At 45.5% G+C, this 129,721-nt stretch overlaps 1 protein-coding gene across 4 annotated transcripts; it reads right to left on the bottom strand.

The window, feature by feature from the left end:
- Positions 1-61,060: 61,060 nt before the first annotated feature.
- Positions 61,061-128,071, bottom strand: ACBD3 (acyl-CoA binding domain containing 3). 4 transcript variants are annotated; one of them, XM_089311452.1, is made up of 9 exons: positions 127,847-127,985; positions 109,635-109,827; positions 81,534-81,675; positions 80,782-80,922; positions 75,227-75,385; positions 73,549-73,723; positions 68,107-68,293; positions 66,448-66,732; positions 61,061-63,170 (listed from the first exon to the last, which is right to left on the bottom strand). In XM_089311452.1, exons 2-9 carry the CDS (start codon positions 109,810-109,812, stop codon positions 62,959-62,961), a joined length of 1,479 nt encoding a protein of 492 aa, XP_089167578.1. In that variant the 5' UTR covers positions 109,813-109,827; positions 127,847-127,985; the 3' UTR covers positions 61,061-62,958. The 4 variants fall into 4 exon arrangements, with proteins under 4 accessions (XP_089167578.1, XP_089167579.1, XP_089167580.1 ...); XM_089311453.1 differs by lacking the exon at positions 109,635-109,827 and having other exon boundaries at positions 127,847-128,071; XM_089311454.1 differs by lacking the exons at positions 109,635-109,827; positions 127,847-127,985 and adding an exon at positions 109,293-109,415.
- Positions 128,072-129,721: the final 1,650 nt, after the last annotated feature.

The raw sequence follows: 129,721 nt of genomic DNA, 5'->3' as shown, positions 1-129,721 counted from the left end.
TTGGGGAGTCCTGTTTGGCTTAGACTCAGGGAGACAGGCTAAATAGCTTGGTCAGCAGGAGTGCACGGTGCCACAAGGGCCAAGGTCAGCCAGGACACCTTCTTGCAGAGTGTCTGTGTGGGAAGACCACTCCAAGGTCTCTTCCTCAAGCCAGGGCCTTCCTGGCCTGTGCACCGAGGAGTGACTTGCGGTAGTGATCCCACTGGTACGCCGGCCCTTGGACTTTTGAGTAACTTGTCAGGCTTGTTTCTCCACAGTTCCATGAAGAATTCACTGTACTCCGGCCTCAGAATCAACCCTTGGGGCATTCGGATCTGGCTAAAGGGCACATGAGAGTCTCACAGGCATGGAAAGCCATGACACGGTGGCAAAAACAACCTAAATGAAAGATCCTGGTGAACAAGACCCCAGCAGAAGGAACAGGCCATCAAGGTGGGAGGCTCCTTTCTCTGAAGGGAGGAAGGAACCTCCACTGTGATACGGCCTTGACTAAACAAGTTCAGAGTTGGTGAACTCAAGGGGCTTCCATAGCCTAGACAGCTCATGGCAAGAGCCTCGGGGGATTGCTGACGTCATAAATAAGAGTGCCAATTGTTAAATCAACAACGGGAGTCACTGGGTACATGCTCCCCACGTAGGATCTCTGTCCTTAATGTGTTTTACTATGAAACTTAAAGACAACACTGCTAGTCGAACAATACCCTATACCTTGTGTGGTTGTGTGAGTGCAGCCTGTTGAAATCCTTGCTTAGTATATACTAAGTTGATCTTCTGTATATGAAGGTAATTGAAAATGAAACTCGATAAAGGGCGGGATGGGAGAGGGAATGGGGGAGGGGAGGGCTGCAGGAGGGAGGGAGGTTGAGGGGGGAAGCCACAACAATACAAAAGTTGCACTTTGTAAATTCACATTTATTAAATAAAAAAATAAAAATAAAGAAAAAGAATTCACTGTGAGAAATCTGATCTTTTCCCCTTGTTGGCTTTCCTTGGGCATTTTATTGACTTGATGTTATGTAATGGAAACCCATTCAACAACAGGTGTCTCTTCAGGCCACTATTCAGCACTGCATTTTGTATTTCCTGAAATGTTGACTTCCGTTTTGCTCCAGACCAGCTGCTAAGTGTGATACGTAACCGAGAAGTAGGAGCCATGGATGAGGAGGAAGCAGAATGTACCTCCGTGTACATATTTGTGTTTGATTGATCTGGGGCAAGGGGAAGATGGGATTTTATTTTTCCATCTCTGAATATATAGAATGTGTCTCCACCTGGGCTGATGGCGGTGGATTTTCCCTTAGTAGACTCTCCGTTGTAAGCTCACTGTTGCCCTATTAATCTAGCATTTTTACTGTTGTGGTAAGATTCTGGGTGGAAAGGGAAAATGAAATGATACAGCATCTCAAGCAAAGGAACTCAGATGATTTCGAATGACCTGGTAACCAAGATTAGGTAGGGTCTGATAAAAATATATGTTAACGACGCAGGGTCAGGGCCCGTCCTTGGCCAAGAAGCAACACAGGGCGCGAAGCTGGTCTCAGTGCATTGAGGGAGGCCACAAATGAGGTGCAGTTGCCTGTGGCTTGTTGGGCCCTGGGGTGATTTTCTTTCTTTACCCTTATTTTTTTAAGGATTTATTTTTATTATTTATTTGAAGGGCATAGTGACACAGTGGGAGGGACACGGGGGGGGGGGAGATCTTCCATCTGTTGGCTTACTCCCCAGATGCCTGTAACAGCCAGGGCTGGGCCCATCTACTGCCTCCCTGGCACATTAGCAGGAAGCTGGACTGGAAGTGGAGCAGCTGAGACTTGAACCAGGCACTCCAATGTAGACTGCAGGCATCCACAGCAGCCCCTTAAACCCACTACCCACAACACCCACCTCTCTTTGCCCCTCTTAAAGGGTTCTCTGCATCCTGCCTCCTCCCATTTAGTTAGGATAAATAAACCATAAGAAGCTGTAATACATTTTATATTAGGAGTGCTTAATTGTTTTTGCACACTGTGGGGTGTGGGGGAGTTTAGCCCGCCCCCAGCCGGGGATTTGTGCCCTGCTGACTGGCCACAGGCCAGAGAAGGGGGCCCACCCCTGGCTCACCGCCCACCCCCAGCTCAGTCTGGGATCCTTCTTGGTATGCTGCAAGTTGGTGGGACCTGGGCAGTGACCCGGGAGGTCACCTCACCCCCAGGCATTGTTTGAAATTCAGACCTAACTGGCAGCCCTACTCCAGAAGGCAGTTTTGTCCCAGCCTTTGGGAAATGAGTGGGTCCATCAGCAAGATGGCTGTGGGGCAGGCGGCCTCTGCGCGCTTCTGTGAAGGGGCTGGAGCCTGGGCTGCTGCCGCCCAGTGCCTGCCACCTTCTTGCGGTAGCATCTGGAGCTGTCCTTAGGCCTGATGCAGCTCTTCGGTATGCAAAGGATGGAAATACCAGCACCATAAAGGCAGCGGTTTGAGTCCCAGCTGCTCCACTTCTGATCAGCTCCCTGCTAATGGGAAGACAGTGGGGGATGGCTGAAGTCCCTGGGCGGAGATCTGAAAGAAGCTTTTGGCTTCAGGTCAGCCCAGCTCCAGCCATTGTTGCCATTTGGGGAGTGGGCCAGCAGATGAAAGACCTCTCTCTCTCTGTCTGCCTCTGCCTCTCTGAAACTCTTTCAAATAAATACATCTTTAAAATATATATATAAATAAATTTAATACAAAAAAAAAACCCTGCTGAATATAAGGGCCATACTTTCTCCTCCTCCACCTCTTTCTCCTCTTCTTTGATTTCTTTGAGAGGTAGAGTAACAGAGAGAGAGAGAGAGAGAGAGAGCGCACGTGCAAGCGAGGGAGGGAGGAAGGAAAGGCCTTCTATCCGCTGGTTCACTTCCCAAATGGCCACAACAGCCAGGACAAAGCCAAGAGCCAGGAGCATGATCCGGGTCTCCTACATGGGTGCAGGGGCCCAAGGACTTGGGCCATCTTCCACTGCTTTCCCAGGCCATGGCAGAGAGCTGGATCAGAGGTGGCGCAGCTGGGACTCACATGGGATGCTAGCACCACAAGCAGAGGCTTAGCCTGCTAAGCACAGCGCCGGTGTCATCTCTTCTTATAGGCTACTCTTTCTTTAGTGGTAATGAGAGCTTGTAAGTACTGTACTTTTTCCAGAAGAAAAGTATTTCTTTGGAGGGCACGTAATATTATGCTATTTGATGCTTACAGTAACATGGATCATTGTTTGGAGACTGTGCACTGTAATTTCCTAAAAGCTTGTTCACTTCCACAGGACTCCTCTGCACTTGGCATGTGCGAGTGGTCATCCAGGAGTGGTAAATATGCTTCTTGAAAGAAACTGCGCAATTGACCCCACTGACAAAAGAGACGAAATGCCGTTAATTAAGGTACGCCGTAGTCACTCATTTCCAGCACAGGAAGGATGTGGTTTAAATGATGAGAATACAAATGAATTTATCTCACTTAAATGTAACTAGTGGGTGAAACCAGGAGAATGTTTCTTTTGAATGATGGGAACTTACACTCTATTTATTGGTATCATACTGACAGGCTACACAATGTCATGAAGAGGAATGCAGTACCATCCTGCTGACTCGAGGAGCCAACCCAAACTATACAGACAGTGTGGGGAACACGGCCCTGCATTACGCTGCGCTTAGTAACAACCTGGCAATGATAAAAAAAACTGCTTGCCTATGATGCAGATATTGATGCAAAAATAAGGTATGATCAACTTTTTTCCAAACTGTTTGAAATGCATTTGTTTGAATATTATAATATTTGGAATCAGTTTTCCATATTTTTAAGTTCAAGTATTCCTTGTGTGAACATATTTTAAAATATTGTCTAAGATTTCATTTTAAATATTGATCTTTTTACAGAAGCATTAGAGAGTACAGATTTCCATGTATTTGTGGTCAGTATCTGGGAAAACACTGTTAAAGATGAAACTGTTTTCAAATATAGCATCCCACTCACATTTTTTTCTAGTTAGTGTAAAATAACACAGGAAAGTAGATTTTGTCTTGCAAACAGGCTTTAGTTTAAGACACAAGGCAAAAGCATAATACAGTAAATAGAAACCTTGCTGTTGACTTCCTACGTAAATCTCCGTGGCAAGGCTTAAGAGGGAAACTTGGACAGGAAAAAAGAGAAAACAGTCAGCTACTTGGAAATTATGTAACTGGGGAAAAATACCAAGATGGTATGTTTACTTTTGTTTTATTTTTTCTGGCTTATGTGTGTAGACAAAGTGCTCTTCAGTTTTGGGTGTAAGAATTCATAGTTTTTGGTAACCAGGAGTGAGTTGTAAGCTTGCCTTAAGTTCCCTTTTTAAGAGGACCCTGGGAAAACCAGATTGGGAGTGATTGGTGGTAATCAAGAGGCAAACAAGAGGGAAGAGCAGATGATTCGCCGGCTTAGTATTCTATGCTAATTGCTAAGAGAGGAGTCTAAACTCATCCTCCAAACCTAGAATGCCTTGATGGGAAGTTGGCAGAAAAAGATCTTATAAATAAAGTGAGGCTACTCCTCCCGGGGAACACGAAACAGAGTTCTCAGCAAGTGGGTCTGTCTCTTTTCATTCCTGTTTTCGGCCAGGTTCCCAAATGATGAATGAAAGTGGCGTGTGGGTGATAGAAGAGCCAGTCCACTGCACTAGCTCTAGGTTGAAGTTGTTCATCACAACGACTTAGAAAAATTTAACCGAAAATTTACACATCTAGGATCCCCCCCCCCAGTAACATTTTAAAAAAACTTTATATACTTGACAGAGTGACAGAGAGGCAGGAAAGAAGGTGGGGGCTTGTTCACTCCTCAAATGGCCCAGAACTCCACTGAGTTTTCCCATGCAGGTGGTAGGAGCCCAGATACTTGGGGCGTGTTCCACTGTTTTCTCAAATGTGTTAACAGGCAGCAGGATTGGCACTGGGCAGCCAGGGCTTGAACAAGTGCTCCAGTATGGGATGCTGGTATTGCAAGTGGCATAACCCACTATGCCACAAGGCTGCCCACCCTGCCATGAACCTTTTGATTCAATAAATCTTTTATGGCCTGGACATGTATATTTAAAATATTTCTTTGCAATTCTGATAAACTCCTGGTTAAGAACCACCAAACAGCTAAAGTGTAATACATACATTGTCATATCTCAAAACTTCATAGGTCTTTAGAAGAGTTGGAGTTTGATAGATGCTACTTCCCTCAACACTTTGCAACAATGTTAAACTTTCTTTCACTTACTGTGTAGTTGGGAAGTTATGGGGACAGTGTTGATGATAATTCTCAGCTTTTAGAAAACTACCCCTGGGGCTGGCACTGTGGCTTAGTGGGTAAAGCCACTGCCTACAATGCCAGTCTCCCATATGGGTGCGGATTCGTGTCCTGGCTGCTCCACTTTCAATCCAGTTCCAAGCTAATGGCCTGAGAAAAGAGAAGAAAGATAGCCCAAGTGTTGGGGCCCTGCTACCCACGTGGGCGACCTGGAAGAAGCTTGTGACTCCTGGCTTTGCCCAGGTCATTTGGGAAGTGAACCAGCAGATGGAAGCTCTCTCTCTGCTTCTGTGTGTGTGTGTGTGTGTGTGTGTGTGTGTGTTATTTCAAATAAAGGAATCTAAAAAAAAAAAAAAAAAAAAAAAGAAGAAGAAGAAAAAGAAAAAGAAGTATCAGCACTGTAGCATAAAGGTAATAAACTTCAACCTGCAGTGTCGGCTGCCCATGTGGGTGCTGGGTCGTCCCGGCTGCTCTGCTTCCAGTCTAGCTCCCCACGAATGTGCATGGGAAAGCAGCAGCAGATGGCCCAAGTACTTGAGCCTCTGAACCCACATGGGAGATGGGGAAGAAGCTCTGGCTCCTGGCTCCTGGCTCCTGGCTTTGGCCTGGCCCAGCCCTGACCATTGAGACCATTTGGGGAGTGAACCAGCAAAAATTTAGGAAGCTATCTCTGTCTCTCTCCTCCCCTTCTCCTCTCTCTGTATCTCTGCCTTTCAAGTAAATACATACATCTTTTTTAAAAAAGAAAAGAAAAAGGAAACTATCCTTTATCTGCCAAACATCAGTAATTCCCTGCTCTCACAAGGGTCTTTAGAAACTTGCTTATGGAAAGTCTTAGAAGAGGCCGACACTTCACAGACGTCCTGTTTCTGCTATGACTCAGATCATAGGTCAACACATGCTTATTACAAGCAGGATTTCCATGATTAGAAAATAGCACAATGTGAGCCTTTTTTCTGTTTGGAAGCTGTCTGACAGATCATCGCAGTGTTGTCTGTTCTGTTCATGCAGCCCTGACAAGTAATCAGTATGGCAGATTTAAAATTGAAAGCCGGCCAGTGCTGCGGCTCACTAGGCTAATCCTCCACCTGCAGTGCCGGCACCCCGGGGTTCTAGTCCCAGTTGGGGTGCCTGATTCTGTCCTGGTTGTTCCTCTTCCAGTCCAGCTCTCTGCTGTGGCCCGGGAGGGCAGTGGAGGATGGCCCAAGTGCTTGGGCCCTGCACCCGCATGGGAGACCGGGAGGAAGCACCTGGCTCCTGGTTTCGGATCGGCACAGAGCGCCGGCTGTAGCAGCCATTTGGGGGCTGAACCAACGGAAGGAAGACCTTTCTCTCTGTCTCTCTCTCTCTCTCACTGTCCACTCTGCCTGTCAAAAAACAAACAAAAAACCTGAAAGCCGTGATGTTGGTAAGAATAGAGATGGGAACTCATTTAACAGTTTAGTTTAGCTGTTTAAATCACCTTACTAGTTTTTAATAGTAAAGTTATCTCTTATTTTAGGATGACGCTCATGTTCATGGCACAATATAGATCGCCTAACATACTTAACATGCTTCTTGAAAAAGGAGTTGATGTATTTCACAAAGATAACTCTGGACTTACAGCAGAAAAGTAGACTCAAATTAAAGCCAAGACACTCTGTCAAAAAAAAAAAAAAAAGACCTAAATGAAAGATCTCCACGAGTGAGATCCCAGTGGAAAGAACAGGTCATCAAAGAAGGAGATATCTTTCTCTGAAGGGAGAACTTCCACTTTGACTATGACCTTGTCTAAATAAGATAAGAGTCGGAGACCTCAAAAGGCTTCCATAGCCTTGTCAACTCATGACAAGAGCCTAGGGTGATTACTGATGCCATAAACAAGAGTGTCGATTGTTAAATCAACAACAGGAGTCACTGTGCACTTACTCCTCATGTAGGATCTCTGTCCTTAATGTGCTGTACATTGTGATTTAATGCTATAACTAGTACTCAAACTGTATTTTTCTCTTTGTGTTTCTATGTGGGTGCAAACTGTTGAAATCTTTACTTAATATATACTAAACTGATCTTCTGTATATAAAGAGAATTGAAAGTGAATCTTGATGGCCGGCGCCATGGCTCAATAAGCTAATCCTCCGCCTGCGGCGCCAACACCCCGGGTTCTAGCCCCGGTTGGGGCGCCAGATTCTGTCCCGGTTGCCCCTCTTCCAGGCCAGCTCTCTGCTGTGGCCCTGGAAGGCAGTGGAGGATGGCCCAAGTGCTTGGGCCCTGCACCCGCATGGGAGACCAGGAGAAACACCTGGCTCCTGGCTTCGGATCAGTGCGATGCGCCGGCCGCAGCGCACCAGCCACAGCAGCCATTGTGGGGGTGAACCAATGGAAAAAGGAAGACCTTTCTCTCTGTCTCTCTCCCTCTCTCTCTCACTGTCCACTCTGCCTGTCAAAAAATAAAAAAGAAAATGAATCTTGATGTGAATGGAAGGGGAGAGGGAGCGAGAATGGGGAGGGTTGAGGGTGGGAGGGAAGTTATGGGGGGGGGGGAGCCATTGTAGTCCATAAGCTGTACTTTGGAAATTTATATTCATTAAATAAAAGTTAAAAAAAAAGATAACTCTGGACTGTATGCTCAACTTAAATTTATTATGTGTTTACACTAAAAAGCTAGTCAACATTAAATTGAGGCTTAAACTAATCATGTAGTTGCTTGTTTTAGATGAGGTAAAGTTCTGTAGTTTTTGGAATGATGGTGAGTCAGTATGCTTCAGTCAGAAACCAAGCAAAACCTTTGAGTAGTTAGAAGCAGCAGTGGACACCAGATTGTTTGTTTTGGAATTTGAAAACTCTATTGTTAGGGATTCCAACACTGTCCATACCATTCCAAGAGTAACCCTTGTGCTTGGTGTCCAAATGGGGTCACCTTTTTTTTCCAATTAGTTAGAATTTAACATGTCCTGTTTAGCAGAAAGTTGTATACTTTCCCCTGGGAGTATCTCCAAAATCCTCCTTGAATTTTCAGAGAACCTAGGGTGTCCCTAAGATGACAAAGGGAATCAGGGTTCACTGGTCAGAGGGGATGGCTATTCTAATAATTCTGTGGGTTTTTTTCCCTGTTGCTTCATTGTTGCTATTGAAACTGCCTCTGTATCTAGCGATGATTGATCTTTGCTACCAGAATTCTCTTACTGATCCAAATTCCAAAGTCTTCATGGTGATCCAAACCTATACACCAAAGTTAAAACATTTCATTTGTTGACTTACAAGTGCATGTATTTCCAGCCATTGTACACAAAGCAACAGCTCCCCACTAACACCTAGACCTCCTAGATTTAGACATGCACATACTTAAAAAAATGGACTCACCCCTGAAAACCTTATGTGGACTCCACATCTTAGCCTAAACCTTTGGGCTGAGTGATTTTGAAGGCTCTTTGTCTTCTCTGCTAGCAAAAAACTAATTGGGAACATTCTGTTCTGTTAGAGAGGTTCAAATAATGTTATAGGAAAAGACTGGGTTTTCTTCACTGCTTTGCTACCAAATATGTAACCTAAAGCCCCTTTAAATCCTATGGCATCTTTTATTGGGTTGTGCAATGTCCTATGTCAGTAGTCCCCAGAGTTGACACCAACTTGTGTTGGCCCTTCAAGTTAGTGGTTTTATGTAATAATGAAAATCTTCCAAATTATCAGTGCTTCATGTTTACCTCAAATTTTCACCGTAGTTTCAAATTCCGGCTCATAAAAATGAAGCCCTTCTTCAGAATTCTCTGAATCTAAAGTAGGTTATTTGGGGGGCTGGCATAGTGGTGCAGTGGGTGTAGCCACTGTTTGTGATGCCCACATCCCATATGAGCACTGGCTTTTGTGTCCTGGATGCTCTACTTCTGATCTAGCTCCCTGCTAATGTCCTGGGAAATCAGTAAAAGATGTCTCAAATGTTTGGGCCTCTGCCACCCACGTGGGAGTCCTGGATGAAATTCCTGATTCTTGTCTTCAGCCTGGTCTAGTGCCTACTGTTGTGGCCATCGGGTGAATGAACCAATGAATGGAAGATCTTTCTCTCTTTCTGTAACTCTGCCTTTAAAATAGACAAGATATTTAAAAAAAAATAGCACTAATCCCCGTTCATAACTCATAAGTATCCATGTATTATAATTGGATTTGGTCTTCCAAGTCAGTTGGAGTTTGAGTATGCAAATTAAGTATAATTCTTACATGGAGAGAATGGTTCAGTGTTTGGATAGTTAGAATAGTAATCTATGTCAGTTTCTCAGCACTCTGGCCTCAGAATCAGTCCTTAAGGCATTCAGATCTGGCTAAAAAGCTCACGAAAGTATCTCAGGCATGGAAAGCCAAGATGCTGTGGCAAAAAACGACCTACATGAAAGATCTCTGTGAGATCCCAGTGAAAAGAAGGAGCCATCAAAGAAGGAACTTCCTCTTTGATTATGGCCTTGTCTAAGTAATGTCAGAGTTTGTGGACTCAAGAGGCTTCTATAGCCTTGGCAGCTCATGATGAGCCTCTGGTGATCACTGACATCATAAATAAGAGTGTCAATTGTTAAATCAACAATGGGAGTCACTGTGTACTTGCTCCCCATGTAGGACCTCTGTCCTTAATGTGTTTTACTATGAGAATTAATGGTAAAACTTGTCTTCAAACAGTACTTTATACTTTGTGTGTCTGTTTGGTTGCAAACTATTGAAATATTTACTTAGTATAGAGTTGATCTTCTGTATATAAAGATAATTTAAAATGAATCTTAGTGAAGAATGGGATGAGAGAGGGAGTAGAAGGTAGGATGGTTTGGGGTGGGAGGTCAGGTATGGGGGGAAGAACTGCTATAATCCAAAAGTTGTACTTATGAAATTTATGTTTATCAAATAAAAACTTTCTATAAAATTTTTTTTAAAAAAACCACCAGTTTCTGACATCTCTTAGTTTTCTGTCCTGAATGTGAATGATTGGGTTATTGTAGGGGTCAATTATGTTATAAAAGGAGATGACATATTTATGAATACATGTAGTTACAAATTATTAAGTATCTATGGCTCCCAGAATTGCAAACCATGTGAAAAATTAATCATCAGAATTATAAATTAAGAATATTTTCTGAAAATTGCAAAATTTGTCTCTCAGAAACAAAGGAAAAACAGATTTTATTTGGAATTCCAAAAGTTTCAGTCATAAAGTTGAAGTAATTCATTGCTTCAGTATTTCTTTAATATTATCTCATTAAATCTTCAAAACATCTTCAGTAGGTAAAATTTAAGAAAGTCCTTATTTTTTAAAAGATTTAAGTCTAAATAACTTGTCCAGGAAAAAATGACTATTGGTTGCATAGCTGGGACTTCTGAGTTCAGGACAGTTTTCATTATGTCATATTAACTCTGGGTAATTTGTTAGGGTGTACTATGTTTAATTCTTGAATACTTTTTTTCTTTTTTTAATCACAAGCTTGAGAAAAAGTTTGTAGAGATTTTAATCTTGCAACATATTGGGATAACTAAAGTTCTAATACTAGTTCTGATATTATTTGAAATACTATAAGAATGTAATACATTTGGTTATTTTTCATATCAGTATTCAAATAATTTATCTTTTTATACATAGGAGAACTCGTCGGATAATTTTGGATCATATAGCAAACATAAAACAAAATGCTTGAAAAGAAAAAACTAGGTAAGGCTTCTGATGATAAATTACTCCTGATGGTTCCATTATAGACTAAAAAAAAGTTAGGAAATGAGAAAAATTTGACCACAAAGTAGCAGCCAAAAATAAATCAGTCATTATATTTTCATGTAAATTTTTATTAATCTGTCAATATTAATAGAATTCAGAATTATTTAAGAAGTGTATTATAGTAAATTGATCATCTGAAACACTTGTTCAAAGAAAAAACTCACTTATTTAATTATGCTCCATTATGTCTTTTAAAATATTTGCTTAAATTAGGAAAAGCACTTAAATATATATAGGTATATTTTACTTGAGAGACCTAGAGACACAGAGATAGAGAGAGCTCCCTGCTACCAGTTGAGCCTCCAAATGCCTGCCTTCACCAGGGCTGGATGGAAACCATAGTCAGGAGTCAGGAACTCATTCTAGGTCTTCCACATACTCAGGATCAACTCAGTTTCTTGAGTTCTCACTGCTGCCTCCCAGAACCTGCGTGAGTAGGAATCTTCTACTGCTTTCCCAGGCCGTAGCAGAGAGCTAGATTGGAAGTGGAGCAGCCAGAACTCCAACCAGCACCCATATGAGCTGCCAGCACTGCAGGCAGTGGCTTTACCCACTACACCGCGCGGCAGCCCCAAGCATTGTATTCTTTAAAGTAATTTGGCAGAATATTTACCTAAACTTCAGTACTGCTTTTAGTAATAAAGAAAGTCACCTTTTAAATTCATAGTAAGGAAAAAGGCAAGTGATGGTGATAAGTTGTATACCCTACCAATTGTCAGCAGTAAGTTGTGTGTTCCCCTAAGGGAGCTGAATTACTAATTCCATTGCAAGATAATCTAGGATCTGAAAGGAGGAAATTAGGAAGGAGAAAGGTAGCGAGTACAGGCAGTAGATAAAAGCAGCAGTTGTATATAATGAGAGGAAAATCTGTACTTGGTCAGCAACTCATGTATATAACTTGGTTTCATATAAAATATGAAGAAATTAAGAAAGTCGATAGTCTGAGGAAAAGTCCCTGACAACATCTTAGTGACTTCTTACGCCGTTTCCCCTTGGGGTTTTTTACAGCGATGAAGTTGAGGCTAGCTTCCCCACGGGCAAGTTAAGGAAAAGGAATATGGAAGCAGACTCAGGAAAGACTGGAACTTTTCAAACTTTAAGAATCACCAGGGAACCTTGTTAAAATGCACATTTTATCTCATTGAATGTAGGATTCTGCATTTCTGTCAAGTTCTCAGGTGATGACCACGCTGACCATGGCAAGGGGGTAGGATTCCCTTTAGGGAATTTTAGAAGGAGAGCTGCTGGTTAAGAGTTCAGGCTCTAACAGGAAAGAGGGAAAGCATTATAAAGGCTTCAATATCCAAATTAATGTCAATTAATACCCATTAATATATTGAGAGTTGTAGAAAGGAGAAACGAATGGCTATCCTTTATCCCAATTCCAGCACACCATCGTGCTTCCAGTAATCTCTGGAGCAGCAATAACCTAATCTTCTATTTGAGAGAGAATACGGTGAGGGCACTTGAAGTGAATTCTGTCCAGTTCCCTCATTGGTAACTCTCCCCCTCTCTCTGTCACTTTGCCTTTAAAAATACCTAAGTATTTTTAAAAGATAAATAAATGAGGGGATATAAGAAGTGTAGGCATGCTAGTAGCTCACGCGGATATGGAAAAATAATGACTACTGTTATTAATTAGTCTTCTACAATTGTTTATCCAAACTGATCAGTTCAGGAATCTTTCTCTGCTGAGAAAAGGATTCGACCTTCAACTTAAGTGCTGTCATGATTGTATACTCCCGAAAGTGCAGGAAACACCGAAGAGCATGGTAGTTGTAGCACGGTAGGTAGTATAGCAGATTCTGCTGTGCTGCAGGAACCATCAGCTTTTTTCTTTATCCTTTCAGGGTCATGATTTGTTCTTCTGATTAAAGATTACATTGGTATATGTGCACTTCTTTGTTTTAGTTACAGACATTTGAAACATAATCAGACTTAAGAAATCTTAACTACATATTTTACTGATAGGCTGTTTTGAATTATTGATTTTTAAGTTTTATTAACAGCGATTGTATATATTTAATGGCATGTAGTATGAAATTTCAGTATATGTATATGGTGTGTACTCATCAAATCAGGGTATCAACATTTCCCCTTCTTTGACATTATACAGATAACCATTTTTATATCCATATTAGAAAAAAAAATTTTACCAGCTTAAGAATGAGAAATTTTTAAAATAGCAGGCTTAAATCTGATGTTTTAAAGTACTTCCATGTTTTGATAGCCTAAAGCCCCAAGCTTGAAATTTTTTTTTATATGCTCCACATGTTGGACCTCTATCCTTAATGAGTTGTACTATGAGAATTAATGCTAAAACTTGTACTTTATACTTTGTACTTAATACTTTGTGTGTCTGTGTGGCTGCAAACTGTTAAAATCTTACTTAGTATAGAGTTGATCTTCTGTATATAAAGATAATTAAAAATGAATCTTAAAGAAGAATGGGATGGGAGAGGGAGTGGGAGGTGGGATGGGAGGGCAGGTATGGGAGGAAGAATCGCTATATTCCAAAGGCTATACTTATGAAATTTATATTTATTAAATAAAGGCTTTCTAAAAAATAAAGATTCATTTATTTATTTTTTTGAAAGTCAGAGTTACAGAGAGAGAGAGGGAGAGACACAGAAAGAGAGATCTTCCATCCACTTTTTTGTTCCCGAAACGCCTACAATGGTGGAGCTGGGCTGGTCTAAAGCCAGGAGCCACGAGCTTCATCCAGGTCTTCTGTGGGAAGCAGGGGCCCAAGTACTTGGGCCATCTTCCGCTGCTTTTCCTGGCCATTAGCAGGGAGCTAGTTTGGAAGTAGAGCAGCCAGGACAGAAACTGACGCCCATATGGGATGCCAGCATTGCAGGCAGCAGCTTAACCTGCTCTGCCACAGTATCGGCCCCCTGGAATCGCTGTTTTTGATAAGGATTCACAGACTGATGAAGATACTAAGAATTTCTAGTGTTTTAAAACACAGTGGAATTCTGGTCTTTACCTAGAATAAAGCATTATTGACTAGCATGTCAGTTTTGTCTTAACTTCAGTTACTTCATCTCAGTGTTGTTAAACTGATCTTGAGCCAATCTGATGTGGTGATTAACATACTCTGTGTGTGTGTGTGTCTGTGTGTAGGTTTCTGATTTATGAAATAAGGAAAATGCTTTATCATTGCTTAGTGATAACTGGTAGACTTAGCCTTTTAAAACTGTGATTCTAAAACATTTGGCCTTTGAGTCCTTTCAACCCAATAAAAATTACTGAAGATTGCTAGTATCTTTTACTTAAGTGAGATCTTGTGTTCATATTTACTGTATTAGAAGTGAAAATGAAAACTTTGAAGTACAAGTATGCACATTCATACATTCCAATAACCATTAGAGCAATGACCCACTGTCCATTCGAACTAATAATGTAATGACACATCATGTCTCTTGAAAACTGAAAACTCTACTGTACACTTCACTTATAGGAGAATGAGAGTGAAAAGTGGCAGATAGTATTTAATAGTATTTGATACTTTGATTCTCTGAACATACAAACAATAGGGATTGTCACATCACACTTTAGAATTACATTTTAAAAAAAGATTTATTCATTCTATTTGAAATGCAGAGTTACAGAGAGGAGGAGAGAGGGAGAGAGAGGAGGAGAGAGAGGGAAAGAGTGGGGGGGGGAGGGATGGAGGGAGGGAAGGAGAGAGAGAGAGAGAGAGAGAGGGTCTTCCATCTGCTGGCTCACTCCCCAAATGGCCCAATGACCTGATCTGAAGCCAGGAGCCAAGAGCTTCCTCCAGACCTCCCACGCAGGTGCAGGGACCCAGAGACTGTGGACCATCCTCCACTGTTTTCCCAGGCCATAGCAGAGAGCTGGATCGGAAGTGGAGCAGCCAGAACTCGAACTGGTGCCCATATGGGATGCCAGCACTGCAGGCAGTGGCCTCACCCACTATGCCACAGTGCCAGTCCCTAGAATTAATTTTAAACCCTTTATAGGGTTTGAGAATGCCAAATGACAAAGGACCCATTGGTGATAAAATAACCTTTAAGCTTCATTTCTATGTGTTTTGCTTTTTTCTTTCACCTGTTCTAAAAAGCTTAATATGACAGTTTTGTTTGTAAAGTAAAAAGAAAAAAATTTTGGTTATATTTATTTCCAGTCTTTTGGCATTCTCTCCTCTCTGTACAAGTGTACATCTAGACTTATTTTTATATGAGAATGCTTGGTCACTTAAGGTTCTCATTCCTCACGTAAATTTATGATGTCTATTCAACACTTAAAAACTGAATATTGAAGATATTTGTGCATTGAAGAAAAACCATCTCTTTGTAGTCACTTTTTTAACATAAGTAGTATCCTCGGTGAAAGTAGTGTAGTGTATTTGTTAAAACTTTTAAAGTCCATGTCTTTAGAATATACATATGATGCACGTTTAAACTTAAAATGTTTTAACATGTATTTTGTTAGTAAGAACTTCATATCCCTATAGAGCTCTAATTATTAATAAACAAAGCTGTCATTGAAAAACAAAGTACATAATGGAGATAGATGCAAGAACCAAAGTGAGTAATTCTAAAAGTTGACATATAGAGAAAGCAAGAGATAAGAGTTAATGAAACACATCTATGTGAATGATGAGTATTGGACATGTAACATACAGACAGCCATAGAGGAAGACACAGGATTGCTTAAGAATTGTATAACTTAGTCATTTTTATTATTTCATTCTAATAATTGAAAACTTCATTTTTAAGTTTTTCAGGTGATAATTCTACCAGTTTGACACTCAGTAATACGTTTGTCAAAGACACCAAAATTTGAAAATTGAGGACTAACATCTATTGTATTAAAATCAAAGACCAAAAATCAATCAGAATGCACAAATTTGGACATATAACCTGAAAAGATGAAGAATAGACTAACATTGGAGCTGTGTATCCATTAAGGATTTTTTTTTAAGATTTATTAATTTACTTGAAAGGCAGAATGACAGAGAGAAAGAGGTCTCCCATCCATTAGTTTATTCCCCAAAATAGTCACAACAGTCACAGCTGGGCCATACCAAAGCAAGGAGCATTAAACTCCAGGGTTTCCTACACAGGTGGCAGGGGCACAAGTATGCGGGTTATCCTCTGCTGCTTTCCCAGGTGAATTAGCAAGGAGCTCCATCAGAAACGGAGCAGTCAAGACTCAACCAGTGTTTCTGATGTTGCAAGCTATAGTGCCTTATGCCATCTGCTATAATAAGGAGTTCCATTCTCTGTGACTTATATGAGTCATAGCTACCAGGAAACAAAATCCAGCTCTCCAAGGACCTCTGCATGGCTTTATAATACTATAATGCTTTCCAAAAATCACTTTATGTCAAGGTTGAGTTTGTGTCTGCTCCCATACTGCAACATACAAGCAACAGAATACCATTTAGGAAGTCATTAATATACTTTTCATCAAAACCACATATAAATAATAGAATTAGGGTAAAGAATAATTTTGTTTAGGCTGATATTTAGCATAAATTTATGACAGGGCTCCAGGATTATATTTTAGAACTTTGACAAAATGGGAGATCTAGGCTGAAATCCGATGATTACCAACAAAAACACAGCAGGGTTTTTGATATTTTTTAAAAAGATTTATGGATGTATTTGAAAGGCAGAGTTCGAGAGAGGAAGAGACAGAGGAAGATCTTCCATCCACTGCTTTTCCCAGGTGCATTCCCAGGGAGATGGACGGGAGTGGAGCAGCGGGACATGAAAGGGCACCCCTGTGGGAGGCTGGCATCCCAGGGAGTGGCTTTCCCTGTTTGGCCACAGTGCTGGCCCCTTTGCTTTGTTTCCTGTATTCTAGTATCAAGCTGGAGTAGACATGGAATGAGATAATTTATAGTGTAGATGGTAAAAATTCCATCTTACGATCAACCCAGTACTAAGGTGGCCCCAAGGAAAGAGACACTATTTCTCTGGGGAAAATGCCCATAATCAAGGAAGATTTCATGTAGCAAGTGAAGTCTTAAAAGGGAAAAGAAAACGTCTTAGAGCTATAGAGGAAAGCATTCAGATAGAAGGAACAACTTATACACTGATAAAGGTGTAGTAATCTAAGAGTGGCTGTGGAAATCATAAACAATGAACAACCCGGTCTTGTGTTATTAAAATGATACTGGTGTGAGGCAGAGAGCGTGTTTCTCCTATATGTTTTCATTTGGTGTCTGACAGGTTTACTCTTGTGTGTGGAGTGGATGAATCTGTGTATGGACATGTGTCATGTTTGTATTCTTTGAGCCTGGTGATATTTACTACTCCCCAAGTAGCTGGTTCCCATTTTGAACAATTAGAAGTGCGTCTTAAAGAAGTAAATATTCAACTAAATATCAAGCTTAAGTTAAACTTTCAACAGATAAAATTAAATTTCATTTCTATTTTTATAACAATTATATCTTTATTTAAATTATACTGCGTAGTGTACTTAACTAAATATATAAATCTATCATGGGGATTCGATTTGCCAATGCAAAGGACAAAAAAAAAAAAAGAGCCAAATTAACACTAAATGGATTAGACACTGGACATATGCCTCCCTTTAGTGGTCCAGAAACCTTTTGAATTTGGGACTTCAAAGAATGTGATTCACATGATGAGATACAGTGTTTCTACTGTTACAAACAGTGGTAAAAAAAACAAAGCCAATACAGGACATGGCCCGGAATCAATTGGATGGTGATAGCTATGAAAGCAAGACACCTGGAATGGAACGCATTTCCTGACCACGGTGTGATGCAGAAACAGCCCTGAGGAAGAACCAGAACGTTTTGATGAAAATGATGAAAAGGAACAGGTATGTCAAAATTTAAAGTTAAATTTAAATTGCTGGTTTAATGTTTCTTTGCTTTAATAACATAGCATGCACCATGTGAAATTACTTTCTGATTAGCTTTTTTTTTTTTTTTTTTTTTGACAGGCAGAGTGGACAGTGAGAGAGACAGAGAGAAAGGTCTTCCTTTGCCGTTGGTTCAGCCTCCAATGGCCGCCACGGCAGGGCCCAAGCACCTGGGCCATCCTCCACTGCACTCCCTGGCCACAGCAGAGAGCTGGCCTGGAAGAGGGGCAACCGGGACAGAATCCGGCGCCCCGACCGGGACTAGAACCCAGTTTGCCAGCGCCACAAGGCAGAGGATTAGCCTAGTGAGCCGTGGCGCTGGCTCAGACATGGTTTTAACACAAGTGAGAGTTCTTACAATGTTAGAGAATTAAAAAGTAAGGAAACACTTAAATGGAAACAAAATCAATACAGCCATTATCAGATCATTGCAGTGCCAATGAGAGAAACCTAGTGGGGAAATGTTGAATTGATGCTCATTGTGATGGTAGGATAAATGAACAGGAGGCTGCTTGTCACTGCAGTCACCTGGATTACAAAATGTAACTTCTTTTCCCCCACATAGCAGCAAAACCTCAAAAATAAATCTAAATGAAGAATTACAGCTAGAAATGGAAAGCTTTAGGAATATTACAGGTTTGGATGGTCACTTGGCACAGCGGTTAAGACGTGTATTTCTTTGGAGAACTCTATTCAGTTCTTTTGCTCATTTCTTAACTGGATTAGCTGTGTTTGCTTTTTGTTTTTTGTTTTTACTGTTGAGTTGTTTTGAGGTTCTGATATATTCTAGATATTAATCCTTTGTGAAATAAGTAGCTTGCAAACATTTCTCAGTTCTATTGGATGTCTTTTCCCTATATTGACAGAGAGAAAGAAAGGTCTTCCTTTGCCGTTGGTTCACCCTCCAATGGCCGCCGCGGCTGGCGCGCTACAGCCGGCGCACCGCGCTGATCCGATGGCAGGAGCCAGGTGCTTTTCCTGGTCTCCCATGGGGTGCAGGGCCCAAGCACTTGGGCCATCTTCCACTGCACTCCCAGGCCACAGCAGAGAGCTGGCCTGGAAGAGGGGCAACCGGGACAGAATCTGGCGCCCCGACTGGAACTAGAACCCGGTGTGCTGGCGCCGCAAGGCGGAGGATTAGCCCAGTGAGCCGCGGCGCCGGCCTAGGAAGTTCTTATTTTGACATAATAACATTTGTATAATTTTCTCTTTGTTGCCTGTGCTTTTGTGGTCTTATGTAAAAACCATGTCCTATGCAAATGAAATATTTGCATACCATGATAAAGTTAAAAATATGCTCATCTCTAAGGGATTATTTTGAAATTAACATTCAATTGAGTGTGCTTCCTTGATGGTTCATTCCATATTTCCCAGATGAATGATAGTATAATGTTGCACCTCTTAATATTTTTATTAATTTTTGGTATATTTTAGCTATTGTATTTTTTAGTTAAACCTGAAAATATATGTCTTAATTTATGTATTTTTAAAAGATTTATTTATTTATTTGAAAGAATTACAGAGCTAGAGAGGGGAAAGACAGATCTTTTATCTTTCATCTGGTCCACTCCCCAAGGCTGGGGCAGGCTGAAGCCAGGAGCCAGGACCTCCTTCCAGGTGTACCATGTGGGTGTCAGGGAGCTGAATCAGAAGTGGAGCAGCCAGGACTCGAACTAGTGATGATATGGGATGCCAGCGCTGCACACACTCCACAGCACTGCACACTACTCCACAGTGCCGACCCCAATTCATGTGTTCTTATGATCTCTCAATTCTTTTAACAGCATTGCCTTTTTAGTGAATCCTTATTTGTGACAAATATGCTAAATTTTTCAAAATTCTATTTGATTTAATTTTATCACTTGTATTTATGATTTGGTTGCGCATTTTTACAAATAATTAGCTTGCTATCTTCATTTCAAGCTTCAAGTAGTATCATTTGAGTATAACTTTGTACAGTACAAAGATAAATGTTGCTGCTGTGACTTGCTGTTTAGGCATTGTACCCCCATGCTCAGACTCATGAGAGCTGGTAAGATTCATAGATAGCCGTAAGGCAGTAAGTGAGTAGAAGACAGGGTTGTAGGAACTGAGGTCAGGAAAGAAGGTGGAGGACGGCCAGCGCCGTGGCTCACTTGGTTAATCCTCCGCCTGTGGTGCCAGCATCCCATATGGGTGCTGGTTCTAGTCCCAGTTGCTCCTCTTCCAGTCTAGCTCTTTGCTGTGGCCCGGGAGGGCAGTGGAGGATGGCCCAAGTGCTTGGGCCCCTATACCCGCAGTGGCCATTTGGGGAGTGAACCAATGAAAGGAAGACCTTTCTGTCTATCTGTCTCACTGTCTATAACTCTGCCTGTCAAAAAAAAAAAAAAAAAAAAAAAAAAAAAAAAAAAAAAAGGTGGAGACAAGTCTGCTAGGGCCTTGATATTCACTGGAAATTTCACTCCTGAGAATTGAATTTATTGGAAGGATTTGAGCAAGGGTTGAAAGTGCCAGGAGTTCTGATGTCCATTTAAGGTTAAATGAAAAACAATTGTTCAACACTGTAGGATTTACTGGCACCAGCTCCAGTCATATTTCATGCTTATTTAAAAAAAAAATTTATTGAGGGGCTGGCTTTGTGGCACAGCAGATAAAGCCGCCACCTGCAATGCTGGCATCCCATATGGGGGCACCAGTTCATGTCCCAGCTGCTCACTAATGGCCTGGGAAAAGCAGTGGAAGCTGGCCCAAGTGCGTGTGCCCCTACCTCCCACCTGGGAGAACTGGAAGATGCTCCTGGCTCCTGGCTTCAGCTTGACTCTGCCCTGACCGTTAAAGCCACTTGGGGAGTGAACAGCAGATGGAAGGTCTCTGTCTATCCCTTTCTCTGTAACTTTCAAATAAATGAATAAAAATCTTTAACAACAAAGCATTTTATTGAAACACAGTATATAAATCAAGAAATGCACATAAGTGTACAGATAAACACGTTTTTGTCCTCAGATCACACTCATAACCAACACTCCAAAAAAGAACAAAACATTGCTAGTACTGCAGGAGTCCTCACTAACCTCTTCCTCCCCCTCTCCATTCTTTTAATGTGAGAAAGAAGAGTATATTGTTTTTTACATAGTATGACTCAGTGAAGCAATATTTATAATTACATACCAGATGATATGATATGCACACAGTTTTTATACTCTCTCTATATTAAATGCCACAAAGAAGAGAAAGCTTGTGATACTTGTCTTTTTGGGTCTCATTTATTTCACATGCATACTGATCTCCAGTTGCATCCTTTTTTTTTTTTTTTTTTTTTTTTTTTGACAGGCAGAGTGGACAGTGAGAGAGAGAGACAGAGAGAAAGGTCTTCCTTTGCTGTTGGTTCACCCTCCAATGGCCGCAACGGCCAGCGCGCTGCGGCCGCCACACTGCACTGATCCGAAGCCAGGAGCCAGGTGCTTCTCCTGGTCTCCCATGCGGGTGCAGGGCCCAAGCACTTGGGCCATCCTCCACTGCACTCCCGGGCCACAGCAGAGAGCTGGCCTGGAAGAGGGGCAACCAAGACAGAATCCGGCGCCCCGACCGGGACTAGAACCTGGTGTGCCGGCGCCACAAGGCGGAGGATTAGCCTAGTGAGCCGCGGCATCCATTTTGTTGCAAGTGTCAATCTCTTTCTTTTTTATAACTAATATTCCATCATGTATGTACATATGTCACATTTTATTTGCCCAACCATCAGTTTATGGACATCTAGATTGATTCCGTGTCTAAGCTGTTGTGAATTGAGCTGCTATAAACATGGGAGTACAGGTCACTCTTTTGTATGCTGATTTCATTTCCTTTGGATATATTCCCAGGAGTGGGGTAATAGCTGGGTCCTGTGGTATAGCTACTTTTAGTCTTCTGAGGAATCTCCACATTTTTTCCAATAACGGTTGTACCAATTTGCATTCCCATCAACAATACAGTAGGGTATAGTGGTTGTACCAATTTACATTCCCATCAACAATACAGTAGGGTACCTTTTTCTCCACATCCTTGCCAGCATGTTACTTTTTGATTTTTCAATAGCAGCCTTTCTAACTGGAGTGAGGTGATACCTCATTGTGGTTTTGATTTGCATTTCCCTGAAGGCTGGTGATCTTGAGAATTTTTTCATGTGTTTGTTGGCCATTTGTATTTCATCTTTTGAGAAATACCTGTTCATATCCTTTGCCCATATCTTAACTGGATTGTTTGTTTTGCTGGTGTTTTTGTTTTGTTGTTGAGTTCCTTGAGCTTACTATATATTATGGATATTAATCCTTTATCAGATGCATAGTTTGAAAATATTTTCTGTAAGTGGCCTCTTCACTTTAATTGTTTTCTTTGTTGTAGAGAAGCTTCTTAGCTTGATGTAATCCCATTTGTCTATTTTTGCTTTTATTGCCTATGTTTCTGGGGTCTTATTCAAGAAGTCTTTCTGATACTTCAGTGAGTTATTAAATGTTGCGAATTCATCAGGGAAGGAATCAATACTGGGCTAAATCTATTATCTAACCACGTAAAATTTATTAAGCAAGAAATTAGTACTCTGCTTAGTTCAGTAAAAAATGGGAATGTGTATACATGAGAAGAAGGTGAATTAATGATGTGCTGGTTTTCAAAGCACATTTGTTCTATGGCATTCGACAGAATTATACCCTGATAGACATTGTTAAATAGAAGATACTGTTAAGTCATTGATAGTCATTGATAAGTCAATGACTTATCTACCCACCGTCCTATCTGAACAACACAGTACACTGTAGAGTGTTTGTTATTTACCTTGCGATTGTGTGGTTGGCTGGCAGTTGTGTTTCACTGCTGCTACCCAGCATCATGAGAGAGTAACGTATGGCATACTAATAGCCCATAAAGTGGGCTAGTAAAAAAATGGATGTATAAGGTTCTATTTATGTAGAACTTCTGTTACTTCCACACCATCATTAGTTTGAAAAATCCATAGGTCAAACTATCACAAATCTAGGACCATTTGTATATACACTAGAATTAAATTTTATTATCACAGTTTCATAAGGTGATATCATAAGAGATACTATCTATTATAATATATAGATATAGTAACAGTTACTATCTGTTATATATAGTATATATATAGTAACAGAAGTGTCTTACCAGGTACTTGGCACTCAATCTTCGAATCAACTGCCTGATGCTGAAGGAAGTCCTTCTGAGACTGACATTGCATTGGCGAAGTTAACAAGTTACTTCCGTACCTTGTTGAGATGCAGAATTTAAATAAGAAATCAAGGGAGGGCCGGCGCCGCGGCTCAATAGGCTAATCCTCCACCTTGCGGCACCGGCACACCGGGTTCTAGTCCCGGTCGGGGCGCCAGATTCTGTCCCGGTTACCCCTCTTCCAGGCCAGCTCTCTGCTATGGCCAGGGAGTGCAGTGGAGGATGGCCCAGGTGCTTGGGCCCTGCACCCCATGGGAGACCAGGAAAAGCACCTGGATCCTGGCTCCTGCCATCGGATCAGCGCGGTGCGCCCGGCTGCAGCGGCGGCCATTGGAGGGTGAACCAACGGCAAAAGGAAGACCTTTCTCTCTCTGTCTCTCTCTCTCACTGTCCACTCTGCCTGTCAAAAAAAAAAAAAAAAAAAAAAAAAGAAATCAAGGGAAACTGAGAGACAAATATGAAACTTTAACGTATTAATAGTAATTCTGTAGACAATTAAATAATATAAGCGTTTTAGGATAGGAATTTTAGTAAACATGAATTTCTTTTGTATTTTTATTATAATTAATTTTAGTACAATTTCATCTTTGTAATGCATTTATTTCTTAAACTTGGTCTTTCATTCTTCCATTTTTTCTTTTTTCTTTTTTTTATTTTACTTATTTATTTTTTATTTTTATTTTTTTGACAGGCAGAGTGGACAGTGAGAGAGAGACAGAGAGAAAGGTCTTCCTTTTGCCGTTGGTTCACCCTCCAATGGCCGCCATGGCCGGCGCACTGCGCTGATCCGAAGGTAGGAGTCAGGTGCTTCTCCTGGTCTCCCGTGGGGTGCAGGGCCCAAGCACCTGGGCCATCCTCCACTGCCTTCCCGGGCCACAGCAGAGAGCTGGACTGGAAGAGAAAGTGCTCTTCATGGGCAGAACTGAGACACCGAAAGGCACAAAAAACTTGGGGGGTAAGAGAAGGCACTGGCAGGAGAGGTGGAGCAGTGGCCAGAGCTGGTGGATTCCTCAGATCTCACAGGGAGTGGCTCTGCTCTCACCGAGAACAGAGGAGCGAGCTCCAATTTCTGCTGGGAGGATGAAAGCCAGCTGCAAGAAAACAAAGGTCCCTGGAAGGGCTTCTGGATGCTGTAACAGACGCACCAGGGAGCAGGATGCGGGCCTCAGTGGGAGGGAGATGGCCCAGCTCCCAGGCAGGTCCCATGCCTGTCCTGGGGGCTGCAGGCCTCAGAGCAGAGTGCAGCCCGCTAGCCCAGCCCAAAGTCAAAGGTGAATCACAGACTCATCACGGAGTCGCCGTGTCTGCAGCTTCCCAGGGGCTGCTGCTCTGGCGTAGTGGGTACAGCCACCACCTGCAGCACCAGTATCCATAATGGGCCCTGGGTCAAGTCCTGGCTGCTCCACTTCCGATCCAGCTCCCTGCTCATGTGCCTGGGAAAGCAGCAGAGAAGGCCCAAGTGCTTGGGGCCCTGCACCCATGTGGGAGACCTGGAAGAAGCTCCTGGCTCCTGGCTTCAGTCTAGTCCAGCGCCGGCTGTGAACCAGCAGATGTAAGATATCTCTCTCTCTCTCTCTCTCTCTCTGTATCTCTCCCTCTAACTCTGCCTTTCAAATAAATTTTTCTTTTCATTTTTTTTTTTTTTGGACAGACAGAGTGGACAGTGAGAGAGAGAGACAGAGAGAAAGGTCTTCCTTTGCCGTTGGTTCACCCTCCAATGGCCGCCGCGGCTGGTGCGCTGCTGCTGGCGCACAGCGCTGATCCGATGGCAGGAGCCAGGTACTTATCCTGGTCTCCCATGGGGTGCAGGGCCCAAGGACTTGGGCCATCCTCCACTGCACTCCCTGGCCACAGCAGAGAGCTGGCCTGGAAGAGGGACAACCGGGACAGAATCCAGCGCCCCGACCGGGACTAGAACCCGGTGTGCCGGCGCTGCAAGGTGGAGGATTAGCCTAGTGAGCCGTGGCGCCGGCTGCCTTTCAAATAAATTTTTTTAACCACTTTTAAAACTTTATTGAGACCCCTCCCATCTGCTGGCCCCACCCCCAAAGGCCCAAATGGGCAGGCTGGGCCGAAGCAAGGGGGTGGGAGGGAAATGTTTGATCCCAGGTGGGTGGCATGGGGAGGGGGAGGGGTGGGTGAGCTGAGTCAGCAGGGGGTGGAAGGGAGAAGTAGCCAGGAACCTATACAAGCCACTCTGCTTCCATCCTCAGCTTGTAGCTCTGTGCATTGAGGAAGCTCCACCCGCATGGAGGTGCTGGGTTCCATTCCCACCGCCAGGCCCAAGCCTTCGGATTCTAAAGCCCTGTGTGGGGCTTAGAGCTGGGAATGCTGATCCACCCACCCCAGGACTCGAGAAAACACCTTCCGGATTGCTGCACCCCCCACAGCACCCCACGGCACGATAGACCCCTGCCCAATCAAATAAATTTTTTAAAACAATGGCTTCCTTCCAGCAGCTTTTCCTCCTGCCACCAGCGCGACCTGCCCTGGCACCCAGGCACCCAGGCACCCAGAGTGGCATTCGTGTCATTGTGGAAACAGGGACCTCCCCGGCAGGTAAACCTAGGGGGCAGAGGTGACGCGCGTTGTCCAGCCCACTGCGAGGTCAATCTCAGAGTGGACGCAGCACCTGCGAGAGAGCCCGGCAGATGCGGATGTAGGATCTGCCCGAGGACGGCCTGCTCTCCTGGCCAGTTCTCACCTGGCTCCCCCCTTCCTCCTGCTCTGGGATGTCTGGTTTTCATCCGTGAGATACAGGACCCCGCAGAGCCCCATCTCAAGCCTGCTGACCGCCGACAGCACCCGCCCACTGGGTTGCACCCTCTCCATCCTCTGGGCCCTACCTGCCCTTCTGGCGAGAGGGCAGTATAGGGCCCTCAGCCGACACCAGAACATCTGCTCGTCACACGCTACTTCCCGCTGTCAGAGGCCATGAACATGAGCATGACCCTCCCTTGAGGAGCAGCTGGCAGCAGGAGCAGAGGGACCTCATTCCACTGTCCCATGGGTGAAGACAGCAGACGGAGGATCCAGGGGTGCCTGCCAGCAGGTTGAAAACCTGACACAGGTCCTGCTGCACAACCATCATCTAAGACAGGCATGTCAACCACTGCCGGGAAGCCGCAGTCCCCAAGGGCTGCTGGCCCCAGGCTGCAGCGGCCTTGCCTGGGCCCAGCCCAGGGAGACTCGTGTCACCAGGAGCAAAGCACCCATCCAGAGAAGTCAGGGCCACTCGGAAGTGTCAGGGTGCTCACTCATTCAATCAGCAAACACCTGCCGAGCACCTGTGTGTGCTGAAGAGCGTGCTGGGCTCGGGCTATAGAGATGAGTGAGAAACACCTTGTCCTAAACACTCAGAACCCATCCAAGCAACAGGTGACATGATCAGTGCACTCAAGAAGGGACTGAGTCTCAGAGCCAGGTCAGTCCCGTGGAGGGGGCAGGGAGGGCAGAAGGATGAGTGGGGCTGTGCCAAGGACGCGTAGGCCCGTCACCCTGGGGACAAGCGTGACCCATCAGATCAGATCTGTGTCTACCAACATCAGTCTGGCCGCTGAGCACAAGGGGAGGGCGACCCCTGCCCCTTAGAGACTGTGGGAGGCACAAAGGGCAGCAGCAGGCAGTGAGGACAGAGGCCAGCGGCGTGGGGTGAAAGAACAGAGGCACAGAGCGCATGCACAGGATGGGAAAGTGTCTCCAAGGGCAGGAGCCGGGAGGACCATCATCAAGGGACGGGCGAGGAGGGGAACCTGCCCCCGAGACGGCTGTGCCACGTGGAGGCCGCCCCACAGCAGCAACGCCGTGTCAGACCCTGCACAGCCGCAACCCCACATCTCCAGACGGTTCCAAGCCGGGAAGAGCTGCAGACAACCGCTGGTGGATCTCACTGTACCCACAGCATCCCGCATGGGCCGGCGGCGGCATCAACCTCCTGGAGACTCACAGCAGAGCTCCAGGGCACCGGGGACAGAGCCAGGCCCACTCTGCTGCCAGTGTCTCCAGAGAAGTCAGCCTGCAATTGCTGCGAGTTCCAGGGGAAGCAGATGGCCCCCTCCTCCAGGAAGCCCGCCTGCAGGGCCTGTGGCCACCTTTTTTTTAAAAAAAATTTATTTATTTATTTATTTATTTGAATGTCAGGGTTACACAGAGAGAGGAGAGACAGAGAGAGAGGTCTTCCATCCGCTGGTTCACTCCTCAATTGGCTGCAACAGCCGGAGCTGTGTCTATCCGAAGCCAGCAACCAGGAGCTTCTTCGGGTCTCCCATGTGGGTGCAGGGGCTCAAGGACTTGGGCCATCTTCTACTGCTTTCCCAGGCCATAGCAGAGAGGTGGATTGGAAGTGCAGCAGCCAGGACTAGAACTGGCGCCCGCATGGGATGCTGGCACTGCAGGCAGTGGCTTCACCCACTACACCACAGTGCTGGCCACCACCTCTCTTTTTCAAGAGTGGGCTCCCCCAGGCAGAGGCAGGGCAGCCTCTGTTCAGCTCCCTGACTCACTGATCTCACAGCAGTTCCCAAATCCGTCAGCTCCCCGCCTCGGACCCCTTCTGTCTGGGATGCACAGAGCAAGAGCAGGGGCAACAAGGGCAGGAGGCGAAGGAGGAGCCAGGCCCAGAGGGAGGCCCAAGCATCACCCTGCACTGGCGCTCAGGCGCTGTCGGCTGAGGGCCTGCTGTGGGCTCTGGTCTCCGGTCTCGGGGAGCAGCTGCGGCATGAAACGGGCCTCGAAGGTTGGGAATTCTGCCAGGCAGAGGTTGAGGCAAATCACTCTGCAGAGCGGTAACCACTGCAATAAATGCACGCGCGGGGACGGAACACGCGTGGGCCCGTCCCGACAATTCCCAGCGCTGCAACGTGGCTGAAGTGGGGGACCCGGCGGGCTGAGCGGGAACCAATGCTGGAGGGTCAGCAGGCAGACAGTCCCTGGAAGGGGTCTGGGTGCCTGGCCATGGTGTAAGAGCTTAACGCGGCACGGGGCAGCCAGCGAGGGTGTCAGAGCAGGAGCAGGATGTGAAGAGAAGTGAGCTTTATGAAGCAATACGCCAGCAGGGGCATCTCCAGCTGGGTGGGGCCTTCCAGCCTCTTTACTCAGAAACTGCCCCAGCCCAGGCCCAGCCCAGGGCCACGGGAGGGTGGCTCTGCCCCCTGGTGGCCATGCCTGAGAACAGAGTCCACCAACAGGGCTCCACAGACCCTTGCTGCAGACCTGGGGGAGTTCTTAGCTGGAGCTCTTTCACCCGCAGAAAGAACAAGCCCTAAAGTTGCCCCTGGAGGCTTGGCCTCACAAGTACACGCTACCTCAACACCTGCTCAGCATTCTACCCCCTCCAGCAATAGCGAATCACTGGCTCCAAGAGACAGGCACCCAGAGCACACAGCCAGCTGGCGACAGAACTATCCTGAGCAGTGTCTCAGCCTCAGTGTGAGACCACAGGTGGCTCTTTGAATACTTTTGTTTTCCATGGTGTCAGCTTGGGCTCATTTTGGGTGTGAATGGTCACACCCTCCTTCCACCCTGCCCTTGCATCTGGGACCACCTAGGATTGGTCTTCCTGGTGACAGTGGCAGAGGCAGATCCGGGAGTCCTTGCACCAAGACTGACTCGGCCGCAGCCCCCAAGGACAAGAGGCAAGTTCACACAGTGTTCAGAGGCTGCCTCTTCTCCTAGACTGCAAAACTGCCGAGAAACGCATGAGCTGGGAGCAAAGGTGCTTCTTTGAAGGGGAACGGGAGAGAGTGAGAAGGTGGAGACAGGAAAGGAGGGGACCCAGGACCAGGCAGGAGCCAAGTCCCTGCCATTCCCATGACTCCGTCTGGCTGCCAACAGCTAACCAGACGCTCCCCGGAAAGGCGTTCCTGCTTGGCACTTCCCCTGGAGGACAGAACCCCTTCCGGGTGACACTGCACCGAGCAGCAGGGAAAGGTACCCGGTGATGTCACCACTCCCACACTTGCCATCCTGCCACCAAGTCTGGCCACACCAGGACCAGGCAGCTCTTCAATGAGACAGAGAACTATAAAAGGCGCTCTCCAAATCCACAAAACGCAATTCAGCCACGTGGTCTGAACGGGCTCCTTCCCTGGGCCCACTTTCACAAATCCCTCCAGAGCCTGCCCTGAAGCTGTGCCCAAGACAAGGCGGGCCTGGACTTAAGAGAGCAGGGGGAGGGGCTGTGGTTAAGGGGCAGCTGCGGGGGGAGTGGCTTCACATCTCCCCGGGCTCCCACCCTGCTGCACCTGGGGAAGACCGGGGCGAGGGGTCTCTCTATGCTCCCAGCACCTGATGGCCCCAAACCAAGGAGCTTGGCCCCTCAGGATCACCACTCCTCCCAGGTGGCCCAGGCCACTGACGGGGTGGAGGCAGAATGGCACCTGCTGAGCCCCTACAAGGCGCTAAGTCCAGGAAGCAAGATGCTACTATTCTTTTTCGTGTTACAGAGGAGGCATCGAGGTTTCAAAGTGGCTAGTCAGGGCTGCCAGAGGTGCGCCAGCAAGTGCAAGGTGGCCCTCTCTGGATGCTGGGATTGAGTGATTTTTACTCTCAGGATGTTTTTCGGCATTCCTCAAAGTTTTTATAATAAAGATGGTCTGCCTGTGTTGTTTTGTAAGCTGTCAGGTTTATAAAGGGGTCTGACCCGCAGCTCCCTCGAGACCTGCGAAGGTTCCCTCCCAGGCCTGGCTGCCAGTGGTAATACAGGCTGTACCCTGGTCAAGGGCTCCGACTGAGGCAGGGGCCCGACATTCAGCCTTTCTTCAGATTGGCACAGATTCAGAAAGTGTTGCCAGTGCAGATGGGAGGAAGATGAGGAGCCCTGTGCTGTGCATTGCCAGTCTCTGCCTGCAGCCTGCTGGTGCAGAAAGCGCAGAACCTGGATGGGAGGCTTGGAAAGGGCGCCCTCTGCTGGGCACCGAGTGCTTAGCCGTGGTAGGAGAGTCCCAGAGCAACTAAGGTCAGGTAGAAGAAAAGATCCCGCCAAGTGCAAAGCAGCCCATGGGGACTGCTGTAGGTAGTGGGCTGTAGTTAGATGGGTGGGAGGGAAGGTGCTCTGAACCCCTAAAGCCCTCACCCAGATATGGGCTATGGCCCTCAAAGCCACTTACCCAGGAAGGCTTTGAAGCAGCAGCAGCAGACTGCTCTGCCCCGCCTGTCACTCTTCCTGGCTGTCCCTGGGTCGGAGCCCTCCCCACTGCTCTGCCACCCAGAGCAATGCCCCAGCCCAACAGGCTGACTCAGGCTCCCAGGACTGGAACTCAGCCCCAGCCGTTTAAAAAAGGATGGATTTGCAGGGCTGCGTTCACTACCCCTCCCTAAGCTCCCGGCACACTGTTGGTGCTCAAATAACTGTGGGACAGGATGAAGGCAGGGAGGAGGGGGAACGGGCTCGGGCTAATGGGCTCTGGACAGGTGTGGCCTAGTGGAGTTCTCAAAGTTGTTGGCCCCAGGACGAGGGTCTTCCACCCTGGGAGCTTCTGACAGTGTGAGGCCCCTCCGTGGACTGTGGCTGTGTTCCTGCTCCGCGCCCTGGACAGTCTGGCTGCAGCCCAAGGATCTTCCACGATGCCAGGGCTTCCGTGTGGACTCGTCCTGCGAGGTCCACACTGCCGGGATGATGGGGCGATGGCGTATTTTGACAAAAACATCAGTGACAAGTTTCGGTGAACATGTCTGTTTTATTAACGATCAAGCACACCCTTTAAAGGGGAGGCAGAGGGGGTGTAGCTAACCCAGGGCAACGCTAACTCTATGGGATAGAGCCGATATTGGCACTGCTGTGCTTCTCCAATCAGCTTGAAGGTCACGTAGGCTATGGTAGCTTTCCAGGTGGTCCTAATGGCCCTGGGCCACACCCAGGAGCTATTTACCTGATTGGTAATTACAAGATCCTTCAACAGAAGGGGGGGTGGGGTGGGGGAAATGTGCCTGGGGCTGACCTCCTGCATGGGCTAGGCAGGCAATCCCCCAGCCAGGCACAGTCACCCACACTTCCGTGTCTCAGGACCCCTGAGCCTGTTTTATTGACGATCAAGCACACCCTCTCTGCCCCAGAAGCCATGGTGCCGGCAGTGCCCGTGGCCCCAGCTGTCCCAGGCTCCAGCTCAGCTTGGGACAGGAGCCGAGTCTGGGTCTGACTGGACCTCCCAGTGACCCCACAGCTCTGGCGAACACGAGTGGAGCATAGTTGCATATTCATGAGCAGTCTGCAGTTACTGCCTGGGTGGTGTCATTTCTCGGCGTCAGATGGTGAAACTGAAGACCGAAGCTAGCAGTGAGAGACATCGGGGCTGGCTTAGACCGAGAGGTTTCTGGAACTCAAGACTTTCAGTGCTGAAACTGAGAGGCAGAGCTGGACAGGTTGTGTTTTTTTTTTTTTTTTTTTTTTTTTTTTTTTAAACATTTATGTGAAAGAGTTACACAGAGGGGAGATAAAGGGAGAGAGAGGCACAGGGAGAAAGACTGTGAAGGAGAGATCTTCCATCTTGTGGTTCACCACCCCCTCACCCAAGATGGCCACAGCCATGGTGCTGGGCCAGGCAGAAGCCGGGAGCCGGGAGCTTCTTCTGTGTCTCCCATGTAGGTGCAGGGGCCCAATCACTTGGGCCATCTCCTGCTGTTTTCCCAGGCACATTAGGAGTGGATCGGCAGTGGAGCAGCGGGGACTTGAACCAGTGCCCATACTGGATGCCAGCGACACAGGCAGTGGCCACAACAGCAGTCCCCGTCAGCAGTGTGCACCAGACACACCCAGAACGTAGTGAACCACAGATGGCAGCCACGCCACACCCCAGTGTGCAAATTAGGAGGGTGAGGGTGGAGTCCGAGAATTTGTACCTCCACCAAGTTGCCAGGTGCCACGGCTGTTGTTGCTGGCAGAGCCCAGACTTCTGGAAGGACAAGTCTGAACGAAGGGGCTGGTGCTGGGGCCTGCACACCAGCGCCCACTCCTGTGTCTGGCCCCACAGTGTGGCAGGAAACGGAGGGGTCAAGGTCCTCCTGCGGTTGGTCGGCAGCCAGGAGAAGACTCCCTGGTGGGGATGCCGGGCTCAGCCTAGAAGTGCCCAGACTGCTTCCCAGAGGGACTGTCACCCCCAGGCTCAGGCCTGGGCAGGCCACCTGCATGGCCCTGCCCCCCAGGGCCCAGCGGGCTAGGAAGGGCATTCAGCCTGAGCTGGAGAGCTGGCAGGCCTGGTGCCATCCTTGGCCAGCGTCTTGCAGCTGTGGGTGCCACAACTTGCCAGGCCTGCCCCCTGGAACGTGGTGCAGCCGGAACAAGGCTGGCCCCTGTGAGCCTTGTTCCCTGCTTTCCTCACGGCTCTTACCTCCACCTCCCTCCCCAGGGCCCTCGGCGTCCTGGGTTGGTGAGTCCATGTCCCAGTGGCCAGCAGGAACCACCGTGACAACAGAGGACAGGCGGGAAGTGGCGTCTGCCCTCATACAGCTGAGCCCAAATTTCTCTGACAACGCTAAAGACCCCCGCCCCCCACAGGGTCACATTCAGTAGGTTTGAGGGGGCCTGGCGTTGACTTTCCTCAGAGCCGGAGGTGGCTTCAGCCACAGGAACTAACATCTCTAGTCTCGTGTTCCACGGGCAAGTCACAGGGACCCAACCCGCATGGCCTTGAGAGCAGCAGGAAGCTGTTGGTTCTGGAGTCCAGACAATGGCGGGAGCCGAGCAGAGCGGTCCCTGGGCTCTGCCCACGATGGCAGGGAGGCCTGAAGTCTCTGCTATGGCTCACGACTCTGCCCCCACCCCCCTCCCAAACGAAGAACTCTTGGGGTTGGGCTGGTTGGGTCAGGCGCCTCCCCCAGGATCAGTGAACCCTGATCCACTAAGTGCAGCCCACGTGGGCCCAGTGCCCCGCCCACTCCGGGCCTGGGGCGGCCTCGCAGCTTCTGCAGGGGCCTGGACAAAGTGTGTATGGTACATGCGGGATCTGGACAAGACTTGGCTCCCACGCTCAGGCAGGCATTTAACCCCCAAAGCTGGAAGTCAATGGCCCTGGAGAGGGTGTTGGCGTGGTTCCCCGCGGTGTTTGGGCCGTGGGCCTGGGGGAGGTCCTTAGGCCACCGGGGCCGTGCCCCTGGGAAGCGGCTCAGGATAGGCTATAAGAGTCCGCGGCCTCTGGCTGCTTCCCTGCTCTCGGTTGGGTCGTTCCTGTGCACGTGCTCTGCGGCCGCCGGCCGCCACTCTCACCCGAGGGGCCGCCTGGATTTGGACGGTGAGCCTCTGAAACGGTGAGCCTACGTAAACTTTCTCTGTCAATCGCTTGTCTAAGACACTCAGCGGTCCTGAACGCTGGTGCCGAGGGGAATTGGAGTCGTTACTGTCGGCTGTGCCTGTGGTGGGGGACCGCTTGGGAGAGCTCGGTCGTCGAGCCGCAGGAAGCCTCGAGGGCTGCTGGCCGAGCGGGCGGGTGGCTCGGGACCGGGCTAGAGGCCCAGGACGTTGGTGAGTGGTCAAGCCGAGCTGGGGAGGGCTCATGGGGTGACTTCTCTCGGCAATCGGGCCAAAAGCAGCCCTTGCTACGAGGCTGAACTCGAGGGTGGAGAGGATTTCAAGCAGGCAGGGTGTTGGGGCTGCAGCGCACCTGTTACCGGCAGCTGGCGATACAGGTTTGCAGTGAGAATCAGGAGCAGAGCCGGAAGGTGGGGAAACCCTGTGGCCTGGCCAGAGAAGCACGCTGGGAACCGCTGCTGTGGAGCGCCGAGTAGGTGCAAGGGAGCCCAGGGCTCGGAGGCCCAGCAGTGGGCTGAGGACCCCAAGGCGATCAGAGATCTTAGAGGCTGTCCCTCCGTCACAGGTGTGTGGGCCCGCGGCAGGCTGGGAGGGCAGAATGGTTTCCTGAAACCCCTGGGTGAGTCCAGGGAGGTGGCCCAGGTGGCCTTTGTGTCTCAGCCTTCAGTGGGGGAAGCACCTGGGGCTGCAGCCGTCCTGCACGTGGGCCCAAGTGTGGCTCCTGCTGGCAGCGGGCCTTGGCGTGGGGTCCGTGGGACGCTGGTTTTGCAGACAAGCCAAATGCAAGGGTCACAGGGTCGCGGCGGCTTCCACCGAGATTCTGAAGTAAAGTGGGGGGCCCAGGAAGTGGGGCCCCTGATGGGGCGGTGCCTAGTGCCACAGTGAGGACCCCAAGGGCGCTGGCAGCATGAGCCACAGACAGCAGCGTGCAGCCCTCGGAGCACGGAGGTCTCCGCCTAAATTTCACAGGCAGGCGACGTCACGGGTGGAGCCGCTGCAGGGAGCTCCCGCCAGGTCAATCCCCCCTGACTCCCACCAGGGACCAAGGTAGCATGGGCTGTGGGGGCGGGGCTGCCCCAGCCCTGTGAGCTCCTCCCCTGCGCAGCCGCTCTGGATCCTGCCACGGAGCTGTAGGACTAGCCACTCGCCCAGCAGGGCTTAAGGCTTCCTCTAGTGCTGCCCCTTTGTGGAATGGAAATGCGTACCCGTGCTCGTCCTCCTGGACCCTGAAGTTTGTGACCTGGTAGTTCCGTTTTTGTTTTGTGTTCGTTTAAACAGGCTCTCAGCTAGAGGAGTTGCCTCGACTCTCATTTGAGATTGTGGACTTTGGGTTTTTGGATTAATGTGGAGTAGGATCTTTAACTATTCGGAAGGGAATGGCTGTGTGTTGTGCGTGAGAGGGACACGTGTTTCCGGGAGCCAGAGCTGCGCAGCTGTGGTTTGAGTAAGATCTGGCTCGCAGTCCTACAAGGCTGGAGACTTGAGCCAGTCCTGGCATCCAGGAGGTGGGGCTGCAGGAGGCCGCTGGGTCGCTGGGGGTCTGCCTATGGAAGGTAGCTGTTGGGAGAGGGCTGCTCACCAGGGCAGGGCTGGACCTGACCATCTGGCTCCTGGGCCTGCCACGTGCCTGCTGCCATTGCCACCTCCAGCCTCATCAGGCGGCCGCCCAGTCTTGGACTGTGACCCTCCAAAGCTGTGAGTAATGGTAAACTCCGTCCTTCCTAAGTGGCTTGTCTTAGGTGCGTGTCATTGTAGCAACAGTAACCTAATTCAGTGTACAGTGGGGTTTGGGTTCGTGCATACGTTGTAGACTAACTAAAGCTGATCCACATGTTCTCCAGTGTATTCTTCCTGAAATTGGGCAGCCTTGGATCAGCATCTTCCCAGTCCCTCCCACCGCACCCCCTTGCCACATCCTTGGTTCTAATCTGCAGGGGCTGCTCCCGGCCATGGAGTCTCTGGCTGGAGACTTGACCAGTGTCCAGCGTAGCCCCGTGAGTCTCGTCGGCTGACAATTACGTCGCTGTGCAGTCCCTTTCACGTTGGAAGAGGACACTGCAGAAGCAACGGAGGGTGTTTTCCGAGGCTGAGCCGTGAGACAGTGCTGCTGCTTTCTTTGCTCGCCCTCAGACTGCCATCTCGGGGAGGGGCAGCCAGCAGCCGGACTGTGAGGACACTGAAGCAGCCATGGACAGGGCTGGGATGAGGGCGAGGTGACTGGGGCACTACCCTTGGCACAAAGTTAGAGCTCCAAGAAAGTCAGTGGTCAAGATAGATACCTGAGTAGAAGATGCATGTTCTTGATAGAGTGACAGAGGAGGAGACACGGGGATCTTTGATTCACTGGTTCATCATCGCAAATGCCCATGAAACCCAGGGCTGGGCAAAGTTGAAGCTAGGAGCCTGAAAGTCAAATTCCGATCTCACATGTGGATGTTAGGGACCCGAGCACTGGGGCCATCATCTGTTGCCTCCCAGGCGTGTTAGCAGGAAGCTAGAACTGGAAGCAGAGGTGGGACTCCATCCTAGGCATTCCGACTTAGGATACAGCTTAACTTGCTGCTCCACAATGCCTGCCCCTGTCTTTAAAATTTAACTTCAGGGCTGAGAGAATGAGGAAGCTGCTATTCACTGAGATTCCGCAGATGCCTGTGAGAGCCAGGGCTGGGCCAGGCCAGAGCTGGGAGCCAGGAACTCCATCCAGGTCTTCGTGTGGATGGCGGAGACCCAAGTACTTGGGCCATCACATGCTGTGTCCCAGGGTGTGCACTAGCAGGAAGCTGGACTTGAACCCAGTTCTCTGATATGGGACACAGGCATCCTAACTGCTAAGCCAAGTGCCTGCTTCTAATGCAGGGTTTTAAAAAAATAAATGCAAAACTCCAATGATGAACAAAATACTGAAATTTTAAAACAGGCTGGATCACAGGACGATGCTGAGGTGAATGGGAAGGTGAAGCTACAGGAACAATCCAGAATGCTAGGCCCGCAGGTGCGGACAGGGCCCGCTGGGGCTGCCAGATGTCACCATCCCAGGGCCGAGCGAGTCTTGCTCATTCCCCAGCAGGCGTGCAGACAGGGAGAAGGACCCTTGCGTTACCTCCTGGTTCTGTTAAGATGGCACAGCCAGCAGTGCCAAAGACCAAGGGGCTTGGCTCTGGGCCTTGTGTGTTAGGACAGGAAGAGCGCTGAGCTGGGACATCCCAGCTGCTGCCAGCAGAGGCGTGGGGGCCAGCACCAGGTCTCCAGTGCGTCTGGAGAGCGCTTCCCACGTGCCCTGCCCTGTACTAGGCGCCTTCTGCCTTCCGCCTTCCGGGGACTACCTCTTGGCTCATTAGAGCAGGCTTTGAGATGGGCTCTGTTCAGAGAGTCTCCTGTCCAGCTCCCTGGGGAGAGAGGTGGAGCCGGAACTTGACCTTGGGCTGGAGCAGCAGCTTCACTATGTTGGGGGGTCTGGAGTCAGGCAGTACAGCTTGAGTCTCTCTGCCGCTTACCTGTTGTCTGTATTGGGCAGCTCGCTTGACCTCTTGGAGGCCCTGTATCCATGTCTGCAAAATGGGGGCTCAGATGAGGCCCCAGGCAAAGCGCGGGCTTGGGTCCTTCCTGTTCAGTCACACTTGACTCCGCGGCTGCGATTGTCACGATTGTCACTTCCGTACAGCCTGCGCCCTCTCGGCCACACCCCTGGCTGGGAAGTTTGACACGGTGTCCCAGCCAGCACTTGTAGGTCATTCCTGAAGGCAGGCTGACAGCCGCTGGAGAGGCCCATGTGGCCTCAGCTTTGCACCAGAGAACTTCAAAAAGTTTGTGGAAAATGTGTTTTATGAAGAAAAAAGAAAACACTGTAGGAATGTCAGCATTTGTATACCAAAATAAACATCTTTTTTAAACCGTTTATTTGAAAGGCAGAGTTAGAGAGGGGGAGAGAGAGGTCTTCCATCTGCTGGCTCACTCCCCAAATGCCTGCAATGACTGGGGCTGGGCCAGGCAGGAGCCCGGAGCTTCATCCAGGTCTCCCACGTGGCTGGCCAGGAACTGGGCCATCTTCCACTGCCTTCCCAGGCCACACCAGCAGGGAGCTGGAGCAGAAGTGGAGCAGCCAGGATTTCAAATGGCGCCCACGTGGGATGCCGGTGCCCCGGGCCGTGGCTTAACCCACTGCTGCACAGCGCAGACCCCCCAAATAAACATTTTCATTGCACTTTCCTATCTACTTTGTGACAATATCCTGAACAGTGCCACAGCCCAGCCAGGGGCTCCAAAGACTATAAACGCTGAGCCCTGCTCTGGAAGCTCCCACTGTTGCAAAGGCTCAGGCACGGGGGACCTCCTCCATCCCACTGAGAAAGCCATGCAGAAGAGCCGCGGGTTCCTGGATTCCAAAGGGAAGCCCATCAGGCAGCAGTGAGCGAGGCGGAAGCACTTCGCTGGGCACAGCAGAGGGAGAGCAGGGCTGGGCCAGATTCCCGGGGACCCTGGCCGTTAAGGAAGCAGATGGAGGATCTGGAGCCAAGGAAAGGGTGGACGGGTGCCCAGAGAGGCAGCAGGAAACCAGGGCGGCACAGACCTTGAAGGAGAAAGCAGAAGTACACGGGGCTGGCTACTGCCGGAAGCCAGGGTACACAGGGGCCAGTGGCTTTAACCAGGGGTTGCTGGTGACCCTGGGTGGGGGCAGAGCCAGCCCAGTGTTGACAGTGCAGACGAGGCCTGTGGGACTTCTCCCAGTGCCTTGCGTGTGCTGAAAAGGAGACCGGGCAGGTGCTGCTGGGGAGCGGGGGCCGAGGGGCTGGCTCTCTTCCTTTGGCATTGCAACTTGGGAGTGCTTGTGTGCTGCCTGGGCCAGACAGTGATGCAGGAACAGGATCTCCATGGATACAGGAGCACCTGAGGGGGCTGGGAAGCCAGGTCAGCCCAGGCAAGGAGGCCGCAGGGCCGGGAGAGGCGCCTGCTCGCCTGCTGGCAGCAAACAGGCCCACTGGTTGGAACCGGTAATGGCACTTGCAGGGAGCAGTGGTCATCCAAGGCTGCCCCCAACCCCTGCCTCCACAGGCCCAGACTGGCCCCCGGGGGAGGGGCGCGTGACTCCAGCCCAGCATGACGGCACCGCGGGGGTCCTGGGGCTTTCTCCTCCCGCAGACTCCCCTTGCGTGGAGAAGGCAGCTGTCCTGACCCCACTTTTGTTCAGCACTGTGGCTGTAAGGCCGCCACAAAACACACCAAACACCAGAGTAAGGGAGAGGGTTTATTGGGGGAAACCTGGCAGACTGGAGGGAAGGGGCGAAGAAGGAAAAAGAGGGAGGAGAGCGTGAGAGAGATCAGGAGATGGAGAGAAAGAGAGCCACGTGTTCAGGAACAGGTCCTCTTAACTTTGCAGGGTGGGGGGGCAGGCAGGGAAGTAGGAGCAGTGAATCCCATTAGGATGGGGGTGGAGCTGACACCTGTGGTTGGGCCATGTGGTCACCTGGCTTCCAGCAGTGGGGGTGGGGCTAGAGCTGAGGATGGTGTGGGGTGTAGATCACACCATAGATAGCCAGTTCACTAACAGTGGCTCCTTGAAGGCTGGTTTCAACAATAAACCGCATGGACCAGAGAAAAGTCTCAAAGAGAAAAAAATTTAAAAAGGGGGGGGGGGTCGTATATCCATAGCTGAATCATATAGTCCCCAGGGCCCAGGGCCAGTGTTATGGCGCCGGCATCCCGTATGAGCACTAGTTCAGGTCTCAGCTTCTCCGCTTTGCATCCAAGACCCCGTAATGGCCTGGGAAAGCTGCAAAAGACGGCCCAAGTGCTTGGGCCCCTGCCACCCACGTGGGAGGCCTGGATGGGGTTCGGGGCTCCTGGCTGTTGTGGGCATCTGGGGAGTAAACCAGCAGATGGAAACGCTCATGCACTCGCCCTATAACTGCCTACCAAAGTGGGGAGAGCTGGGGGGGACCCGAGTTAGTGCCACAGGACTGATTTGCTCCAAGTCCAGTCTGGGTTTGGCTGCAACCGATTTCACTACTTTTAGGTAGGTATGGGGTCTCCATTTCATTTGATGTTGTTAAAGGGGGTGGAACCAGTTGGCTACAGCCTTCCCCGGGCTCTGAGGCACTGAGCCTACATCTGCACCCCTGGGAGTAATCGGGCTCAGCTTGACCACCCCCCCTTTGCCCTGATCGGGATGCCTGGGAGCCTGATCACCCATCCTTAGGGATTTAGTAATACCCCTTCTCAGAGTCTGGGGCTGTGGCCAGGGGAGCCGATCTCTGCCCCAGGGCTCCTGGCCTAACAGGCCAGGAGCCCTGGCCCCACCCTCCCTTCTCACAGCTGAGTAGTTCTAGGCCAGCCCAAAAAGGCTGAGGAGCAGTGTGGGGGTCAGGGCGGGCGGGGCTGTCCCCTGGGCAGGAAGGGAGAGGAGGACACCTGTGCAGATGCAGGTGGCGGAATGGGCAGTGCTAGAGTCTGGTGTACACGCCAGGAAACCATTCCATTTCGCAGGCGCTCCAGGGGTGGCTATTGCCATATGTGCTCGCTGCTCTGGTGTGAGATACAAGGATTCTGCACGCCTGCCCGTGGGCAGCCGCTGTTCACTGGCTACCAGGTTGTGGAATGTGACAGCCCCTGCCCCTGAGCTGTAACCTGTTCAAGGACTGAACGACACTGCAGTGCCCAGCTTCTCCTCCAGGGGGAGTCTGGTAGCACTCGCCCAGGACTGGCTGCTGGAGCCGCGTCAGGCCAGGCTGGACTAAGTCCCTGTGTTCCCAAAGACCCTTCAGTCTCTGTGGGAACAAAACAAAGACAGCCAGACCCCCCAGAGCAGTCATCCAGAAAGGTCTCTAGGCCGACAAGGGAGTCGCTGTGCTGGGCGCGCACTCTGCAGGGGGTGACTGAATGGGCCAGGTCTTCACCCTCGCCCAACCTGCAAGTTCTCAACATGAACAGGGGCCCAGCGAGTGGCGGTGGGGAGCCCCTCTCACTGGTGAAAATGTCCAGCAATCTCGCTCAGCTGGTGGGCAAAAAAGCCGTAGTCTTTGGGGAAAAACAAAACAAAACAAAACAAAAAAAACAACAACTGCTCATTCCGTGGAATGGAGACATCACATACTTGAGGGCACTTCTCAGAGTGTGGAAAACGGAATTGAAAGATGATTTTATTTTGTTGCAAAAATGTTCTTGAAATCCATGCAGTTTTTCCTAGTAGGCCTTTTCCCATGAACTCTCTGAAGCTCCTAATGCAGTGGATTATTTATCAGCTTTAAAGAAGGACAAACTTTGTAAACGTTCGTTTTCATCTACTTCAAAGGCAGAGTCACAGAGGTCTTCCATTTGCTGGTTCACTCCCCAAATGCCTTCAACAGCCAAAGCCAGATGCCTGGAGCTCCTCTGAGCCTCCCACGTGGGTGGCAGGGGCCCAAGGCTTGAGCCGTCTTCTGCCTTCCTAGGCACATAGCAGGGGGCTGCATGGGAAGCAGAGCAGCTGAAACTCGAATCTGTGCTCCAGTGTGGGATGCGGGGATCCCGAGTGGCAGCTTAGACCACTGTGGGCCAATGCCCATCGCAGAATGAAGTTTTGATACATGCTGTGACATGGAGGAACCTGGAAGACCGCATTCTGAGTGAAATAAGCCAGACACAAAAGAAACAGTACTGTATCATTTCCCTTACATGAGGTACCTAGCCGAGTCAAGTTCAAATTCACAGAAAGTAGGCTTGTGTTCAGCCAACAGAGGGGGAGTGGGGAGCTGTTTTTGAATGGGTACGGAGTTCCAGTGCAGGGTTAAGACAACGTTCTGGGGATGGCTGCTGGTGCTGGCTGCACACGCATGTGCTTCATCCCGATAGCTAAAATGTTTTAGGTTATATATATTTTATCACAACAAAAAATGAACCCCATACCAGACTGGTACACCTGCCACGTCTCAGTGCCAGTGGCAACAGGTCTTGGGAGAGAGAAGATGAACTTCCTTCAGGATGGGCAGCTTACTCGAATACTTCCAGATACGAGGTCAGTGTACAATCCTGGTAACAACAAGCTGCAATAGACGGACGTCTGACGGTCGGGTGTGTGGCCTGTCAACACGCAGCTGGCCTGGGTGAGGTTCTGCTTTAGCTACAATTCTGGCTTCCTGCTGCTGAGGCCCTGTGGTGATGGCACAAGTTGCTGGGTCCTGGCACACACATGGGAGAGCTGGACTGAGTCCCTGGCTCCCTCGCAGGAGCAAACCAGTGAATGGGCGCTCTTTCTCCACCTCTCAATTTTTTTTAAGATTTTTTTGTTTTGTTTTATTGAAAGAGTTAGAGAGGGAGATACAAAGAGATCTGTCTGCTGGTTTACTTCTGCAACAGCCAAAGCTGGGCCAGGCCAAAGCCAGGAGCTTCTTCCCGGTCTCCCACGCAGGTGCAGGCACCCAAGCACTTGTGCCATCTTCCATTGATTGCCCAGGCACACTGGCAGAGCGCTTGATCAAAGCAGAGCAGCTGGGACTCAACAGGTGCCCATATGGGATGCCGATGCTGCAGATGGTGGCTTAACCTGCTAAGCAACTATGCTGGCCCCAGGGTTTTTTTGTTTTTTGTTTTTTGTTTTTTTTAAGGAAAAAGTTAAAACACTGTTATTTTAAAAAGAATTTTAAAATATTTCATCCAAGCTCACTCTTCCTTAAGATGTAGATAGGCAAAAGAAAACACAGCTCCTCTTTTAACAGTGGGAGAAATGGATAATGTTCCCAATCATTCCTGGGGCCCAAGTGAGAGCTGTAGCAAATCATCCATGCCAACTGAACCCCAAAAGGGGACAAACCCACCCACATGGAGAAGGGGTGAAAGCAGCAGGCCTTGCTAGGCTGAGCATGGAAGGAAAAGGTGGCCACCGCAGTAGGGGGGAGGGAGACATGAGCTCAGGCAGAGCGTGGGTCAGTGGGAGTGTGCACAAGGGGCCACTCATCCGCACCTGTAGACTCAGTTCTGGGGTGAACCCGTGGGTGCAGGGCAGGAGGCTGGAGTGTGCCCTGAGCAGCACTGGCTTATATGAGGAGCAGCTGCTCCTGAGGACAGCTGTGAAACCCACCTGTTGCCTGGCACCCTTCTCTCCGATAAAGCGAAAGTCTTAAACTGCTGGGGAAGGGAAGCCAAGCCTCAAGTTGAGTCAGGCAAACATCAGCTCTGAAGCCACTCAGGAAATGGAGCTGTACCACAGGGTTCCTGCACTGCATGTGAAGTGGTGTGTGTTTCAAGATAGCCTGTGCCGTTAAAGATGTACGTTGTGGGGGCTGGCGCTGTGGCTCAGCAGGTTAAAGCCACTGCCCGCAGCGCCAGCGTCCCATAGGGGTGCTGGTTTGAGTCCTGGCTGCTCCGCTTCTATCCAGCTTCCTGCTGATGTATCTGGAAAAGTAGTGGAGGATGGCTCAAGTCCTTGGCCTCCTGCACCCACTAAGAAATAAAAATGGAGTCAGAAAAAAATAAAAGGCAGTAAAATAGTGAGAAAGTAATCCAAAGAACAGATGGGGCAAAGAGAAAATAACCAACTGTATCATTAAATCTAACCATACTGCTAATCAATGAAGGCATCTAAACATGCCAATTAAATGATGGTCAGTAGAGTGAAAACTCCAGCTATTCGCCATCAACAAGAAACCTTCTTCAAATATAAAAATGGGGTGTGCACTTGGTGGAGCTGTTAAGATGATGCTTGGGACACATGCATCCCATAATAGAACCTGGATCTAAGTCCCGGCTCCATTTCCAACTCAAACTTCCTGGTAATGCACACCCTGGGAGGCAAGAGGTGATGGCCCAAGTACCCTCACCCCTATTGGAGACCTGGATTGAGTTCCTGGCTTTGGTTATTGTCGATATCTAGGGAGTGAACCAGGAGATGGGAACTCTCTTCTTCTCAATAACTAAAAAAAAAAAAAAAAGTATAAAGGCAGTTTACAAGTAGAAGCATGGACAAAAATATACTCCATAAACTTGAATCAAAAGAAGGCTGGAGTGGCAATGTTAATGCAGATGGAATAGACTTCAGAATGAGGGAAATAACTTCAGGATGAAGAGATACATTATATAATAAAGGGGTAAACTCCTTAAGAAATACAAATCATAAATATATACATATCCACTTTAAAGCTTCAAAACATATGAAGCAAAATTTGACACACCCCCCCCAAAGAAAGTCAACACTTTAGTTGAAAAATTCAACACTTCTCCACTGGTACTGACAAAACAAATAGAAAATCGGTAAGGCTACAGAAGGCCTTAACTCCAGTATCAACCAACATGATCTATTTGACGTTTACAAAACACAGAAGACTCTACATTCAATGAATATGAAACATTTTGGGACATGAAATAAGTCTTAAATTTAAAAGAACTGAAATCATACACTTTTTTTTTTCTGGCTAGAATGCAATTAAATTAGAAATCAACAGAAAAACATTTGGAAAATTAAGTATTCTTTAAACATTTATTTATTTGAAAGGCAGTTTGACAGAAAGAGAGAGAGGTCTTCATCTGCTGGTTCACTCCCCAAATGGCCAAAACAGCCAGAGCTGTTCTGATTAGAAGCCAGAAGCTGGAGCCAAGAGCTTCCTCTGAGTCTCCCATATGGATATAGGGACCCAAGGACTTGGGCATCCTCTACTACTTTTTCAGGCCATAGCAGAGAGCTGGATCAGAAGTAGAGCAGCCAGGACTCAAACTTGCACGTGTATGGGATGCCAGCACTGCAGGTGGTGGCTTTACCTGCTATGCTACAGCACAGGCCCCAAATCTAAATATTTTTAATCTAAATAAGATACTTCTAAGTAATCCATGCACAAAAAAAAAAAAAAAAAAAAAATTAAGGAAATAAGAAAATATTTTAAACACATCAAAAATCTCTAACAAATCAAAATTTATGGTATGTAGATAAAGCATTACCTGGCAGAAAGCAAATTAAACTCAAAAAAGCAAAAGGAAACAAATGAGGTAAAATCAGCTAAATCTACATACAAAAGAGAAAAAAATTAATGGAGGTAACAGCTAATTCTTTGAAAAAAAATCAATAAATTGATGAACTTCTAACCAAATAAATAAAGACAAAACCACAAATTACCAATGGGAATGAACAAGGAGACATCACTACAGATCCTAAGATATTAAGTAGATAATAAATGATAGTTTAGATAAAATGGACAAATTCCTTGAGACACAAACTGCCAAACCTCAATCCAGAAGAAACAGATAACCAGAACAGCCATATGAGTATATATAAAAGAAACTGAGCTTAAAAGAAAGAATATCTTAGGACTATAGAACTTCATGTGAGAATTCTAATACTCAGAGAAATCATCTACACATACTCTTCTAGAAAATGGAAGAGGCTATCGTTCTAACATATCTTTATAAGGCCTTCATTCTGATAACAAAACAAAAAATAATGCAAGAAAATTAATTATCTCTCATGTATACAAGATATACAAAAAGGATCGTTAACAACTTGAATTTGAGTGATGCAAAGTTGGTTCAATGTTTGAAAAGCAACCCCTATGATTTACCATATAAATGATGAAAAACTATATGACCTTATCTCCACTGATGGAAAAAAGCATTTAATAGGCATATTCAGCATAAAAACTCAAATTAAGAAGGGAACTTCAATCTGATAAAGGGCATTCTTGGAAAACCTATCATTCTTAGTGACCCAAGACTGACAGTGTCTTGTCTTTTTCATTTTCCCCCAGAAAAACCTTTTATTTAAGGAATACAAACTTCATCTCATAAATACAGCTTTAGGAACATGGTGTTTCTTCCCACTATATCCACCCTCCCACCCCTCTTCCTCCTCCCTCTCCTATTCCCAGTCTTATTTTTTACTAAGATCTATTTTCAATTAGTTGATTCATTAGTGAAAGGGACCCTTTGGAAAAATGTCTATTTAAATTCTTTGCCCATTTCTTCACTGGGTTATTTTATTGTTGTTGAGTTTCTTTATACATTCTGGTTATTAATCCTTTATCAGTTGCATGGTTTGCAAATAATTTCTCCCATTCTGTTGCTTGCCTCTTCACTTTCTTGAGTGTTTCTTTTGCAGTACAGAAGCTTCTCAATTTGATGTAATCCGTTTGTTAACTTTGGCTTTGATTGCCTGTGCCTCTGGGTTTTTTCCAAGAAGTCTTTGCCTATGCCACTGTCTACCAAGGTTTCCCCAATGTTCTCTAAAAATTTGATGGTGTTGGGTCATAGATTAAGTTCTTTAATCCATGTCGAGTGGGTTTTTGTGTAAGGTATAAGGTAGGGGTCTTGCTTCATACTTCTGCATGTGGAGATCCAGTTTTCCCAGCACCATTGTTGAAGAAACTGTCCTTGCTCCAGGAATTGGTTTTAGTTCCTTTGTTAAATATAAGTTGGTTGTTGATGCATGGATTAATTTCTGGCATTTCTGTTCTATTCCATTGATCTATCCATCTGTTTTTGTACCAGTACCAGGCTATTTTGATTGTAACTGCCCTGTAGTATGTCTTGAAATCTGTTATTGTGATGCTTTCAGACTTGTTTTTGTTTTATAAGATTGCTTTAGCTATTTGGGTTCTCTCGTATTTCCATATGAATTTCAACATCATTTTTTCTATACCTGAGAAGAATATCCTTTGTATTTTGATTGGTATCACATTGAATCTGTAAGTTGATTTTTGAAAGTATGAACATTTCAATGATATTGACTCTTCCAATCCATGAACATGGAGGATCTTTCCATTTCTTTGTATCTTATTTCTTTCGTTAATGTTTTGTAATTCTTATCATACAGATCTTTGACATTCTTCATTAAATTTATTCCAAGGTATTTGACTTTTTTTTTTTTTTTTTTTTTTTTAGCTTTTGTGAATGGGATTGAACTTAGAAGGTCTTTCTCAGCTGTGGCAATGTCTGTGTATACAAAGGCTGTTGACATTTGTGTATTGATTTTATATCCTGCTACTTTAGTAAACTCTTCTATGAATTGCAATAGTCTCTTAGTGGAATCTTTTGGATGCCCTATATGTAGAATCATGTCATCTTCAAATAGGGATAGTTTGACTTCCTCCTTCCCAATTTGTATCCCTTTGATTTCTTTTTCTTTCCTAATGGCTCTAAAACTTCCAGGACTATATTGAATAGCAATAGCGAAAGTGGGCATCCTTGTCTTGTTCTGGACATCAATTGGAATGCTTCCAACTTTTCCCCATTCAATAGGACACTGACCGTGGGTTTGTCATAGATTGCCTTGATTGTGTTGAGGAATGTTGCTTCTATACCCAATTTACTTAGTTTTTATCGTGAAAGGGTATTGTATTTTATGAGATGCTTTCTCTGCATCTATTGAGATAATCATATGGTTTTTGTTCAGCAGTTAATGTGATGCATCATGTTGATTTGCGAATGTTGAACCATCCCTGCATACCAGGGATAAATCCCGCTTAATCTGGGTGGGTGATCTTTCTGACATGTTGGATTCGATTGGCTAGAATTTTGTTGAGGAATTTTGCATCTGTTCATCAGGGAAATTGGTCTATAATTTCCCTTTCTCTGTTGCATCTTTTTCAGGTTTGGGATTAAAGTGATACTGGCTTCACAGAAAGAATTTGGGAGGATTCCCTCCCTTTCAATTATTTTGAATAGCTTGAGAAGAATTGGAATTAATTCTTTAAATAAATGTCTGGTAGAATTCAACAGTGAAGCCATCCAAGTCCTGGACTTTTTTTTTATTGGGAGGGCCTTTATTTCTGATTCAATTTCTGTCTTGGTTATGGGTCTGTTTAGATTTTCTGTGTCTTTGTGGCTCAATTTAGGTAGGTTGTTTGTGTCCAGGAATCTATTTCCTCTAGGTTTCCCAGTTTGGTGGCATACAGCTCTTTGTAGTAATTTCTGGTGATTCTTTTTATTTCTGTGGTGTCTGTAGTTAGATTTCTTCTTTCATCTCTAATTTTAATTAATTTGGGTATTCTCCTTTTTTGGTTAGTAGAGCCAATGGTGTGTCAATTTTTTTTTTGTTTTGTTTTTTGACAAGCAGAGTGGACAGTGAGAGAGAGAGAGACAGAGAGAAAGGTCTTCCTTTTGCCGTTGGTTCACCCTCCAATGGCTGCCACGGCTGGCGCACTGCGGCTGGTGTACCGCGCTGATCCGACGGCAGGAGCCAGGTGCTTCTCCTGGTCTCCCATGGGGTTCAGAGCCCAAGCACATGGGCCATCCTCCACTGCCTTCCCGGGCCACAGCAGAGAGCTGGTCTGGAAGAGGGGCAACCGGGACAGAATCCGGCACCCCAACCAGGACTAGAACCCGGTGTGCCGGCACTGCTAGGTGGAGGATTAGTCTATTGAGCTGCGGCGCCGGCTGGTGTGTCAATTTTATTTAAAAAAAAAAAAAAAGCTCTTAATTTTGCTGGTCTTTTGCTTTTTGTTTGTTTCAATTTTGCATATTTTTTCTCCAATTTTAATTATTTTCTCTTAGTTCTGGGTTTTGCTGTTTTTCTATATCATTGAGATGCATTGATAACTCATTTATTTGATGTCTTCCCAATTCCTTTATGTAGGCACCAATTGCTATAAACTTTCCTCTTACCACTGCTTTTACTGTATCCCGTAAGTTTTGATATGCTGTATTGTTATCTTCATTTTCAGAAATTTTTTGATTTCTCCAATTACCCACTGTTCATTCAGGAGCCTGTTGTTCAGTCTCCATGTGTTTGCATATGTTCTAGAGATTCCCAAGTTGCTGATTTTCAGCTTCATTGCATTGTGGCCCTAGAATAAGCATGGTATGATTTGGTTTTTGAATTTGCTAAGACTTGCTTTATGGCCTAGTATGTGGTCAATCCTAGAAAAAGTTTCATGCACTAGTGAGAAGAATGTGTATTCAGCAATTGTAGGATGAAAAGTTCTGTAGATATCTGTTAGATCCATTTTGTCTATAGTGTCAATTAACTGTTTCTTTGCTGATTTTTCTGTCTGGTTGATCTGTCCATTGCTGAAAGTGGGGTATTGATGTTTCCCATTACTTTTGTATTTGAGTCTATGTCTCCGTTTAGGTCCCTTAACATTTCCTTTAAATAGTTAAATAGCCAGGTGCCTTGTAATTAGGTGCATATACATTTAGAATAGTTACATCTTCCTGTTGAATTGATCCCTTAATCATTTCATAGTACCCTTCTTTGTCTCTTAACAGCTTTTGTTAAAAGCTGTCTATTTTGTTTATTAGGATGACTATACCAGCTCTTTTTCAGTTTCTGTTAAAATGGAATATCTTATTCCATTATTTCACTTTGTCTGCATGCATCTTTGTTGGTGAGGTGTGTTTTTTTTTTAAGCAGCAAATAGATGGGTTTTGTTTTTTAATCCAGTCAGTCAGTGTCTTTTAACTGGAGTGTTGAGGTCATTTACATTCAAGGTGACTACTGATAAGTAATGATTTTGCCCTCCCACTTTTCAATAAATATTCCCGAAAGGCCACCACAAAACATACCAAACTCTGGAGTAAGGGAAAGGGTTTATTGTCAGGTTGGGAGAAACCTGACAGGCTGCCTCCCCATGCATGAGAGAACAGCAGCCTGAACTGGGAGAACAGGTCTCACATAGCTTTGCAGAGGTAGGAAAGTGGGAGCAGCGAATCCCTTTAGCGTGGGAGTGGAGCTGATGCTTGTGGTTGGGCCATTTGGTCACCTGACTTCTAATAAGCCAGGCTGGGTTTAGGATGAATGCTTATTGTACAAAATGGCAATGGGACCAGACCCCAGGATCGTGCTCCAGATAAGACTCTACCATTTTACTAACAATCTCTATTTTTACTTTGGATTTCTTCTGTACTTTTATTGGGATTTTCTGCCTTCACCTTCTTTTGCAGTGATGACCATGTTTCTGTGTTTCTGTGTGTAGTGCATTCCTAAGCATCTTTTGTAAGGCTGGACAGTGGCAACAAATTCTTTGAATTTGTTATGGAAAGTTGTTATTTCACTTTCATTCATAAATGAGAGCTTTGCAGGGTACGGTATTCTAGGTTGACAGTTTTTTTCTCTTAAGACTTGGAATATATCTTGCCATTCTCTCCTAGCCTGTAGGGTTTCTGAAGTCTGCTGGGAGTCTAATTGGAGATTCTCTGAAAGTAATCTGGCATTTCTCTCGTGCACATTTTAAATCTTTTCTTTATGTTTTACTGTGGAGAGTTTGACTGCAATGTGTTTTGGTGAAGATCTTTTCTGGTCATGTCTATTAGGAGTTCTTTGTGCTTCCTGTCCCTTTATTTATCCAAATTAGGTAAGTTTTCTGTTACTATTTCACTAAAAAAGCCTTCTAATCCTTTCTCTTTTCATACCTTTAGGATCTCCTAGAACCCATATGTTGGGTCATTTGGTAGTATCCTGTAGATCTCCAACAGCGTTTTTTAGTTTTCTAATTTCTTCATTTTTTGTCTGACTGTATAATTTCCTGCAATTTGTCTTCTAAGTCAGATACTTTCTTCTGCTTCACCCATTCTGTTATTAAGACTTTCCACTGCATTTTTTATTCTATTGAATTCTTCATTTCCAAGATTTCATTTTGATTTAAGATTTCAATTTCGTGGATGAAACTTTTTCATGTCGTGTATGGATTTCATTTGTTCATTTGCTTCTGAATACTTTAATCCAAGGATCAATTTTTTAAATTCCATTTCTGCCATTTCTTCAATCTCTTCATCTGTATAATCCAGTATTGAAGTGTTGTATTCTTTTTGGAGTGTCATGTTGTCTTCCTTATTCCTGTTGCTTGAATTGCTGCATTATTATTTGGCATTTGTGGAGATACTTGATAATTTTTTTCCCTATGATGGCTTTTATCTTTGGATCATGCCTCTGTGGATGAGTGGAGTGTCTGCTTTTTCAGTGAATATCTAGAGGTGCATGGTGGGTGTGGCCAGGGAGCTCTGATCAGTGCTTCGTTGTGAAGGGAGTGTCCTAGTTGACACCTAGGTTGGCTGAGGTAAATTTTTTTTTTTTTAAATCAGAGTAGAGGTTTGTTCAGCTCTGTTGGTGTAAGCTCACCTCCTCTCCTCAAAGGAGACCAGTGCTTGGGTGCTAGCCCCCGTAGGTATAATATTCATCCACAATGCCACAAGGACCACACAAAGGATCTGTGCAGATTCCACAGCAATGACCTTCACCTGGTTATCTTGGAGCCCTGATCGTGTGGAGCCTCCCACAGTGATGCCCAAAGTCCCAGCCACACCCTGAGCCCTCCCACACAGCCACAGTGATTTCACAGTCCTGGCACACAAGCCTCCCACAGTCATGAGCACCCAGCCCGAGTTCACCCTGCCAGACTCAGGTGTCTCTGCTTGGCTGGTTGCTGGGCACAGATATGAGGTAGCATAGCTGTTACATATGTTCAAAATGGCACATACTCTCTATCAGATGGTTACAAGATGCCGGTTACAGGGTGGTCAGGAAGAGAAAAATGAGCACCCCCCTTTTTTCTCCTGTGGTTTGGCAGGTACACTGTCCCCCACAGGGCTCCAAGCCAGAGTCCCAGCAGGCTCCTCCCACAGCTTTATTGTCAGGGGCTTGGGCTGCTGCAGACTGCTCTCACTTCACCCCAGAGCTGGTGTTGAGGTTCTCGGCTGCTGGGGTCCTGTCCATACCCTCCTCATGGGTCCACGGTGTCCTTCTAATCTGTGTGGAGATTCCTTTGCCATTTTCCCCCTAACTCTGCCCTGAGACTACAATATCTCCACTTTTTAAAACTATTTTCTCAGGGCTGGCGCTGTGGCACAGTGGGTTAAAGCCCTGGCCTGAAGCGCCAGCATCCCATATGGGTGCCAGTTCTAGTCCCAGCTGCTCCTCTTCCGATCCAGCTCTCTGCTATGGCCTGGGAAAGCAGTGGAAGATGGCCCAAGTCCTTGGGCCCCTGCACCCACGTGGGTGACCCGGAAGAAGCTCCTGGCTTTGGATCAGCACAGCTCTGGCCATTGTGGCCATCTGGGGAGTGAACCAGCGGGTGGAAGATCTCTCTGTCTCTACCTCTCTCTGTCTTCAAATAAATAAATCTTTTTTAAAAAACCTATATTCTCCTAGACTAGAGCAGTAAGCTCCCTCCCTATTCTGCCACCTTCCAGTTTCAACACTGTCTTCTCTTTAAGGTGGAATAAAACAAGGTTGCTTGCATTCTTACCACTTCTTAGAAACATTGTGCTGGAGGGCCTACTCAGTGCAATAAGGGAACAAAAGGAAACCAAAGGCATACAGATTGGAAAAACAACAACAAAAAAAACTGTTTGTCATGGCCATGATCATCTATACAGGTATTCAAATACTTGTTCATCAATATTCATAGCAGCACTATTTACAATAGTCAAAACGTGGAAACCATCTAAATGCCCACTGACAAATGGATAACCAGATACTGGAGTATCACTGTTAAGTACTGATAGATGCTACACACACTCTCTCTAACTCTGCCTTTCAAATAAAATAATTTTTTTGGGGAAAAAAAAAAAGACACACAAAGCCACATATGATGATTCTTATACACGAAATATTGAGTGGACATGGGAATAGGGAATGGCTTTTTTTTTTTTTCTTTTAAAGATTTTTCTGAGTTACACAGAAGGAGAGGCAGAGGCAGAGATATATTTCAGCCACTGGTTCACTACTCAAATGGCCGTCAACACCAGGGCTGAGCCATCCACTATTGCTTTTCCAGGTGCACCAGCAGAGAGCTGGATCAGATGCGGAACAGCTGGGACCTGAACCGGCTCCCATGAGAGGGGGTGGCAGCTTCTCCACTATGCCACAGCACCAGTCCCAGGAGTGACGTTTTAACAGATGCAAATGTTCTACATTGATGAAAAAGATTTGAAACAAGCTGGTGACTATACAATACTCTGTACTAAATTGTACAGTTAGATCTCCAACTATTCATCAAAGTGGGTATTATGAAAACTGCAGATTTCAAAAGCTTATTTGATGCAAAAATCTTCGAATTCAAAATTTCCATAAATATTTTGAAGCACCCTTGTATGGTATGTGAATTTCACTAATCAAAAAAAAATTCTAGGTCCATCCAACAAAATGCTAAGCATTCATAAAAATGCAGCTCTTTGTACTGATACAGGAAGATCACCAAGTTGTACAGAAGAAGTTGTACAGAATATGAGGTAGGAAAGAATTTATAGGTATGTATTGATTTCCTTGCGTAGGCCTTACACATACAACTGACAGTGCTTTGGGTAGTGGGGTGGGCGTAGGGAGCTCTTTTATACAAGCCTTTTGTTTTTAAGATTTATTTAGCTGAAAGGGAGAGTTAGAAGATCTTCCATCCACTAGTTTACTTTCCAAAAGGCAACGGCCAGGCCAAAGCTAGGAGCCTTAAGTTCATCTGGGTCTCCCCATTTCAGTGCAGGGGCCTAAAGACTTGGGCAATCAGCTGCTTTCCCAGGCACATCAGACAGGATTTGAACAGGCACCAAACATGATGCCAGCATCCCAGGTGGCTTTTTTTTTTAATATATATGTATATATGTATTTGAAAGGCAATTAGAGGTGAGGGAGAGACGTCTTCCATCTGCTACTTCACTCCCCAAATGACTGCAGTGGCCGGAGTTGGGCCAGGCCTAAGCCAGGAGCCAGGAATTTCTTCTGGGTCTCCTATGTGGGTGTAGGGGCCCAAGGACTTAGGTCGGTCTTCCCTGCTTTCTCGGGTGCATCAGCAGGGAGCTGGATTGGAAGTGAAGCAGCTGGGAACTGAACCAGCGCCCATGTGGGCAGTGCTGCAGGCGGCGGCTTTACCCGCTATGCCACAGTGCCAGCCCCCCAGGTGGCGTCTTACCATGTGCCACAACGCCACCCCTCATATTTTTTTAAAGATTTATTTATTTGAAAGGCAGAGAGACAGAGATGTACCATTTCATTCTGAACCAGAAAAGTGTTACTAAAAAATCAACAGGAAAAATAAATTTATATACAAAAGAATCAAACTAGGAAAACAATTGTGAAAAACAGGAAGAAACAAACCTGGTTCTTCCAGACAGCAAGACATACTTCAATGCTAACATAATTGGAACAGTGTGACAATAGTGCAGGTACAGACAAAAAATGAAGATGAACCAGAAGAGCCCAGAAACAGATGTGCACTTATAAGTTACATTTATAAATGAGTACTTATGTATACAGGAAAGTACTAGTCTAGGAATGGTATTGGAATAATTTTAATTCCTACAGAAAAGTTAAGTAATATCAAACTCTTAACCAAAAATACGTTCATATATTTAAGGTATATTTGAAACCTAAACGCAAAGTCCAGCGCTTTAAAGCCTGACACCAGGCGGTGGTGGCCCCTGCTGATCGCCATGGCCCTGGGAAGCAGGCCTGCCTCGCCACCCTCGCATGCATCCACATCTGTCTCCAAGGGCTGGGAAAAACTTCTTGCAGAAGATGTGGAAAGCACAAACCACAGAAGTTTAATACATTTAAAGCAAAAACTTTTACACAACAAAAGCCACCATAACCAAAGGAAAAGACAGTCCTAGTGAGGCACTAGTTATGTATGAAGTACATGGCCCCCAAAACAGTAGTGGCCAGAATATTTAAAGTCCTTAAAAAAAAAAAAAAAAAAAAAAAAAGATGTATTTATTTGAGGTGTCTGGTGCTGTGGTGCAGTGGGTTAATGCCCTGGCCTACAGTGCCAGCATCCCATATGGGCGCCAGTTTGAGACCCGGATGCTCCACTCCCATCTAGCTCTCTGCTATGGCCTGGGAGAGCAGTAGAAGATGGCCCAAGTCCTTGGGCCCCTGTACCCATGTAGGAAACCCAAAAGAAGCTCCTGGCTCCTGGCTTCAGATCAGTGCAGCTCCGGCTGTTGCGGCCAATTGGGGAGTGAACCAGTGGATGGAAGACTCTCTCTCTCTCCTGTGTAACTCTGACTTTCAAATAAATACATTACAAAAAAAAAAGATGTTATTTATTTGAAAGGTTGAGAGAGGGGGAGAGGGAAAGGGGTCTTCCATGCGCTGGTTCACTCCCTAGGTGACCAAAATGGCCAGAGCTGTGCCAATCTGAAGGCAAGAGCCAGGAGCCTCCTCTGGGCCTCCCATGCAGGTGCAGGGGCCCAAGAACTTGGGTATCTTCTACTGCTCTCCCTGGCCATGGCAGAGAGCTTGATGGGAAGTGGAGCAGCCAGGACTCGAACTGGCACCCATAATGGGATGCCCACACTGCAGGCAGTGGTCTTACAACACAGCGCCAGCCCCTAAAGTCCTCTTATATAAATTAAAAAAAAAAAAAAAAGGACAGAATAATAGACAAAGAATGGAAACACGCAACACTGAGGCATAAAATAAACAATCTGTGAAGAGCCATTCTGCATTATTTAGAATAGCTGAGGATCCCCACAGCTTATGACTTAATAATTCTACTTTGAAATATATAAAGCCTTGCAACATACAAGAATGCTTGTAACAGTAGAAATCCTTGAAAAACGTTCAAGTGTGCAACAATCAAATGACTACACTGAGATACAGAATAACTGTATGACGGAGTACTGCTGTATGGATCTGATCATCAAAAATGCAGACCAGGAAAAACCTGTCATCATTTTATATAAAATTCTGAGGAATTCTGCAGAAAAATACAAACTGCTTTTTCTAGCAACATATATTTGTTCTAAAAATTCAAACAGATCACAAACATCAAAATTGAGAAAATTATCTTTGGGAGGAAGCCAGGGCAACGGTGGTCAGGAAGATACGCAGGGCTCCGAATCTTTCCTTAACACTGCACCAGGACAGGCTCTGAAGCACAAAACCCCACATGGCCAATGTAGTCACACAGGTGGTGGGTGCCAGGCACCCATGCTGCATCCTCTGCTCTTCTGTGTGTTCAAATTACATCAAAATTGACAATTGGAAAAAAGACCAGGAGTATACCCCCAATTGGTAGCTATTATCCCTTAGTGGCAGGATTATTATTTTATTTTCTCTTATGGTCTAAATTTCTACATATGTGTATAGTTTTGTAATGGAGAAAGCTAACTGAAGTTATGTATTGTTTGGAGATTGATTTTATTTATTTGAAAGGTCAAGTTACAGTGAGAGGCAGAGAGGGAGGGGGAGTCTTCCATCTGCTGGTCCACTTCCCAAGTGATGGCAGTGACTAAGCCAGGAGCTTTTTCCAGGTCCCTCACGTGAATGCAGGGGCCTAAGGACTCGGGCCATCCTCTACTGCTTTCCCAGGTGCATTAGCAGGGAACCGAATCCAAAGTGCAGCAACTGGGACTTGAACTGGCACCCGCGTGGGATGCTGGCACTGCAGGCCAGGGCTTTAACCTGCTATGCCACAGCGCCAGCCTCAAAGTTATGTATTTTATAATTCACCTGGTAAAGGCAGCCTGCTAAGTGTCCACTAGAATCCACTTTTTTCCCACAGCAGACTCTGGCCCGAGTCTTTGCTGGACACTTGACTAATTGCCAGCCAGAGATACTGCAGCTGGATGAAGGCAGACAACTCAATACTTGCTGAAGGAATAATCGAATTTCCCCCTTCAAGCTGGGCATGCGTCCCCCACCCCTGCACAAGTAGAAACGGGGACTGATACCAGCAAGGCGCCTTCTAACCACACACACAAACACCCCTCAGAACGGCAGAGCTTCATGAGGTGCTGGAGCCCACCAGACCTGCCTGTAGCTTCCTTTGGCCTGTGCATGAAGCAAACGATCTTATTTCAGTCAATCTGTTTTTATCTCTATTCCCAGATCATCCAGAATACTAACTAATGATGTCAGGAAAGATCTGTTAAGTGCTGTTATTTTCCACCTCTTCTATTGAAGACATCATCTAAGAATGAAGAGCTATCAATTTAAAAAAGTAAAAAATAAAAGGACAGTCGGAGCTCATATTAAAATTCAGTCTGGCATTGTGGTAAAGCCCTCATTTGGGACACAAGAGGGCTAGCTGGAGTCCTGGCTAATCCATTTCCGATCTAGCTTCCTGCTACTGAACCCACAAGGCATCAGATGATGCCAAAGTACTTGAGCTCCTGCCACCCTCAAGGGAGACCCAGATGGAGTTCCTGGCCTCTTGAGTTTGGCCTGGCCCAGTCCTGGCTGTTGCAGGGTTTTGGGGAGTAAGCCAGTAGATGGAAGCTCCCTAACACTTTGCCTTGCAAATAAATAAATGAAGAAAAAAATCAGTCACTAAACCATGAACTGATAAATTAAATGGGATATCCCAATGTAAATCCCAGAACTTTTTATGAAATGTGATAAGCTAATGATTACATTCTTATAGAATGAAGGTATAAAATTAGCAAAAAAAAAAAAAATTAGGATTTACTTTGTATTAAGAAAATATAAAACTATATTAAGTTTTTAAAAGGTCTACTTATTTGAAAGGCAGAATGACAGAGGAAGTGAGAGAAAGATCTTCCATCTGCTGGTTCACTTCCTAAATGGCCATGACAGTTGGAGCTATGCTAGGATGAAGTCAGGAGCCAGGACCTCCAACCAGATGGTCTACCCTGTGGGTATAGAAGCCAAAATACTTGGGTCATCGTCTGTTGCCGTAGCAGCAGGGACTTGAACTGGCACAGATGTGGGATGTGGGATGCCAATGATGCAGGCTGACCAGCTCTGCTGCTGAGCCCCAACTCTGGCCCCAATAGTACAGTAATTCAAAGTGCAACATTAGCATATAAATGGACAGAACCAGACTTGGAAATAAGCAAAATTAAAAAAGAAGATAATAAAACTGATGACTTAAAATGTGTGACCAAATTCACACAAGTCTACACCCACCTCATAAACTAAAGTAATTAATGGAGTAGTAGTATGGTACTCTGGGAGAACATACATACATACATACATACATATGAATATGATGGATGACTAGCATAGAACTGCAGGTTTTCTTCAGATTTATTTATTTGAAAGAGTTCCAGAGAGACAAAGATCTTCCATCCACTGTACTCCCCAAATGGCCTCAAAAGCTGTGGCTGGGCTGGCCAGAGCCAGGAGCTAAGCGCTTCAACCATGTCTGTAACATGGGTGCAGGGACCCAAGTACTTGGGCCATCTGCTGCTGCTTTCCTAGGCGCACCAGCAGGCAGCTGGGTGTGGAGTAGACCAGCAATAACTCGGACCAGTGCCCATATGGGATGCTGGCGTCACAGGTATTGGCTTAACCCTTTGTGCCACAATGCCTGCCCCAAAACTGCATTTTAAAAAAGCTAATCATATAAAAATTACCCAACTGAAAAGCGGGTTAAGGACATCAACAGGCCATTTTTAGGACAATAACAAATGACTAATAAAAATAGATGATCAGGGAAGGGTGTTATAGCATGGTTGGTTAGGCTACCACTCTGACACTTGCATCCCAGAGGAAGTGCTGGTTTGAGTACCAGCCACGCCATGCTAACATGACTATGTGGGTCCTTGCCACCTATATGGGAGACCTTGTCTATCCTGCTCCTGGCCTTTCAAATAATGTTTTGGGCCCAGCCTTGTTTTATAGTATATAACGCTTGCACCTGCAACACTAGCATCCCATACGGATGCTGCTCTGGTTTGTGTGCGGGCTGTTCTACTTCCAGTCCAGCTCCTTGCCTATAGCCTGGGCAGAGCAGCAGAAGACGGCCCGAGTACTTGGGTCCCTGCCACTCACATGGAGAAGTGGATAAAGCTCCAGGCTTCAGTCTGGCCCAACCCTGGTTGGTGTGTATAGGGAGTGAACCTCTCTCTTTCCCTCCCCCTCTCTCTTTCATAAATAAATTTTTGTAAAGAAAAACAATGTAGAAGAATGAAACTGATTATTTACAGCCCTTCTTTATATTCCTGGGAACAGTGGTCTTTCTACTTTTTACTTGAACACTATGGTTACTGGTGCATTAAGCCTGTGGGTATGAAGTAAATGGAAAGTATGTTATTGCAAAAATTAAAAGAGAAAAAAAGGAGGGGCACTCAGGAAGGAAAGTGTGGTTATCTTCTCTATCTATGAAATATGTTAAATCTGCTGTATGAATAAAAATTTTAAAAAGATGCTTAATCTTATTATTAGTAGGGAAACACCTTACAGTGAAATTTTAGTTTTTCATTCATCAGACAGAGCAAAATAGTATCTGCTGGTAGGGGTGGAAATTAGTTCAGGTACCCTTGGGTACAATTTGGCAGTGCCTGTTAAAGAAGAAGAGATGATTCAGTGTCCACCTCTAGTATCCACTCTTGAAAAAATTCATGCAGGTTTGCTGGAAGGTGTGTTAAGAGGAACATTGAATATAATAACCAAAATGTTGGAAGGAACCTAAATGTTCAATAGAAAATTAACCAAAGAGACACTCAATGGAAGAACACATAGCAGATTAAAGGAACACAATAGATCAACACGAAACAGGCAGAGTGGACAGTGAGAGAGAGAGAGAAAGGTCTTCTGTCTTCCTTTGCTGTTGGTTCACCCTCCAATGGCTGCTGTGGCTGGCACGCTGTGGCCGGTGCACCACGCTGATCCAATGGCAGGAGCCAGGTACTTATCCTTGTCTCCCATGGAGTGCAGGGCCCAAGCACTTGGGCCATCCTCCACTGTACTCCTGGGCCACAGCAGAGAGCTGGCCTGGAAGAGGGACAACCGGGACAGAATTCGGCGCCCTGACAGGGACTAGAACTCGGTGTGTCAGTGCTGCAGGGGGAGGATTAGCCTATTGAGCAGCGGCACAACTTTTCCTGCCAACAGGAAAAGTTCTCAAACATAGGCTGGACTTTAGAAAACTGATTAAAATGTTTACCTTCTGAAAAACGTCCTCACATTTTGATATTCTGTCATGCCTCAAAGGAATGTCACCTTCAACTGGACATATTTAAATTAATGACCTTGGAAAAGTATAAAAATTGTTATTTGTATAGGGGCCAGCACTGTGGCGCAGCGGGTTAACGACCTGGCCTAAAGCGCCAGCATCCCATATGGGTGCTGGTTCTAGTCCCGGCTGCTCCTCTTCCAATCCAGCTCTCTGGTATGGCCTGGATAGCAGTGGAAGACGGCCCAAGTCCTTGGGCCCCTGTACCCACGTGGGAGACCCAGAAGAAGCTCCTGGCTTCAGATCAGCGCAGCTCCAGCCGTTGCAGCCATCTGGGGAGCGTACCAGCAGATGGAAGACCCTTCTTCTCTACTTCTCTCTGTAACTCTTTCAAATAAATATTTTTTAAAAAAATTGTTATTGTATAAATATGCCATTAAGGAAAGGTTTAAAAAAAAAGGCATTTATAATCCAATTTGTACTTCACTCTTTCCGGAAATAAACTTGTGAGTATATTCAGTTTATCACAGGACTGAAATGAGCAATCAGACAAGCCTGCAATACAGCTACAAGAAATGAGTTAACTGTTCCTGTCGATACTCCATGTTAGAGTGAGTGCCTGAGTACAAATACCAGTGTCAGTTCTGGTACAGTGACCCCACTTAGTTTCCTGGTCCTGAGTTAAATTACAGTGTGCAAGCAGTACGCTCACTAATAACACCAAAGTACTGCTTCTGCCTTTCATTACAAATCAAGGAACATAATAAGCATTTGAAATATTTCAATAAATTCAAAGTAAGGTACTGAAGGACAACAAACCATTCAGTCTCATAATACTTTTTCAGTAACAAAGTTGAAGAATCACAGGCAAGTACCTGTGACAAACTGAATTCAATAGTGATTCAAATACATTTGGAAGTGTGAATGGAAATGACTTGTTCTATCACAAGTGGATACACAAACCCCCCTTTTATGTTGCTGACTGAAGTGGTGAGCTGAGGAAAAAGCTGAGGCTAGAAGCAAAGACGGTTTTGGCTTTAGACTGTCCCAGTTAAGCCCCAACGAATTATTAACAATCATTTATTACAACTGGTTGCTTCTCTTTGTAAGACACAGGGTCAACACCAAGCAACAAGGTTTCCAACATGTGCTCACATCAACAGCTCTCCCTTTTGTCTTTTTAAAAGATTGGCTTTTTTATTGAAAGGCAGAGTTACAGGGGGTGGGAGATCTTCCATTCACCAGTTCACTCCCCAAATGGCCACAAAGGCTAGGGCTGGGCCAGGCTGAAGCCAGGAACCTAAAACTCGATCCAGGCAGGCTGCATGGTTCCCAGTACTTGGGCCATCTTCCACTGCCTTCCCAGGTGCATTAGCAGGGAGCTGGGACTCAAACTGGCACTCAAACAGGATGCTGGCATCGTGGTAGGAGGCTTAACCTACTGCTCCACAATGCCTACCCCTCCTCAACTGTTCTTGAGTCTGGCTTTATGGCACGCCACCCAGCAGGAATACCAAAATGACCACCTCTCATTTGTCTCTCCAAATTTCAAGGGAAAAAAAAATAAAAACCCTGCAAGCCAACCAGTGGGTCACTTCTTGTGCCTGGCTCCCTGGCCCTCCCTGCCAGCCTGGCTGAGAGGTGGCCATGCCCTGGGAGAGACAGACGGACTGTCTCCGCACTTCAACAGGTGCACTCTGCCCTTGGTGGCGCAGGCCATTTTATGACCCAGTCATCTGCAGTAAACAAAGTCAGTGCTTTCATCTGCATCAAGAATTCTGGAAAATTTTAAATCTATTTTAACTCACAGCAAAAACCAGATAAACAGAGTATCCCCACACTAACTGGTTCCTTTTCAAAACACTACAGATCTGATGTGCTGTATAAAAACCAAACCAGACAAACAAAAAAATCCCACAGCAGATGATTTAAAACGTTTCTTCTTACCCTACCTAAATAATGAAGTACTGTACCAGTGCTTCAGAGAGTAACTATATTAATGAAACATCAACAAGTTACAGATAAACATTTTAATTGATTAAATATATTATTTTCAAGATCTTTTTGAAATCGCACTTGTACTGTACTAATCAACAGCCAAAGGCAATAAAAAAGTTTAAAACCAAAAATGTTCTGACATGAACACGTGACAGGTACTGCTGCTATGTAAAGTAACATATACTGCTCCCAAGAACAATGATATTTTTAGAAGATAATTCATCTTAACATGTGCAAGGACAAATCTGTAATCAAAGGCTGGAAGAAATATATATTATTAGTGCCTGCTTTTTAAAAGTTTATTTTACATTTTAAATACAGTATTTTTCTCATAAAAAAAAAGCCAGGAAATACCTAACTCTGTGGTTCCTATACCATATGTACATGAGAGCTGTCAGACAACCTAACAAATGTTTTGGATGTAACAGTGAGGACCCCTGTGATCTGGGACTACTTTTCAATCAAAATTAAACACAAAGTAAGCACTGCTAAGGAGAAAATAATCCAGTTTCTGGACAACAAAAAGAAAACAGTTAGGTACATACAAAACCAGGTATTAAAAAATAGAAATAAATGCAGCACACAAACCCCAACAGCCCATTTGTAGTGAACTGTGTCTACTGCAGCTAATCAATGGAAACCCTCCTACTACAGGAAGTGACTTACAATTTGAAATTTTAAAAATCTAAGTCTTTCAGTAATAACATAACATTAAGTATATACTGCCATCTTTGTCATTTTTCTATCTATACCACCCACCCTTCTCAATCTCTAGCCAATCATTTATACAAATTTGAGGCAATTAATCCGTATTTGTTTTCAGTAAAGAAAACAAAGATGTACCTCTTTCCATCAGTGAAGACATAATATAGATTAAAGCTATAAAATTTAAACATGGGCATATGTACTTCCAATTCTAATAAGTAATTCCAAGCTGTAAGCATGGAGGGTTAGTGCTTAAGTAGTAGTACAAATGGAGAGAGTGGGCCGGCTCTGGCAGTGATTTCCATTTTAGTGCAATGCTATTCCCCATACAATCAATTATATTTAAATATTTCTAATTCATATTTTATATGAATATATTTAAATATTTTCTAATTCAGTAGGTGCCAATTTGAATTTATAAAGTCCTTAACTGTAAGCTTTGTATAGCAAACAGTTTCAATTTGAGATGCTGTCTAAAGACAAAACAAAAGTGAAGTTTGTTTGCTCCTGGTAGTATGAAAACCAATGAAGAGACAAGGCCTGAGAGTCTGTGCAGGTTCCCCAAGGAGAATATTTGAGGTGTTCCACATATCTTGATATTTCAATTATCTATGGGGTTGAACGTCTGAGTTTAAGATTATCTTAGAAAATAATCCTCTGTAATATAACTCTAAATTAAAGTCACACCAAAGGCTGAAACAATCTGAGTTATTCAGAGCAAGATTAAATTGATGTAATTTTTTTCTCATCTGTGAGGTCTTCAGTATTTAAATTTTAAAAATGGTGACCTTCACTCAAAGCTGCACGTACAATTTCAAAGTCAAGGGTACTGTAACTACGGGCTCTCTTAAAACACATGGAGCAGGCAGCAAGGGACTAACCATCAGCCAGGTGGGGTCAATGTTGGGATGTTTTATTTTGGAGACTTTAAACAGTTAATATGTAGCTCATGTAACTTCAGCATCCACTAGTGACTCTGTTGATCAGCACCTGAGGGCTGGAGGAGTCTGAGGAATCCCTTTGAACCCAAAGAGTTGATGCTAAAGCGCCTTATGGAAATCCTCACTCCCAACAAGAGTTCACAAAGTATCAGACCAAAATCAATAGGATAAACATTGACTCTAATGTTCCATCCACAAAAGTCAAGAAATTTCCAAATCAAATGCCATCTTCTGCCCAACCCTAGCCTCCAGACTCTGAAGTAACACCTTTATCTAGTATAATAGACTCTGTAGTAGACTGCCTTTGACCTCCACAAGGAGTAGGAGTTGTCAAACTTGAGGAGATAGACTCCTCTCCCTGGATACTGGTGGCTGCCGGCATACACTTCCTCATGACAGTCCCGTCGGTACACAGGCACAATCTCATCCAGCAGGGGCTTGGTGGCATTCTTTTTGGCTTTCTCTTCAGAAGTGACATTCTCTGTGAGGGAGAAGAGAGATGAGTCAATGAACAGATCCAGGAAAACCACATTTGCACCAATCAACTTTCTTGTCTTTGAAAAACTGCCTATTAGGAATTCTTTCAAACCGTTCTACAACATATATGTATGTCAGCATGTAATAATTAAGCCAAGTGTTCCCTATCCTGCTCTGTGCTCTCACCACTGCTCGTATTTCTGAACCTCAGTTCCTTCCCTCTTCCGTATGCATTCCATTCCTAATTCTCGCTCCTCTGAGTAAGAACCAGGGAAATGTTGCTCTGATCCTCTCCTTCACAACTATGAGAGTCCCCTTGTCTTAGGAAGTAAAGTAACTTATGATGGCTCTTCCTTTCGGTGCTCTTAGTGTGACCAGAGAAGATCCAATGGCAAAAAATAAGCTCTGATTTTAAATATTCCCAATAATAGTTCTATAAACTGTAATACAGTTAAGGGAAAAAATACCTTTAGAAATCTATAGGAGGGGCGCCGGATTCTGTCCCGGTTGCCCCTCTTCCAGGCCAGCTCTCTGCTGTGGCCCGGGAGTGCAGTGGAGGATGGCCCAAGTGCTTGGGCCCTGCACCCCATGGGAGACCAGGAGAAGCAACTGGTTCCTGCCATTGGGTCAGCGCAGTGCGCCGGCCACGGCGGCCATTGGAGGGTGAACCAACGGCAAAGGAAGACCTTTCTCTGTCTCTCTCACTGTCCACTCTGCCTGTCAAAAAAAAAAAAAAAAAAAAAAAAAGAAAGAAAGAAAGAAAGAAATCTACAGGAAAGAAAAAAAAGTATGAGCCAACTTAAAAGTCTCAGTTTAACATTAAATATAAACACCCTCAAATGGATCAAGGGAATACGAAGTGCAAAACTTTCAGGTTTAAAATATGGCAGGGTGGCATTCTGGTGTTGACACTAGTCAATGACCGCTGTAAGGAATTTAAGATAACCTCAAAGTCTAGAGGAGTTTCAGGAGATAAACCAACTATAATGTGGCATCCTGGAACATTAGATAAAAATTAAGAAAATCTTAGTTGTGGTAGAGCAGATTAAGCCACCACCTGTGATGCTGGCACCATATATTCCAACTAAGCTCCCTGATAATGTGTATGGGAAAGCAGTAGAAAATGCTACAAGTACTTGGGCCCCTGCCACCCACGTGGGAGATCTGGATGGAGTTCCATGCTCCTTGCTTTGGACTGGACCAGCTCCAGCTGTTGGTGGCCATGTGGGGCCTGAACCAGACAATGGAAGACCTCTCTTTCTGTAACTGCATTTCAAATAAAACTTAAGTGTAGATTTTATAAAAGTAGGTCCAAATCAGGTCTGCTTTAAAACTGTAATAATACAGGGGCTGGTGCTGTGGCACAGCGGGTTAACGCCCTGGCCTGAAGTGCCAACATCCCATACGGGCTCCTCTTCTGATCCATCTCTCTGCTATGGCCTGGGGTAGCAGTAGAAGATGGCCCAAGTCCTTGGGCCCCTGCACCCGCGTGGGAGACCCGGGGGAAGCTCCTGGCTCCGGATCAGCGCAGTTCCAGCTGTTGCGGCCAATTGGGGAGTGAACCATTGGATGGAAGACCTCTTTCCCTTCCTCGCCTCTCCTCCCCTCTCCCCTCCTCGTAACTCTGACTCTCAAGTAAAAAATAAATCTTTAAAAAAAACCTGTAATAATACCTATAATTAAACATCTTTCACATGCAAATGAGAAGTAAAGAGCCATTCAAAACGTTCACTATTGCCTACATCCACGGAGGGCAAGATTTGTGGCACAGCAGGTTAAGCTGCCGCTTGGGATACAACATCCCATGTCAAAGTGCCTGGAATCAAGTCCTAGCTCCTCTACTTCCAATCCAGCTTCCTGCTAATGAGCTTGGGAGGCACCAGATGATGACCCAAGTACCTGGGTTTCTGCTATCCACATGGGAGACCCAGATGGAGTTCCTGGCTTCTGGCTCTAGCCTGACCCAAGCCAGGGTATTGTGGTCATTGGGGAGTAAACCAGTGGATGGAAGATTTGTTTCTTCCCTGTACATATGCTTTCTAAGCTTTTTTTAAAAAAATCTATGTGAAATATTCTAATCCATTAGCTCAAGATTCAAATTTTGATGGCTGGCATTGTGGCACAGTGTGTAAAGCCACTGCCTGCATATTAGCACCAGTTCGTGTCCTGGCTACTCTACTTCTGATCCACCTTTCTCCCATGGCCTGGGAAAGCAACAGAAGATGGCCCAAGTGCTTGGGCCCCTGAACATATATGGGAGACCCATAAAAAGCTCCTGGCTTTGGATCAGCTCAGCTCTGGCTGTTGTGGCCATTAGGGAGTGAACCAGCAGATGGAAGACCACTCTTTCTGCAACTCTGCCTTTCAAATAAACCTTTTTAAAAAGCCCCCTAAATTCAAAAAAATTCAAAAATCTGCAAAACTGAGGACTACTGATATAGATGAACAAAAGCACCTTTTATCAATTTAAACAAAGACTTGGAATGTGGAAACAGTAAAAAATAAAAACAGGATGAGGAATGGCCTGGCTTAGTTCCAGCTGTTGCAGGCATTTAGAGAGTGAAGCAGTAAGAAGGAAGATCCTGCCTTTCAAATAAATAGAGGTTCATTTAAAATAAAGTTTTAAAAACCCACAGGAGGAGGGGTTACACCATCCTACATCATCACAGAAAATGATCTCTTCTACCTTTCAAGGAAGGAAAAAAACTAAACCAAATAAGCAACAAAAAATTGTACCCTTCTTTCACTTGAAATCAAATCTAAAGGACTCCCAATAAAATGGTATAATAGCCTCCTAAGGTATATGTATAAATGCAACTTGTGAGCTCAACATTCAAATGGGACAAAGGTATGTTCACTTCTAGAAAGCTCCAAAATAAACTCACACTTCTAATTATATTTTCCACAAACTTTGGAAAGTACACTTGTGTAAAAAATACAAATTCAGATAAATTACAGGATTGACAAATTCTTACTTGTTCCTTTAAAAAGTTTCAAAATGATCTTGTATGTTTGGCTTTTCAATACACAAAGCTGGAAGTGAAATGGCATTCAGAAAGCATAAAATTACAAATTGCCTAACAGACTTTCCTGGAATTAAGAAAAATTCATGTTCAGAGACCAGTCTTTCTATAGGAGGCTGGCCTCTCTCACAACCACTTCAGCCTAGGTCCTACTAATGAAGAGGCTGTTCCCTGTCCATGAAGTGTTAATCAGAAAGCAAAACTTCATTTCTGTCAGCATACAACCCAGCAGCTGCTGAATAGGGACAATGGTTCTACCTTCTTCCTCCTCGTCGTCATCACTGGACTCACTGACATGCACGCTGACAGCAGTGTTAGGAGAGTCTGTCCATTCAAAATACACCCCAAACCCAATGTCATAATTGTCTGTAGCGAATTCCCAAAAGAGATAGGATCCTTCTTCATGGGTAGGAACTCGAACTGTGACCACTTCTCCTCGGCCCACTGTAATCACAGAATCCGCATCTTGCCGAATTTTCTCTTTAAAGTCTTTGATCTGGGGTCGTGTCCACATGGATGGAGCTGCTATCACTGGAAGAGATTCTAAAGGCAACAGGAATTACAAAAGCTAAAGAGAAAGGCAACAACACTGCATAGTACCACTTGCCCAGCTGTACTTAGGTTCCATGTATAACACAGTCTGGTTAGAGAAACAGAAAAGCCCTCCCATTAGTCTCTCTCCCAGATTACTAATTTAACAATGTCACAGGTGCTTGGAGTCATCAAACCAATTCAAGTAAGAAATGTAATCCACAATCTTAAGAGTGACTTTTCTAATATTCTAATGATGTATGAGGATTTAAGAATGACGTTGGAAACTCTCTAACTGGAAGAAAATGAATCTTTGTCTCAAGCTCTGAATATCCCAAAATTCTAGGGACTAAAAAAAAAGGATTTCAAGGTATTTTCTGAAGCTGTTTTATGTTAATAGTATTAAAGACAAAGATTTCTGAAACCAAATTTCTTAATGAACCACACTACCATTCCTGACCAGTCACTGAGATGCTTTTGTCTTCTTCCGTATTTAGTTAATGCCTGCACTCTGGCTTCAAATCTCGCAGTTCAGCTGTCCCTTCCTCAGGGAGGCCTCCTTCATATACTATAATGTACCTCTCCATCTTTGTGCTTAGTAAAATGTTCATGTTATGTGTGTGACTCTATTTCACCACTACACCCCTAGCACTCAGAAAACCTTCAACTAGTTACTGAATGGATGCATGAGCTGCTAAGTTATCTTCTGAGTAACATGGTACCTTAATCTCAAAAAATCAACATAGCCCCCCAGTGGCCCTCACCCTTGGGGTCTTCATGCACCTGTGAGGTAAGTGTGATTGATATAATACAGTGGAAATGCTGATGTTTTACCTCAAAAACCAGGGCATAAAGGACACCACCACTTTTGCCTTATTCTCTTTTGGGTTATATGCCATGCGGGAGCCAGCCACTTTGAGTTAAAGACACATAAGCAGTGCTATGGAAAGACTTCACAGGGCAGGGAACTAATGTCTCCTGCCAGGAGCCAGCACCAACCTGCCAGCCATGTAATGGACCCATTTTGAAAGCAGGTTCTCGAGTTCCAATGAAGCCTTCACACAACCAGCTTCAGCCAAAAACACTGAGCTAAACTACTGGCCCTCAGAAGTGGTGTGAAACAGCAGCGTTCATTATTTAAAGCTACTAATTTGGGTATAATTTTGCTACATGGCAATGGAGAATCAATATATATAAAAGACATCTGACTTATTCTTCTGCACTAAGGGTCACCAGAAGCATCAGATTGACTCAAAAAAATATAAATAAAATAAAAAGTTCTCAGTTCTCAACAGATCTGTAATTGCTCTCAAAAACTAGTTAACCCGACTTCCTGACATTGGTCCTTCAGAGTGTGAATTACAAGAACACATAGCCATGCCATACCTTTTGGTCCATTCTCCAGGGCTTCTTCTGCAGTTTCTGGTTCAAGTTCTTTTTCAGAGTTGTCAGTGTGGGTTTTGGCCTGTCCATTCACTGACATCATATCACTGGATACAGTTGCATTCACTTTTGATGATGTAGGTAAAGAGGCCCCAGCCACTACTACTTCCTGTTGTTTCTGTAATGCTGCCTACAAATCAAGAAATAGTGAAGATATGCTGACCAGGATTGCTGACAAATGGGACACTTGTCTTGGTGTGCACTCTGCCTCCATGCTTGTGCCCAACCCAAGTACTCTCCTCCAAGAAATTAATAAACTTTTGTAAGTTTTTATCCTATCTATGAGTTGTCTAATATCAAACTGATGGCTGAAAATGAATGTGGACAACTACAGGTATTACATTTCTATGATCTGAGAATCACTAGAAAAACTAACCAGGAAAAATTAGAATAATAAACCCTATGTAAAACCATTAAATACAAAAATCTGAACACAGTTACATGTATTAAAATTGAAGGGAGAAAACTACCTTGATAAAATTCAAATACATAAAAATTGAATTAGGAAAATTAAACTTGGTAGAAACAAATGGTCAGAAAAGGCAATTCATAAAGGCAGAAGCTGTAACCAGTAAAATGTGATGATGGGCCTCTAAAGTAACCAACAAATTGAATATGGATAATTATTTTAATATAGACAAAAATAGAGGCCAACTGGGTGTAGGTAAAGCTGCCACCTGCAGTGCTGGCATCCCATATATAGATGCCATTTCTAGTCGCAGCCGCTCCTCTTCTGATCAAGCTCTCTGCTATGGCAAGGAAAGCAGCAGAAGATGGCCCAAGTCCTTGGGGGCCTTGAACCCCCATGGGAGAGCCAGAAGAAGCTCCTGGCTTCAGATGGGCCCAGCTCCGGCCATTGTGGCCATCTGGGGAGTGAACCAGCGGATGGAAGACCTCTTTCTGTAACTCTGCCTTTAAATCAATAAATTTTTTAAAAAAAGTGTGTGTGGTGGGGGGAGAAGTGAGAGCCTGCGCCGTGGTGTAGTAGGTTAAGCCTCCACCTGAGGCACCAGTATCCCATGTGGCAGCTGGTTCAAGTCCTGGCTCCACCACTTTTGATCCAGCTTCCTGCCGATGGCCTGAGAAAGCAGAAGCTGGCCTAAATGCTCAGGTCCCTGCATCCGTGTGTTGGCCCAGCTTCGGCCATTGTGGCCATTTGGGGAGTGAACAAGTGAATGGAAGATCTTTCTGTCTATAACTCTGCCTCTCTAGTAAATAAATAAATTAAAAAAAAATTTTTTTTATAAAGGGCCAGCACTGTGGCATAGCAGGTAAAGCCGCCACCTGCAGTGCCAGCATCCCATTATGGGCGCCAATTCGAGTCTTGGCTGCTCCACTTCCCATCTAGCTCTCCGCTATGGTCGGGGAAAGCAGTGGAAGATGGCCCAAGTCCTTGGGCCTTTGCACCTGCATAGGAGACCTGGAAGACGCTCCTGGATCCTGCTTTTGGACTGGTGCAGCTTTGGCTGATACAGCCATCTGGGGAGTGAACCAGAGGATGGAAGACCTCTCTGTAACTCTGCCTTTTAAATAAGTAAATAAACCTTTATAAAAAAAATTTTAAAGTAAAAATATTTTCAATGAAAACTCATCAGTTTACAGTTATTAAAATGTCTATGTCCACAAATATTAAATCAAAATGTCCCAAGTCAAAATAAGACAACAAAAACATTCCAATTCTTTTTTTTTTCCTTCTTTACATTCTCATTCTAAGTCAAGAATTAATAACTATAGGGACCAGTGCTGTGGTGTAGCAGGTTAAGCCTCCACTTACAGTGCCAGCATCCCATATGGGCCCAGGTTCGAGTCTCAGCTGCTATACTTTCAATCCAGCTCCCTGCTAATGGCCCGGGAAAACAACTGAAGATGGCCCAAGTGCTTGGGCCTCTGTACCCATGTGGGAGACTCAGAAGAAGCTCTTGGCTTTATGGCTTCAGGACAGCACTGCCCTGGCTGTTATGGCCATCTGGAGAATGAACTAGTGGATGGAAGATCTCTAATTCTGCCTTTCAAATAAATCTTTAAAAAAACTGAACTATAACACATGTATAAGAAAAATGCAAATCATAAATTATACCACTTGACCAATTTTCATAAATTAAAAATCTCCATGTACTCAACACCAGATCAAGACATCAGCATCCCTGAATCCTCCATGGGACCCCTTTCCAGACACTTTCCTGCAAGGGTACATTATTCTGACTTGTAACACTATAGATCTCTGCCTGCAAATGGCTGACTGGTGTATATGCTCCTCTATGTCTGGCTTTTTTCATTCAGCACTGTCCACTCTAAAATATTTATTTATTTGAAAGGCAGAGTTAGAAGCAGAGAGAGAGGTGAGAGACAGAGAAAGACCTTTCATTACTGGTTCACTCCCCAAATGGCCACAACAGCCAGAACTGGGCTGATCTGAAGCCAGGAGCTTCTTCTGGGTTTCCCACACAGGTGCAGGGTCCCCAGGACTTGGCTATCTTCTATTGCTTTCCCAGGCCACAGCAGAGCTGGATCGGAAGTGCTGCAGCTGGAACTCAAACTGGCACCCATATGGGATGTAGGCACTACAGGCAGAGACTTTACCCACTATGCCACAGCGCCAGCCCCTCAGCACTATTTTTATAAGGTTTATCCACAGGGTCACATAATTCTAATTTTTTTGTGTGCCACCATAGAATATTCTGCTGTTGAGTATTTGGGTAAATTTCTAAAGTAACACCAAGTTATAATTAAATATATACTCACTCTACTTTAAGAAATATATAAAGCCTTTAGTATATGGCTTAGGGATACTGTCATTTTGGCACATCTGCACACATCCTTTACAAGCCAATTACATATATGAACAGCAACACCTATCTCCTGCTAGCCAAGGCTAGTAATACACATAAGATTTTAAATCACCCTCTCCCATGGCCTACATTTTCAGTAACTTTAATATTAATTTTCCACAAAGAGTGCCAGGTTCCATAAAAAGTGCATACAACCAAAACAAGTCAGCATGTTCAGAACATTTACTGAATAAGACAGGAAATAAAACATGGTCCTTCTCCACTAAGCCTTTCTAGAAGTTCTTTAGCAGAATGAACAAACTTCTGTTTAACTCCACTGCCCAAAATGTGCATCTACATATAACAGACTGATTTATTTACATATTCTCATTTAAAAAAAAAAAGATTATTTACTTGAAAGAGTTACACAGAGAAGGAGAGGCAGAGAGAAAGAGAGAGGTCTTTTATCCAATGGTTCACTCCCCAGTTGGCCGCAATGGCTGGAGCTGTGCCGATCTGAAGCCAAGAGCTTCCTCTCGGTCTCCCACGTGAAGGGCAGGGCCACAAGTACTTGGGCTATCTTACACTGCCTTCCCAGGCCATAGAAGTGGAGCCACCTGGACTCGAACTATGGGATGCCGGCACTGCAGGCGGTGGTTTTACCCACTATGCCACAGCACTGGCCCCTACATATTCTCTTTTCTACATTGAGAAATTTGAGAGCGAGTGAGCTATGAGATAGTGACTGATTTCCCATCTGCTGGTTCACTCCCCAAATGCCCACAATGGCCAGGGCTGGGCCACACTGAAAGTCAGGAGCTAGGAACTTGAGTCGAATCTCCCACATGGGTGGCAAAGACCCAAGTACTTGAATTTTGTTCAATATTTACATTAATACTTTATATTAATATAAGTATAATAATCGCATTAATATATGTAAATATAATATATAAATATAATAATTAATTACATTAATACTTTATAGGACTGAAGTTCCCTTTCTTATTATCTGTCCTCTCTTCCCAGAGGCGACCAATCAATTTGATTAGCTGAGTTTGTACTAGTCTCAATTATGGCTTTCCAAGTATTTCAAGGATTCTTATTTTTGCCCTACTTGACATTCTTCTGATTAAAGTGAGAGCGACTTATGAACAGGACAGTGTATGAACTACCCTATTTAAAATTTATCTCAGAGTGTACCCAAGCAGCAAAGGGAAATGGCATGATGCAGCAGAAACAGGCTGAAGAGGACAGAGGATAAAACCCTCAAAAATACCACTGATCTTGAATGAACTCTCGTTGCGCATCCTTTTCCTCCTCTTGTAGATTACACAAAACCTGCAGTGCTTTTACCTTCACACTGATGCCGAAGATTCAAAGAAAAAGGTATTTTAGGTAAGAATACACATTTTCAAGGGATTTAAAGAATGTGGCAAAAGCAAAAAATATTTCATATAACAAGAAATGCTGAGTAACTATACTGTACCATTGTTTTTCACTCAGATTTTCTGATAGGTGATAACTACCTGTATGTGAAATTTAAATAAACTTAGGTTAAGTTTAAGAGACCATTTATGAGGCAGACAACGTGGACACAGTGGGTTAAGCCTTTGCTTGGGGCGCCTGCATCCCATATGACAGTGCTGGTTCAAGTCTCAGCTCCTCTGTGCTTCCAATCCAGCTTCCTGCTCATGTTCCTGGGAGGCAGCGGATCATGGCTTAAGTACTTGGATCCCTTCCATCCACCAGGGAGACAAGATAGAGTTCTGGCTCCTGGCTTCAGCCTGGCCCAGCCCCCTGCTGTTATAGGCAGTTGGGGAATGAACTAGCAAATGGAAGATCTCTCTCTCTCTCTGCCTTTTCAATAAAGTAAGTACTTTTAAAAGAGGCCATTTACAGAGGCTGTAAAAGATGAATGTAAAATCGGTGTCCTCTATGTATACAGATCATTTTCACAGAATAACTTATTTTATATTCCTCTGATAGTCCTGTGAGGTTAATAGGACAGGTACCTTGATTTATATTCTATTCCTACAAAGTAGAAGAAAAATAAGAGCAACAGTAACTAAACAAGATTAAAGCAAAGCTACAACAGAATCCAAGTGTTTCCAGACCCCTAGTTCCATTGTTCTTTCAGCACAAACCATCCTCTCCTATTTGTGGTGGTAGGGAGCTGGAGGAGGAATACTAAAGTGTTGTGGTGAGCACTGTCCAGCCATGGTGCCTATACAAGTCAAAATGGACCTACCATAGCTCTGCCAAAATGGCCCATGGGCTGTGGGGAGGGGAGTCCTTCCACCAAGCCCAGCCTCCCAGGCCCTCAGGTTCTAGCACCACTATCAGAATCTATGCCAGACTCCCAGTAATGAAACCTGGCCCCTACCACTCCCCCAAACCCTTAAGAGAATGGCTACATCATTTGCTGCTTCAGTAGTGTTTATTTTCTCTTGTAATTGCCAGTGCAATGCGAAAGTCTGCTTAAAAGACCATCTAAAAGTTATTTTATACCTTAGAAGCTAGCTAATGCAAAATTAATTGGCAACTGCTAGAAAGAACTTGAGTTTCAATGAAACTAAAAGCCTTCTCTAAGGCTGAATTCTGGGGGTGTCTACCATACCTGTTGCTGTGCAAGCTGGACTTGATACAACTGCTGCATATACTGCTGATAGTGTTGCTCTTGCAACTGGCGGATGAGAATTTGCTGCTGTTCGTAGTTCCCTGGATACTGTTGGGCTGCGTACTGCTGGAACTGCACGGCAGTCTGGGAGTTTAAAGCTGCCATTATCTGCTGCCTAAAAACATTAAAAAACATATACTAGTCTGACTACAGGAGACTGTTAATGACAAAATAAAATGTCATTATTTATTGCTATGGTTTGTCACTCTTAAAAATATCTAAGCTAGAGATGTATACCAACCAGCATGTGTCCCAAGCCCTGAAGGAAGATTTAAGAAAATAAACTTACTCTAAATTTTTAGTTTTTTTTTTTTTTTTTTTTTTTTAAGGAAAATCTGAGGCGGACAGTACTAAGAACACATCTAACTCTGTGCCCTTACTAAGTGGCATACCACGTTCAAAGCATTTATACATCCTAACCTATTTGCTCCTCACAACAAATCGTTGAGGTTCATTAAGGCTCAATGACTTGGCTAAGGTTATACTACAAGCAGATGCCAGAGCCAGCATTCGAATGCAGGATGTCTGGTCCAGTGTTTGCACTACTGCAAGATAACGGTTGTCACACATGGCAGAAAGGAGGGATATAACTGTTGTTCATGGCTTCTCTACTTAACGCAGAAAGAAAAACTGCTGCAAGTGGGCAGCCCTGGTTAGTATAAAGCCAGTGAAAATTTGAGCATCGGTACTATTTCATTTAAAGTCTGATTTAATTTTGATAAACTAATAAAATTCTTTATTTTCTTTCATAGAAGAACCACATGTGCTTAACCCAGTAATGTGACCACCTTAAGAAAGAGCTCAAAGGTATCCACTGATGGCCAGGTAACAGAGTATCAATCATACCTCCTGAATACAGCATAATTTGTCTACCTAGGGTATCCCAGTCCTGAAAGAGAGCAATCATAGTGTCTATCCTAAGTGCAGGTGGCTCTGGATCAGTCTGAAGCTTCTCCGGAAGAACTATCCAAAAATAATGAAGCAAATCCAATGGACCCTCATGTTCTCTGGTTTACCTTGTATACCAGGCCTTGTTACAGATGCTAATCACTTCCTCCTTGTACTCACAGCTCCCCCTTGAAGACCCAGACTCTCCTGGGACAGCTGCTCTCAGTCATTACTGAATAAATACTTGGCCTTCAAGTACTGTACCATGGACTAGAGATGGATACTTGATACAGATCAGGTCAACAGGATTCTCTGTCCTCAGAATTTAACTGGGTCTCTCAGATTCTAGCCAGTCTCTGTCAAACGTATGGAAACACACCAAATAAATCCAGGCTCAGACAGCCTTGTATATACCTAAACAGAGTGTGACAATTTGTAGAGAACAGGAATAAGGCGGCAAATGGAAGTAAAGATGAGATCACGTGGGTCCAGTGACTCAGAGCACACCCAAGCAATCTCTGGATTCTGAATCTTTCTAGTATGTTCCTCCTTTTGCAACCAAATGATGCTTAAGATAAGGCCCTCTTGGCTAATAAATCAAGCACTAGCCAATATGGACTCTCTAACCTCGCAGTCATACAACTCACACAATTACTCTAAGGCACATAACAGTAAAATCTCAGGGGACAACAGTGTGGTCGTCTAGTTCTCATTTTAAATATAAGCTTACTTTTGCTGCTCCAACCGAAGTCTCTCTTCTTCTACTCGCCTCCTCTCCTCCTCTTCCTGTCGAAGCCGTTCCTCCTCCTCTCGCCTGCGTTTCTCTTCTTCCTTTTGCAGACGTTCTCTCTCTTCCTCTTCACGACGCCTCCGCTCCTCCTCCTCTTTCCTATAGTAAAGTACACACAGAGAATGAGCCCTACACAATGAAACTGTTTAAAACTATTTAAAGGGGTCGGCGCCATGGCTCACTTGGTTAATCCTCCACCTGCGGCACCGGCTTCCCATATGGGCGCCAGGTTCTAGTCTCAGTTGCTCCTCTTCCAGTCCAGCTCTCTGCTGTGGCCCAGGAAGGCAGTGGAGGATGGCCCAAGTGCTTGGGCCCTGCTCTCTGCTGTGGCCCAGGAAGGCAGTGGAGGATGGCCCAAGTGCTTGGGCCCTGCACCGCGTGGGAGACCGGGAGAAGCACCTGGCTCCTGGCTTTGGATCGGCGCGATGCGCCGGCTGTAATGGCCACTTGGGGGGTGAACCAACGGAAAAAGGAAGACCTTTCTCTATGTCTCTCTCTCACTAACTCTGTCAAACAAAAAAATAAGTAAAAAACTAATTAAAGACTTTATTTCCCAATGAAAATTAACAAAACCTTTGAGAATAATGTGGTAACACCCATCAAAGACTGAAACGCATTCACTTCACTAGTACAGGTTTATCATATACAAAATAACATCCATAGATTTATTGCTGCACAACAGAAAAAGGTGTCCACTAGTAAAATACTTAAGTATTTAAGTCATTATGTTATATCTGTATCCTGAAGGATCCCCTATAAAATATGCTCACAGCACTACAAGCTTTTCCTACACACCTCCCGTGGTTGCAATTAAATTTGTGTGATAAATTTAGCAAAAACATCTGCCTTACCCATTCAAGTATATGTGTTCTATGAGGACTAAGACTGCTTATCTCACACCATTACACCCTTAGGGTTTAGCACAGTGTGAAGAACAAGTGCTCAACAAACATGTTCAGAAATGCACAATGCCATGGAATGTCATACAGCCATTAAGAAAAGGAGAGAAGGCCTAATGTATAAAGACAGTTAATGTGTTTAATGAAAAGAAAAAAAAAAAGGGGGGGCCTGGCAGGATATACCCCAAGCTGTCAAAACTTTTTATTTATTTATTTATTTATTTATTTATTTTTGACAGGCAGAGTTAAGACAGTGAGAGAGAGAGACAGAGAGAAAGGTCTTCCTTCTGTTGGTTCACCCCCCAAATGGTTGCTATGGCTGGCGCGCAGCGCCAATCCAAAGCCAGGAGCCAGGTGCTTCCTCCTGGTCTCCCATGCGGGTGCAGGGCCCAAGCACTTGGGCCATCCTCCGCTGCCTTCCGGGGCCACAGCAGAGAGCTGGACTGGAAGAGGAGCAACTGGGACAGAACCAGCGCCCCAACTAGGACTAGACTTTCACCTACTTAAGAGTGGGTCAGGGGGCCAGCGCTGCAGTGTAGTGGGCTAATAAGCCTCTGCCTGTAGCACTGGCAACTCATATGGTAATAATAATAGCTATTATTATGACTGTGTTATTTGAATTTAGAGATACTAGTTTTTTAAAGAGTTGAAATTTTTTGTTGTGGTTTCTTTTCTCATTCCAGAAAAGCATCCATTTGGGTACCTAATTCTCTATTCCTTTTCTTAAGCACCACTCTCTCCCCCACGGTGGTATATAAGTGTCAGACCCCACAAAGTCTAGACGTGCCCTTGCTTGGGCATATTTCAGAGACACCCCGGAAGAGCACAGAACCAAAGCCACAAACCAGACTTCCGGGATGGCTCCGCCTGCCACTCGTCCTGCAACCACCGCAAGCTTTCTTTCCAGCTCCAACCCACGGTCTCCTGCAGCGCAGCCTTCCTATACCTGCACGTGAGCTCCCCAGCGCAAGCTGCGGCTCACCTGTGCCGTCTTCCACTCCTTACATGGTGTCTGGGGTCACCGAGTTGCTCTCTAGAAAAGTGGCAACAATGGGGCCGGCACTGTGGCATAGCAGGTAAAGCTGATGTCTGCAGTGCTGGCATCCCATATGGGTGCCAGTTCAAGTCCTGGCTGCTCCTCTTCCAATCTAGCTTCCTGTAAGGGCTTAGGAAAGCAGCAGAAGATGGCCCAAGTGCTTGGGCCCCTGTACCCACTTGGGAGACCAGGAAGAAGTTCCTGATTGGCTCAGCTCCAGTGGTTGCAGCCATTTTGGGGAGTGAATAGCAGATGGAAGACCTTTCTCTCTCCCTCTGTAACTCTCTCAAAATAAATTAATAAAAATCTTTTTAAGTGTGTGAGTTATTACCTACAGAAAGGAAAGCAGAATTAAAGGTTAGAGTTTGATTGTGTTTCATAGTTATAAGCTTTAAAAATGTAATTTCAGAAATATAAAAATATTCCATATAATGAAAACAGCTGGACTTTTAGTTGTAGCCCTTACCTAGCTTTTGCAAACTCCCACAAATGCCCATTTCCAAAATGAACAGACTGCTGCACTAGGAATGAACATCTTATGGGTCTAAGAGTGGGCTGGATTACAGGGAGGTTGAAGAAAGGATGAATTTCTAAGGATTCTCAGAAGACACTATTTCTTGGTCCTACTATGACGATTATGTGCTGTTATCTCACTCTCCCCTCCCCCCCAAATTCCCATGATTACCAAACCTGAGCCACAACCAAGGCTCCAAATACAGCAATAACAAGATCTACTTTTACTATGTCATACCTCGTCCAGGACATGAAGTTTCATAAGCCAGAGCTTAAGCTTCAGGATGGATGAAACGATTTAAAAGAATTCTATGTGAACTAGTCTCAAATGCTTTTAAAAAATTCTATATGGATTAAATCCCACAACAGAAGTATATTTTAAAGGAAAAATATTTTTATATGCATTTATATTTTCATCTTGAGTAGTTTTTTGATTAAAGGGACATCATTCCATTCTGATAAGTATTAATTTTTTCTTTGAATTAAAAAATAATCAGGGCTGGCTCTGTGGTATAGTGGGTTAAGCATCTGCCTGCAGTGCCGGCAACCCATATTAGTGCCAGTTCAAGTCCCTGATGCTCCACTTTGGATCCAGCTGCCTGCTGATGGCTTAAGTGCTTGGGCCCTGTCCCCACAAGGGGGACTCAGAAGAAGCTCCTGGGTTTGGATCAGCCCAGCTCTGGCCACTGCAGCCATTTGAGGAGTAAAATAGCAGATGGAAGACCTTTCTCTCCATCTCTCCCTCTCTCTATCCGTAACTCTGCCTCTCAAGTAAATAAACAAATCTTCCTTTAGGAGTAGGCAGTTAGCCTACTGGTTAAGATGCTTATGTCCTACATTGGAATGCCTGGGTTTGATTCTGGGCTCTGGCTCCTGACTCCAGCTTCCTGCCAATGTAGATCCTGGCAAGCAGTGATGAGGACTACAGTAACTGAGTTCTCACCACCTACCTAGGAGACCTGGGTTATGTTCTTAACTCCTGGCTCCAGCCTAGACTTGGTCATTGCTGGCCGCTGCGGAATCAATCAGCAGGTGGGAGTTCTGTTTCTTAATTAAAAGGGGGTTGGGGGAGGCACACTGTGGTACAGCAGGAGAAGCTGCTACCTGTGATGCTGGAGTCCCATGAGGGCCAGTTTGAGTCCTAGCTGCTGTACTTCTGATCTGCCTCCCTGCTCATGCACCTGGAAAAGCAGCAGCAGATGACTCAAATACTTGGGCCTCTGCCACCCATGTGGAAGACTGGGTACAGTTCCCTCTCTCCTTTTCTCTCTCCAACTCTACCATTCAAATAAATCAACTAAAATTTTTCAAATTCTTCTTGAAAAGGGCAGGACCTCCAACTACAAACAGTCCATAGTCTGTTTGGTTCAGTGGTTGAAATGCTGCTTGGGACCCCATATTCCATATATTCAGGTGCCCGAGTTCAAGTCCTAGCTCTGCTCCCAATCCCAGCTTCCTATTATTGTACATCCAAGGAGGCAGCAGGTAATGGCTCAAGTACTTGAGTCCCTACCATCCACATAGGAGAGACCTGGAATGAATTCCTGGCTACTGGACATAGGCTCAGCCGTAGCTGCTGCAGGCACATGGAGAGTGAACCAGCAGATAGAAAATCTTTATATGTATCTCAAATAAACTGACAAACATTTTTCCTTTGGATAAACATTTTCTGAGATTATAATTAACCTTTTTCCTATCCTATTAAACAGGAATAAATTATATCTATGATTCTGTCTTTTAAGTCTCAGGGGTTAGAACTACAAGCATAAATACTACATTATGCCATAATGGAGAAGTTTATCTTCATATTAACTGACTTCCAGGCTTTTAATAACTTGAGTTTATTTTTCCTCCCTCATTTATTAGGCTATTAACTCTTTTTTTTTTTTTTGACAGGCAGAGTTAGTGAGAGTGAGAGAGAGAGAGAGAGAGACAGACAGAGAGAAAGGTCTTCCTTCCATTGGTTCACTCCCCAAATGGCTGCTATGGCCAGCGCACTGCGCCGATCTGAAGCCAGGAGCCAGGTGCTTCCTCCTGGTCTCCCATGCGGGTGCAGGGCCCAAGCACCTGGGCCGTCCTCCACTGCCCTCCCGGGCCACAGCAGAGAGCTGGACTGGAAGAGGAGCAACCGGGACAGAACTGGCGCCCCGACTGGGACTAGAACCCAGGATGCCAGCACCACAGGCGGAGGATTAGCCAAGTAAGCCACGGCGCCGGCAGGCTATTTACTCTCTTAATCTGTATTTCTAGTCTAGGGTAAGGTTGGAAACCAGAAGACAAACAGCTGTGAAAGTATAATATGAGGAAGAACTGATTTTATAGCACTGTTACCTAGAAACTTTAGTCAAAGTTGTTGAAAATATAATTTCTACATCAGGGGTGGTAAATCTTTTCTCTGCCCATGACTATTTGGATATTATTAATTTTGGGTCATACAAAATTATCAGCTTAAAAATTAGCCTTCTATAGATTTATTGATTTTGAGTCCCACCTCTGGCTGCTTTAGGCAGGACCAGAGCAAAAGATTTTGACCATCCCTGTTCTAGCAACATACATGTTAACCATAATTCTGATTTACATCACAACAGAAAATCCCATAAACATGAACAGTCCATTTAGCAACTCTTCTTCCAAGCCTAGGAAAAATAAATAAGCCAACTGGAAGCCAAAGTCAATATGAATATTAGGCCTAGCATGTGGCATAACACCATGAAATGGAGCGTGATTACACTAGAAACTCAAGGGAGACTGCAGCAAGGGTGTGGTGAGACCAGGGGATAGGGAGGAAGGAGTGGTTCAGTTGAAAGTGGAGTGTGATCAGTAACCAATAAGATAAAAGGAATGCTGTCATGCTGGATGGGAGGTTCCTTTTAAAGGTACAGCCAGAAGGAAGCACCCTCCCTTCTCCAAACCTCATAATCAGGAAGTTTTAACCACTGTCACAGTGAGACCCAAGGGAAGACACAGGGTCAAGAACACACTATAAACAGTATCATCAGTATAATAGGTTGCACAGGGGAAAAATATTCTGTGCCCTCAAATGTCACCTTTTTTTTTCTTGCTCTTCCTTCTCGATCTTGTGGGATGCAACATATGTTGAAAAGAGATGGCAACACCTATTTAGGAGCTTGACAAACCCTACCATGGCATCCTCTTTAGACATGTTTCCTAGGGCCGCCCACTCTCTCCTGAAAGGAATAAAAGCAAAGTTACCTCCCCTTACAGAGTGAGAACCTAAATGAATTTAAACCTAAATGTGAACAGTTCTCAATTACGATTAAAATGACTACACACTAAGCAAAATGATCCCAACTTCAAGTTTCAAAAAGCATATGCAGATTTACTAAATTAGGCCACATACTGTCCAACTGAATTTAGCTATATTGCTGATAATTCCAATATAGCAAAGATTATCAATGCTTTAATTTTCTTATATTTTAGTCTTAACAAAATACATTCAATGTACCATTTTTGTTACAACTTTATGTCCCAATAAGGTCATCAACTAATATGTATTTTTAAATGGCTGCTGTTTATATTATTTAGGAAGAGTCAAATGAAGCTGTACTTGTCTTCTGTGCATAATCAGATGAGTAAACTTCTTCCACAATATTTAGCCATAAACATCTCCAAGTCAAAAACAGATAAACATGTGAGGTCTCCAAAAGCTGCAAACAAAAATGTTTGTTTTAGTTCTTATTCTAGGCTAATGAACCAGCTATTTATATGTTACCAATTGACACTGTACCCCTATCTAATACTATTCTCATTAAATTCAATATACAAAAAACATTGTTACCTCCTGTCATTCCCCAACACATCAAAGAATCCAACCTCAGGACAAGTGTCTGGATTATATGGACCCATAAGAACCTGCTTATGCAGTGCTACAAGCTTCAGTTTCTCTTCATAAGTTGGATGAAATGCTTTGCCATCTTTTTCTGTAAAAGAAATACAAAGAAAAAATTCGGCACTGGCAAAATAACAATTTTCAGCATAATATATTAATGGTTTGCGATAAGGTGTGTCACAACTGCCTGTAGTAAATAGTATTATAGAGAAATTTATTTCAAGTACTAAATTTTAGTACAGCCCAAGATAGAAACCCTTTATGCTATATTACTTATTTGGAAGACTGAGATCTCCAATCTTTTGGTTTATTCTCCAAATGTTGGCAATAGCCAGCCAGCCAAGTGCCAGGAACTCAATCTCAGTCTCCCACATGGGTGGCAGGAACTCAACTACTTGGACCGTCTCCTGGGGCCTCCGAGAATGCACATTAGTGGGAACCTGGAAGCCGGAGTTGAGCTGGGACTTGAATCCAGACCCTCTGACAGAAGATACAGGTGTCCCAAGTGGCATCTAAACCACCACACCAAATGCCAGCCCCTGAATTATTCTTTATTTTAATGAAGCTAACTACCAACACGTATATTAAAGCTACTATAGAAAAACCCATCTGTCAGGCTATAGTCAGGCACATGTATACAAGTCTACACTTGACATCTTTTATTAAAAATGATGTGCAATAATCACTTTTAACAGGTTCATCATACAAAACAGACTACACACATTTTGAAAGGCTTTATTCAAAATGTATCCATCTCCCTGAGGCAGTGTAAGTGGCAGTAGGAAGTTTGGAACCAGGAGGTCTGTCCTCACTAGGACCACATAACTACTTATTTTGTTCATCAATAAATTGTGGGTTACACTTCTACTTCAGAGGTAATAAGATATTATTAGATCCTTTGCCTGCCTTCATACTATAGTTAGTTCCAGCAGTTTTCTGTATGGGCAACTAAGAGCAAACCCAGTTTGACCTGTAAAGACTGAACTACCAACAACATCAAAAGCAATATGAAATTAGGTGCTGGAAAAAATGGAAAATCCTTGAAAAGCAGTACTGTTTTTTTTTTTTTTCCATAAATGGCAGTATTAATTACTGGTTGATTTCAATGATAACCAGACTCTACTAAATTTCCAAAACAGGGGTGGAAGTGTAGGAAGAGGAATAAAAAAGTAATAAAAATGGCTTACAGGGGCTGGCGCCTAGGCGCAATAAGTTAATCCTCTGCCTACAGCGCCAGCATCCCATATTGGCACCAGTTCTAGTCCTAGGTGCTCCTCTTCTAATCCAGTTCTCTGCTATGGCCTGGGAAAGCAGAAGACGGCCCAAGTCCTTGGGTCCCTGCACCTACTTGGGAGACTGGGAAGGGGCACCTGGCTCCTGGCTTCGGATCGGCACAGCTCTGGCCGTTGCAGCCATTTGGGGAGTGAACCACGGAAGGAAGACCTTTCTCTCTGTCTCTCCCTCTCACTGTCTGTAACTCTACCTCTCAAATAAATAAAATCTTAAAAAAAAAAAAAAAAAAAAAAAAAAAAAGGCTTAGAAGTTTCATTCATGACACAGTGGTGACCAAATAAAATGTAATCAACAATGGAGATGCATATTCATTCTGAGCACTAGACAAGGCCCTGTGTCCTCCAAGACCATGGCTGTTTCCTCCTACAAGTCCTTCCTGCAGCTAACTGAGTGTCACTCAGGAAAAACCTATTTGAGGCAGTTTGTACGACTGAATGCCCAATACCTCTGGTGAGACGGCATTTGTGCTAATAAAACTCTATATACAAGTTGCCTTTTTAACTGAGAAGGTAGATATTAGCCCATACTCTTCAAGCTACATTACAATAACTGGAAAAAAATTCTTTATCAGAAATCTCTGTGGAAATCCTACAAGAGGTAGGAATATAGCCTGATAGAAGGATAGGTAGAACCAAGACCCACTCAGGTACAAAGGCTTCATAATAATACAGTGTTCCCTAAAATGGCATGCAAAGGAAGGCATAAAGCCACTGAGAGCTACGTTCCTTAGGTACCAACTCATTCAATATCATTAGTCTCCATGAAATATTCCCATTTTGCCAGTGCAAAACCAGAGACCAAATATCATTTTGGGCCAGACTTAAAGGCCATCAATCAAACTGTAAGACATACATCACATGGTGCCATATTCTTAAACCTCACTCAACCCTTTGGGGACTGTGTTGGTTCACAGTCTCGTATTTGAAAGATACCATTACTGTATTCCCATGAGAGTCTTGAGTCCCAAAAACTGTTTGCTTTTGAGTGGCATAATCCAGAAACTAATATGAAGCAATAAATAACGTTGTTGGATGATGCTCCCACAAGAATTAAAAAATTCTTTGAATGCCATCTTTGAGAGAAGCTCTGGTTAAGGATTTAAGGGTATTCCAACTTAATGAGGGCATTTAACTCCAATATATAATGACATTCTGATTGCTAGTAAAACTAACGAAACTGCAGATCAGGACCGCCGCTGTGGCACAGTGGATTAGGCTGGCCCCTGCAGCACTCACATCCCAGATAGGCACTAGTTTGACTCTCAGCTGCTCCCCTTCTGATCAAGCTCCCTGCTAATGCACCTGGGAAAGCAGCAGAGGATGGCCAAGTGCTTGGGCTCCTGTACCCACATGGGAGACCCAAAAGAAGCTCCTGGCTCCTGGCCTAGCCCCAGCCATTTCCATTGTTTGGGGAGTGAACCAATAGATGGAAAACCTCTCTGTCTCTCCCTAACTCTGCCTCTGAAATAGATAAACCTTAAAAAGTAACTGTAGATAGATCAAAACACAATTCTGACCCCAAATTTCTAGGCACACTAAGTATATAAATTTTGAAAAGAAAGGCACAGGGGGCTAGTGTTGCAGTGCAGCTGGTTAAACCAGTGCTTGAGATTCCAGACATATATGGGAGTGCTGGTTCAAGTCCCACTTCACTTCTAATCCAGCTCCCTGCTAAAGTGCCTGGGAAGGCATCAGAAGATGATCCAAGTACTTAGCTCCTGCCAACCTATGTGGGAGACCAGATGGAGTTCCTAGCTCCTGGCTTCAATCTGGCCCACTTGTGGCTGTTGTGGTCGTTTGGAGAGTGAACCACTGGAAGGGAGATCTCTCTGTCTCTCCCTCCCAGTCATTATACCTTTCAAATAAACAATTTGTTAAAAAAGATTTATTTATTTGAAAGGCAAAGTGAAAGAGACAGAGAGACAAGACAGAGATCTTCTAGCCGCTGGTTCACTCCCCCAGATGGCTGCAACAGCCAGAGCTGGGCCAGGACAAAGCCACGAGCTAGGAGCTTCTTTCAGATCTCCCACGTGGATGCAGGAGCCCAAGCACTTGGGTCATCTGCTGCTGCTTTCGTAGGCCATTAGCAGGGAGCTGGATTAGAAGTGGAGCATCTAGGGCTTGAACTAGTGCCTATATGGGATACCAGTGTCACAGGTGGGTGGCTTTACCTGCTATATCACAACTATGGGCCCGAAAAAAATAAATCATTAAAAAAGGGGGAAAATTTTTTTTAAATATATGGGCACAGATTTCTTAACCAACTGTAAAATATCTAGGTTTTGAGCTGTCGAAAGAACAAACTACTGCCAGACTGGGAAGAGGCTCTGGATAGAGTGGCCATACCTACCACTAAAAGATAATTACAGGGATTCTTGAGAATGGCCAACACATCTTCCGTTGTATCTGGATTCCCAACTATAGACTCATGACCAAACCCCTATCTGAAGCTCTCAAAGGAAATGATAATGAGCCATTCGGTTGAACTGCAGAATGTCACAGGGCATTCCAACCATAATGGAAAAGCTTCTATCATCCCCAGTCCTTGGTTTCCCAGATATAAGAAAGTCAATTGGGGGCCAGCACTGTGGTATAGCAGGTAAAGTAGCCATATGGGCACCGGTTCACGTCCCAGCTGCTCCACTTCTGATCCAGCTCTCTGTGATGACCTGGGAAAGTAGCAGAAGATGGCCTAAATTCTTGGGCCCCCGGCACCTGCGTGGGAGATCCGGAAGTAGCTTCTGGCTCCCGGTTTTGGATTGGCCTAGCTCCAGCCGTTGTGACCAGTGGGGGAGTGAACCAGCATACAGAAGACTGCCTCTGTATCTCCGTAACTTTGCCTTTCAAATAAATAAATCTTAAAAAAAAAAAAAATAGAAGTCATTGATTTCTTTCTGTACAAACGGAAGGAATAAGCCTTAGAGTTCTGATATGAAATTTAAGTAACACCAGGAGGCCTGCTGCATGCTTTTTTTTTCTTTTTCCTTTTTTTTATTTGACAGGTAGAGTTATAGACAGTGAGAGAGACAGACAGAAAGGTCTTCCTTTTTCCGTTGATTCACTCCCCAAATGGCCGCCATGGCCGGTGCTGCACCGATCCAAAGCCAGGAGCCAGGTGCTTCTTCCTGGTCTCCCATGCTGGTGTAGGGCCCAAGGACTTGGGTCATCTTCTACTGCTTTCCCAGGCCATAGCAGAGAGCTGGATCAGAAGTGGAGCAGCCAGGACTCAAATCGGCGCCCATAATGGGATGCCGGCACTGCAGGCAATGGCTTTACCCACTACACCACAGTGCCAGCCCCCAAGAGAATATTAAAGAACTAAGAAAGGCTGGATCTTTCATAACAAGGAATAATGCTTGTCCCCAAACATCTAATGAAGAGAATCATTGCTCATTTTCATCAGGAAACTCATTAGGGGAGAGACGCAACCCATCACTGGTTATATGAATTTACCATCAGGCTCACATGCACAGAACTATCCCACTGTCATCCAGAATTCTTACTTGTACTAAAGATAATCCCAAAACAGGACCACCTCCAGCAATAAAGGGATCCAAACCCAAGGAGCAGAACCAGAGGATGATTAGCAAATAGATTCTACTGTTAAGCCAAGAGCTAGAGGAAATTATAGATACTTCTTAGTATTTGTAGACACCTTTGTAGTATAGGTTATGACCTTTTCATGCTAAATGGTAAAAGCATCTTAGTTAACAAAAGCTTTATTAAAAAGAAATCATTACCCACATTTTCAATTCAAAATGACAACAGAGAAACTGTGAATAGCCAGTGACCCAAGAAGTGTCTGGAGATCTTGGAAGACACTGGAAAATACGCCTCCTTGATTCCCCAGTCCACTGGGAAGACTGAAAAAACTAACCATATCCTAAAAAAGACAACCGCCAAAATATAACAAGATGCCAACTTCACATGGGATAAAGTTTTGCCAGCTGTACAGCCCCAGCTCCAGCTGCTGCAGCCATTTGGGAACTGAACCAATGGATGGAAGATTCTCTCCTCTAACTCTGCCTTTCAAATAAGTAAACATATCTTCACTCACACACACACACACACACACACACACACACACGCTCCCTAGAAGGAAGCTCCAAATGGGCTCCTATGAAATACTATATGCGAGACCCTTACTTAAGACTAAATATTATAATCTTGGAATGACCATGTTGTTAAGAGTCAGATATCATAAAATGTGTAACAATCTTTGGGTGCAATTTTGTCACCATAGATAGGTATGCTTCCAGCTGCTTGATGTTCCTCTCTGTTTTCTGAGTCCAGGAGACAAATCACCACCCCGAAGGCCAACTACAATCCAAATGCAAGGGGCTCTACGAAGCTCTTTTGGTGACCAATCTGGCAGTAAACTGTCAAAATGCCCTTCATGGGCCGGCGCCGCGGCTCACTAGGCTAATCCTCCGCCTAGCGGCACCGGCACACCGGGTTCTAGTCCCGGTCGGGGCGCCGGATTCTGTCCCGGTTGCCCCTCTTCCAGGCCAGCTCTCTGCTGTGGCCAGGGAGTGCAGTGGAGGATGGCCCAGGTGCTTGGGCCCTGCACCCCAAGGGAGACCAGGAAAAGCACCTGGCTCCTGGCTCCTGCCATTGGATCAGCGCGGTGCGCCGGCCGCAGCGCGCCGGCCGCGGCGGCCATTGGAGGGTGAACCAACGGCAAAGGAAGACCTTTCTCTCTGTTTCTCTCTCTCACTGTCCACTCTGCCTGTCAAAAAAAAAAAGCCCTTCATGGACAGGAAGACCCAACAGTCCAAACAACAGTCCGAGCCTACTGAGGATTTCTCCACTAAAAATTACTCTTGTGGGGTAACTCCTGCAAATTAAGCTGCCACCTGTGATGCCAGCATCCCATATCACAGTACCAGTTTGGGTAGCTGCTGCTCCACCTCAAATCTAGGTTCTTTTAAAAAATAAAAAAATAAAAGATTTATTTATTTATTTGAAAGTCAGGGTTACACAGAGAGAGAGGAGAGGCAGAGAAAGAAAGAGGTTTTCCATCCGATGGTTCACTCCCCAACTGGCCACGACGGCCAGAGCTGCACCGACCTGAAGCCAGGAGCCAGGAGCTTCTTCCAGGTCTCCCACGCGAGTGCAGAAGCCCAAGGACTTGGGCCATCTTCTACTGCTTTCCCAGGCCATAGCAGAGAGCTGGATCGGAAGTGGAGCAGCCGGGTCTCGAACCGGTGCCCATATGGGATGCCGGTGCTTCAGGCCAGGGCTTTAACCCGCTGCACCACAGCGCTGTGTCCCAAATCTAGGGTTTTGCTTAATACACCAGGGAAGGTTGCTAAATACAGTCAAAGTACTTGGACCCCTGCCATTTAATGGAAAACCAGGAAGGAGTTCTTAGGCTCCTGGCTTTGGCCTGGCCAGGAGCTAGCTGCTATGGCCATTTGGGGAGTGAACCAGCAAATGGAAGATCTCTCTCCCAAATACATATATAAATCTTTCAGAAAAAAATTAACTCTTATTAACCTTAACTGATCTTAAGCTACTCTTCAAAAATCAAAACCACATGTTAATGACTGACTCACTTGTTGGACTATTTGCTTACCTTCTTACCTTGTAACTAGTACACTAGGCTCACTAGAGAGGATCAATCTATTATCTACTCAGGCATGAAAAAATAATTCCTTGGTAAGAATCTCCCAAGGGGCCAACACTCTAGCTCAGTGGGTTAAGCCGCCACCTGTAGTACCAGCATCCCATATGGGCGCTGGTTCCAGTCCCGACTATTTCCACTTCTGATCAAGCTCCCTACTGGAAAAGCAGCAGAAGATGGCCCAAGTGCTGGGGGCCTTGCACCCGTGTGGGAGACCCGGAAAGAAGGTCCTGGCTCCTTGGTTTTGGCCTGGGCCAGCCCTGGCCACTGGGGCCATTTGGGGAGTAAATCACTGAATGAAAAATGCCTTTCTTGCTCCCCTCTCTCTGTGGCTCTTTCAAATAAGTGAGGTGTTTTTGTTTTTTTTTTTTTTTTAAAGAAGAACCTCCCAAACCCTAGCCAATACTGGAAACCTTACTAATGCCTAAATTTTCAAAATCTGTGTGCTCCACCTGGACATTTTTGTCTGTGGGTTTGGAATATGCCCCTAGATCAATATATGTCTTGACAGCTGGCAGATGGGAAGTATCTGCTTATTAGTGATCCACAACCCTAGTGTTATCCATCATTGGACTAGTTTCTTTCTTTTTAAAGGTTTATTTATTTATTTAAAAGGCAGAGTTATGGAGAGGCAAAGGCAGAGAGAGACAGAGATCTTCCATCTGCTGGTTCACTCCCCAGATGGCCAAAACGGCCAGAGCTGTGCCAATCTGAAGCCAGGAGCCAAGAGCTTCTTCCAGGTCTCCCACACAAGTGCAGAGGCCCAAGGACTTGAGCCATCTTCTACTGCTTTCCCAGGCCATAGCAGAGAGCTGGATCGGAAGTAGAGCAGCGAGGACTTGATCCAGTGCCCATAGGGATGCCAGCACTGCAGGCGGCGGCTTTACTCACTACATCACAGTGCTGGCCCTGGACTAGTTTCTTACAAGAAGCAACTTAGCTCCCTGAACCAGGATTTAACCTGCTCCACGATCTTTTCAGTTGGTTCCTCAAAGGCACTGGATTTTTTCTTCATCTGGGGTTACAAATTTTTCTTGTTCTATGAACTACTGCTTTGCTATTCCTCAAGCCAAGACCTATGGCCCGGGTTAGCAGCAAGTAGTCAGAACAGTTATTACTCCAGTCCCTCAAAATTAAGGATTAAACAACAAAAGAAGAAATCTGTAATCACAAAACCATCCCAACTGGTTGATTCTGTCAATAAGATGCTGAGTTGTCTTGCAGATACAGAAACTGCCAAGTCATATAAACTAGGCATGGAAAAAAGAAGGAAGACTTTTACTCTCAAATAACACTTCGAGCCAATATTCTCTCCTCACAGAACCAAGGGCAATGGCCCACGACCAGAATCAGAATGCTGGTACTCTTTTAGAAGAGAGAGGGTCTGAGGTCTAGGGTCGTGGCAGTGGTGCTGTTGTGTAGCGGGTAAAGCCACTGCCTGCAGTGCCAGCATCCCATATGGGCACTGGTTTGAATCCCAGCTGCTTCACTTCCAATCCAGCTCGCTGCCATGGTCTGGCAAAGCAGCAGAAGATGGCCCAAGTCCTTGGGCCCCTACACGCGGTGGGAGACCTGGAGGAAGCTCCTGGCTTTGGATCAGCACATCTCCAGCTGTTGCAACCATCTGGGGAGTGAACCAGTAGATGGAAGATCTCTCTTTCTTTCTGCCTCTACAATTCTGCCCTTCAAATAAATAAATATTAAAAAAAAAAAAAAAAAAAAAAGAAGGGGGTGTGTATCTGTTTACCAGGAAAATCTGGTGCTATTTCCACAGACTCTACATCAGGGACAGACTTAAGCCTGCAAGGAATTGCAGTAAAGTTGTTTATTTTTTTCTTCACAAAAGTCAATACCACAACATTGACTTCCAAGTAACAGGCAGCAAGCCCATACTCAAGTAACCCTGCAAAAAGTTCATGGAAATTAGATGTGTATTTGTGATATATATAAATAATGCAAATAAAGTAAAGCAAAATTATTTTGAGAAAAAAACATGTGATTTTAGAATTTACTTCTGACCTACAAAAAAATAAATAAATAAAAGTAATGAAGTGACTTGTTCCAGCTCCTTAGGTTGGGCTGGTAGATGTGTTAAATTTTCACTTAGCATATAACCAACTTAAAGGAAAACAGATTGGGATTTACAAAACCAAAAATTGCTTTATCTTTCATGTAAAAACCAAAAAGCCTAAAGAAACTTCCCTTTATTTCAGTGTGTTTCCAATGAAATTTATCTAAAACTCAACCCTGAAAATGTCTAGTGAGAAAGATGTTGGGACCAGTGTTGTGGCACAGAGGGTTAAGCTGTCATCTACGATGCTGGCAATGCATGTCATAGCAACAGTTCAAGTCCTCACTACTGTGCTTCTCATCCAGCTCCCTGCTAATGCACCTGGGAAGGCATAGGAGGATGGCGGAAGTACTTGGGCCCCTGCTACCCACATGGGAGACCCAGATGGAATTCCTGACTCCTGGCTTTGGGTTGGCCCAGATATGGTTCTTGTAGCCATTTGAGGAGTGAACAAGCAAATGGAAGATCCCCTCTCCTTGTCTGATGCTCTACTTTTTCAAATAAATCTTAAAAAAAAATAAGAAAAATGTTTATTCCTATTCACCACAACTTTTTTTTTTTTTTTTTGGACAGGCAGAGTTAGAGAGAGAGAGAGAGAAAGAAAGGTCTTTCTTCTGTTGGTTCACCCCACAAATGGTCGCCACGGCTGGCGCGCTGTGCCGATCTGAAGCCAGGAGCCAGGTGCTTCCTCCTGGTCTCCCATGCGGGTGCAGGGCCCCAGCACTTGGGCCATCCTCCACTGCCTTCCATAGCAGGGCCATAGCAGAGAGCTGGACTGGAAGAGGAGCAACTGGGACAGAACCAGCACCCCAACCGGGACTAGAACCTGGGGGTGGGGTGCTGGCGCAGCAGGTGGAGGATTAGCCTAGTGAGCCGTGGCACCGGCCACCACAGACAATATTTAAAACCTAAAGAAAAAACTTACTCAACAATCCTTAAATTACAGCAACCCAATGAACAGATTATACAGCTATTAAAATGACAATTATAAGGCTTTTTACAAGGTCAATTATGGATTTACAATTCAACAGATTTATGAAACAATTAAAATATGTTGAATGGGACCGGTGCCGCGGCTCACTAGGCTAATCCTCCACCTTGCGGTGCCGGCACACTGGGTTCTAGTCCTGGTCGGGGCGCCGGATTCTGTCCCGGTTGCCCCTCTTCCAGGCCAGCTCTCTGCTGTGGCCAGGGAGTGCAGTAGAGGATGGCCCAAGTCCTTGGGCCCTGCACTCCATGGGAGACCAGGATAAGTACCTGGCTCCTGCCTTCGGATCAGCACGGTGCACCGGCCGCGGCGGCCATTGGAGGGTGAACCAACGGCAAAGGAAGACCTTTCTCTCTCTTTCTCTGTCCACTCTGCCTATCAAAAAATATATATATATGTTGAATGGAAAATTATGATTTTACTATGTCTACCACTATGCAAAAAATGTCTACAATATGACCAAAGACCCAAAGAGAAAGTAGAAAAGATAAAATTTTAGGAGTGTAAGTAAACAGTTACACATAGATTTTTCTTTTAGAAAACCTACAGTAGGGCCAGCATTGTGGCATAGCAGGTAAAGATGCCACCTGTACTGGTGGCATCCCATATGGGTGCTAGTTCATGTCCCAGCTGTTCCACTTCTGATGCTCCTTGTTCATGGCATGGAAAAAGCAGCAGCAGATGGTCCAAGTGTTTGGGTCCCTGCCATGCATGTGTGGCTCCTGGCTATGGCCTGGCCCATCTCCAGCCATTGTAGCCATCTGGAGAGTGAACCAGTGGATAGAAGATCGCTTTCTGTCTTTTCCTCTCTCTTTCAAATAAATACTTAAGTAAATCTTAAAAAAAAAAAAAAAAAAAAAAAAAAAAAAAAAGCCCTGCAATTATGATTTTTTTAAAAATTTAGCTAGCTAGAACACAGTATTCTAAAATGTTGTTGCACTGTTAAAATAGTAAAGCAATGGTGGTTACTATTTGTACTTAGAATTCTGGCTAAAAAGTTTTGTTTTTTTTTTCTTTCCAATTTTAAAGGAGTCTATACCACCCTTTAACATGTACCTTGATTTGGACATATTAATCACCCAAAGTTTTCTTATGCTAATTATATCAAGGTAATTATTAGAGAAACATAGTCCAGAACACCTTCCTTCCCACTTTCACCAAATGGTGGTGATCTGAAAAACAGCTTCAATTTCAAATTTAAAGCTTTTAGTTAGAAGATTATTATTTAGAACGTATTAGTGTTTGAAAAGAAAAAAAGGCATTGGCCTATAAAATTTCATCTTGAATATTTATTATAATAGAGAATGTGCTGCTAGTGATTCAAGAAAAAAAAGGTGTGTTAAGCCTGAGAAATAAAGGGAATACACTTTTTTTTTTTTTAAGCATGAATACAATGAAAATAGTTGCTGTGGTACCAGAATTTAGTCTGGTGTTTAAGATATCCATATCTGGGCACCAGTTCATATCTCTGCTGCCAGTTTATATCCCTGCTGCTTCTCTTCCGATCCAGCTCTCTGCCATGGCCTGGGAAAGCAATAGAAGATGGCCCAAGTCCTTGGGCCCCTGCACTCGCGTGGGAGATCTGGAAGAAACCCCTGGCTCCTGACTTCAGATTGGCGCAACTCCAGCTGTTGAAACTATTTGGAGAGTGAACCAGCAGATAGAAGACCATTCTCTCTGTCTCTCCCTCTCAAATAATAAATGAATATTAAAAAAAAAAAAAGATACCCATATCTTACATCCTAGTACCTCGGTCCCACATCTAGTTTCAGCTTTCTGGTAATGCACACCCTGGGAGGTAGTGGTGATGGCCCAAGTAACTAATTCCTGCCATCTATATGGGAGACCTGGATTGAGTTTCTGGCTTATGGCTTTGACCTGGCCCAGTCCTATTGTGGGCCTTTGGAGAGTGAACCAGCGGATGAGAGTGTGAATGTACTTGTTCTCTCAACTAAAAAAAAAAAAAAAGTAATTTAAATAATCAATTAAGAGGAGCCAGCATCATGGTGCAACAGGTTAAGCCACTGCTCATGATGCCAGTATCCTGTATCAGAGCCCTAGTTCAAGTTCTGGCTGCGCTGCTTCCCATCCAGTTCCCTGCTAATATGCCTGAGAAGGCAGCAGACAAATGCCCAAGTATCCCTGGGCTCCTGCCAGCCATGTGGGAGACCCAAATGGAGTCTGGACCAGCTCTGGTCATTATGGCAATCTGAGGAGTAAACCAGCAGATGGAAGACCCTCCCCCCACCCTGTCTCTGCCTCTCTGTCAGCCTGACTTTCAAATAAATAGTTGCTTGGAATTAAATATTACTGAAGATAAATCAGATAAAATTTTATTTATGGAATATCAAACCCTTTATTAGTCAGGTAAAACAGCAATTTTCAAACATAAATGTGCAAAACTAATTTTCTGCTACAGGCAGATGATATGAGGCTAATAAGTAGGGCCAGTAGGTATAAAATTTTTTAACAAAACCTGTTACTACTATAAAGTTATTTGTAAAACACTGCTATTTATTTAGAGGGAGGGTCTACTTCCTACCATATAATAAATCTGCTTCATTTCAAGCATGTGATAGTAGGAACTAGGTACAGGGGACGATGGCATATGGTGAGAAAATAAGGAAACTGTGCCCATCGTTTACCAAAGTGTTAGTCTAACCTTGTGCACTGAAAAATGACTCACCAAACAGGCAGGGTGAGTCTCAGGATTTTAGAGATGTTGTATAATGTCTGTACTTTTTATGCCTAGACAGACTTAACAATATATTGTAAACCAAAGTAAGTATTTTTTTAAAGGAGGATATGTTTTCAGTGTTCGCCCTGGTCAAGGAGTCAAACAGATATTGCTCTCTCCAAGAACCCCAGTTCTCGCCATGTTTTGTTCACAGGCACATGCCACAAAGCAGGCTCAACAAATCTAACACAAGACATTGACATTATGGATCAATTTTGGTGAGAATAAGCAAAACAGTACATTCATTCTGGTAAACTACATTGGCATTTCCATTTAACCTTTTATGTACTTACTAATCTAAAAAGAGCTCTCCATTCCTTCCTTTAAATCCTATTACTAAATCTTCATAGGATATCACTGTTTTGGTTGGGAACAAATTTTGTCACAAATTTTTAAAAATTCAAGGAACGCCTGGCCCAACAGGTTAAAGCTCTGGCCTGAAGCGCCAGCATCCCATATGGGCGCTGGTTCTAGTCCCGGCTGCTCCTTTTCCAATCCAGCTCTCTGCTATGTCCTGGGAAAGCAGTGGAAGACGGCCCAAGTCCTTGGGCCCCTGTACCCACGTGGGAGACCCGGAGAAGGCTCCTGGCTTCGGATCGGCGCAGCTCGGGCCGTTGTGGCCAATCGGGGAATGAACCTGCTGATGGAAGATGGAGACCTCTCTGTCTCTAGCTCTCTCTGTAACTCTTTCAAATAAATAAAATAAATCTTTTTTAAAAAGTCAAGGAAAAGAAAACACTGAAAACCAACAAATGCGATAATTGAGAAGTTTCGAACACCAGAGATAAACAAAAGATCCTAAAAACTTCTAAAAAGAACAAATCAATACACAGGATAAAGAAAGAGGATGATTACAGACTTTTAAGAATACTGAAACTAGGAAACAATGAATAGAATAATGCCATCCAAATTCTGGCGGGAGATTATTGCCAATCTAGACTTTTATTCCAAATCCAATCCAATCAATGTGACAGTAAAACAAAATTTTGGGGGCCGGCACTGTGGCATAGCGGGTAAAGCCACCACCTGTAGTGCTGACATCCCATATGGGCGCCGGTTCGAGTCCCGGCTGCTCCACTTCTGATCTAGCTCTCCGCCACGGCCTGAGAAAGCAGTAGGAAATGGCCCAAGTCCTTGGGACCCTCCACCGGCATCAGAGACCTGGAGGAAACTCCTGACTCTTGGCTTCGGATCCACTCAGCTCCGGCCGTTCTGGCCAATTAGGGAGTAAACCAACGGATGGAAGATGTCTCTGTCTCTCTCTCTCTGCCTCTCATTCTGTGTGTAACTCTGATTTTCAAATAAATAAATCTTTAAAAAAAATTTTTGGAAATGCTTGGTCTCCAAAATTTTAATTCCCAAGAATCAACTTGAGGGGCCAGCACTGTGGTGCAGTGGGTTAATCCTCCTCCAGTGGCACTGGCATCCCATATGGACGCCGGTTCTAGCCCCGGCTGCTCCTCTTCCAATCCAGCTCAGCTATGGCCTGGGAAAGCAGTGGAGGATGGCCCAAGTGCTTGGGCCCCTGCACCCACACGGGAGATCAGGAAGAAGCACCTGGCTCCTGGCTTTGGATCAGCACAGCTCCGACTGTTGTGGCCACTGGGGAGTGAACCAACGGATAGAAGACCTTTCTCTGTTTCTCCCTCTAACTGTCTGTAACTCTACCTCTCAAATAAATAAATAACACTAAAAAAAAAAAAAAAAGAGAAAAAAAAATCAACTTGACAGGGCCGGCGCTGTGGCATAGCGGGTTAGGCCGCTGCCTGCAGTGCTGGCATCCCATATGGGCGCCAGTTCGTGTCCTGGCTGCTCCACTTCCTATCCAGTGCTCTCCGCTATGGCCTGGGAAAGCAGGGGAAGATGGTCCAGGTCCTTGGGCCCCTGCACCCACATGAGAGACCTGGGGGAGGCTCCAGGCTCCTGACTTCAGCCTGGCCCAGCTCCAGCTATGTGGCCATCTAGGGAGTGAACCAGTGGATGGAGGACCCCTCTGTCTGTCTCTCTCTCTCTCACTGCCTTTCAAATAAAGAATATTAAAAAAAAAAAAAAAAAAAAAAAAAAAAAAAAAAAAAACCAATAAAATAAAAAAAATCAACTTAAGGCTGTATACTTCCAAAGTAAGGGAATAACAAAACAACAGAAAATACACAATTCAGGGAAAAAGGAACCAACACAGTAAAAAGGTTGAAGGTAATTTCTAGGAAGACAGCTGGGAAAAAGACTCAAAAAGCAGAAAACCAACACTGCATCAAAAATTTAAGACATCTAAGATAGAGGTCTTTAATATTTACCACAACAACAACAAAAAAATAATTGTCTCTAACTACACAAAAGAAATAGTTTGTACAACAAAGTATAATCAAAGTACATGATCTGTCTCAGCTATGAATAACAAACATCAAAACCCAATACTGGCGGAAAGTAGCAGAAGATGGCCTAAGTCCTTGGGCCGCTGCACTCATGTGGGAGATCAGCAAGAAGCTCCTGGTTCCCGGCTTCAGAATGGCTCAGCTCCAGCCATTGAGGCCATATGGGGAGTGAACCAGCAGATGGAAGACTTCTCTCTCTGCCTCTCAAATAAATATATCAATCTTAAAAAAAAAAAAAAAAAAAAGGAAAGGGGTTGGCCCTGTAGTACAGCAGATTAAGCCACAGTCTACAACACTTGTATCCCTCATGGGGGCTGGTTCAAGACCCGTTTGCTCCACTTTCAATCCAGCCTCTGCTAATATGCCTGGGAAAGCAGCAGAGGATGGCCCAAGTGCTTGGGCCCCAGTACCCACATGCAAGATTGGGATGTAGCTCCTGGCTTCAGCTTGGCCCAGCCCTGGCTGCTGTGGTCATTTGGGGAGGGAACCAGCAGATGGAAGACCTCTGTGTAACTGACTTTCAAATAATAAATAAATCTTAGCAACAACAAAAAGAACAGTAGGAAAATGGAAGTAAACACCAGAAGAAACAGAATAATGGAAAGTAGTTGCCAGGGAAGGGGGTAGGGCCTAGGAGATGGGAAAAACAGAGAAAGGGATGGCTACTTTTCATTACAAATTTTATGGCTGCCGGTTCAAGTCCCAGCTGCTCTACTTCTGACCCAGCTCTCTGAAGCTGACCTTGTCCTAAAGTACCACTGAATGCACAGTATAATCACATGGGTTCTTGTAAATGGAAGACAAAAGAATCAGAGTTTTGAAGATACTACACTGCTGGTTTTGAAAAGGGAGGAAGGGGCTATAAATCAAAGCATGCAGATGTTCCCTAGAAGCTAGATAAGGCAAGAAAACCGATTTCCTTCAGAGCCTCCAGAAGGAACAAAGTCCTCCTGACACTTGGATTTTATCCCAGGAAGATCCACTTGGATTTCTAACCTCTAGAAAGTGTACAGGTTGGTTTAAGTCAAAGAATCTGTGGTAATTTGTTATAGGAGCAAGAGAAAACTAATGTTAACACATAAAACGCATCTTCTCAAGCAATTAGAAATATACAGTATTTATGTTATGATCTTACTAAATCTGTAAGTATGTAACTTTACACTTCTAATAAGATAGCATAAATAACTTGCCATTAGTGTTATAGATTATTACCAAGTCCAAAGCTCTGAAAGACTAAAATTAAGTCCCTTCCACCTGAAATTAATTATACAAAAGATTATTAGGCTCGCAGTTCAATTGCTAGTTTACAGGAGAAATCATGTTTTTTCCCTCTCTCTGGAAGTAACTGTAAAGTGATGTACCAAATTAGTTTGTTGTTTAATGGCATTAATGCCATAAATTATATGGGTTGGAAGGGTAATAAAGATAGGTGACTCTGGAGCCGGCACCATAGCTCACTTGGTTAATCCTCCGCCTGCCGCGCCAGCAGCCCCTATGGGTGCTGGGTTCTAGTCCCGGTTGCTCCTCTTCCAATCCAGCTCTCTGCTGTGGCCCGGGAAGGCAGTGGAGGATGGCCCAAGTGCTTGGGCCCCTGCACCCACATGGGAGACCAGAAGGAAGCACCTGGCACCTGGCTTCAGATCGGCACAGCTCCAGCCGTTTCGGCCAATTGGGGAGTGAACAACGGAAGGAAGACCTCTCTCTCTCTCTCTTTCTCTCTCTCTCTCTGCCTTTCTTCTCTCTGTGTAACTCTGACTTTCAAATAAATAAATAAAATCTTAAAAAAAAAAAAAAGGTGACTGAGTGGCAAAACCACAGTTCAAATCCCTGATATACATCCATCTAACAGTGACTACCCTGTGCTTGAGTTTCTGGTGATGGCAATTCTTGTCCCAAAGCAGCCTACTCCACTGATGGATAGCTGAGTTGCTATCTCCCATTTCTATCCACAGCATCTATTTCTTATCCTTACCATCAGATAAAACACATTTAACAGATCAGACTTCAAAATAGTCACAAAATACTCCTATTTGTCCTGGGTTCTCAATTCTGCAGGCCAAACACCCCAGCTAATTCAATCATATCTCACAACCACCTAAATTTATAACTCCACTATTTACTTGGGACAAGTCATTTCACTTTTCTGAACCTCAGTGTTTTTTTTTTTTTCTTTTCTTTAAAGATTTATTTATTTGAAAGGCAGAGTTACATAGATTGAGAGACAGATCTTCCATCCAATGGTTCATTCCCCCAAATGGCTGCAACTACCAGGAGTGGGCCAGAAAACAGACACTGAGAAAACAGCCGTCCCACTTGATTCAAGTTGCTCTCTTACAAATGAGCTCCATTTTTACCTTAACTCTAAAAGATGATGCCTCAAACTGAAAGCTGTATACAAGACTGGTCTGATCTGTGAAGAAGAGAGCAGGACCATCTCTCTCCTCCCTCATTCTAGGTACCATGTTTCTATCAGAGCAGAAGCCCAGGATTAATTCTTTCAAGGCTGTAATTACACTGTTGCCTCAAAGTACACTCTTAACAAAATTAAAAGCATATCTCCCCCATGATGGATTGGAGGAAAAAATCTGATTGGCAATTTTTTTTTTTTTTTTTTTTTTTTTTTGGACAAGGCAGAATCGAGGCTGGCGCTGTGGCGCAGCGGGTTACCACCTTGGCCTAAAGTGCTGGTATCCCATATGAGCGCCGGTTCTAGTCCCGGCTGCTCCTCTTCCAATCCAGCTCTCTGCTATGGCCTGGGAAAGCAACAGAAGATGGCCCAAGTCTTTGGGCCCCTGCATCCACGTGGGAAACCTGGAGGAAGCTCCTGGCTTTGGATCGGCTCAGCTGTGGCCGTTGCGGCCAATTGGGGAGCGGACCATCAAATGGAAGACGTCTCTCTGTCTGCTTCTCCTCTCTCTGTGTAACTCTGACTTTCAAATAAATAAATAAATCTTTTATTAAAACAAAAAAAAAAAAAGAAAAAAGAAAGGCAGAGTCACGGGAGAGACAGAGAGAGATATCTTATATCTGCTAGTTCACTCCCCAAACGGCTGCAATGACTGGGACTGAGACAGTGCTTGGGCCCCTGCACCAACGTTGGAGACCCGGAAGAAGCTCCTGGCTCCTGGCTTTGGATCAACTCAGTTCCTGCAGTTCTGGCCATTTGGAAGAGTGAACCAGTGGATGGAAAAAAAGAAAGGATAATATAATGCAGTATTCCTCAACCAATTTATGAAACACTTTGGAATATTCTAGCATGTACTAAGTATTTGGTAAATTTTTTAAAAAAATATTTACTTTTTTGAAAGGCAGAGTTTGAGAGAAGGGGAGACAGAAAGAGAGCCAGCTATCTTCCATCTGCTAGTTCACTCCCTAAAGGGCTGCAATGGCTAGTATTGGGTCAGGCCAAAGCCAGGGTTATGTAACTCCATCCAGATCTCCTACATGGGCAGCAGGGGCCCAACTATTTGGGCCATCTGCTGCTGCTGCTTTCTCAGGTGCATTAGCAGGGAGCTGGATGGAAGTGGAGCAGCCAGGACTTAAACCAGCGCTCATATGGGATGCTGGCATTACAGGCAGAAGCTTAACTTGCTGTGTCACAATACTGGCTCCAGTACTCACTAAATCTTAAGACTTTCACTCCTATTAATTCAAACACATCCCATACTGAATCCTTAGTAATTTCTCCTTTTCAACAACATATGCAGCCAGAGAATATCAATGGCTAGATATTCTGCTAAGAGTTTATATGTAATTTTTTATAACTCTTACAATCCTTTGAGTAAAGAAAGACACAAAGAGCTTAAAGAATTAAGAAGCAGAGAAAAACACCCCAGAGCACACCTTCCTAAATACTGAGTCACAGTAGCTCTCAGTTTAGTTAAAACGAAAAAATAAACATTTCATTCTGTGTGCTGGCTACATGTTCACTTTGTGAAAATTCATCAAGCTATATACACTTAAGATTTGTGTACTTTTCTGCATACATGATAAAGGGAGGCCTCAGGAGTATGCAAAAATCATTTACATGAAACACACACACACACACACACACACACACACACCTGAGTCCAAAGAACTGAGTCCAAAGAAAAATTTCAGTTCAGCTTAATTTTTTTAATATTCATTTTTTATTTATTTGAAAGACAGTTACAGAGAGATGTAGAGACAGAGAGAGACCTAGAGACGTAGAGATGTAGAGACATGGAGGGAGGGAGGGAGAGAGGGAGTTCTTCAATCCGCTAGTTCACTCCCCAGGAGGCTGCAATGACCAAAGCTAAGCCGATCCAAAGTCAGGAGCCGGGAGCTTCTTCCAGGTCTCCCACATGGGTACAGGGACCCAAGAACTTGGGACATCTTCTACTGCTTTCTCAGGCCATAGCAGAGAGCTGCATCAGAAGTGGAGCAGCTGGGTCTAGAGCCGGCGCCCATATGGGATGTTGGCACTTCAGGCTAGGGCTTTAACTCGCTGCGCCACAGTGCCAGCCCCAGTTCAGCTTAAATTTAATATGAAGTTGGTGACTATACATGTTTTTCTCTTATTGTCTTGTAGGTCAATATATCCACCTACACAATTACATACTTGTTTCTACAGGGAAAGACAATAAAGAAGAAAGGGAAAAATAAACTCAAAATTTCAGATGTTTCATAGTAATAAACTTGAAATTATCTGAAGCTAGACCGCTTAAGTACAAGGAGGCACACACTAATTGTATATAAATTACCAATGAATAAATGACAGCTGTACAGTATTTTAAAACATTTCTGAAGCCATTTATAAAAGTTCTTGCAAATGTCTATGGTTAAAGAAGACAACAGGAAACAGAACCATTTCAGCTGTCATTTTCATCATTAATGTAATTCTCTTTGAGTACATAACACTCAGCTATTAGCAATGTAACTGGACATAATCAATAGCAATATTACCAGAACCGTATTAACTATCACATGGAGAAACAGATTCCAAGGCTTCAGTTTTCCCAAATCCAACCATAGCTTCCTTAATATGTGTGTGTGTGTGTTTGAAAGGATTTACAGAGAGAGAAAGAGTAAAATGAAGAGAGAGTGAGATCTTACAACCACTGGTTCACTCCCCAAATGGCTGTAATGGCCAGGGCTGGGCCAGGTGGAAGACAAGAGCCTGGGACTCCATCTAGACTTCCCACATAGGTTGCAGGGGCCCAAGAACTCAGACCATCCTCTGCTGCCTTCTCCTTCTTAGCAAGGAGCTGGATCCGAAGTGGACCAGGGCTTGAACCAGCACCCATATGGGATGCTGGTGCCACAAGCTGTGGCTCAAATGGATGTGCCACAACACCAGCCCTCACAGCTTCCTTTTACACAGCATACCCTCAAAACCCCTCCCTCCCATCCCCAGTACCTGTCTACTGACAATGCCTAGAAGTTTTGATTAATCCAGTTAGCAAGCACCCACTCCAATCACTCAGATTATCGTTTTCAAATGCAATTTTCCACTAAAAGGGCCCATGTCTCCCTGGAGAAATGGCTGGTTCCTGCTGGGGCAGGAAATGTGTAAGATGAACGAGGAACATCTTACATTTCAGAAAACAAGGAAGCTAAGAAAGACTACTAAGAGTCAGGTCAAAGGAAGACAGGAATCATTTGAAAATGGTACAATTCATATATGTTTAAAAATACTAATATTTAATGACTTTAATAACAAATTGTAACCTTTTGAGGCTGTTAGGAAAACAACTCATTTTAAAAACCAGTAAGTAAAGGGAAAGATGCATTTATCTTTCCTATTTGGACTCTATCCCAAACCAAATGGAATTTGAAGGAAAGTATTCTAGCAAAGAACAACCAGATCATCTTCATTTAAAAATCCTTAACATGGGGCCTGTGTTGTGGCACAGCAGGGTAAGCCACTGCTTGGGACACTGGCATCCCATATTGGAATGTCAGTTTGAGTCCCAGCTACTCTGCTCCCAGTCCAGCTTCCCATGGGAATGCACTTGGGAAGGCAGTGGATGATGTCTTAAGTAGTTGGGTTCCTGCCACAAATATGGGACCCCAGGATGGAGTTCCTGGCTCCTGGCTTCAGCGGGGCCCAGCCCTCAATGATGCAGCCATTTGTGGTGTGAACCAGTGGATGAAGATCTCTCACTCTCTGTCTCTGCCTCTCTTTGTCACTCTGCCTTAACTGACCAACTGATTATCAATAGACCTACCATCACCAAAAAGAGAAACAAACCAGTATTATCTGCCTCATGGAAGAAAGTATGCAATATGAAACAGTCTTAAAAAAAAAGCACTTAAATCTGATTAAATCTCTAGATCCAACCTCAAGAAATATAAAGATTAAAGAAATATTTTAAGTCATACGTATATAAGACAAATCCCTCAAACCAAACACTCAATTTCTTTCACAAGCAGAATACAAAGGGAGGGAGGGAATATATCAACTACTTGTATAGGCTTTATGTGGAGGTTAAAACTATTTTAAAAACTGTAATATTTATGACACTGGAAATCTATTAACTTGAATGGATATCTGATATTTAAAAATTATAAATTTTTAACTTTTTCGCATGTGATAACACTATCATCACTACAAAAAGGAGTCTTCATTGGGGCCAGCGCTATGGCATAGCAGGTAAAGCTGCTGCCCTCAGTGCCGGCATCCCATATGGGTGCCAGTTCAAGTCCCGGCTGTTCCACTTCTGACCCAGCTCTCAGCTATGGCCTGGGAAAGCAGTGGAGGATGGCCCAAGTCCTTGGACCCCTGCACCCGCATGGGGACCCAGAAGAAGCTTCTGGCTCCTGGCTTTGTATCAGCACAGCTCCAGCCATTGCGGCCAACTGGGGAGTGAACCAGTGGATGGAAGCCTCTTTCTCTTTGCTTCTCTTTCTCTATGTAACTCTTTCAAATAAATAAATAAATCTTAAAAAAAAAAAAAAAAAAAAAGGAGTCTTCATCTTTTAGAGATACAAAATGAAATAGATACAAGATGACTTGGGAAATAGATAAGGCAGGTCTGGCTGAGTAGTGGATATACGGTGTTTCAATGTCCTACTGTTTTGAATTATGTTTGAAATTCTCCATTATAAAGTTAAAAATAAAAGTGAAATTAAGAGAATTTTCCCATCCATTTTTAGCATTAAAAAAATCACTACATCAGTTAAATGTAAGCCCCCCTATTGTATTAGTATGACTGAGACTTAGCAACAATAGAACTTACCAATATTTTTTTTTAATTTTTAAAGATTTATTTATTTATTTGAAAGTCAGAGTTACACAGAGAGGAGAGAGAGGTCTTCCATCTGATGGTTCACTCTCCAGATGGCCGCAAGAGCCAGGGCTGCGCTGATCCAAAGCCAGGAGCCAGGAGCCTCCTCTGGGTCTCCCACGTGGGTGCAGGGGCCCAAGCACTTGGGGCATCTTCTACTGCTATCCTGGGCCACAGCAGAGAGCTGGACAGGAAGTGGAGCAGCCGGGTCTCGAACCGGTGCCCATATGGGATGCCGGTGCTTCAGGCCAGGGCGTTAACCCACTTCCCCACAGCGCCGGCCCCCTTACCAATATTTTTGATGAACACATTTACCTCAGTCCTTTGGAGGGGATTCTCCCCCATGGCATTCAAAGTTTCAAACCTGATAGCAATGTTGTGTAGGAATTCAGAGTAGATCGTTCTCTCACACTTTACTTTTACAGGTATCTGGAACTTTCCATAAAGTGATCACACTGATCAAAACAGCTTTGGAGCCTGCAGTAGGTTTGTCCTCTGCCTGCGGTGCCAGCATCCCACATGGGCGCCGGCTCTAGTCCCGGCTGCTCCACTTCCAATCCAGCTCTCTGCTGTGGCCTGGGAAAGCAGTAGAAGATGGCCCAAGTCCTTGGACCCCTGCACCCACGTGGGAGACCGAAAAGAAGCGCCTGGCTCCTGGCTTCAGATTGGCACAGATCCAGCCATTGCAGCCATCTGGGAAGTGAACCAACAGAAGGAGGACCTTTCTGTCTCTCCCTCTCACTGTCTGTAACTCTACCTCTCAAATAAAATAAATAAAATCTTAAAAAAAAAAAAAGAAGAAGAAGAAGAAGAAGAAGAAGAAGAAGAAGAAGAAGAAGAAGAAGAAGAAGAAGAGCTTTGAGCTTTCCATTAGCCCTTAATATTTTCAAGGAAATATATTAAAGAAACTCTCAAACAGTAAGAGAGTTAGATAGGTAAATCTGAATATTTTCTTCTGAAGACGACTAGAAAGCAGGGTTTTCTATTCACTTTTCATCTCCTGTAATGGGAAAAGCAGTCTTTGGAACTAACAGTCCTGAGAACTAACCCCGCCTCTTACAAATAATAACTGACTGGCTTGGGGCAGGTTCACCAAATAAGAAATGGGGATAACAGCCTCTCAGAAGGCTTGTGGGTGTAAACAAAATAGCGTGTAGACAGCCTTCTAAGAGTACCTGACATTCTGTGAATATCTGCTTTGTGACTACTGGCAATCATTTATCTGGAATTTCATTTGTGCTGTGGTGCAGCAAGTCAAGCTGCCATCTGCAATGCCAGCATCCCATTTGAGTGCCAGTTCAAATCCTGGCTGCTCAACTTCTCATCTATCTCCCCGCTAATGCACCTGAGAAAGCAGAAGAAAGTCCAAGTACTTGGGCCCATACCACCTACATGGGAGACCCAGATGCAGCTCCAGGTTCCTATCATTGCAGCCATTTGAGGAGTGAACCAGTGGATGGAAGACATATCTCTAACTCTGCCTTTCAAATAATTTTTTAAAAATTTGATGCAACAATTTACCAGCTTAATTTAATGAGGCAATAAGGTATTAGAGAAAGAAAAATCTATCCAAAGAATTCTACAAACCAAAATAAAATTTCCCAGGTGAACCATCCAAGAAGTATAAAGGCTATATAATACAGTGAACCCATTGGAGTTCCTTTGGGCCCCTAACCCAAGCAGATAAGAATATCCACTTTATCTTTCTAAAATAGAACTGGGCACTTTGTTCCCCCTTTAAAAGCCTTCAGGGGCCGGCTCTGTGGCATAGTGGGTAAAGCTACTGGCAAACCATATGGGTGCCGGTTTGACTCCTGACTGCTCCACTTCTAATCCACCTCTCTGCTATGGCCTGGGAAAGCAGTAGAAGACAGCCCAAGTCCTTGGGCCTCTGCACCCATGTGGGAGATCTGGGGGAAGTTCTCGGCTTCAGTGCAGCTCCAGCCGTTGCTTCCAATTAGGAAGTGAAACAGCGGATGGAAGACCTCTCTCTCTCTCTCTGCCTCTCCTTCTTTCTCTGTGTAATTCTTTCAAATAAATAAATATTTAAAAAAAAAAAAAAAAAGTCTTCAAAGGTTCCTTACCATCTCCTGACAAAAAAGCCGAATTATTTACAATGACATTCAAGTTCTTCCCGGATCTGAACCAACTTACCTTTCCACCTCTCTCCATCAAACTACCACCTATCTGCTGACATACACGCCTTCCCTTCTCTGGAATGCCATGTTCTCCCTCACTCCCTCAATGCCTCCACACTGTATCGCAGTTACCACTGAGCCTTGAACTCCTCCTCTGGACCTAAGTTCCTTAACAGCAACAGGAAATTCATTTATAGTGGTAACCCAATATAAAGTTTGTTCCATAACAAGAATTCAATAATGTCTAAAGTTTAGAAGGTAAAACACTAACTTACATTTCCCCATATGGGCATTTCAAAAGGTATGTAGAAAAAGACATTAAAAAATAAGTTTATTTTGTGTGCAAAAAAAAAATCTATCCATACAAGAGGCCCTCAAAAAAATCTATGCATATGAAAAACCTATGCATGGATTTCAAAACTTCTTGCAACAAAATAAACTTAGCTTTTACTTCTATAATTCCATGAACTTTTGGAAGTACTCCCTGTATTGTCACCTATTCTTTAACTTGCACAAAATTAAGAGGGTAGGTAGCTGACATAATGGGTTCAGTCACTGGCCCACGACCATCATTGTCAAATAAGGAACAAAAACAGGACTCCGGGTTCTCAATCCAAGCTATTTTTGGAAAGAAAAGAAAAAGATATTCATGCTTTCAAAATTCTTATTTATTCCATCGTGGAAGATAAAATGTAACCTTTTTTCTAATTCTTGAGATACTAGCACAAAACCCTAAAATAGTGATTAGAAGCCCTTGCAGGGTTGATAAGAATGCTAGGTATTCTGCTAGAAGAATTCACACATTAAAACAAAGGACACATTACTTGGCTCACTCTGCTTTCCATAATTACTGACTGCCTTTACATCCTTCCTCTTTTTTGTTTTCTCAATTAGCATCTCATATGCTAGCATTCTCTTCACTGCTATCTCATGTAATGATCCATGCAGAAAGGTAGCTTTTAATTGCCAAACAGCTATCTCTCCTTTTTAACCAATTAGACATTGCTCTGAGTGCTGAATTTAGGAACTCAGTGTACCATACCTATCAATGTACCTTTTTTCTCTAAGGTTACTGGTAACTAGGCCTCCAAATTACAGGTTCCCCTAGGATTCCTGCCTCTCATTGGATGATGCAAATAATGAACACAAATGTGTTCAAATAACCTCCTGGGTTAAACCAAAATCTGCGACATCAAATTTCATTGAACCCAGCTCTCTAAGTGTACATGTGAAACAAGCAGGGAAAAGTTAATTGTCCTGGAGTTAACATGGTAACTAGAACTGAGCATCCTGATTCCCAAAACAACATTAAGCTTACTGCACATTATACAATCTCTTAGTCTTTCAAAGAATATATTACTACTATTTTCAAATAAGCTTAGAAGATGAAATTACCCATTTTTTTTTGTTATCTGACAATAGCTAAGAATATAAGTTGGTATCTTTCTACTATTACTCTGTTCTACAACATAATTTAACCTTGAGAAATTAAGTTCCAGAAACAAAAATTTAAGGTATAACATTGTTAGAGGAATTGTCCAGAAACTGCTACATTTTTATATAAGTGGTAATATAAGATCATTACTACAACAAACTCTAAATTCCAGCCAGTAAACTAAGGGTCAAGTGATTCAAAACCCCTCCAGCATTACCAATTCCCCAAACTAGCTAATACACAGAGGGCTGAATTTATGTGGAATGACAATGAACACTTAAAGGATGCACTTTTTTTAATGAAAAAGGGAATGGATGTAGAATGTTCAAATGTTCCGGAAACTTTTCAGTTTGCACAGTTATTCTGAAAGAAAACAAATAACTTTAGCATGTATCATTACACTGAGCTACTCAACTTCAGCTAATAAAATGTGGACTCCAAAAGGTACTCCCTCTGGGGAGAGTGTCATAAACATGCTGTTCTGGAATGTACGTGGAACCTAGCAACCACTTTTAAAGTTTCCTTTGCAGACGTCTCCCCCTGCCCTTCCACCAACACCCAGATTATCTTTTAGAATCAAGCGAACAGGACTCTCATCAGTCTTTCCCATTGACAAAAAGCATGTGACTGGTCTCTCCACCATTTGACCAAGTGAATCATCCAATTAAAACACACCACAATCTTGCTCCAAGACAAGAGACACCGAACAATTAATTATGCGCAAAGCACGGAGGGTTCTTTTAGGCCTTCCTCAGAGAATTCACTCTTACGCGTTGCCAACAAGATAAAACTTCAACCATGGAGAAGAGAAGTTGCTAGAACGTGGTGGACACATCTGATCTTCGGAGTCTGACAAGCCGGAGGGTGTAAATGAGCTGAACACCTCACTTCCTCCTCTACTGCCACATCAATGCTGACAAGTGATCAGGTCTTGCCCGGATTCACAGTTCCCCACAGCGACCGGAAAGGCATGTATAGGACCCATGGAAGGATTTCCTCCACTTATAAAAAATCAGTGGAGTCGGATGTAGCAACCATGGGAAACGGGAAAAGCAAAGTGTCGGGGGAAAAAAAAAAAAACACGAAAAACAAAAAAACCCAGCAACCTCAGAATGGGCTCCTCTGCGGAGGACAGGGCTCATTCTTCCACCCTGGCCACTGGAAACCAGAGAAGCTCAATTGATCAAAACGTCCTAGAAACCTCGGCAAGGCAGGACTCGGACTGCTAACCCAAGGTGCCAGGTCCCTCAAGGGTGTGACCTAGTGGCCAGGCTTGCAGTGACAAACTTCGGGTACCCCCAAGGACGGAGTCCTGCTCAGGTCATCGCGGCCTAGCACGGGTGGGTGAGGGTGGAAGCGGTGGAGTCAGCTAGGGAGCTCAGCCCGGGCGCCGGGGCCGGGCTGGGGCGCCGCGGGCGGGGCCGGCCGGCTCACCTTTGAAGAAGCGCAGCGCCAAGCCGTACAGCTCTTCCAGGCCGAAGCCCCAGCGCTGCTCCAGCCGCCGCGCCTCCTCCGCCGCGCCCCCGGCCGCCGCCTCTCCGGGCTCCAGCGGCTCTCCTGCGGCGCCCGGGACCCGGCCGGCCCCAGGAGGCGAGGGCGGCGGCAGCGGCGGCGGCAGCAGCGGAGCGCCCTCCGCGCCGGGCCGCTCCTCCGGGTCTGGGCTTAGCGTGAGGCCGTCGACGGACACCTCCAGTCGCTCGGCGTTCAGCACCGCCGCCATCTCCGGCTGCTGCGCCTCCTCCGCGGGGACAGGCGGCGGCCACGTATCGACTTCCTGCTGACCTCTGACCTTCACTTACCGACACCGGAACTTCCGCTGCTGAGAAGGCTCGAGGGCTCTCGGAGAGGGGCTGAAGCCTGGTGCCCCGCCCCCTCGGAAACATCAGCCACGCCCCCTCCGCGACCACCCGCCACGCCCCCACGCTTTCGCTGGTGCAGGACCGCTTCCCCCACCGCCGCCGCATCCTCTGGGACCCCAGTTCCCCCCTGGTGGGCGGGTGCTGTGCCGTGGTGCCCCCCGCCCGGGTCACCCCCGGCCCCGCTGCTACTCCGTGGCTCCCGGGGTCCCGCAGAGGCGGGGTCAGCTGGTCGCTACGGAGGCAAGTGAGCGGGCGCTCTGCCGCCCCGGACCGATTCCTCACCTTGCCGGGAGAAGTTGTGTGTTGGGCAGAGCTCCTTTGCCCACCACAGCAACTTGGAGGAAATGCGAGGCAAATGACATTTTTTTTCTTTAAATGGAAACTGCGGCTTACGACTCTGGATTTTCCGAGCTTCTGGCAGACGGAGGCAGAGCCTGGTTTTGCAGGAACGGAAGCTCATGGAGTTTGTGGGACTCTTGTTAGGAAAAAAAAAATGTACTTAGAATGAGAAGGAAATCATAACATTTTTTAAACGTAACAAAGCAAAAACATCACAGACAACCTTTTCGTTTGGTGGTTTTGTTTTTTTAAATTTGAGAGCCAGAAAGACAAAGGGAGCTCCCATCTCTCTGGTTCATTCTCCAGATAACCAGCAAAGACTAGGAGAGGGCCAAAGTGGAAACGGGGGGCTGACAACTCAGTCCAGGACTCCCACGTGGAGGGCAGGAGCCCAGCCACTTGACCCAGCCTTGCTGCCTCCCAGGGTCTGCCTTGACAGAAAGCTGGAATTGGGAGCACAGCCGGGACTTGAACCCCGGCACTCCCAATCTGGACGGGAGCTCCCAAGCTGCATCTTAACCACGAGCTCCTACACCTGCCTGCTGTGATGTTTTTTGTTAATTGCCTGATAAGCTTCTACAGGGTGTCCAAGGGCGCAGAAACAAACTGAAGATGCCATTACTCACATTCACTCTGCTGTGCGTTAGATTTTCAGGCAGCCTTTATGATAATTTGTTGACTATGTGCTTTTCATCACTTTTCCTATGACAATTATTTTGTAATATTTTCTATAAAGAAATTAAATCAACCTTTTCTCTGGTATGGTTCATTAAATTTGTTTTTTATTAATAATTGTTTGGGGGCCAGTACTGTGCCATAGAAGGTTAAGCCTCTGCCTGCAGTGCCAGCATCCCACATGGGCCTCAGTTGGAGTCCTGGCTGCTCTACTTCCCGTTCAGCTCTCTGCTGATGTGCCTGGGAAAGTAGCAGAAAATGGCCCAAGTGTTTGGGCCCCTGTGCGGAGTCGTCCTGCAAGGTCCACACTGCCGGGATGGTGGGGAGACGGCGTTCTTCGGCAAGAAGCACCAGAGACAGATTTCGGTGAACATGTTCGTTTATTAACGATCAAGCGTAAGCTTTTAAAGGGCAGGCAGAGGGGGTGTAGCTAATTCAGGAGCAACACTAATTCTATAGGATAAAGCCGATATTGGTGCCACTACGCCTCTCCAAACAGCTTGGCCTGTGTATCCTTCCAGATGGGCTTGGGCCACACCCGGGAGCAGTTTATCTGATTTGCAATTACAAGGCTCTTCAGCAGAAGGCAGGTGTAGGGGAAGAGTGCCTGGGGATGCTGCCGCCTACCTAGTCAGGTTAACCTCCCGCATGGGCTAGGCAGGCAGTGTCCCAGCCAGGGACAGGATCACCCACACCCCTGTACCTATGTGGGAGACCCAGAAGAAGCTCCTGGCTTCAGCCTGACCCAGCCCAAGCTGTTGTGGCCATTTGGGGAGTGAACCAGCAGATGGATGCAAGATTCTCTCTATATATATATATATCTGCCTTTCAAATAAGTAAATCTTTTTTAAAATTTATTCTTTAAGGAATACAAATTTCATAAGTGCGATTTTAGGAATATAGTTATTCTTCCCACCATTCCCACCCCCAATCCCACGTCCTCCTCCCTCTCCAATTCCCAGTCCCATTCTCCATTAAGATTCATTTTCAATTAATTTTGTACACAGAAGACCAACTCTATACTAAGTAAAGGTTTCAGCAGTTTGCACACACACACCAAGCAGAACTAGTTTTAGTTAATTTTCATGATACAACTCATTGAGGACAGAGGACCTACATGGAGAGTTAGTGCACAGTGACTCCTATTGTTAATTTAACAATTAACACTCTTATGTATGACATCAGTGACCATCTGATGCTTTTTTTTTTTTTTTTTTTTTTTTTTTTTTGGCCAGGCAGACAGTGATAGAGAGAAAGAGAGAGAGTTATAGACAGTGAGAGAGAGAGAGAGACAGAGAGAAAGGTCTTTGCCAATCCCAAGCCAGGAGCCAGGTGCTTCTCCTGGTCTCCCATGCGGGTGCAGGGCCCAAGCACTTGGGCCATCCTCCACTGCCTTCCCGGGCCACAGCAGAGAGCTGGACTGGAAGAGGAGCGACCAGGACAGAACCCAGCGCCCTGACCAGGACTAGAACACAGGGTGCCGGCGCCGCAGGCAGAGGATTAGCCTCGTGAGCCACGGCGCCAGCCCACCCCATGCTCTTGACATGAGCTGCCTAGGCTAGGAAGCCTTTTGAATCCACAAACTCTGTCAGTATTTGGACAAGGCCATAAGCAAAGTGGAAGTTCTCTCCTCCCTACAGAGAAAAGTACATCCTTCTTTGATGGCCACGTCTTTGCACTGGGATCTCTCTCACAGAGACTCTTCGTGTAGAACATTTTTTTGCCACAGTGTCTTGGCTTTCCATGCCTGAGATGCTCTCATGGGCTTTTCAGCCAGACCAGGAAGCTTTAGGGGCTGATTCTGAGGTCAGAGTGATAAATAAGTAAATCTTTAAAAAGAAAACAATTCTTTGGTTCTCCCATATGTATGTGGGAGCTAAAAATTTTTTAAATGACGATGTGTATCAGTTTTGTTGCAAATTCAGTGTTTTTTCAAACTTTGTTTTAACTCTTTGTCAAACATTGTTAACAATTATATACTACTATAGTTCTAATGATCTAACTTTATATGAGTGAAGTTGACCATCTTTTTATTTGATTTTATTTGTAGCCCTTGCCTATTTTTCTGCTAGGCTATCATCTTTTACTTATTTATTGAACTCTATTTAGAAGCACCATTAAGCCTTTGACTATAATGTAAATTAAAACTATGCTATCTCAAAAAATAAGTAAAATTGTTTATAAATTTCTTTCAGTATAACTGATGTTTCCATTTAATTTTCAGGGTAATTGTCAAGTTTGGGAAAGCCTCTATCAAGCTTCTCTCATATTCATAGAGTTTTAAGATTTTGGAGTTGTTTGGGTACTTCAATAGCAATTGTGTGCGTGTGTGTGTGTAAGTTTATTTATTTGAAAATCAGAGCAACAGAAAAATGGAGATAGAGAGAGATTTGCTTTTCATCATTCCCCAGATGCCCCTAAAACCTGGGGTTGGGTCAAGCTAAAACCAGGAGCCAGGAACTCCATGCAATTCTCCCACATGGGTGGCAGAAACCAAGTACTGAGCCATCATCTGCTGCACCTAGGGTCCACATTAGCAGGAAGCTGAATTGGAATGGGGGGGGGGGGATCCCATGCACTCCCATATGAGAGTAAGTGTCCCAAACAACACTTTAACTGCTTGTGCCATAATACCTGCACCTTATGTATGATTTTTATTGTGGTCTGAGAGTATTTGCAGAACAAGAGTTATCTGCTACATTCAAACAATCTGATTCAGTAGGATGAATAAAACACATATTTGCACATACAGACAGATCCACTGGAATAAAACTACAAGTTTGCCGGTGCCGCGGCTCAATAGGCTAATCTTCTGCCTGTGGTGGCAGCATACCGGGTTCTAGTCCTGGTCGGGGCGCCGGATTCTGTCCCGGTTGCCCCTCTTCCAGGCCAGCTCTCTGCTGTGGCCCGGGAGTGCAGTGGAGGATGGCCCAAATCCTTGGGCCCTGCACCCCATGGGAGACCAAGAGAAGCACCTGGCTCCTGCCATCGGATCAGTGCGGTGTGCCGGCCGCAGCGCGCTGGCCGCGGCGGCCATTGGAGGGTGAACCAATGGCAAAGGAAGACCTTTCTCTCTGTCTCTCTCTCTCACTGTCCACTCTGCCTGTCAAAAAAAACAAAACAAAACAAAAACAAAAACAAAACCAAAACAAAACAAAACAAAAAACTACAAGCTTGTGTCCTGTAAACAAAACTTCTAACCGTTCTGTTTGCATGGTTCACATAAAATGTAAGTATAGTGCATTTATAATTCTATAGATGACATTTTTAGTAGATTTCTGATGAGTGGGAAACTCCAATTTGATTAGGCATTGAGAGAAGCAATCTCTCTACATATAAGTTTTCACTTCCTGTTGGAAAGACTTTCTATGGCGTATCATCTCCTTTTCTTTCAAAACTTGGTTCTTGTCTACTACCCACATATTTCCTGTGTCAGGAACCACAGAGCTCCTGCCCTCTGGCCCTGCACTGATGTGACATGGTACTGGCTGAATCGGCATAATGGGCAGTGAGTGTATTCCAGAAAGCCATTCCCACACCCACGGTGAGCAATAATTTAACAGTTCACGGAAGTAACTGCAAACCACTTAAATGCATGCCACTAAATCCAAGTTAAAAGTATCCCTTATTCAATCGTTGCCGCCTTAGCTAGATCTTCCAAAATGCCTGTGGCCATGCCAATATCTCCTAATGTAGGGGAGAAGAGTACTAAAGGGAAGTGAGAAACAAGGAGACGGCATTCTGAAATATCTAATTCTTAAAACTTTTAGAGGGGCAGGCGTTTGACGTGTGTGGTGGTGAAGATGCTGTTTGGGATGCCTGTATCCCGTATCAGAGTGCTTGGGGTGGAGTCCTGGCTCCATTCGTGATTCCAGCTTTTTGCTAATGAGAACCTTGGGAATCAGCAGACGCTGACTCAGGTAGTTGGATCCCTGCTACCCATGAGGGAGACCGGGATGGAGGTCCTGGCTCCTGGCTGTGGCCTGGCCCAGTCCCAGCTGTTGCAGGCATTTGGGGAGTGAGCCTGAAGACAGATCTCTCTCTCAGTCTGCCTGTATCTTTCTTTCTCTCTCTCTGCTTTTCAAATAAACGTTTTAATAATATTAGAATTTAAAAGAAAACCTTCACAGAAACATTTGACATGTGCATACTCTGCCAGCACCCTCTGTGGTCCTTGGAAGGGACTTGCATAAGGGACCTACAAGGAGAGCAAGCTCAATCCCAAAATGAATTCTACTACAACATTGGATCTTTAGATTTAGCTTTAAATAGTTTAAAACTATGCTTAAATAATAAACACATGAATATTCCAAGGCCTAACCTTGAAAAAGTCATAAATAAACTCCCCTGTGCCTGACTCAGGGTCCTACCTTTAGTGACAAATGGCTGTTAAGGGTGATGATGAGATGGGTAGATGCAACTCTACTGCACAGAATTGTAGATTCTGCTTTCCAGGCTTTCCACAGTATAAACATTTCTTTTGTAATAAAAAAAAAGTAGTTACTTGGGACCGGCACTGTGGCATAGCAGGTAAAGCCACTGCTGCAGTGCTGGCATCCCATATGGGCACCGGTTTGAGTTCCTGCTGCTCCATTTCTGATCCAGCTCTCTGCTATGGCCTGGGAAAGCAGTAGAAGATGGCCTAAGTCCTTGGGCCCCTGCACCCACATGGGAAACCTGGAAAAAGTTCCTGGCTCCTGGCTTTGGATCAGCCCAGCTCTACCCATTGCAGCCATTTGGGGAGTGAATCAGCAGATGGAAGACCTCTCTCTCTCTCTCTGCCTCTGTCTCTCTGTAACTCTGCCTTTCAAATAAATAATTATTTTAAAAAGAAGTACTTTAAAGAGAGTATAAATATTAAAACCTGTAGTATATATGTAGGAAGATAGGTAAAATAGAATAAAAATTAATCATTATTGACATTTTGTATTGTTTTGGAATTTAATACATTGAATATTCCTGAAAAATACATCTTCCAGACCCAACTTCTAAACCTCTTCCTAATAGAACCATGAAGGGCCATCCTGTAGGGAACTGCTCTTGGTGATCAAAAAAGGCTAGAGAATGCACCTTCCTTTTGACAGTGCAGTGTAGGAGATGAGGTCCAGACACCCACTTTACCAAGAGGTCACACTTGAGTGTGGCTGGGAATCAGCTGAAAGACTTGTTAAAGTGCACCCTGTGACCCAGCAGTGTGGAGGGAGCCTGGGCGGCTGCCTTCTAGCCCACGTTCTGAGACACGGCTGCTACTGTCTGCAAACCACACTTTGAATGGCAAGAGTCTAGGAAACTTTTCTTCCTGGCTCTAATGAGGGCTGACTGATGAATAATCAGGCAAATACTAAAGTTGACAATTCGATGAGTTTTGACATACACACATACTTGCAAAACCATTACAGCAATCCAGATACTAAACAAAAGAGCCAATGTTGTAGTGAAGCAGGTTAAGCTGTTGTTGACATATCAGAATGTTAGTTCTAGAGTCCCAGCTGCTCCACTTGCCATCCAGCTTCCTGCTAATGTGTCTGGGAAGGCAGCTGAAGATGGCCCAATTGCTTGGGTCTCTGCCACCCAGTCTGAGACCAGGATGTAGTTTCTGGCCCCTTGCTTTGGCCATTGGGGGAATGAACCACCCAACAGAATCTCTCCCTCTCCCTCTCCCTCTTGCTCTGCCTTTCAGATAAATAAGTCTTAAAGCGATAAATAAATAAATAACCAACATGGTGGCCACTGCCTTTGTAATCAGTCTCTCATAGGACTTTGTAATGGACATTTGTTACAATGTGCTGTCACAGGAGAGTGACTTACACACGCTTCCTATCTAGACCTGTCTTTCTAAATCCCCATCTTTGTATGTAAGGAGGCACATAGAATTACCACAGAGGGATATTTTCTGAACCCTTTCAAATCTCTCCTCTGAGTCTGTTCTCTTAGATACAAGAGAGTATTGTCAGCTCAGCTGCTGGGCTGTGTGACTGCAGTTAGGGTCCATTCCACCCAGTGGTTTCCCAGATGAAAGATCACCATTTCTGAAAGGCTTTCTGAAGTCTCTTCCCTAACATCAACCTTTCCTTGTGTTCTCGCCACATACTCTGATTTTCTCTGCTAAATACTGTTAGATCACCAGAGAGGCTCTGAGTCCAGTTTTCAGTCTCCTGTTTTATCTGGTGAGCTAATGATTGGTATTTAGGAAGATGTTGCCCTTATTCTTATCGAAGAGCACAGCTCACTTTAGTAGTGAAAGTTGTTTTGTGCTCACTGGCTGCAAGCACCTGGAGGGCAAAGGCCACAGTCACTCCCATAGTTACCAGCCTGGGATGGGAAAGGCGGGAAGTCAGAACGCTTTACTGAGCAAATGAGTGAAGGTATGATTACACCTGGTACATATAATATCAGTTCAGCTCAACACGCATGTAAGGAGTGCCTGGAACACACAGTGCCGTAGGAAGTCCGAAGATGAGCGGTGGCGGTGTCTAAACTAAGGCATCTGTGTCTAGCAGGCAAGACCACGGCAGAGAAACACCAGACCTGGGAGAGGCTGCCAGGGCTGGGGCTTATTTACCAACTCAGTGACCTTGAGTAGCTTATTTAACTTGTGCTTCCTCTTTTATAGAAGGGTAATAATCCCAGTATCCACCCCTTAGACTGTTGAGAAGACTGGATTCACAATTACACATAAATAACTTAGCAAAGGCTCTGGCTGGCTCGAAGTAAGCTTTTAATAAATGTTGGCCACTATTACGTACAATGTCCCATAAAAATGTAGAGGAGACATTACACAGTGGGGAGGGCGTAGTGTGTGTGTATCACAGGATAAAGTCTGCCTACGAATGTCTTTTACTTGACTTGCAAGAGTTGGCTGCTACAGTGCTTTAAGTATGAATCAGTTGCTAGCCTTGTGGACATGGGCATTTTAATAGAAGAATCCAGATGTAGGACTTAGCTTAAAAACTTAAGGGCCTGGCACTGGGGTTTGATGACAGAGAACCGGAACTCCTGGAGGAGAGACTCATGGCTGCAAAACTTCCCTGGCAACTGACGTGGTCCACACAGCAGGAACCTGCATGTGGTCCATGAACACTGATAAACAGGCTTGAACTCTATCAGTTTATGTGTTGTCTGCCTGGCCACTTGTCTTGGTCCATTCATGTTGCTGTAACAGGACACCACAAACTAAGTGGCTTACAAATAACAGAAGTTCATTTCTCACAGTTTTGAAGGCTGAGAAGCCCAAGATCAAGGCACTAGCAGATCCTGCATCTGGTGAGGAAAACTTCCTGGATCTCTGGCTGTGTCCTCACATGGTGGAAGAGACAAGGGAGTTCTGTGGGGTCTCTTTCATAAGGGCACTAACCACCTTCATGAGGGCTCTGCCCTACAGACCTAATCACCTGCCCAAGCCCCGCTCCTAACACATCACACTGGGGATTGGTTTCAACATGGATTTCAAGGGGACTAAAACATTCCATCTGTAGCACCACCATCGGCCTTCATGTTTGTGACTCCCTGAAATAGAAGACGAAGAACTGCTCACGCGCCATAAGATTTGGGAGTGGCTTCAGGAGAGAAGTCTCTGATGGATCCCCTTGGAGCTTCACATTGGAAGAACATGGCAATGACCTTCTAGATAGAAGGAGGATCTCTTGCCAAAATCCTGAGTGTTAAGGGAGCCTTGCATGTTTAGTCAGGCATGGTTAGAGTTAGGTGAAGACTGATAGGAAATGAGCATGAAGAAAAGGAAGGAGCCAGTGTGCAAGGCCCAAAAAAGTGGGCGATTGGCCTGTAGGTGTGAGGAGCCAGTGAAGGGGACAGGCAAGGCCAGGGAGTGTCACGAAGAGGTGCGCAGCAAGGATACGGGCAATGCAGTCAGCTGAGCCAAGTGAGCCGGCAGGAAGTGAGGAAAAGTGCACCAAGAGGTCGCTTGGCAGCTGTTGAGACCTTTGGCTCACTTTCTGGACCTGTGCGTCTATCTGTAACAAGTAGAGATTGCCTCTGTCTGGTTTCATCACTTGATGTTGATAGGCTCAACTTATCTCTGCAAAAGTGTTGCAGAGACTAAACAGATAAGGTAGTAGTCCTACAGTAACTTTCACCATTCCCCTCCAAAATGTTCCTATGAGCCCCTGTTGATGATTAAAATCTCTCTATATTTTTTCAGATTCAGAAGTTAAACAATTCTAACCAAAGGAACTCAAATACTTTTGGAAGAGTTTTTTTTTTTTTTTTAATCTCCTATAATTCCATTATGGGGTACAGTCTTCCATTTGTCCTGCAAGCTAATATTCATATAACAGTGGTGATGATTGTTATTGCATAGAATTTTCCTGCTAAAGTAGGAAGACAGGAAAGTTGAGAAGGGAGACCATTATTCCAATGAATTGTTGGAAAAGTAGACTAGAGCTTAAGCTCCAGGGCCTCTTAGTGCCCCCTGCTGGCTGAATGCAATAGCTCAGCTCCAGCCAGGTGATTCTGCCAGATCTGCCTGACATCCTGGGCCCTGGGGCCCCCTCCCGGGTTAGGGAAGAGAAACGCTGCTGAGGCTAGGGAGAAGCAGAACGGCTGCTGGGCCCCCTCTGGATCTGCAGAGCTAAAGCAAAGCCTGAGGTTCTGGGCGGGACCACCCCAGGGAGTGAACTGTAGAGGAAGAGATTTTCTACACGATCAATAAAAACACCAAAGTTCAGTCAGCCGTGCTGGAAGACAGACTGAATTTTCTTGCTCTCTATGGAAAATTAAATTATGAAATTGTTATCATATGGAGACCAAGGAGTATGCAGCCAGTAAAACAGAGGTAGAACAGAACTGTGTAAGTCAAATAGGGGCCGGCACTGTGGCGTAGCAGGTAAAGCTGCCACCTGCAGTACCAGTGCTCCATGTGGGTGCCGATTTGAATCCCGGCTGCTCCACTTCTGATCCAGCTCTCTGCTATGGCCTGGGAAAGCAGTGGAGGATGGCCCAAGTCCTTGGGCCCCTGCACCTGCGTGAGAGACGCAGAGGAAGCTTCTGGCTCCTGGCTTCGGATCAGCGCAGCTCTGGCTGTTGCAGCCAACTGGGGAGTGAACCAGTTGATAGAAGACCTCTTTCTCTCTCTCTGCCTCTCCTCCTCTCTGTGTGTGTAACTCTTTCAAATAAATAAATAAATAAATCCTTTTTTAAAAAAAAAGTAAGTAAAATAATAATAGTAATAGTAACAGCTGTTATTATGACTGTGTTATTTGAATTTGGAGATAGTTTTTTAAAGAGTTGAAATTTTTTGTTGTGGTTTCTTTTCTCATTCCAGAAAAGCATCCATTTGGGTACCTAATTCTCTATTCCTTTTCTTAATCAGCACTCTCTCCCCACGGTGGTATATAAGTGTCAGACCCCACAAAGTCTAGACGTGCCCTTGCTTGGGCATATTTCAGAGACACCCCGGAAGAGCACAGAACCAAAGCCACAAACCAGACTTCCGGGATGGCTCCGCCTGCCACTCGTCCTGCAACCACCACAAGCTTTCTTTCCAGCTCCAACCCACGGTCTCCTGCAGCGCAGCCTTCCTATACCTGCACGTGAGCTCCCCAGCGGCCAAGCTGTGGCTCACCTGTGCCGTCTTCCACTCCTTACACGGTGTCTGGGGTCACCGAGTTCCTCTCTAGAACAGTGGTGACAAACTAGAAAACTGGCAAATGCAAACAAATAGGAAGAATGGAAACTGGGTCCCCAGGTGCTGGTGGGACGGTGAGAATAAGGTGTCACAATTGCTCAGTGCAGTGTAGGAAGGTTTCCTGGAGGAAAGCGTTTTTGAGACTTAACTGAAACCAACAAGCAACAAGACATGAGAAGCGCAGCCAAGGGTCAGGAGAGCAAAGGTGCACTTGGGAATGAGATCTGCTAAGGCTCCATGGTGGTGATTGTTACGTGCCCCAGGAGGGGATAATGGTCAGTTACGTCATTCCTCACACCCCACACCCCAGGCGCTTCACATACCTTTCCCTTCATGTCTCCAAAGTCTCTTGGAGTAGATGTTAGGAAGGGAGTGCCATGGATGGCCCCATTCCTCTTAAGGAACAGAAGGCAAAGGCTCTATAATAATAGACCCTCACTTAACAGAGAACTGAGCACAGTGCCAAGCATACTAGGTGCTAGAGCTAATGTGTATGATTTTGGAGCCAGCTCTACCCAGCCGTGTAATCTTGGGCATGTGACTTAACCACTCAGCGCCTCGGTTTCCACATCTGTGAAATGGAACAATAACAAAAGAACCTAACCAGAACACCATCACAAGCGTTAACGGTTCTTCCCACATTCACAGTGCGGTTAGAAGAGTGACTGGCACAGAACAGTCCCCATAAATGCCGGCTTTGTTGTGATGACTTCTACAGAACTTTTATAGAGTCCCTGGTCAACAAGATCCCGTCACCAATGCCCAATCCAAGGAGAAACCCCAGTTCCTGCTGCACCTCTAGGCTGTTGTAGGTAAAGCCGCTGTGCCAGGAGGCAGCAGCCTCCTGCAGTCTGGGCCATAAAACCAAGAGAGAATCTAGGCTTCTTCTTCTTTTTTTTTTTTTTTACTGTAAAAGCATTTGTTTGCTGTGGCAATTTTTTTTGTTTTTTACTGTAAAAGCATTTGTTTGCTGTGGCAAATTTTTCCAGCATGGAATAGTTTGAAGGGGAAATCATGTCACGTGCTGGCACCGGAGAGTGCCCGCTAACACCTTCCACGCTTTCCTGCTGGGGTGCTTCAGGCCCAAGCCAGGGGGGGCTGCCGCCGGAGACAAAGCTGCGACTGCCTTCTCCTGGCCAGGGGAACACGAGGTTGAGATCCCGCCTCGCGATGTGGGCTGTGCATGTGTGAGATACAAACACTGTCCAGGGCGCGTGGTGAGGCGCCAGTGACACGTGCGCTCGCCAGGCGCGTCCGCGCAGCGAGCTTCCGGCAGCTGTTAGTAGGATGCCCTGATAGGGCAGGAAACATCTCAAAAAGAGCTTACTATGTTAAAAAAGCCAGATGCAGACCCTTTTGGATTAACAGATGGAAAAGGCAAAAATACCTGGGATGTATGAAGAATGTTTAACCTTCCATTTGCTGCTTTTCTGCGCTATTTGAATTTTCGAATATGCGTGCAATCTTTCTCAAGTGTCATGGAGGATTATCTGGGAAGATTATTTTTTTGAAAAACCTTTCTATGACGTACATTATTGTGTTTTAAAAAGAGAAGAGAGAGCTTTTTGCAAGCCCATCGTAGGATTTCTTGGCTGCTGCTATTGCTGTGGTGGCTGAAAGACCTCCCAGTGCCAGCACATAATAGATGCTGAATAAATATTTGTTCAGTGGATGAATCAACCTGTGGAAAGGTCAGAGCGTGGCTTTCTTACCTTTACTTCCCTCCAGAGACTCTTTCCTGAACTAGATTCAGCGCGTCAGCCCTTCAACCACACCCAGAGTCCTTGCAGAACAGATCCAGGGACCAGGCTGTCTGAAACGCGACTTCCCCAGCCTTCCCCCCCTCTGCCAGGAGCTCAGCCCCCACACATTCACTCCGGAAATATTTCCTGGCCACTTGACATGAAGGGGCTTCAAAAAGTTCATGGAAATTCACATGATTTTTAAAAATTGAATATTTCTCTTTTCTAAAAGAGGTATTACTTATTTGAAAGCAGAGTTAAAGAAAAGCGAGACAGAGAGAGAGGAGACAGAGACAGAGGAGAGATCGGTCTTCCACCTGCTGGTTCACTCCCCAAATGGCTGCAATGACCAGGGCTGGGCCAGACTGAAGCCAGGAGTCAGGAAGTTCTTCTAGGTCTCCCATGTGGGCGCAGGGCCCCAACCACTGGGGCCATCCTCTGCTGCTTTCCCAAGCCATTAGCAGGGAGCTGGGTCAGAAGCAGAGCCAGGACTTGATCCCCAGGAGTTTGAGGAGCAGGTGTTCCAAGTGGTGACTTAACTCACTATGCCACAATGCCTACCCCCACATTATCGTTTAATTACCTTTTCCCAAGAACTTTCTGGAGCCCCCTTGTATTTTCATAGGTCAGAGCAGGGGCCGGGGTTAACTGTCCCCCAAGATTTTCCTAGTAAAGCTATTCATCCCACAACTGTTTATTGAACCCCCCCAGCCACATCTGCCACAGGTGCAGGTACCCTCAGGGCAGGCCCTGCCCTACTGTACCTGGAGGTACCTCTGATCTCAAGCCCATCAGACTCAACCTGTGAGTCAAGCAGATCCTGTTTACTATCTGATCCCCAAATGCTTGCAATAGCCAGGGCTGGGCGAGGCCTAAGCCAGGAGCCAGGAACTCCATCTGGGTCTCCCAGGTGGGTGGCAGGGCCTCAACTACCTGAACCGTCACTGCTGCCTCCCAGGCTGCACGTTAGCAGGAAACCGGAATTGGGAGTGGAGCTGGCACTTGAGCCCAGGCACTCCAGTATGGGATGCTCACATCCCAAGCAGCTACTTCATCGTTAGACCACTCACTCCTGACCCAATCTTTTACATTTCAAATGATCCTTGAGAAAACAAAAACATTGTTTCTGTAGTAATTTCCCAGAAAGTTTGATATATGTTAAAACCAGGCAAAAATTCATAGTGTTTATTTGCAAAATGCAGGTTGCATGCTTTGATAATTACAGGTGATGTTTTTGTCTCCATGACGGTCCAGTGGCTGTGGGGTGGTGGTGAATGTATTATAAGGACACCCCAAAACTGGTTGGAGCAGTTGCAGTAGCACCTCCAAAATTGGATCTGCTCACTCAACATGCAGCAAGCCAATCACTGATATCAGGTAGTGGAAGAATACAGGTGTTTGTTGCAAAGCAACAGGCAAGGGTGGGGCAGCCATGACTTAATTCCCAGGTTCCCCAAGGAATTAGGGGCAAAGATTCCTCCATACTGAAGTCAGAGTTGAGGTGCATGTTCAGCTCATATCCAGGTCCCTGATCGGTCTGCAGTGCTCCTGTCCCTCCCGACTGGTTGGAAATACATTCTTTTGGGAATTTTGAGGATGGCAGAGTAGATTCCAGTGAGTCGATTGTTTATTTCCTGCTTGAGGAATGGCGTTTCTGGTAAAGAAATCCCTGAAGACAAGGTCAGACATCAAAATGTTTTCGATAGCGAAGACAAAAGACCTTGTGGGGTTGGCATTGTGGCATAGCGGGAAAGCCACCACCTGCAATGCTGGAGCTCCATATAGGTGCTGGTTCATGTCCAGGCTGCTCCACTTCCAATCCAGCTCCCTGCTAGTGCACCTGGGAAAGCAAGCAGAGGAAGATGGACCAAGTCCTTGGGCCCCTGCCACCCATGTGGGAGACCCAGAAGCAAGTTCCTGGCTCCTGACTTTGGTCTGGCCCAGCCCTGGTTGTTGTACCCATCTGGGGAGTGAGCCAACATATGGAAAATCTCACTGTCTCTCCCCCTCTCTCTGTAACTTTGACTTTCAAATAACTGAATACATAAATCTTTAAAAAAAATGTTATTTCTAGGGGAGGTAATGACCTTGTGAGTCTTGGGATCCAGAACACCATAGAGTTGGTTGCACCATTCTCTCAATTCCCTGAGAATTTTTAGTAAGAGTTCGATTTGCAATCATAAAAGCAGGGCAAGGAAACTTCTTGCTGAGGGAGGGAGGCTGGGGGGTTATGGGGGACCAGGTCCTGGTGGTCTCTCACGTCTGCATCCAAGGCTGTGTGTGGGCTCAGCGCGTTGCAGGAGTCTTGCGCCCCCTAGCCGGCTCGCGGATTCCCAGGCCCGGCATTCCGCGGGCTGAGAGAAGCGGAAGGGCGGGGGGTCCAAGGGCAGCCAGGTGAGGCTCTCTGGAGGCAGGAACTCTGGCAGTCAGCAGCAGCCCAGTCTCGCTGCATATCTGCAAACAGCGGGAGGTCCCAACGCCCAGGAAAGCGTGGGATGCAAGCCCCAGCGCAGGCACCGGGCTGTGGGCCTCCCAGGTGCCAGACAGCGGGATTCCAGCCCAGGCAGATAATAAAGGTGCTAATCAAATAAAACCCCCAATGAAAAAGGACTTTATAAGTTGCAAGCGTGCAGGCCAGCCACACAGGCACAGGTCTGAGCACCAGCTTACACCTATTTGTTTTGTATTTAAACAACAGTTTTGAAGTGGTCTGGGAAACCGGGCTCCCGTAGTTGTTACTTTAAGGCATGGAACAGGTATGACCCTCAGAGAACACAGCACTCACAGGCCAGGGATGGCACCGAGCAGCATTTTCTTATTTTCATTCTTATGAATTTTATGAATCAGTTCTTAATGTCAACACAATTGTTATTAATATACTTCAATATATCATATATTTTAATGAGTCTAAAATATAAATATATCCTATAGCTACAATAGAATAAATGTAATCAAATAAATGTGAATGACTTGTACTAATCATTAATAAAAGAATATCCTGTATTCCTTATTAACTTCTTTCTAAAGTATTTACTTTGATATTTTTTATTTATTCACTTACTTATTTGAAAGGTAGAAAAACAGAGAGGCAGACAGAGAGAGCTCTCCCATCCACTGGATCACTCCCCAAATGCTTCCAACATCCAGGGCTGGGCCAGGCCACAGCCAGGAGCCTGCAGCTCACTCTGGGTCCCCCCCGCCCGGGGTAGTAGGGACCCCTACCACTTGACTCCTCACTGCTGCCTCCCAAGATGCACATTAGCAGAAAGATGGAACTGACAGCAGAACCAGGACTCAAACCCGAGCAGTGTTTTAACTGCTACCCCAAACCTGCACCCCTACTTACTGTTTAATTAATCGTACAATAACACATGTTCTTGGTTAAAAAAAAAATTCGCACAGCACTGACAAAGGGGTAAGGACAGCAAATAAATTCCCCTGCACCACCCTGAGCCCCCAGTCCCACTTCCTAGAGAGAGATTTCTCACATATCCTTCCTTGAACTCGCTTCTATGCACATGCAAATGTGCGCATGTATACCCAGTATAGATCTTTTTGCAAGGCATACAAAATATGTTTTTGGTATACATCCTGTAGGGCAATTGGCTTTCTTCATTTCACAATATCTGGAGCACCTCTTACCATGATAGGACCTTTAGAGCCACCAATCCTTCTGGCTGGGCTCTGGATTTCCTTGGAACCCAGGGAGGAGGCATGGTTGGGAATCTGGTGGGGGGTGGGGCACAGCAAGCAGGCGTGTGGAACTCACCCACGCAGGGCCGCTCAGAGAGGGCAGAGGGGAGAGCAGAGAGAAAATGGCACAGTGACACTCGGTGCAGCACAGCAAGGCAGAGCCGATTCAGGACCCTAGTGCAGGAGGTTGAGGGACCCCGCCAGGGGGCCCTGCGGTGGGAGAGGGGACTGGCCTCAGCTCTGAAAACAGCACAAGCAAGTGGGAATTTACACAGAGAGGGTTGTGGGCAGAAAATGACTGAGAGGACACATCAGGGGTGTGGAAGCTTCTGGCTAACCTGACCCAAAGGGATTCTTGCTGAAGACAGGTGGGGGAATCTGACATCACCTGCGAGGCGGGCGGGTGGGCGAGGACTCAGATATCAGAGGTGGGAGTCCTTGCTGACTCACTTAGCAGGCTTCTTTGCTAAAGCTGGATCTTACAAGGGAGTCCCCAGAGGGGCCGAGAGAAGGGTGCAGATGCCTGGCTAGGGTGTGACCAGGCTGAGATCCTAGGTGAGGGCCTGAGTCATGCAGCTGGAAGGATGCCCACACTGTACGGATGGAAAGTCGGAGTGGGGCAAGGCCGGCCCAGTGGATGGAAGAGCCTGTCTTTGACTCAGAGTTCTGCCCAAGATACAGGGCGCTCCCCTGCCTCACACCTCTCCTGAGAGCCACGCCAGCCTAGCCTTCCATTGGAGAAACACAGAACCCCGTGCTCCTGGAAGCACCTCTCAGAGGCCCAGGGACAAGAAACGCCAAGGATCCAAGCAGGCCTGGGAAGAGCTTCGGGAACCGCTGAGGGGGCTCCCGCCGAGTCGTGGGGCTGGAGCGGGGCGTGCACTGCCCTGGAGCCCTTTCCTGGGAGGAAGTTGATCCTGCTGACAGATTTCTTTCTCTCTCTCTCTCTCTTTTTTTTTTTTTTTTTTTTTTTGACAGGTAGAGTTAGAGAGAGAGAGAGAGAAAGTCTTCCTTTTTCCGTTGGTTCACCCCCCAAGTGGCCACTACAGCCAGCACATTGCGACCGGTGCACTGTGTCGATCTGAAGCCAGGAGCCAGGTACTTATCCTGGTCTCCCATGGGGTGCAGGGCCCAAGCACCTGGGCCATCCTCCACTGTACTCCCTGGCCACAGCAGAGAGCTGGCCTGGAAGAGGGGCAACCGGGACAGAATCCGGCGCCCCGACCGGGACTAGAACCCGGTGTACCGCGCCGCAGGCGAAGGATTAGCCTAGTGAGCCGTGGCACCAGCCCAGAACAAGTTTTTAAAATTAATTACCTGGGAGGAAATGAGAGACAGGCATTGTGTCCACCCATTGGTTCGTGCCTCAAATGCCCACAACAGCCTTGAGCTGGGACTGAAGCTAAGAGCCTGGCACACATCAAGGTCTCCGGTGCAGGTCGGGGGAACACCAATTACCTGAGCCATCCCTGCTGCATCCCAGGCTCTGCACAAACAGGAGGCTGGACTTGGCGGCGGAGTTGGCCATCAAACCCAGGTACTCCCAAGTGGGATGCAAGCATCTGAACCCTGAGGCCAAATGCCCACCCGACAACACAATTTGTAGTGGTTGCATTGCTGCTGTCTTACGAATGTGTCGTTATTCAACCTGTCCTCTGCTGGTGCTAGTTCATAACCAGATTAGACACAGAGGCCCAGCTGCCAATAAGCACGTATCTCCTGTGCACTCCTGCTGTGTGTGGTGTGTGGTGAGGGGAGGAGGCAGGGCTGTGGGCTGATGGCCCCTGCGCGCCGGCAGCCAGCCACCAGCAAACACAGAACCAAGAACGTCAGGAGACTGTGTCTCTACACTGATAGCTGAGGGAAAGGAGTGATGGCGCATTGGGATAGTGTAGGGAAGGGGTTAGACTGTGGTATCAGGGAGGCCTGGGTTCAAATCCAGGTGCGACCAGTAAGTAGCCAGAAAAGTTTTGAGTAAGTTATTTTGGTCCAGTCCCCAAAGCATCAGTATTGTCCCTTTAATATACATGACACTACCTATGCCCTGAAAGGACTGAAGTTCTGATACCCACAACATCGGGTGAACGTCCAAAACGCCACGCTAATCTAGGCACGAAGCTCGCATCTTGTGTGATCCCCTTTTCGTGAACTGTCCAGAACAGGCAAGTCTGTAGAGCGAGAAAGCAGGGTGGCGGTGGCCAGGGGCTGGGAGGAGGTGTAAAGGAGGTGAGGCTCTCCCTTAGCAACGACGAAGTTAACCAGGAGCCAGACAGAGGCGGTGGCTGCACACAGCGAGTGTACTGAATGTTCTGTGTTGCACACTGTAAACGGGGGAATTCTATGCTATGTAAATTTCATCCCAGTAAAGAATTAAAACAAGTGGGGATAGTAATTGTGCTTACCACGCAGGTGCTGTGAGGTCGTATGAGGCAAACTGCAGGACGCACAGGACCAAGCACAGAGCAAGAGCCAGCGGCGCCAGCTCCTGTCACAAAGGCCCTCCTCTGTGTGGAGCCCCACGGCTCCTACCTCCCCAAAGTCACAACACAGCCTCAGGCCCCAGTGATCTGGGCCCATCACCTCCCCGGCCTTCTTCCTAATGCTCGCCCCACCGCGCACCTGCTGATCCGAACGCCCAGCAGACACACTCCCACCTGAGGCTTTTGTATCCGGCTCTGCCTCACCTGAAGATGCTTTGCTAGACACCCACTGAGCTCAGCCAGCCAGCCTGTTCGAGTATGTGTTCCAGATCACCTTCCCAGGGAGGCCTCCTTGAACTCCTATATTTAAAATTGTATGCCCACGGCCGGTGCTGCTCACTTGGCTAATCCTCCGCCTGCAGTGCCAGCACCCCGGGTTCTAGTCCCAGCTGGGGCACCGGGTACCAGTCCCGGTTGCTCCTCTTCTAGTCCAGCTCTCTGCTGTGGCCTAAGAGAGCAGAGGAGGATGGCCCAAGTGCTTGGGTCCCTGCACCCACATGGGAGACCGGGAAGAAACACCCAGCTCCTGGCTTCGGATCGGTGCAGCGCCAGCCATGGCGGCCATTAGGGGAGTGAACCAACGGAAGCAAGACCTTTCTCTCTGTCTCTCTCACTGTCTATAACTCTCTCTCTGTCTCTCTCTTTCACTAACTCTGCCTGTCAAAAAAAAAAAAAAATTGTATGCCTTGTCCTATTCCCCTTCTACTACTTTTTTCTTTTTTAATTGTTAAGGTCTCTTGAAGTTGTGAGGTTTGTTTTTTGTTTTGTTTTGTTTTTTTAATTTTTTGACAGGCAGAGTGGACAGTGAGAGAGACAGAGAGAAAGGTCTTCCTTTGCCATTGGTTCACCCTCCAATGGCCGCCGCGGCCGGCGCGCTGCGGCCGGCGCACCGCACTGATCCGATGGCAGGAGCCAGGCACTTATCCTGGTCTCCCATGGGGTGCATGGCCCAAGCACTTGGACCACCCTCCACTGCACTCCCAGGCCACAGCAGAGAGCTGGCCTGGAAGAGGGGCAACCGGGACAGAATCCGGGCCCCGACCGGGACTAGAACCCGGTGTGCCGGCGCCGCAAGGCGGAGGATTAGCCTAGTGAGCCGCAGTGCCGGCCTTTTGTTTTGTTTTGAGAAGCAAACACACACACACACACACACACACACACACATAACTCATAACTCCCATCAGCTGGTTCACTCCCTAAATGGCCTCAATAGCCAGAGCTGGGCCAGGTCAAAGCCAAGACCTGGGAACTCTAACCAGGTCTCCCACATGGGTGGTGGGACCCAAGCATTTGAGCCATTACCTGTTGCCTCCTAAGCTGTGCCTTAGCAGAAAACTGGACTCCGACTCCAAGCCGCATGTGGGACACAGACATCTCAAGCAGTATCTTTTTTATTTTTTATAAGATATATTCATTTATTTGAAAGGCAGAGTTACAGAGAGAGAAGAGAGAGAGAGAAAGAGAGAGATATCTTCTACCAGCTGGTTCACTCCCCAAATGGTAGCAATGGCCAGGGCTGGGTCAGGCTGAAGCCAGGAGCTAGGAGCTTCATCCAGGTCTCCCAAATGGGTGGCAGGGGCCCTAGGACTTGGACCATCCTCTGTTGCTTTCCCAGACACATTAGCAGGGAGCTGAATTGGAAGTGGAGCAGCCAGCACTTGAACTGGCTCCCATATCCCACTCTGCCATAGTGCCAACCCCCAAGCAGCAGTTTTTTTAAAAAATTTACTTATTTACTTGAGAGGCAGAGACAGAGAGGTCTTCCATCCACTGGTTCACTCCCTAAATGGCCACAAT

This window comes from Oryctolagus cuniculus, chromosome 13, assembly GCF_051225735.1.
Source record: "Oryctolagus cuniculus isolate XC-2025 breed Fujian yellow rabbit chromosome 13, ASM5122573v1, whole genome shotgun sequence".
Taxonomy (NCBI): Eukaryota; Metazoa; Chordata; class Mammalia; order Lagomorpha; family Leporidae; genus Oryctolagus; species Oryctolagus cuniculus.
This window is presented reverse-complemented; position numbering and strand designations above follow the sequence as displayed.

Coding starts and splice junctions, on each gene's coding strand:
- ACBD3 (XM_002717482.6), bottom strand. CDS start 109,213: ATGGCGGCGGTGCTGAACGCCGAGCGACTGGAGGTGTCCGTCGACGGC. Junction 73,724..75,226: donor CTTCGGTTGGAGCAGCAAAA/GTAAGCTTATAT, acceptor TAATGTTTTTAG/GCAGCAGATAATGGCAGCTT. Junction 68,294..73,548: donor TCCAGCTTGCACAGCAACAG/GTATGGTAGACA, acceptor CTTGATTTGTAG/GCAGCATTACAGAAACAACA.